Source organism: Giraffa tippelskirchi, chromosome 3, assembly GCF_054371585.1.
Source record: "Giraffa tippelskirchi isolate mGirTip1 chromosome 3, T2T-mGirTip1v1.2.pri, whole genome shotgun sequence".
NCBI lineage: Eukaryota > Metazoa > Chordata > Mammalia > Artiodactyla > Giraffidae > Giraffa > Giraffa tippelskirchi.
In genome coordinates this window covers 139,366,502-139,487,178 of record NC_137277.1, presented here as the reverse complement: position 1 = coordinate 139,487,178, position 120,677 = coordinate 139,366,502, and the positions used below count along the sequence as shown (strand labels likewise).

Sequence of the window (120,677 nt, the reverse complement as noted above, 5' to 3'; positions counted from 1 at the left end):
TGTCCTTCACTATCTTCTGGAGTTTGCCCAGATTCATGTCCATTGAGCTGGTGATGCTATCTAACCATCTTATCCTCTGCCGCCCCCTTCTCCTTTTGCTTCCAATCTTTCCCAACATCAGGGTTTTTTTTTTTCCCAATGAGTCAGCTAAAGTTTTAGAGCATAATAAACTTAATACATTTGGAACTACTCTTTACAAAGCCATGTAATTCCATGCTATATCTAAGGAGATAATTTGAAGTCCTAGAAAAACTTAAAACCCAAAGAGTTAATATTGAGTTTAACCCACACTGGAGGGCTGATGCAGGCACTCCAGCTCCCACCTGAGAGTTCTAGCAAACCCCACCCCCAACCCAGGGGCCACCACTTCTCTGGGTGTGCACCTGCTCCCCCTCTAACCCCTGAGCCCAGTAATGAACACCCTACCAGTTGGCAGCCCCCTGAATCCTCAGGTGAGTACTGAGGATAAAAAACTTCTCTGTCCTTTGGCCTGAGGACAGGCTAGAGGAATCTGTTTGACCCTTTGCTAGAGGAGTTTCAGCAATGCCTGGTGGTGATAACAGTTTAGTGTAGCAGAACTTCCCCTTATCTCCTCAGCTCTCTCCTTCCCCAGGATCCAGCCAGCACTGAAGGACACCTTCTGAGAACAATCATGGCATTGTATTCAGAGCTTCCTACCTTAGCCCTGATGACTAAGACTTTCTTCCAGGTCACATTCCACGTGCTCAGATTCTTTCCTCCCAGGAAGTTTCTGACCCTTTCCCACCACCTTCCTCTCCCCTTCAAAACACAAATGTTAGGCAGTCTCACCAGCTTGTCCAGAGCCGATGCTCCTGAGCCCCAGCTTAAGCTTACTTCCCAGGAGGCTCTTCTGCCTCCAATGAACAAGAAATCCACGCAAGCTGAAACCCCAGAAGAACTAATAGTTCTAAGGAAGAGTCTGGGAAGAGGACAGGGAAGGTAAGAGGCAGAATCAAGAGCATTTTCAGTCCTACAGAGAGACAGCCACAAGATTGCTTTGGATCAATGGGCGCTGGGAAAGATTGAAGGCGGGAGGAGAAGGGGGCGACAAGAGGAAGAAATGTTTGGATGGCATCACCGAGTCAATGGACATGAGTTTGATTAGGCTTCGGGAATTGGTGATGGACAGGGAAGCCTGGCGTGCTGCAGTCCTTGGGGTTGCAAAGAGTCGGACACGACTGAGTGACTGAACTGAACTGAATGGGTGCTTCACTCCATTACATAGTATGACTAAAATGTAGGGCTGGAGATGGGCACAAATGGCTCACATATGATAAGAAGTTTGTAATATTCACATTGTCACATAAGACAAGGTAAATCAGACTGGGGTTTGGAAATTTACATAGCCAAGCTCAAGTCTTTGTGACAATTCTGCCACATTTCTACTCATGACTGTTTAGTCTCTTTGAGATATGAAAAAGTTGTTTTCTAGCATCCCTTGGCCCTTCCTTCCCTAGATGCCACATTTAAACTTCCTCTTCACTTTCCAATGCTGAACCCACCTGCTCCTAAGGATCTACTGTTGTTTTATATGAAACAAAATGATAAACATTAAATTTTGACACACCCTCTGTGCAAGACTAATTCAATACCTACAAATGAGACATTTGTTGTGATTCAATATATGTAATAGAAATCATCGAGAGGAGCCAAGTTTTATACAGGGATAGGATCTAAAGTCAGCATGTAAAATCAAACCATGTAGCAGCTAAATCTATTTACCCCTTAATTTCGCATGCATAATGTTGTGTATACTTGCCCTACTTGGTAATATATATCACTTTCAAATGATTCCACTTAACATAAATGACATGAAGAACATAATTTTCAATACTGTTTAATTTTGTAAGAAAAGAGAGTGAGAAGTTGGTATTCTTCATTGAGTTCTGAATGAGGTAGCTGTTTTGCATTTAGAGTACGTGTTCTATTAAAAAACAAACAAAGAACGAAACCATGTCTTTAAGGGCTAGAATCCCACAGAGCAGCAAGATGCTGCTCTCTGAGAATCACACAAGAGCTGAGACAGCGCAGGGGAGCAACAGTTGTTGGTGTCATGGTGGATGCACTATTAAAATGAATACTTTTGTCTTTAGCTCACTTTAATCTTGCTTTTACTGTTGTGGAGGCTGTTGGTTTGCTAAGCCAAGCGCTTTTAGATAAATTCCAATAAATTAAATGTATATCTGTATGAAATGCAACCCCACTGTAGAGGAAAAAACATATATCAGGTTGATTACCCAGAAGAGTTTACTTATTTGCCTATTTAATCGAAATATGAAGCTTGACTCCTTTTTACTGGGCGACTAAATCTCCTACTGCCACTGCTGCATGCAAAAAAGATGTCCATATATACACATGAACACACGGCGTACTGCCACCACCAAGGGGGCAGACTATGAAATATCTCCCTCCAAAATCTCCATCAAGATTTCATCAACTTTGTCCCACTAGTTGTTAAACCCCCTGGCATCTACAACCCTCATCCCACCGTTGCCATGTGGCCAGATGTCTCATCTACTTCCTTGAGTCCCTGAGATACTTACATGGTACCCACAATGACTCTGCGCACTGCACTCCTCTGGGGCCCCAACAGAAGCCTGCCCTGGTCTCTGGCCCTGCTATGTGCCACAGTCGCTGCTGCCCTCACCATGACCAGCACTTTGGCCATCATCACCTTTCTGCCCCCAGCACTGTGCTAGTCTCAACTGTTGCTGCATTTGTTGAGGTAACCGTTCTGCTGGCTGCCTCTGCCCACAAAAGGCAAGAAACAGAGGAAAACAAAACATTCTTGGCTACCAGTCAGCTCTTTCATTCAAGAGTTCAAGGTCTGAATTCCTGGGTTATAAGGAATTAAAGACACCACCTCAGGAGGGAAAGAGGGACCTTGTCAGCAGAGGGCATATTTCAGGTTGGTTGATGATGGAAAAATCATTAACATGAAATAATAACAACAAACACTCACATAACACTTAGAACACTCTAGGCATTAAGTGCTTGACACACATTAACTCATTTCAAACAATTATTTTGGTCTCTTTCAATCCTAAGAACATGTTGGTACCTGTAATTTGACCTCTTCAGTTCAGTTCAGTTCAGCTGCTCAGTTGTGTCTGATTCTTTTCGACCCCATGAATCGCAACACGCCAGTCTTCCCTGTCCATCACCAACTCCCAGAGTCTACCCAAACTCATGTCCATCGAGTCGGTGATGCCATCCAGCCATCTCATCCTCTGTCGTCCCCTTCTCCTCCTGCCCCCAGTCCTTCCCAGCATCAGGGTCTTTTCCAATGAGTCAACTCTTCGCATGAGGTGGGCAAAGTATTGGAGTTTCAGCTTCAACATCAGTCCTTCCAATGAACACCCAGGACTGATCTCCTTTAGAATGGACTGGTTGGATCTCCTTGCAGTCCAAGGGACTCTCAAGAGTCTTCTCCAACACCACAGTTCAAATGCATCAATTCTTTGGCACTCAGCTTTCTTCACCGTCCAACTCTCACATCCATACATGACCACTGGAAAAACCATAGCCTTGACTAGATGGACCTTTGTTGGCAAAGTAACGTCTCTGCTTTTTAATATGTTATCTAGGTTGGTCAAAACTTTCCTTCCAAGGAATAAATGTCTTTTAATTTCATGGCTGCAATCACCATCTGCAGTGGTTTTGGAGCCCGCAAAAATAAAGTCTGACACTGTTTCCACTGTTTCCCCATCCATTTCCCATGAGGTGATGGGACTAGATGCCATGATCTTAGTTTTCTGAATGTTGAGTTTTAAGCCAACTTTTTCACTCTCCTCTCTCACCCTAAAGTTTCGAATAGGAGGGAAAGCCCTGTTTCTGTAGTCATCAGCAGGAGTGACAGTTCTGTCTCCGCAGTCGGGGAACTCCCAGACTGCATAAGCTTGATAGCTGGCTTCTCCCAAATTCTGAACGGCACTAGCAGTCCTAGATGGCTAGACTACAAAATAAATTGTAGACTTCCCAGGGACAGATCATATGTTCACATTCACCTTTTTAAACGTCTTTGATAATGAAAATGAGTAGGGAACATTTATACATACACACATACATGTATTTGCATTTATATGTCTATCTCATATACATGAGATATACATGAGAAAACAAATGTACCATATATATATCATGTATATGAAAAAATATATAAAAAGTAGAGAGACTTTTTATACACGTTTTTCTCATACATATGCATACATAAAGCAGAAAACCATGTATAAAAAGTATTATTGTTGTCCAGTTGCTCAATCGTGTCCAACTCTTTATGACCCCATGGACTAAAGCATGCCAGGCCTCCCTGTCCCTCACCATCTTCGGGAGTTTGCCCAAGTTTATATAAAAAGTAAAATGAACCCTTATATACCTGTCCTAACTTCAATAATTATCAACATGTGAATGATATTGTTTCATCTATACCCACAGGACTATTTTGAAGCGAATTGCAGACATCCTATTATATCATCTATAAATACCGCAGTATGTGCGCTAGTTATCAACTTAACACTGTGCAGCTCCAAATCCACCCTTCCTTGTTCCAGGGTGTGATCCTGAAGCTAAACCCTAGAAATATTTCTCTTTTGGCAAGACGTTAAGCTTTGTCATTAGAGGACGTCAGAGAGACACTGGAAGAGGAAGGGGCATCTCTTCCAGTTTCTACTGTGCTCTCCGCTGCTTGTCTGTGGTCAAGGGCAACCAAGCTCAGGAGCTTCACAGGGGCACTCACCTCCCATTGAGTTTCAGCAGCACCTGAATAAGTGGCTTCCTGATGAGTTCGGCTGGCATATTGGCCAACCTCCAGTGAGTCTCACTGGTGCCCAGTTGTGAGATCAAATATTCTCATGATTTCATGTGTATGTGTGTGTGTATATACTACATATAAAACATTTCCATGATTCTAAGATTATAGTCACAAAACAAAATATATTAGTGAAGTCTCATTTGTGTCTCCTTCCTTTTTCTTTAAGAAGTAATTTTTTATTGTCAGTTCTTCCATTTAAAAAAAATAAAAGCAAAAATATTCACATTCCCCTTCCTTAAAAAAGTAGCACATATATGGACTATTTTGTACTTTGCTTTTCTTCCCACTCAAAAAACATATCCCAAAAGTCACTTCATAAATGTAGAGATACTTCCAGTGCAGTTGCTTAGTATTCCCTGAGTGAAAGCACTGTACTGTATTCAACCATCCTTGAACTGATGGACATCTGAGTTGTCCCCAGTCTTTTGCTGTTATAGGCAATGCTTCAGTGAACATGTCTTTCATTTGTCAGAGTATCTTTAGAATTCTATCAGTTAGCTTTTGCTATCTATAGCACATTACTTCAAAACTTGGTGGTGTAAGGCAACAACCTCATATATTAGCTCAGCATTCTGTATGTCAGCGATTTTGGCTGAGTTCAACATGTGACTGACAGCTGATTTCAGTCACATGTTCCCACTCATGTGACTAAAGTCAGCTGTCATCTCAGTTGGAACTGGACAATTCAAGGTAGAGTCATTCACGAGTCAGGAGGTTGGTCGGCTGTCAACCAAGATGCCATGAGTGGCCTCTCACCAACCAGTAGGGTAGCTAGCACTCGTTTATACATTCTTGTGCCAATCTCAGGGTTCCAAGCACATCAAGAGAAAACAAGCCCCAGTGCACAAGTACTTGTCAATCTTCTGCTTGCATTAACTTTGCTACTGTCCCAGGGTACTCACACAAACCCACTGTTTGGAGAAGAGGGTGACCACCCAAAGATATGCATACAGGCAGAGGTATTCTAGAAGTCATTTACAATCCACCACCAGGAGACATCCCCAGGGACTAGGATGTTGGGTCACAGGGCAAATTCCAATGTAAAACTTCCAATTCTCCCTACCCCTAACCCTAGGGATTAAACCATTTGTATTCCCTCCCACTAGGAATGCAAGTGCCTGTTTCTCAGTGTCACCAAGAGTATATTTTCAAACTTTTATATTTTTGTTGATCTAAAAGCGAGTGATGGGTCTCAGTGGCAATTTAATTTACATCTCCCAATATGAATGAGATTGAGCATTCTTCTAATATGCTTAGGAACCATTTCAATTTTTTTGTGAACTGCCTATATTTCTTGTCCATTTCTTTCATAGTAATTGGTCTTCTCTACTTTTACAAGCTTTTTATATATTAGGACTTTTAGACCTTTATGAGTGATATAAATTACAAATATTTTTCCCAATTTGTCATTTTTTTTTTAAACCATGTTTCTGGATTTTGAGCCATTGTTGGAATAACTTTTCTCCATTTCCAAATAATGAGGGAATTCACCCATGTTGTTCCATATTTGTGTTGAGAGTAGGGGATCTAATTATTCATTTCCCTATCAAGATACCACCTTTGTTGTGGACTAAATTTCTTTAACTAATTGGGTGTGTATTCAGTTGACATTTAAAGTATGACTAATTCCAAGTGAAAATATGACTTAGTCAAATTCTGTATTCTTGTTCGCCATCTCTGCCTCTATCTATAGCTGAATTTACATACCCTTTTAAAACTAACTCAAACCGAATCTCCTGTCCACACTGCCCAGTGAGTCAGTAGGAGCCTCCCAGTTTCCATATTGCTGGGGTAGTTGAAAGTATAAATTCCTGATTGTGTGATCTCAGGCAAATTGCTCAACCCTCCTAAATCTTAGTCATTTTTATCTTTAATCTGTGAGGATAAGAAAACCTTCACAGGGTCATTTAATAGGATTGGTGAGATAATGTGGGGAACTCTTAAGTACAGTGCTGGCCCATAGTAAGGGCTCAATAAGTTATGGGTACCCATTAAAGAAGTGGAGACCAATAAAAAAAAGCAAGTACATAAGACTGAGAAATGTGGCTTAATGCAGAAAAAGCTTTGTTGACAGTGATTAATATGTGTGTATACATGTGCACATAAATTGGGAAAGAACACCCAATAGTGTTTTCTTCAGTGTGTTTCACTGGGGATGCTTCTCTATAGACAGAGTGGCAGGTCTCTGCCTGGCAAGGAACTTTCACATTCTGAGTTATGCCAGCTTTGAAGCCGACTGATGGGAAGAAAGGGCAAAACCATAAGCAGCAGAAGACACTTTTAGTCAGTTCATGCCTTAAGAAATCAGTTTTAGACTCAGGATGTGCTAGATAGCTGAGCATTTGACCTGCAACGCTGAAGTTTGAGTGTGTCTCTTCTACTCCTGGCACTCCATCCCAGAGGACTTCATATCCTGCCAGAGGCTCCCCCTCTAATCCCTGACTCAGAGCTGCTCTCGGCAGTGGTGCGTTCCATGTAACCAACTCCTTCCAGTGACAGGACTTCAAGTCCTATTGCTCAGCTGGTCTTCAGTCCAGCAGTTTCTGCCCCCAAGAGTCTAGGGTGTCAGATATAAATCTTGAGGGGGAAAAATAGGTGTTAGTAAGGGCAGAGCTGGAGCTAAACTGAAACAAGGAAACAGACCTAAAAATACCAAGGTCATGGAATTACACTTGTGAGGTGTGTGAAGGTGCTGGGCTTAGTTGTAGTCTGGCACGGTTGAAACTGGAATTATGTAACTCAGTGAGGCAATGTAGAGCTGACCTTGGTACATGGGAAACTGTTAGCTTTAAGCTGAGTGGTTTTTAAAATATCAGAAAAGTGACTGCCACTGGGTCTGTGGGGATGAGGAATTCACTTGGGAAGCTACATGGGAGAACATTCTGGAATGATGACAATGTTCCGTATCTTCACAAGGGTTGGAATTACACAGGAGGCATAGGCATTCATTAAAGCTCACAAGTGTACACCTGAGATTTGTGCATTTCTTTGTAAACTTTACACTAAAAACCCACCTTGAACTCCATTAATGAACAGGTATGCCGAAATAGTGAAATATTCAGTTCACTGATGTCTGTAGTTTAGCTGAAATGTATTAAATAGACTAATGAATAGAATAGGATGAATAGATGGATGGAATAAAGACAAGCAGAGTCAGTAATGGTAATATCTCACTGGTGAGTACACGTGTCTACAATTCTTTCAACACGTTTGAAATTTTTCATAATAGAATGTTGGGGAAAAGTTACCTAATGCTTTATCAGAAGCAAACTGGCAAACTCTGGGTATACAGCAACACTGAGGGTGTCACTGGAAATACAGAATCCCTTCCAGTACCCTCTGTTTTCCCCTTGGCCACTGACTTTCTCCCTGACACAAACCCTGGACCACACATTCTTCTTCTTCCCCTGCACCTTCATAGTCACTCCTTCACCTTCTGGGGAAGGAGGAATGGAAAAAAACTGTGCAAGGTCCTCAGCTACTAGACAGATTTTGTGATGAAGACTCAATCCAACAACTGTCACGGTAAATTCTCAGCATAGTACTTTTCTGCATCCAGAAGACTCTAAAGGCTTTTTTAAAAAGGAATCTAATTGCAATTATATAAACTGCTTAATATTCCAGATTTTATAGAAAAGGTTGTCTCCTAATAATGCCATGGAGAAATGACCAGTATTTGCCTCTTACTTCCATTGCTCATGGGGAAAAAAACCTAACACTTTTTGAACTCTAGATATAGAACAGATGGGCTCACATAGTTCTCATTGCTCTGCCAGTATATAGACAGCCCCCAATTCCTTTTTATAATGAAGCTCATGACCGTAGAGCCAATAAGTAGATCTAGGTCTCAAACCAAGATCTCCTCAGCTCAAAACCATGTTCTTTTCACCAAGGCGTTGTCTCTGGCAATTAAAATAGGTTATGTTCTGCAAAGCTAACGTAACTCCAAGAACAGCAGTCACTTGGCCAGGATTTGACAAAACATCACTAGTAAAGGAATAAAATTTATAAGAGCAGTTTCATGTTCTACTTCCAACTGTTTTTACCAAACCACCGCCCACCCAAAGGTATTTTTAACAATTTACACTTCCCACCAGTATTATTGAAATATATAACAAGAGTACAAAACTTGGCAACAATTTCCATATTTTCTGACCCTTCAGGGAGCTGTTCAGGGTTTATTTAATAAAGCTGCTTAACTGAAAGGAATCTACTTTGGATGTCAGTGTTGCTTGTTCATTAATTACAAACATATAGCTCAACTCCTTATTGATCTTCCACACATGCTTAAACATCAAAAAAAATTCCCATCTGATGGGAGTAACGGCAACTCTTTCCCACATTAAGCCAGATTCCTAAATAACTGAAACGATTTAGTAACCATCCAGTAGATGGCACTAATTGTGCCAACTACCCTGTTTTTATTGGTTTTCTACTTTAGTCTTAGGTCAGAGGTCTTACTCAGCTTCCTATTAGAGTTATAAATATTTGAATCATGACTTGCTCCACCTGGCAGCCAAACTATGCCTTGCTTATTACTCATTTATGTAAAATATGATACCTGCCCCTCTGAAAAACAGGATTGAGGTCAATGAGGGTAGGTTCTGGAAGTATTCTCAGCAATGTTTATCAGGCCTCCAACTCCACTACTTTTCCATTTGGCCAGCCTCTCTACACAATAAACGGAATTGAGGAATGCTTTGGGAGACAGGCTGAAGGCAGATGCTGCTGCAAACAGGCTTGCTGAAATAAGCAACGATAAAATATTTTAACAGGAAACTAGGGTTTGAAAAAGCGTCTTTTCACTCTGATCAATGTAGGTCCAGAGGAAGCCAGGGAATTCCACTAGGGATAACTTGATCCTAAGATATTCTATTTGAACCTAGTTCAAGAGTGCTGACAGAGGCTGTACTCAAACTCTATCCTGCTTGGAATTACCCAGCTTTACCCATCAATTCTGACTTTTGGAGGTGTCTAGGTATCATTTTTTATAATCTAGAACCCTGATATATTCTAACCTCACAAAAATAAACTGGTATGTGCATGTGTACATATATTTCAAGATAAAGTTATTTCTGTGTTAATATCAAGGGCACGAGACAAAAATCTTCAGGGACTTTGTTTCAAGTGCAGCTCTCCCCAACCTACACTTACACATTCTTCTGGTGGAGCAGAGAAATAATCCACACACCTAACAAGTTCCTGGGGAAAATTTCATGTTTATGAACTATTCTTTGAGAGTTTTATTCAGTATCAATATGTAGACAAAGAAACTGGACTATGTCCAGAAGTATAAATTTTGTTGGCATGAAACAAAAATGTACTCAAATTTTAGTAAAAAATGGTTAAAGATCTGATTTTTAAAGACATGTATTGCTTATCAAGGCCTTGGAAAAGACAAATGGAATGTCTTCTAGTCAAAACTTGTTAAAACACTCATTTTCTTTTCATCATACTGATTATTTCAGTGGTACACAGCTCTTAGGAACATCTTTGGACCTAATGTTCTTAATGAGGAAACATACTACATGAATGGCTTGTCAGATGGTCTGGACTTAATTCTCTCGTCTGTGATCAGTGCTTTAAGAAACATCACTATACACTTTTAGCTCAGAAACCTGGAGTACTGTGGTCACAGCATTGGAACACAAATTCTGGCGCATCCCTAATAAAGTAAACCTGAAGAGATTTGGAAAAAACTTGGAACACACCTGGAAAGTTTTTGTAGTTTCTCCCCCTCAGGTCCTAACAACATACCATTCAGGATAGTGCTGTTTTCCCAAGGTCACAATTAGTTTCCTCAAAAGCATACCTCAACTGTCATTATGGCTACTTTGTGAAATGTGGGGCTGTTTACCCCAACATCTATTTAATAACTGGCTGGAACCTCAATACACAGATTGTCACTATGGCCAAGTATATCTTTTACTCATCATTAATCCTGTACCAGAGAAAAACTGTGACTTTCTTCTACTAGAAATGTTCACTACCATTGGATAGGGGATAAAACGAATTAACAGAAGGAAAAGTAGATTAGAAAAAAAAAAAAAAAAGCATCATAGCAGAAGCTACCCCAAAAACAAATCGAGGAAAAAACCGACTATGGTGTGAGCAAGTCTTACGTTAAAACTGCTTTTCACGTGGTTTTCTTGTTTGTTGTTACTAAAACCTTTGTGAATACGTTAGTCTCTTTAATTAAGAGTCACTGTTGCTGCTGCTGCTGCTGCTAAGTCGCGTCAGTCGTGTCCGACTCTGTGCGACCCCATAGATGGCAGCCCACCAGGCTCCCCCGTCCCTGGGATTCTCCAGGCAAGAGTATTGGAGTGGGTTGCCATTTCCTTCTCCAGGGCATGAAAGTGAAAAGTGAAAGTGGAGTCGCTCAGTCGTGTCCGACTCAGTGACCCCATGGACTGCAGCCCGCCAGGCTCCTCCGTTCATGGGATTTTCCAGGCAAGAGTACTGGAGTGGGGTGCCATTGCCTACAATCGTTTGGAGCAATTGGTCATTATCGTACACTATGATGATGGTAGTATTAAGGTATAAGAAAAAGAAAGGCATGTCAGTAACTAAACTGGAACGTCAGATTCATATAAACTAAGAACTGCTACTGTATCTTAAGACTGATGTAAAATACTCTCAAATTTGTAGTTTTCTGAGAAAACTTCCTAGGACCGGTTAACCACCTTCTGATTACATGTTCTTTATAGATCATTGATTTTACTATTCTCACATATATTTTAGTATCATTCCCTTGGCATTATTACTCAACCCAGCAAAGTAAACATTCTCTTAAAATGTTAAAAGATAAAACTACAAGTGACAAATACTCACTTCTCAGTGATACAATTATTTAGGGGAGCCTCAAGTTAAACTGTCCTCAAATTTAAAATGCAATTACTAAAACTACAGGAACCAAGCATAAATGAGTTGGCATAAATGTCCATGGGAAAGCATACTGTAGGCTTCACTAATATGTATCACCACCTTGCTTTATGGGTTTCATGTTTCCAAGTCTGTATTGTAGTAACCCCCCAAAGAACCTGCCCAGAGAGAAGGGGCCACCTGCCTAATGAGACTTCAATTCACTTCAATCCAACTTCAGAACTGACTTATAAAAATAAAGTGGGACCCAAACCCAGTAGTGTGTATTTCTATACCAAATGGCCTTTGTTTTCAGTCCGTGTTTAAACTTATGAAGTTGTTAGCTGAAAGCTCCAGGAAGGAGGAAGGTAGGAAACTTTCTTCCTCTTAACTTCTTGATGAGTACTGTCCAAGCAGGCTGAGAAGGCAAATATTCATTATGAATTGTAACTCACTTGCTTTGGTTTTGGAGGCTTCCCTTAAGAAAAAAGAAATTTGTTAATAAATGATTAAAAAAAAACCCCACGGAACAGCAAGGTTAAATTATTGAGGCAAACATCAATCACAAAAGTAAAATGTAAGGTCTTTCTCTACTTAATCTCAACACATTAAAGGATAACAATACCTCCACACCTAACTCCGGCATTTTTTTCTATTCTTGAGGTATGATTAGACAACAAACATTTGACTGCTTATTAGGAGCCAGAAATCATTCTAATCATTCACATGGAAAATCTTAAATAACTCTAAAGGGGTAATATCACGTACTTATTTTTACAGTTATGGAATCTAAGGCTTACAGAGGTTTTAAGTGAACAGCTTGTCCAATATCACAGGTGAAGAGAATCAGGCCAGGATTAGCATCTCAGCAAGCCATTACCTGATTATTTTTTTAAAACTCTAAAATTCTTTTCTTAATCTCCCATAAATAACTCAGTCTTAGGGCTCCTACCCTTACTTAAAGATTTAAGAAATATATATATTAATTTGCATTTTTTCTTACTTCAAACATCTGTAATTTTGTAAACATCTTGAAAAAATACTAGTCACAAAACCAAATGAACTATAATAATCAGTATATGAATAAAAGGAAAACTTATTTCTATAACATAAAATCCCCAGTTACTTAAGTACCATAAAGAAACTTCTTGAGCTTATTCATTACTTCGTTTACCTCTTAACACTACTGACACAGTGCCTGATACATGGCACACTGTTAGAAACTGGATTAGAGCAAATAAATATCTGGCACAGATTTTTATATTCAAACGCCATGGCACTTTCAGAAAACAAAGCCTACTTAACTATTTTGCTATTTGAGGTGGGAGAAAAAAGACAAAGTGACAAATACAGAGCTAAGTAGTCACCCAGGCTGAAGTCATGACTACAGTTACAGTTAAAAAAAAAAAAGTACTGGCTCTCCACTGTAAATCATGAAAAGAGCAAAAATAAGGTAGGTCTGTTAACATTAATGCAAATTTTATTCAAGAGATAATGTTGAAGACGAGTTTAATTCTGACAAAGGGAAAATTTTCCAGTTATCCACCCTACAGTGAAAAGTGGAACTGGACACCATTTAACATCACATGAGTAAATTTAACCTTTATATTTCTAAATAAAGCTGTATTTGCTTCTTTGAGAGAGCCATTTCTTAACTTCTGCTGATAAGGCTTTGTGAATTGTGTTCAGAAATTTTGACAATAAACACACACACACACTCCCTTCAAATAAGTAAAGTACCTAGCATTTTCACTCCAGGCTGATTTTCTGCAAGTACCCAGGACCCTATAAGATTGAATATTTCTACATAAATTCAATTTGAATTATCTTCACTATATTTATCTACCATAATTTGTAACAACTAGATCAATGTTTATTATGACTTCATAACTCCCTCAAATTAAACTTCAATATTTGACACAGTAGCTTCAAAAAATAAACATTCGAGGCCTCAGGTTTAAATTTCCATTCAGTGTTAACGGACAAAGCTGATAAATATTAACAGGGACTACCGTAAAATAAATGTAGATTCCTTCTAAAAATATGTCATAATACAGACCACATTCTGTTCCATAATTCTCATAAAGAATATGTTTTTTGGTAATAAAACAAGAGTTTACAATGATTCAGTCCTTGGAAAATCTTAATGACAGTCACTCAATGAAGAAGTCAATCATTCCCTGGAGTCACACTCAAAAATTACTGTTAACATTGACCAGATTTTTGTTCTTTTTTGGTTGTTATTGCTTTAGTTGGCAATGTCTGTATTTAAGACAAAAAACATCTCCCACTAAGCCTGATTTTAAATATTATAAAATTTATATAGAAGACAGACTCATAGAGGCTAAAATGCTGATGGCATAAGTAACTCACCCATGAAATGGGTGCAGATTTTTTAGAGGATATCCAAAGATCTTTTTGCTCTAAAAATAAATGCCCCTATTCTTCAGAGTGTTCCCATTCTTCAATAGGAGACTCGAGCAGCTTAATAGTTCTTCTATAAAAAACAAACCACTCTTGTTAACAAACCAAAAACATAAAAAGAAACAGATAAAGGACAGTTTTCACAGTTAACAATAAATAAAAGTGCAGTAAGTGTTCAAGTAGGGCACGTAGTTTAAAAACTACATGTGAGTATTTGGCATAGGTCATCTTTTAAAGGCTCTCCGAGGGTCCCTGCCATTACTTATTGTGCTCATGACTGTTTGATTATTAGGTGTTCCTGGTAGCTGTGGATTTATAAGTCCCCGGCCATTGCTTCTACCAGCATATGAAAACTGGCATCCCCTCGCTTCTGGGCAAGTCTGAACCCCGTTTCCTAAGAAAGAATATAAAAAAATCATCACCATTTTCAGACAGAATTACATCTATTTGAAGTTGTAACACATGCTATTAATGCTTATAAGAATATTATGGAAAACAAACACCATTATCTGTAAACTACTGGACAAAACTGAGTTCTAGGTTTTTCCAAATGTGTAATTACTTCTAATGTATTAACTTGATGCTTGTATCAATAAGGAGTGGGGGAAAAGAATAACTTGGGCAACTGAATGAGAAAATAACAAAGTAGGAAGAAAGCATAGATAATGTACTATCTGTATTGAGGGGAAAAGTAAAAGCAAAATAGTATATGCCAAAGCCTTTGTCTGTGTGGATCACAATAAACTGTGGAAAATTCTGAAAGAGATGGGAATACCAGATCACCTGTCTCTTTAGAAACCTGTATGCAGGTCAGGAAGCAACAGTTAGAACTGGACATGGAACAACAGACTGGTTCCAAATAGGAAAAGGAGTACGTCAAGGCTGTATATTGTCACCCTGCTTATTTAACTTATATGCAGAGAACATCATGAGAAACGCTGGGCTGGAAGAAACAAGCTGGAATCAAGATTGCCGGGAGAAATATCAATAACCTCAGATATGCAGATGACACCACCCTTATGGCAGAAAGTGAAGAAGAACTAAAAAGTCTTTTGATGAAAGTGAAAGAGGAGAGTGAAAAAGTTGGCTTACAACTCAATATTCAGAAAACTAAGATCATGGCATCTGGTCCCATCACTTCATGGCAAATAGATGGGGAAACAGTGTCAGACTTTGTTTTTGGGGGCTCCAAAATCACTGCAGATGGTGATTGCAGCCATGAAATTAAAAGACGCTTACTCCTTGGAAGGAAAGTTATGACCAACCTAGATAACATATTAAAAAGCCGAGACATTACTTTGCCAACAAAGGTCCATCTAGTCAAGGCTATGGTTTTTCCAGTGGTCATGTATGGATGTGAGAGTTGGAGTATAAAGAAAGCTGAGCGCCAAAGAATTGATGCTTTTGAACTGTGGTATTGGAGAAGACTCTTGAGAGTCCCTTGGACTGCAAGGAGATCCAACCAGTCCATCCTAAAGGAGATCAGTCCTGGGTGTTCACTGGAAGGACTGATGTTGAAGCTGAAACTCCAATACTCTGACCACCTCATGCGAAGAGTTGACTCATTGGAAAAGACCCTGATGCTGGGAAGGATTGGGGGCAGGAGGAGAAGTGGACGACAGAGGATGAGATGGCTGGATGGCATCACCGACTCGATGGACATGAGTTTGGGTAAACTTGGGGAGTTGGTGATGGACAGGGAGGCCTGGCGTGCTGCGATTCATGCGGTCGCAGAGTCAGACGCGACTAAAGTGAACTGAACTGAAAATAGTATATACATATTGGCATTTGGTTCAAATAAGGTTAGTAATGTTTTAAGAGAGAGACTATAATTCTAACTTTTTAAAGGAAAAAACAGCAAAGTGTGCCACAACACAACAATCACCAGAGCTGTGCCAAAACATGTAGCCAACAGGTCAAGTAAATTCCAGCCACCCTGTGCTGTGTGCTCAGTTGTGTCCAACTCTGCGACCCTACAAACCTCAGTCCACCAGGCTCCTCTGTCCATGGAGATTCTCTAGGGAGGAATAGTGGAGTAGGTTGCTATGCCCTTTCTCCAGGGGATCTTCCCAACCCAGGGATCAAACCCAGGTCTCCTGCATTGCAGGTGGATTCTCTACCCTCTACGCAGCCAGAGAAGCCCTCAGCCACCCTAATGAATTCCAATCACACAAGACTTTTCCCTAAGTCTTTAAGAATAAAGGCTTCAAAAGACCTTTAACAAGGATATAAGAACCATTGACCTTTGAGGGTATTTGAGGGGTAAAGGCCAGCTATTAGCATATGAAAAATTAAGGTGAGCTATTAATCTGAGGATAAACTGCTTTCAGTACACAAAAATAACCAGTTATTCTGCATCTACTATAAATAATTACTAGATTATAGAAATTCTGTAAAAATCAACCAAAAATAGCATAATGCATCATCAAAACTTAATTTCTTAATCACTGTGTTCCCAGTAACTGGTCCAAATGGTTAAATATAGAATGTGCTCAATAAATTAGCTTAAGATGGTATCTGTTTCTTCTAGAAAAACTAGTTGAGAATTCCCTCTTTTACAATACTTTCCCTTTTAGTACTAATTTTTGCCTAAAGACAATTTTTTTGCATAAGAGATTCCCTTAATTCTTATACCTGATCACAAATACGCCAAAAAAAAAAAAAATCTTACCCACTGGTCCAAATGTACCTGTACCCACATTGTTTCTATTATTCATGGAATTATTCTTCTGTTCATTGTGTGCCTATAAAAAAAAAAGTTTTACCTTAATCAAATGAAGATTTCAAAATAAACATATAACATGTATCCATTCTTTTTTTTAACTTTCAAGGCTTTTTAAAACAATTTTTAAATTTTATTTTTAATTGGAGGATAATTGCTTTACAATGTTGTGTTGATTTCTGCTGTTACAATTCAAATCTGACCTAACTATGTGTTATGTGTGTTTGTGTCCGTCGTCCCCTTCCTTTTGAACCTCCCTCCCACCAGTCACCCAGTCCCACCCCTCTAAGGTTGTCACAGAGTGCCAGGCTGGGGTCCCTGTGTCATACAGCAGCTTTCCATTAACTGTTTTACACATGGTAACGTATACATGTCAATGCTCCTTGCTCAATTAGTCCCACCCTCTCCTTCCCCCACTCTGTCCCCCAGTTCATTTGCCACGTTTTTTTCTCCATTCCTTCCCTGCAAATAGGTTCATCAGCACCATTTCAGATCCTATACAGACTCACAAAACACATAAAATGAAAATGACCTTTGAAAGATTTTTAAAATGGTCTCCATTATACTTAGGATATGAAAAGCTTGGCAACCTAGCCATAGAATTATATTACACAGTCAAATTAGCCTAATCATAAAAACAGACAATACATTTGGATTAATTACCCCTTTGTTCTGTTGTCCTCGATAATCTGGGTTAGGTTCACTGAAATTTGGCAATTCTGAATAAACCATACAAAATCTGAAAGACAATAAAGGACAATTTGAATGATTTCTGAAATAATCAACCTTTATATATAGTAGGCATAACTGACAGAAATAAAGAACTTAGATGTCAATGAATTAACCAAACAGCAACATGCTAACTAACTCTATTCATTTACAATAAAACTTCCTAAAAGCTTTGTTTCATTAAAAAAAAAAACTCAAATACTTGATTGTCTACAATGTTAAAAACATTCTATTTCGTATTTTAGTTCTAACTCTGTACTGCAAAAATTAAATGTCAAAGATCAAGGACACAGGAACACATCTTTGTCCTGTTTTTCCACACAGGCTGATTGATGCCTCTGAACCGTGCATAGGGTTCCAGAGTGGTTTTTCCAGCAGTGGTGATGGATTTGCACTGATCCACTCACACACTCTCATCCCAGTCATAGTCATTCTTTGACCAATCACTGTGAATCTGCAAAGATAATCATTCAAGGTTACAAGTGGAATTTACAGGCATTAATAAAAAACAACTGGCTATCAAGAAAACAGTTTATCCAAAGACTTCTTATCAGCTGACCATGGTGTATATTAACTAACATTACACATAAGCATTTTCTTAGCTCCTCAACCCACAAATTAGAATCAGTTTTGGTAACTCCTATACTGACCCCAACACAAAGTCACTATGCATTGAGTGACCTCCAGTGGTTCTTCATGTAACTGACCTCCATTACTATAAATACTATACATGTATGTGAAGGTTGAGTCAGAATCCTAAATCTTTCTGTAATACTGATGCTAAGACCTCCCATAGTATATTGCTCTAACATTACTCTAAATATGAACAGAAGTGAACTCTAATTTTCCTCCTAGCGAAAGCAGTGTTACCAGTTTATTATCTTTAAAAGCTTAAAAAAAAAAGCTCAAAGATAGCTTATTTTTCCCAAAGTATCTTATACCTGCAGTGTAGAATACATTCTTCCTCTGTTTTCTGGTGCCATTTGTGGCTTCTCCCTTTAGATATCCTCTTTTTTGATAGGCATTAAGTAGGTGTCTTAGGCATAAACCAAATAGAATGGACTTAATGGTTTGGTTCACTGCCTACACGATACTTTATGAGTACATCCCAAATGTCTAGGCCAGTGTGGAGACTAAACTACCTTTACACCCCTAGAGAGGATGGTTCCTCCAAGTCAAGGTGGAGATTACCAGGGTAGTAGTTTATGCAAGCTCGCACTGGGGCAGCCTGTACAGTACCTAGACTGGATAAATATAGGACTTCAATTGTCACTGCTTCAAGTCCTTTTACATAAGGGTACATATTCACCCATAAACAGAGAAAAAGAAAAATTAAACTTACTGCCTAAAACTAATACTCAGCTTCTTAACTGAAAATTCACTAGATGACAGAGCTTACTTCAAATGGTACTTGTGACACCTGAAAGATATACGTTCCCAAAACTGACAGAAATGGTCCCACGGGGGATCGTCTCAAGTGCAGCTTCTTAATGCTCTTTGCCAGGAAAAACTGACATTCTCAACCACAGGAAACAGTATTGATAGCTGTTAAACTAGCACATATATAGAAAGTAAAGCTGTTGGAAGCATTCAGTTAACTAGTCAAAAAAGGTCAGGAAGAGGTGCACACTTTGTATCTACCAGTTCTTCTGTTGACATTATTTATAATTTATTCAATTATATGAAACATATTTTAATACCTACTCCCCAATTTTCTGAAGTTCTCCACCCCTTCCAGTATAAAGTGTCAGACATCCTTTCCACATGGATGCATACCTAGAAAGAAAAGAAACATCAGTTCTATGGAAATATGTATATTTCCTTTGACTTAAATAAATTTTTATACTGTATTTTTTGTACTGGGGTGCAGGTGGGGCTCAAGCCCTGTTACTGCCGTTGATTACCTTGTTACTTACTAAAATAGAAGTCTTTTTGCTCATTGTGTATGTACCTCCACATTTGTGGTTGCAGAAGTAGAGTTGGGGTGGAAAAAGGTAGACAGCACTACATTTTTTTTAATAAAAAAATTTTAAAAATGTTAAAAAAAAAAAAAAGAAAATAGAAGTCTTTTTGCAAAGGAAGCATTATTATACTCCAAAGATCACATTTTTAGTCAATTAACAAAGGGAGAACTTTCAAACTGCAAAGAGTTAAGCAGAAATTACTTTATTCAATCACGGGACATATAAAATCTACACCCCAGTGTTTAATTTTACACTTATGTAATTGGTCTACCAGATATTGGTAAAATAGTTTTTCCTTTGCCTCTATAAAACACAGGCTAGTATGTGCTATTCCTAAGTTACTAAAAATTGAGTAAATTTAATCAAGGAAGGGGCTAAAAAACTAAGATCATAATCTTACACTGATTTGTTTCTCCAACTTCCCTATTTTTAGCAACAACTGCTGAACATTTAAACAATTCTGAATTCAGATAGTATCATTAGATAAAATAATCCTATACACAAATCTATGAAAAATATAAATTAGTATTATAAAATAAGCCCAAGGCTTGGTTTTTTGTACAACTGCTATTAAGTTTCATGATTTAGAAAGATAAATTATAACCAAGCATTATCTAACTAAGTACAGTGATGGTTTATCTTTTGATACAAGTTAATAAAATTCTTCTGGTCTCACATTATGTATTTCTCTTCATTTAGTAAATGTTATTTATTAAAGATTCCATTCATCACTTTGTTACACAAAAAAGTGACTGAGGAGCCAGTGCACTAATATATTCCCTTATTAAAGTAAAAAATTAACACCTATTTTGAGAGAAAATTTGAAGTTACTGCAACTAAAACATTTACCTTTCACTTATTTCAGGAATGAGATCAATGTTTGCAGGATTTTCTGATATGCATGCCAATATTCAAATTACCATTATTGAGATGTATACCTTTCTTCAAAAGCTTCTGTTGTTAGATTCAACAAGAATTTAAGGGCCTTACAAATGGGCCAGACTCCACTGGATTTGTTACTTTAGTAAGTAAGCTATGCATGCTAAGTTGCTTTACTTGTGTCTGACTCTTTGTGACTCCATGGACTGTAGTCCGCCAGGCTCCTCTGTTCATGGGATTCTCCGGGCAGGAATACTGGAGTGGGTTGCTATCTCCTTCTCTAGGGGATCTTCCCAACCCAGGGACTGAACCCATGTCTCTTAATGTCTCCTGCACTGGCAGGCAGGTTCTTTACCACTAGCGCCGCCTGGGATTCCCATTTTACAGAAAAGTTGAGAAAACGTAGTAACTTCAAGATTAAACAGAAGTTAGAAAATAGTAGATTTCTTTGGTTTTGAATTTTCCTTTACACTGTACTCCTTGGTAACTATACTCCTTAAGATCCTACAGATACTACTTGGCTACTGATTTAGTTTTTCCACAGTTTTTTTGATGGACACATCTATGTATTTTATGTGACTACAAAATATGCGATAATCAAAATGAGAAGTTGTTTACAGTGTATAAAACAACTTCTAATCACTGGATGAGATACTTTGGCAGCCAAAAAACTTTAATTATGCTAATTTTCACCCTACCCTCCCAGGTAGAAATTCTCTTTTGTGCAAGTTAAAAATGTGGAAGTTTAAAAGACTTAGCCAGTGTCATAATGAGTCATAGTGAATGAGAAAAAAATGTCTAAGTCCTGACTCTCACTTCCTTCTTTGATGATACTCTGCCTCACTTCCTGAAGGTGCTGTAAGACCTATAAGATACTATCAAAGGGCTCTTAAGTTCCTACTTTCAGGGTGATCCAAAACTTCTCTGAGATTCTATTCACTAAGCTAAAATCAATCTCCATCCATTTTTCCTACAGTTATGACCATGAATTATTATAATTCTATAAACCAAAAAGCTTCCAAAATCTTAAGATTCTTCTCTAGCATTTTATCTTCCTAAGTTAAAAACTTGGTAAATCTTGGTAAAATGCAGTCTAACATCTTTCCTCCCCCACCTCCCCACCTCCCCCACCCCCGCCAAAAGAATGTACTAAATTATTTTTAAAAGCCAATCTGCCAACTAACTCTTTTGGACAGAGGTCACTGATATCTTTCTGTCACATTTTCTGCACAACATTTTGGTTTTTGTGCAACACTGACCTTACAACAGTAGGCAAAAGGAATCATTTTCAAGAATCTACCTTCCAGATACTGTAAACTTCCTTTCAACTTTTACATCCGAGTACAAATTTGACACACTACAAAACCGGCTACATTGTCCAGCTACAATCTCAATTTAAGTACACACGGTCTAAATGTGTATACATATAAAATATGGGTAGGACTTCAAAAGTCATTAAAAGGAGGAAAGGTTGGGGAAATTAAGTGACAACTACATTATATAGTTAATGAAAAAAGATGAAGTATTAACTATGTCAGTTTTAATAATCTACTAAAAGACTGAATAATTCTAGAACGGTATTTAAAAATCTACCTAATTTGTAAACAAGGTGTGGCTATTTAGATTCCCAGCTGAAACTTTTTAAAAGCAAAGGTGTTACATCCCAACGCCCTCCACCATCTCAGGTTAACATTGATGGGGCTCAAAGATCCTGGGAGTGGCCCACAGAAAACACTAAACTTTATACAGAACTTGCCAAGGTGCCGGGCGTCGGCCAATTAGGATTCTGCAGACTCCTACTTTGGAGGCGCACTCATTCCCCAAACCTTTTAAACACACCTACCCTCTGGTCAACCGAATAATATCCCCTGGCTGTATAAGACCTCCGATTTCATCCCACACGGAAATAGTGATGCTGCCAGTTTTATCTGCTACTTTGCATGATCTCACTTCATGGCCGTCTTTGGTTTTGGTCACGCGTCCTGTGAAGATTTAAAAATCAAAAGGGGGAGGGGTGTATTAGATAATGAGGACTTCCAAAGAGCTAACTCCTCCTCCGGGATCAAAATGCACCTGAAAGGTGGGAAGAAGCCGAGCCCCGGGTTCTTGCCGCAGTCGGGCTACGGAGCCGGCGGGGGCCGACGGGGCCACGTGGATGGGGGAGGGGAGAGGCGAGGGAGGAGAGGGGGAGGGGAGCCCCCGGCTTGCAGCGGTGGTGCCCTTCCCTCCTGTCCCGGGATGCACAGGGCGGCGGGGCGGGCTGCGGACCCCACTTACCTATCTCCAGGACAATAAAGACGACATTTAAGTTTTTCAGTCCGGGCCTAATATCTTTTATAAAAAGAAAGGGGTCCCTGACCCCGTTCATATTGAGGCAGGTGCGGCTACGCTGCGGAGACTCGGGTGGGGAGGGAGCCGGACAAAGCTTCCCACCCACCCCGGGCCAGGGGCGAGGGCGGAGGGGCGACCTTGGACGGGGGTAGCGAGAGAAGGGGCAGAAAGCGGTTAGTCAGGGACCGAGGAAACCAGTCCAGACGGCACTGAGCCTAAAAAAGGGGGAGAAAAAAAAAAAAGCGCTCACAAGTTTAAAAGAAAAAAAGACGAACCACTCCGCACATCAACCCCGCTCCCAACGGGGCGACAAGAAGGCAGGCGTGAGAACTGCCTCCTTCTTTGGATAAAAGGAAGAAAAAAAGGCAGCGAGAGGACGCCTCTGTCCTGAGTCCCGCTGACACACAGACACGGGCGCGTGCCCTGTCCGTCCCGGACTCCGGGGAGGGTAGGGCTGTGACAGCGAACCCGAAGCAGAGACCGAGCCACCGCGCGCACAGCGTCCCAAACACCGACTGCGGAACGCGCCCGCGCGCCGGCAGGACCCTCGGGTCGCCCCGCCCATTGTGACGTCACAAGGCGTCGGCACGCCCGACGACCCTCCCTCCAGGCTCCGGGGAAGGGAAGCCAGGGAGCAGAAACCAGCGAGGGACGCGCGCGCAGCTTCCCTGGTTCCTCCCTCGTTCTTCCCAGCTCTGTGAGCGCGGGCCCCGCCCCCTCAGCCATCCAATCGGCTCTCGGCCTCACCCCACCCTCCTCCCGCTTCCGCCGTCCCTACGTACCGTCAGTTTTACCCATCCGTGTCTTGCTTCCTCAGGTTAGTACCACTGGGTGTGGAACTTCTGGGCTTACTTGCATTTTTTCCCCTTAGAGTTCAGTCTTCCACCCCCACTGTTTAGTTTCGCCGTCACGGGGACCAGTTACTGTGTTTTAAGATCCAGTGGGTACGTCAGAAAGTACGCAGTTGAGTAAGAACAAGGTTTAGGCGAGGGTGGTTGTTCTGGGCTGAAAGAAAAAGAAAGTAGGAATGGGTTGTTAGCCTTAAAGCTGTGATTTTAGGGCCGGAACAGAAGTTAGAGATCAGTTTAACAGGCACATTTTAAAGCATTTTGAAACTGAGATCCAGAAGGTGGGGGCTTCCCCTTGGCTCACCGGTAAAGAATCCTCCTGCAGTGCAAGAGATGGTTCTAGCCCTGGGTCGGGAAGATCCCCTAGAGGAGGGCATGGCAACCCACTCCATTATTCTTGCCTGGAGAATCCCATCGACAGAGGAACCTGGTGGGCTATAGTCCATAGGATCGCAAAGAGTCAGACATGACTGAAGCGACTGAGCACGCAGGCACGCCGGAAAGGTGAGGTGGGTTGCTGAAGGTCACCTAGTAACTTTGTGAGCAAGTAGGACGTCAGCACAAGTTGTCCGACTTAGACTTCATGTTTTTCACTCTATAGTGCTAGGCAGATAAGTTCTTTTGCAGACTTATTTTTTCTTACTCTTCTCTCAGGTTACACCGTTTCACGATTTTGCTTTTCTTTATGCTTGTTTGTTTTTTAGTAGACTTTTTTTTTTTGGTACAGTTTTATGTTCACAACAAAAGTTACGAAGGTACATAGATTTCCCTTACACTCTACACCTGAACGTGCATAACCTCTCCCCATTATCAGTATTCCCCTGAGAGTGGTACCTTTGTTGCAGTTGATGAATCTACTTTAATACATCACCCAAAGTTAATAATTTACCTTAGGGTCAGCTTTTCGTGTTGTACTTTGGATAAATGTATAATAATACATTTATAATATTATACATTGGATAAATGTATAATAATGTGTATTCACCGTTATAGTATCATACTGAGTACTTTCAGTTCAGTTCAGTCGCTCAGTCGTGTCCGACTCTTTGCAACCCCATGAATTGCAGCACGCCAGGCCTCCCTGTCCATCACCAACTCCCGGAGTCTACCCAAACCCATGGCCATTGAGTCGGTGATGCCATCCAGCCATCTCATCCTCTGTCGTCCCCTGCCCCTCCTGCCCCCAATCCTTCCCAGCATTAGGGTCTTTTCCAATGAGTCAACTCCTCACATGAGGTGGCCAAAGTATTGGAGTTTCAGCCTTAACATCAGTCCTTCCAGTGAACACCCAGGACTGATCTCCTTTAGGATGGACTGGTCGGATCTCCTTGCAGCCCAAGGGACTCTCAAGAGTCTTCTCCAACACCACAGTTCAAAAGCATCAATTCTTCGGTGCTCAGCTTTCTTCACCGTCCAACTCTCACATCCATACATGACTACTGGAAAAACCATAACCTTGACTAGACAGACCTTTACCACTCTAAAAATATTGTGTGCCACCCATTCGTCCTTCCCTCTCCCCTAATCCCTGACAACTACTGATATTTAAATGTCTTCATTTCCCAGTATGTCATGTAGTTGAAATCACACAGTATGTAGTTTTTTCATATTGTCTTTCACATTTAAATTTCCTCCATGTCATGAGCTATCAAGTCACGCATTTGTTTTCTACATGCAAAACAACTGTGTAAAACAGTGGAAAACCCTGAAACGTTATAACCTGGGGAGGGAAAAGAGTAAATTTTTCATTATGTTATGTAGTGAAAGGGACATGTGCTCTAGAAACAAACCTGAGCTTGAAGTAGTTACCAGCTGTGTGACCTTTAGGACAATTGACTAAGCTTTCTGGTCATAATTGAATCATCCAAAAATAAAAGGATGCCTACTTCACAGAGCATCGCATGGGCTCATAAATTGTCTGACGTGTGTGTGCACAAGCTAAGTCGCTTCAGTTGTGTCTGACTCTATGACCCTATGGACTGGAGCCTTCCAGGCTGCTCTGTCCATTGGATTCTCCAGGCAAGAATACTGGTGTGAGTTACCATGCCCTCCTGCAGGGAATCTTCGACCCAGAGATCAAACCTGCATCTCTTATGTCTCCTGCATAAACAGGCGAGTTCTTCACCACTATGCCACCTGGGAAGCCCCAAACTGTCCAATCAATTCAGTTCAGTTCAGTCGCTCAGTCGTGTCCGACTCTTTGCAACCCCATGAATTGCAGCACGCCAGGCCTCCCTGTCCATCACCAACTCCCGGAGTTCACCCAAACCCATGTCCATCAAGTCGGTGATGCCATCCAACCATCTCATCCTCTGTCGTTCCCTTCTCCTCCTGCCCCCAATCCTTCCCAGCATTAGGGTCTTTTCCAATGAGTCAACTCTTCGTATGAGGTGGCCAAAGTATTGGAGTTTCAGCTTCAACATCAGTCCTTCCAGTGAACACCCAGAACTGATCTCCTTTAGGATGGACTGGTTGGATCGCCTTCCAGTCCAAGGGACTCTCAAGAGTCTTCTCCAACACCACAGTTCAAAAGCATAAATTCTTCGGCGCTCAGCTTTCTTCACCATCCAACTCTCACATCCATACATGACCACTAGAAAAACCATAGCTAGACGGACCTTTGTTGGCAAAGTAATGTCTCTGCTTTTAAATATGCTATCTAGGTTGGTCATAACCTTCCTTCCAAGGAGTAAGCGTCTTTTAATTTCATGGCTGCAGTCACCATCTGCAGTGATTTTGGAGCCCAAAAAAATAAAGTCTGACACTGTTTCCACTGTTTCCCCATCTATTTCCCGTGAAGTGATGGGACCAGATGCCATGATCTTAGTTTTCTGAATGTTGAGCTTTAAGCCAACTTTTTCACTCTCTTCTTTCACTTTCATCAAGAGGCTCTTTAGTTCTTCTTCACTTTCTGCCATAAGGGTGATGTCATCTGCATATCTGAGGTTATTGATATTTCTCCCGGCAATCTTGATTCCAGCTTGTGTTTCTTCCAGCCTAGCATTTCTCATGATGTACTCTGCATTTAAGTTAAATAAGCAGGGTGACAATATGCAGCCTTGACGTACTCCTTTTCCTCTTTGGAACCAGTCTGTTGTTCCATGTCCAGTTCTAACTGTTGCTTCCTGACCTGCATACAGGTTTCTCAAGAGACAGGTCAGATAGTCTGGTATTCCCATCTCTTTCAGAATTTTCCACCGTTTATTATCCACACAGTCAAAGGCTTTGGCATAGTCGATAAAGCAGAAATAGATGTTTTTCTGAAACTCACTCGCTTTTTCAATGATCCAGCGGATGTTGGCAATTTGATCTCTGGTTCCTCTGCCTTTTCTAAATTGTCCAATAGTGCCTAACAAATAGTAGATACTGAAGGAATATTTTCCCACTTGCTATCCTGTAATTCTGTGATTGCTAATTTTTATCCCCATTTTACAGATGATGAAATTAACCTGAGACCACATAGCCAAGGAAGGCCAAAAAGAAAGAAAGAAAGGAAGTGAAGTCACTCAGTCATGTCCAACTCTTTGGGACCCCGTGAACTATAGTCTACCAGGCTCCTCCGTCCATGGGATTCTCCAAGCAAGAGTACTGGATTGGGTTGCCATTTCCTTCTCCAGGGGATCTTCCCAACCCAGGGATCGAACCCTGGTCTCCCACATTGCAGGCAGACGCTTTACCCTCTGAGCCACCAGGAAAGCCCAGAGAAGGCCAAACTGAGTTTTGAATCTAGGCAATCTTGACCCCAGAGCCCTCCAGCCTAAAGGTAATTTTTAGAGTTAAATTGCAATGGTGAAATTATGAGTCAAAAAGCAGACTAAAGTAATAAAAGTATTAGCAGCGAGATAGCACTTTAGAGAATTATCTCATTAACTGTCTGAGATGGTAGCATGTTAAGAATATCAGAGAATTTAGTTGGCAGAAGACTTAATTTTTCCTTGAATCTTTCTGAATGTTTTTATCTCAACCACACCATTTCCCAAACATCTACAAACAAGCAGCACAGATATATTACAGCACAAGAAATGAGTTTCAATAATAATCACAACATTAGCAGGAGAGTTAAGACATTCTTAAGAAACTTTCAGTTCATTGACAAATAAGGTCCAGTGTGCCAAAGACACTGATGTAATGCTGGAAAATGGTGTAAAATAATATTATAAGCATGATTTCAATATCGAATAATGAGACATGTCAGTTAATGACAGAACTACATCCAACATTAGGGCTACCATAGACTCCCAGTCTGGATTAGAAGCTCTCATTCTATCCTTGTTATCTGATGTGACTTGATGCTTCAACTAGGTTTTACTAAAGCTATATTCTTCAACACAGACAAAAAAAAAATCTCACAGAAGCAATGTTTACATCAGACCCTCTTTTTTTTTTTTTCTTAAGGTTTGACGAAATCTTTATTTATTTATTAAGTAAATTTATTTATTTTAGTTGGGGGCTAATTACTTTACAATATTGTAGTGGTTTTTGCCATACATTGACATGAATCAGCCATGGGTTTACATGTGTTCCCCATCCTGAACCCCCCTCCCACCTCCCTCCCCATCCCATCCCTCTGGGTCATCCCATTGCCCCAGCCCTGAGCATTTGTCTCGTGCATCAAACATGGAATGGTGTTCTGTTTCACATATGATAATATACATGTTTCAAAGCTATTGTCCCCAGAACATCCCACCCTCACCTTCTCCCTCAGAGTCCATAAGACTGTTCTATGCATCTGTGTCTCTTATTCTGTGATGAAATCTTTAAAATATTTATGGACAGGAAACCAATTAAGAATGTTCCGCTGAGTTTGGGCAAAGAAAGTTAGCCACTCGCTGAACCCGGGGTCATCTGTTTCCAGAAAGGGGATTAGGTAGGACTCCTCAAACCAATTTTACAGACATTTATAAATAGGAACCAGCTACTTGGGAAGCCAGCCCCACAAAGCAGAAGCTGGTGCTCAGAGGCACAGCCCAGCGCTGTCCTTCCCCCACAGGACAATTCAATTGAACATCTCTCACTTCCTTCCCTACTAACTCAGCAGTTCTCAGAAAGGAAATGGCAACAAGTGCTTTCTCATTCATCAAAACTAAAGGCAGTCTTAAAAAACAAACTGGAGTGGGCATTTCAGAAATTCTTCAACCTAGGTCAGTTTTAAACTATTGATCACTCCTCAAGGGTGGTGGTTAATTTATTAAAAGAAAAAAGGCATCTGGAAGAGTGACTATTGCCACCCAGAATATTACCATTCAGTGAAATAAAGATTCATCACTCTGCCCAGCCAGTTAGATCATAAGGACTATATTGCTGATTCTTGACTATAGTTACAAGATTACTTCAAGGTGTTGCTTCTAAGACTAGTTTTCTGTGGGGTTTCCTCATTTTCATAGCCCAAACATAGACTTATTCTGAGATGATAAGTTTATGCCCAGAATTTCAACACCACTACTCTGCATAAAGAAGATACTGCTTAGTGAGATCCAGAACAATATAGAAGTGCATCCATTAAAATCTTGTGCATAAGTTTCGCCAGGACCCACTACCCATGCTCACTACTAGGTTCTGGTTTCTGGGCCTCCAATGGTCATTTTCACTTTCATGGTACTATCCATCTATTTTAAAACTATTACATCTATTGTAAACTATTACAACATCAAGAAAACACCTGGCCAAGGCCTGTTTGATACTAGACATATTGTGTGGTGAAATTAACAATTAAGAAAACTAACAAGAACTACAGTGTTCTCATGTTACAGAGATAATCCACTTTGTAGCATAATTGGCAAGATCCAAAAAAAGGCCTTGTGTGCTCAGTTGTGTCTGACTCTTTGTGACCCCATGGATTGTAGCCCACCAGGCTCCTCTGTCCACGGGATTTTCCAGGCAAGAATACTAGAATGAGTTGCCATTTCCTACTCCCAAGAAATCTTATCAACCCAGGAACCAAACCCTTGTCTCTTGTGTCTCCTGTATTAGCAGACAGATTCTTTACTACTGTACAACCTGGGAAGCCCAGTAAGTGCAGTGACATTTTATCTGATCTCTAATGTCTAATTGTGTGGGGGCAGTGAGGTTAGTTTGTGAGGAATAACTTTGTAGTTTCCCTTGGGAAGAAATGCATCCCTGGATGAGTTAATTCAACTCAGCTACATTATCTTTTTAATGACAGAGTGAATGACTTTGACTTATGTGTTCTAAACTTTCAAGTGTACCACACATGTAAATGTCTGCCTGAATTTAACAAAATATTATTGGCAACTGATTGAACTCAAAACTAATAAAATTATTTCTTTATTGGTGGAAGGTTTATCTAACTGGAGTATATATCATACTCCTTATCCTTAAAAGGATGTTGCAGAAAATGCTACAAATCATGCATACAAATTGAGCATAAGAAGGCTTCTGTAAAATGAAAAAGTCCTTTTCATACTATATACCTAGATGCTTTAGAAAGAAATTTTTGTTTACTAATGTTTCTCAGCATCCTATGTTGCTGTAGACTTAATGTTTGTGTCCTTAGTGTTTGTGTTAAAATCTAGTCACCAATGTTTTAGTATTTGGAGCTGAGATCTTTGAAAGATGCTTAGGTATAGAAGACAGAGCCCTTATAGGTGTAATTAATCCTCTTATTAAAAAAAGACACCAGGGAGCTTCCTTGCTCCTCTCACCATGTAAGGTCACAACAGAAAGACAGATGTCTGTGAGCCAGGAGGCAGGTTCTCACCAGATACCAAATCTGCCAATACCTTGATCTTGGACTTTCTAGCCAACAGAATTGTGAAATATTTATATTTCTCAATTACTATTGTTTAGAAATTAAGCCACCAGTTTATGGTATTCTGTTATAGCAGCCCCTACAGACTAAGACATTTATAAAAAAATAATAAACAAATGACCATTTTATTAAAAAAAAACACAAAAAACAGCTATCCTGGATTCAGAGTCCTGTTTCTTGCTCTAGCTGGCCCTACAATAAGCATGTGACAGTTTGCCCTAACATCATGCCTGACACCTGTTGGAATGGAAGACTTGATGACTCTTTATGAAATTTTGATTTATTATCTCAGTTTCTCTATAATAAAAATAAATATGTGTTCTTATTTCTGAGCATTATGACATTGGTACATGTGCTCTTCTTTCACACACATGTGCACACATACACCAATAAACCAATAGGAAGAGATGGCAAATATTCCTATAATCTAAATAAGAGATTTTCCTGTATGAACATAGAGTATTCCAGTTGCAAAGATGCTTATAGATAAATGTACTCTAACCCCTTAATTTTGTATGTGAAAAATACAGGCCCACAGATGTGAACAGAATTACTACCTACAGCCCCTAATGAATTAATGGATCTCAGTACTAATCATCAAAGGCTGCTAATATATAACAAGAGAGACAACTAATCCAAACCAATTGAATCAAAATCTCTGAAGGTGGGATTCAGGCATAAATATATTTTAAACCCTTTAGATAATATGTGCAACCAAGTTTGAGAACCAAAACAGGTTAGAAGATTTCTGTCACTGTTGTTCAGAATATTTCCCTTCTTTTTCATATACCTGTTAAAAGTCTGGAACAGTACATATTTTCTTTATATCAGCTTGGAAAATCCAAGATAAACAGATAAATTTCTAAAAGTAAAGTTACTCAGTGTATAGTTAAGTCTCCTGATATGTATAGTTAGACTTCCATATCTGCAAGTTCTGTATCTAGAGATTCAACCAACCTTGGAGGCACATAGGTTATATAGAACAGGGAAGCCTGGTGTGCTGCAGTCCATAGGGTTGCAAAGAGTCCAATACAACTTAGCTACTGAACAACAACAACAAATGTGACAAAGACAGGGAAAAAAAGCCGCTAGGTCGGTGGTTTGATTGGCTTTTAAATGCTATATGTAAGAAAGAAAAACCAAGGAGAAACAAAGACAGGAGAATAACAACAACTATGTGCCAGCAGTGGGACTGCATCAGTAAAACTAATACAAACAAAATCCCTGTCTTTGTAGAACTTACATTCTAAGGTAAATAACAGGCAATAGACCAAATAATGCATGCATGCATTGGAGAAGGAAATGGCATCCCACTCCAGTATTCGTGCCTGGAGAATCCCAGGGACAGAGGAGCCTGGTTGGCTGCTGTCTATGGGGTCACACAGAGTTGGACACAACTGAAGCGACTTAGCAGCAGCAGCAGCAGACCAAATAAATCAGTAAAATTTTATTTGTGGTTCAGTTACTCAGTCATGTCCGACTCTTTGGAACCCCATGCACAGCAGCAAGCCAGGCTTCCCTATCCTTCACCATCTTCTGGAGCTTGTTCAAACTCAAGTCCATTGAGTCGGTGATGCCATCCAACCATCTCATCCTCTGTTGTCCCCTTCTTCTCTTGTCTTCAGTCTTTCCCAGCATCAGGGTCTTTTCAAATGACTCAGTTCTTTGAATCAGGTGGCCAAAGAGTTGGAGCTTCACCTTCAGCATCAGTCCTTCCAATGAATATTCAGGGTTGATTTCCTTTAGAATTGACTGGTTGGATCTCCTTGCAGTCCAAGGGACTCTCAAAAGTCTTCTCCAGTATCACAGTTCAAAAGCATCAATTCTCTGGTGCTCAGCCTTCTTTGTGGTCCAGCTCTCACATCCATACATGATTGCTGAAAAAAACCATAGCTTTGACTATATGGACCTTTCTTGGCAAAGTGATGTCTCTGCTTTGCAATATGCTATCTAGGTTTGTCATAGCTTTTCTTCCAAGGAGCAAGTGTCTTTTAATCTCATGGCTACAGTCACCATCTACAATGATTTTGGAGCCCAAGAAAATAAAGTATCTCACCTTTCCATTGTTTCCCAATCTATTTGCCATGAACTGATGGGACTGGGTGCCATGATTTTAGTTTTTTGAATGTTGAGTTTTAAGCCAGCCTTTTCACTTTCCTCTTTCACCTTCATTAAGAGGCTCTTTAGTTCCTTCTCGCTTTCTTCTATAAGGGTGGTGTCATGTGCATATCTGAGGTTATTTATATTTCTCCCAGCAATATTGATTCCAGCTTCTGCTTGATCCAGCCCAGCATTTCTCATGATGTACTCTGCATATAAGTTAAATAAACAGGGGGACAATATACAGCCTTGACGTACTCCTTTTCCTATTTGGAACCAGTCTGTTGATCCATGTCCAGTTCTAACTGTTGCTTCTTGATCTGCAGACAGGTTTCCCAGGAGACAGGTAAGGTGATGTGGTATTCCCATCTTTTGAAGAATTTTTCACAGTTTGTTGTGATCCACACAGTCAAAGGCTTTAGCGTAGTCAGTGAAGCAGATATAGATGTTTTTCTGGAATTCTCTTGCTTTTTCTGTAATCCTACTGCTGCTGCTGCTGCTAAGTCGCTTCAGTCATGTCCGACTCTGTGCGACCCCATAGACGGCAGCCCACCAGGCTCCTTCGTCTCTGGGATTCTCCAGGCAAGAATATTGGAGTGGGTTGCCATTTCCTTCTCCAGTGCATGAAAGTGAAAAGTGAAAGTGAAGTCGCTCAGTCGTGTGTGACTCTTCGCGACCCCATGGGCTGCAGCCTACCAGGCTCCTCTGTCCGTGGGGTTTCCCAGGCAAGAGTACTGTCGGTAATTTGATCTCTGGTTCCTCTGCCTTTTCTGAATTCAGCTGAAACATCTGGAAGTTCTTGGTTCACATACCGTTGAAGCCTAGCTTGGAGGATTTTGAGCATCACTTTGCTAGCATGTGAAATGAGTGCAGTTGTGTGGTGGTTTGAACATTCTTTGGCGTTGCCCTTCTTTGGGATTGAAATGAAAACTGACTTTTCCAGTCCTGTGGCCATTGCTGAGTTTTCCAGATTTGCTGGCAGCACTTTCAGGACATCATCTTTTAAGATTTGAAACAGCTCAGTTGGAATTCCACCACCTCCACTATCTTTGTTCACAGTGATGCTTCCTAAGGCCCACTTGACTGCACATTCCAGGATGTCTGGCTCTAGGTGAGTGATCACATCATCATGGCTATCCGGGTCATTAAGATCTTTTCTGTATAGTTCTCTATGTATACTTGCCACATCTTCTTAATATCTTCTGCTTCTGTTTATATAGTGCATTAGAAAGTAATGAGAACTGAGGTGAAAAATGAAGCAAAGAAAGGGGTAGGGATTTATCAGAAATGGCTAAAGAGAGTGAGTGAGGAAGAAGATATTTGAAGATACAAAGGAAGGAAGGGAGCCACTGAAAAGGCTCAAGCTGCCTGGCTTTTTTCCAGGAACAGTAAGCCATCTGCTGGGATTGAAGCAGAGTGAGCTAGGAGAGAGTGTAAAAGATGAGGATGAGGAGGGGGCATTATCATACGTGAAGACTTCAGGATGTGGTCAGCAAAAACCTGGCATGCTAATCTGACTTAACAGCATCACTCTGACTGCTGGGTGGAGAATAAGAGGAGCAAGTGTGGACACAGGGAAATCAGTTAGGTTATGTATTAATCCCTGGAGATGTGCCCTGGCTTGCACCAGAGTGGGAGCAGTGATGATGGTAAAATATGATCAGCACCTGGATCTATTTTGAAGATAGAGCCAACAGGTTCAGTCTGGCTGGAAGTGGAATGTGAGAAAATGAGAGGAGTTAAATTTGACTTTCTAATTTATAGCCTGAGCACCTGGAAAGATAGAGTTGTTACTGAAATGGAGAAGACTACAATGGAAACAGCTTAGGGGGTTGTGGAAGATCAGGAGGGCCATTTAGACATGAAAAACAGGGACACAGGAAGAACACAGCCAGGAGAGTGGTGTTCTGGGTGCCAGATGAATCACATATTTCTGGGAAGTGGTGATTGTTGCGTCAAGCACTGCTGATCACGTGAGAGAAAAGTCAGTTGATCATTGGGTTCAGCAATAATGAAGGTCATTAGTGATGTGGACAAGAGCAGTTGCAGAGGAGTTTGTGGGGGTGGAAACCTCAATGGATTACGTTCAAGAGAGAACAGAAGTTAAGGAATTGGAAATGTTAAATCAAGTGTATATAGCTCCTTCTGGAGGGATTGTGGCAAAGCAAAGAGAAATGGTACAATAACTTGAGGGAAAAGTGGGACGAGAAATTTTATTTTAAGATGTGAAAAAATACGTGACTGGGGCTGAAGGGAGTGTTTCACTAGAGAAAAGGAGAAATGAGAATTTCTGGAGGTAGGTTCTTGTCTGTGAATAGTTGAGAGGGGTGGGAATTAGTGCCCTTGTGAAGGTGTTAATGGGAGCACAGAAGATTCTTCTCCAACAGGAGGAGAGATGCTACTGGGTGGGATGATGTGGTGTAAATGTATGTAAATCCTCTTCTGATTGCCACTATAAGCAAGATCATCAAATTAGAGTGAAGATGGGGAGAAGATGCTGGGTGAGAAGGTGCTACTAAATAGTTGTTAGGGAACATGGCAAAGTGATTGACCTAGGGAAATGTATTACAATTGTAGAACAGGACTAAAGTCTCCCTTGAAAGCAATTAACAGTAAACCAGTGCACACGGTTTTGTATTTCTCTGCAGATACGCTCATCTATAAAGGTTTAGGCATAAACTAGGCTAAGAATTGGATTTAACCAATTCTTTTGACAAGCAATGGCAACCTGGTTTTTGCAAAAATGTATCTTGTACAAATATTTCCCAGTTTGGGATTTGCCTTTTCCTTTTATCTATGTATATTTAGAACCACAGAAATTTTATATTTTTATATGGTAAAATCTATTATCTGTTCCTTTCATTGCTTTCTGGCTTGAGGGAGTCCTTCCTCATAAAGGGATGATATACCATCTGAGCCACCAGGTAAGCCCGTGAACTTATATACCTACCCTAATTTTTTAGGGTTGAGTTTTTCTCTTTAATCTATCCATATGTATTCTGTGATGCAAAGTTTTAATAAAGTAATCATCAAAAAGTTCCCTTTTCTCTACATTAGTTATTAAGAAAACAGTTCCTTACCCTTAGATTTGTAATTTCTTTAAAATATGTCCTTATATTGTTTTATATTTTATAAACTCTAATTCCCAGTATCACTTCTGAGTCACTGATTTGACTATTCTCAGTACTTAACATGCTTTAACTCTTATATATTTACAATTCTTCAGCATCTGATAAAGTAAATACCAACCTCCAGTCCGCTTTTGATAAACATTCTTTAACCATTCTTATTTACTTATTTTTCTAGGAAAATTTATCATGATTCAAAAACAGGCCCCTCTCAGGGTTTGTTTGGAATTGAAAGAAGCCTAAATGTTAGTTTGGGAAATACCAGTTTCCTTATAATATCCAAGTTCCCCATCCAGGAACCATGCTATGATCTTCTACACTAGTCTTTTAAATTTTGCCAGATTAACCACTCATTCATGAGTTTATACATTTTAAATCCCCCTGAGATATAGTTTTGTTTTGCTTTTGATTTTGCTAGAATGATTTCTCAAGTAAATTCCCCAGAAAGAGAAGCAGTACTTTACAGATCTAAAAATGTCTAATTTTTTTCTCATACACATATCATATCTTCTGTGTGTGCATGGTCAGTGATGTCTGACTCTTTGGGACTCCACCGCCAGGCTCCTCTGTCCATGGGATTTTCCCAGCAAGAATACTGGAGTAGGTTGCCATTTCCTCCTCTAGGGGATCTTCCCAACTCAGGAATCGAACCCACATCTCCTGCATCTCCTTCATTGGCTGGCAGATTCTTTACTAATGAGCCACCTATCATATCTTGGGCAAGTGTAGAATCTTGAGATTGTAATCCTTTTCTCAGTATGTATCACTAAGTCCAATGGATAGAATGTTCTTTGAAATACTACTATTAGAAGGGGAAAAAATGGAAAACAACTTAAGTGTTCAAAAGGAAGAGATTTGGGCTTCCCTGGTAGATCGGTGGTAAAGAATCCACCTGCAGTGCAAGAGATATGGATTTGATCCCTGCTCCAGGAAGATCCCACATGCCATATAGCAACTAAACCCATGTGCCAGAACTACTGAGCCTGTGCTCTAGAGCTGGGGAACTGAAACTACTGAGCCCACGCAGAGCAACTACTGAAGCCCATGGGCCTAGAGACCATGCTCAGCAACAAGAGAAGGCACTAAAATAAGAAGCCTGTGCATCCCAGTGAAGAGTACCCCCAACTCTTTGCAACTAGAGAAAAGTCCAACCAGCAACGAAGACCCAACACAACCAAAACTAAATAAATAAAATTATAATAAAAGGATGACATTTATTAAGTGAGTTAGTGTATCCTTAGTAGAGAAGTCTATAAACTATTTTTAAGTTAGGTAAATATATATGCATGATAAGGAAATAAGTCCCTATGGAAAAAAGGATGCTGCATGACAATATGTATACTGTGATTAGATTTTTTGAAAAGTAAAATGGATACATTCATTACATGGATATATATTCATAAATCTATTTTCCTATCTATACACCTGGAAGAACATGAACTAAAAATTAATGAATCACTATGGGTATTAAAATTAGTGTGTGTAGAAGTAAGAACTTTCACTTTTTATTTCACATACTCTAAATTATTTGAAGTTTTAAAATGATGTCTTACTAACAGGGTAGAGATTTATGCAGCCAGTGTACCCATTTACTTGACCTTTTCTTTGCCTTTATTTCACTTGGCATTGTTGACCACACTCCCTCCTGTACAGACGCTGGGTTAGGTGCCTCTTCTGAGTCTTCCCACGACACACTGTACTTATTCCAATTTTAGAACTTTTCATTTTAATTTATAATTGCCAACTCAGTCATCTACTTTCTCCAAGTAGACTGAAAAGTCACTTTCCCTGTTTCATCATTGTACACATTATAGAGTGCCAGTTCAATGACTATTTGTTGAAAGTGTCTTGTAATTTGAGAGGGAATGTGTATTATCTGGTTCTGTGGAAAGTAAAAGAGGCAGTGCTCAGAAGGTAAAAAGGGAAGTGATAGAGACAGGATGGAAAGTCCTAACAATGGGCTGTGTCCATTGGCTGAGCAGTTGAACTACCAGGTGAAAGATTCCCTTCACTGCAGTCTAAGTAGATCAAAGGAACAAAGTAGAGATGTATGGGAGAAACTATGCAAAAGGGGAAGGGAGGTAAGTGACCTTCTCCTTTGGGGGAATTCCACACTTAGGTAAGAAACTCTTCTGCAAATGTCTGTCTCTAGTGACCTAGTAGTATATGCGTCTCATGTGGGTAGGATACATAGGAGTAGCATGGGACTTCTGAAGGGGAAGTTGGAAGGCAAATATGACTATAAAAGCAAGCAAAAGCAGGACTTGCTTATTAGGATAAAGATTAAGCTGTCCCAAGAAAGAAACACCAAAAAGTATATATCTATATGCAGAGGCTTAAATAACTTGTTTTCTCATGTTATAATAAGGTGAACAGTCCAGCCTGGCAGGGAATCTCTACTCTACAGAGTCATTCAAGGACCCAGATTCCTTTCATTTATTGCTTCATTGTCAAAGTTCATGTGGGCACATTCAGGGTTCCAACCTGTGGAAAGGGAAAAGAGGAACTCCAAGGCAAGTTACTTATAGAGATGGTCCAGAAATTACATATAACATCAGTTTACATATTACTTCCACTTACATTCCATCAACCAAAACTTAGCCACATAATCACATCTAACTGTGAAAAGAGGATGGAGGTATATAGTCTTTAGCTGAGTAGCCATGTGCCTAGTGTAATCTCTTTCTATGGAAGAAGGCAAGTATGGATTTTGGAGAAAAACTAGTTTCTGCCATATAAAGAAATTAAATATTGTTTTCCTAACCTAACTAATAAAAGTTGCCTCGAAACCCTGGTGGCCATCAAATGCTGGTCTGATGCTACTAATGCATGTGCAGTGCAAAAACCAAGGACAAGGAAGAAACTTAAAGCTAAACGTATTCAATGTAAGAGACTACCTATTATGAGAAAATGTTAAAATATCTTTAATGATAGGCACAGCATTTTAAATGTCCTTTTTAAAAACAGGTAAAATAGAACATTAGCAAAACTACTGTCAATATACCCATTCCTCAAATTCTCTGTGTTTGTTTGTTGTGATTTGACTGATTCTTGAAATCCTTATCTGAGACCAATATGACAACCAAGCACAGAGGGTCAGCAGAAAGGCCAGTATTTAGGAGTGTGATCATCTCTATTTCTCCTTCGATACTGAAGGTGGCATCTCAACACAGGATAAGTTTCTTAAACTCTTTGTACTGGACCTGCCATCATCTCCCTCTCCACAGCCAGTCAGATCCCCTTTCTCTGGACTCCAGTAGTATTCTTTATATGGTTCCACCACAGCATTTATCACATTGCATTTGTATCAAAAGTTACTGTCTCTCTCTAACTTGAACATGATCACCTCAAGAATCAGGACCATGTGCTCACTGAAGGTACTAGTTCTTTTTCAGGATGAAAATATCTGTATTAGTTTGGTAGGGCTACTCTAACAAAATACTACAGACTGGGTGGGTTGATCAAGTAGTCAGTAGGTTTGGTTTCTTCTGAGGCCTCTCTCCTTGGCTTCCAGATGGCCACCTTCTCACTGTGTCCTCACATGGTCCTTTCTCTGGGCACATGGATCTTTGGTGTCTATGCATCCAAATTTCCTCTTACAAGGACACTGGTCAGACTGGGTTACTATCGTTCTTTGTACCAGTCAGATTGGATTAGGACCCTAATGACTTCATTTGAACTTGTCCCTTTAAAGTCCCTATTTTCAAGAAGAGTCACATTCTCAGTTCCTGGAGGTTAGGACTTCAACATAACAATTTGGGGGCAAAATTCAGCCCATAACATGTTTATGATCTTTGTTGATTATAAAAGTAATCTATTTTTTTTAAGTCAAATCATATAGAAATGTGTAAATAAAAGTCTCCTATCATCTCGCCCCTCATGACAGTGCCTCCCAACAGTTAAGGATAATCAGTGTTTTTCTTAAATGAATGAGTGAGTGAGCAAGGGGTAGGCTTCATTTTGTTGTTTAGTCGTTTAGTCGTTCAGTCGTGGCCTACTCTTTGCAACCCCATGGACTACAGCACAATTCATATTGAAAAAACATGAGGCACCAAGAGGCTAAGCAGTTTTTTCTAGGTCATAAAGCTAGTTAATGAAAAGAGAACCATACCCAGTTCTACCAATTTCTCACCCAACATTCCTTCTACTATCTTATGCTACTCTTTTTAAAAATTTATAATTTTTTAATAAAGATGTGTTCCTCATTTTTAATGTTAAAGTCAGTAAGCTGAAGATTTTATATTTCTCTTTAAAAGTTGTCAAACTTGGGAGTTCCCTGGCAGTCCATTGGTTAGGATACAGAGCTTTCACTGCTGGGGCCCAGGTTTCAAATCCTGTTTGGGGAACTAAGATCCTACAAGCCATGTAGTACAGCCAAAAAAAAAGAGAAAAGTTGCCAAACTTAAGTACTTTTCACTTATATTTGCCTTTGTCATAAGATCTTTCTGGAGCAAGAAATAAATATTCACTTAGATTAATTTTCATGCTCCTGTTGCTGAATAACAAACCTTGTCAAAATTTAGTGACTTAAAACAGCAGCCATTTCATTTTCATGATTCTGTCGACTGGCCATCTGAGAGTGACTTCTGATTGCCTGGCCTGCCGTCACTTATGTGGCCTCATTCACATGTCTGCCAGGTGGTGCTGGCTTTGCACTGGGGTGCTTCTGTTGCCGTCCACAGGGTTTCACATCCTCTTAAGAGCTACACCAGGCTTCAGAGCTCGGTGATCTCAGGATTCCAGATGGCAAAAGTGGAAGCTACAAGGTCTTGTACAGACTAGACTTTGGAACAGGCATTATGTTACTTTTGTCACATTCTGTTGATCCAAGTCAGTTCAGTCACAAGGCCAAGCCAGATGCAAAGGGGGTGGAGAGATAGGCTCCTTTTCCTGATGGAAGTTGCAAAAAAGTATGTGGACTCAGGAAGGTGTGAATCACTGGGGGACATTAGTATAATGCTTTCCCACAGCTGCCATTTCCTACAGGATAACATTCCGCTTGCTGGCCTTCCTATTGTGCCCACAACTTCCCTTTAAAAAAGTGAGCGAATAGTGTGTATGTTATCATGCTCTGTACTTTGTAACTCTCCACCTGGCTTCAAGAAGTCAAACTGGAGATTCGTGCTTATATTATTAGGATTAGAGCCAGTTTCAAGTGAGAAAACCATTCTTGGCTTAAAGAAGATAAAAGTTTATTTCTGATTCTTGTCAAAGAGGTAGGTTCTTCAGAATTGGCATTGGACTCCACATTATCTGGTCTCTTCTTTCTTGTTTTGCTCCATTGACTGTACCTTCCGTCACCAAGGTTGCTCATGATCTAAGATGGCTGCCAAAACCCCAACTATTACAGTCCTACCCAGCAGGAAGGAAAAAAGGTAGGGAAAATAGAATCCACTCTTACAAGGATACTTCCTAGATATTGTACATCCAACTTCCATTCATACCCCATTGGCCTGCACTTACACCGCTACACCTATCAGCACAGGGGATTGGGTACGACATTCTTTATTTCTGATAGCTATGTGCCAAGCCAAAACTTAGGGGCCCTATTATTACAGAATAAGGAAAGAGTAGATATTGATGGATAATCAGCAGTCTCTGCCACAGTGCTCAGCCTAAAGGCAGACATCAGTACAATGTCCATGGGCATATAATGTGGCCTGGTATGAGACATATGCCCAACAGAAATGTGTTATCAATTATTCCTTCTGCAAACAGTATTTATTGAGTCTTTTCTATGTGCCAAGCACCTTTCTAGCTACTAAAAATAGAGCAGTGAACAAAACAAAGTCACTGCCTTCTTTTAGTTATACTCTAGTTTGGAAAGATAGGCAATAAACAAACAATATAAAGTAAAAAATTGATAATTGCTATGAAGAATTCATCTAGAGGAAGGAGTAGACAGTTAAGAAATATGAGTGGGACGGGATAGCTATTTTAGGTAGGTAGGACATGAATGAACACAACCATGCAGATATCTGGAACAAAAGGCACAGGCAGAAGCAAGAGTAAGTACAAAGGCCTTGGAGCAGGAGTGTGCCTGGAATGTTTGAGAAACAGCAGGGAATCTGGCATAACTAGAATAAGGGGTGAGGGAGGAATAAGAGATGAGGATGAAGAGATAGCCAAAGTCCAGATCATAATGAGGACCAAGTAGTAAATTGTGAATAAGATATTCTTTCTTCAGGAGCCTGAAAGCCAAGTTGTGTCAGAGTTTCTCAAGATCACCCCCAGTTTCAACAATTTGCCTGGAGGACTCACAAGCTAAGGACTTAGCTTATGGTCATACTTAAGTCTATGATATCGATGGATACAGAGAAAAATTAGCAAAGGCAACAGGCATATAGGGCAAAGATTGGAGGAAGCAAGGTGCAAGCTTCCAAGAGTCCTCTTCCAGTAGACTCACACAGGAGATTTTAATCCCTCTAGCAACAGATTATGACAGCAGGTATGAAATCCTCTCTATCAGGGAGCTCATTACAGACTCAGTGCCCAAAGTTTTTATTGAGAATTGGTCACATAGGTAACCCTCTTCCTAGCATATACCAATTTCTGACTGCCAGAAGGAAAGCAGATGCTTAGCATAAACCATATTGTTTGTACAAACAGTTGAGGCACAGTGAACCATGCTTTTCGTTTAGCAAATGGTCAGAACTCTGCAGAAACCGAAATTCTCAGATGCCAGTCAAGGACCACCCTTGCAAACAGATCTTTCTAAGAAAAGTGAGTCTTGGACCTGTTATTAACTCTCTTCTACATAAAAGCACAGAGAGAGATCCCTTTGAAGCGAAGTAGAATATGAGCCAGGAAACTAAACAGAGACTAAGCAGACTCCATGAGTTAGTTCAGTTCAGTCGCTCAGAAGCCATGAGATAAACTGCGGAGTAGCCAGAGGGCAGAAACAACAGCAGGAGGAAGAAGCAGAGAACAAAGAAGCCAAATCAAATGAATGGAAGGGCATCTTGTGCAGGAAGAATAAGCACCCTTACATGACGACCACCCCAGTATTCCTTTGCGGCAATGGGAATTACAAGGTGATCCTGGAGACCAATAAACAGTGCTCTTCATGAGGCCTAACTGTTTCATCAAAAATGACCTCCCATATATTTGCTTCCTAGTTTCCTAGTTTCCTCTTGTGCGTGTGTGCCTGCTTAGTCGTGTCTGACTCTCTGCGACCCTATGGACCATGGCCTGCCAGGCTCCTCACATAGTAAATACCCATCACCCAAGATCAGCGTCATGTCTGTGCTCCTCATAACCTGAAAGTGCCTCATTAATACACCTGCTTTTTCAGCCATTCAAAGGCTAGACATTAGAGAGAATCAATACAGTGATCAAGGGATCACTGGCCAACAGGTTGAAGGACTCAGATTTGTAATACAGCATGAACCACCACACACCACCATGAAATTATGTTCCAGTTTTATTAAATGACTCACAACTATATTAATAGTTATTAATACAAAGGTGCTAAGTACACTTTTATCCTTTTAAAATTTTGATCATGTACTTCACTCTGTCTAGAATTCCTGTTTTTTTTTCATCCTCAGAAAATACTTAGCCTGGATGCTGTTCATATTCTCTATGAAGTGTCTGTGACCACTTCTCTACCCACATTCTTGTCTGCCATCTTTTAAAAGAATTCTCCCCTTTGCACTCCTCTTTTAGCTACGGCTGTATGTTTCTGCTGGAGAAGGCAATGGCAACCCACTCCAGTACTCTTGCCTGGAAAATCCCATGGACGGAGGAGCCTGGTAGGCTGCAGTCCATGGGGTCGCTAGGAGTCGGACACAACTGAGCGACTTCACTTTCACTTTTCACTTTCATGCATTGGAGGAGGAAATGGCAACCCACTCCAGTATTCTTGCCTGGAGAATCCCAGGGATGGGGGAGCCTGGTGGGCCGTCTATGGGGTCGCACAGAGTCGGACACGACTTAGCAGCAGCAGTATGTTTCTGCAATAACACTTGTAAAACATCCTGTAATTAACTCTTTATGCATCTATCTCTGAAATGAATTAAGTTCCTAGTACCTAGTACTTTAGCCACCTAATGCGAAGAGCCAACTCTTTGGAAAAGATCCTGATCCTGGGAAAGATTGAGGGCAGGAGGAGAATGGGGCGACAGAGAATGAGATGGTTGAATGGTGTCACTGACTCCATAGACATGAGTTTGAGCAAACTCTGGGAGATGGTGAAGGACAGGGAAGCCTGGCGTGCTGCAGTCCATGGGGTCCCAAAGAGTCAGAAACAGCTTAGAGACTGACAACAACCTAGTATAGTGCTTCACAAATGGTAATTTTTAAAATAAATGTGTATTTGGTAAATGAATGAATGAATCAAGAAAAAGATGTATTGAGTCACTTATTGAAGAGTTCAGATTCCAGAAGTAATGGACAAGACTCCTTGACCAAGACACTCAATTCTCACTTATCATGCTTGAAACAATAAATACCTAGTGGGATGTTTTATTATTTTCCAAAGTTATATTGCTTTTGTGGTACATTATGTCTTTGAAGATGTTATTGTTTTATTGATGTTAAATAGCCATATTAACATTGATTCACATCATTTCCCTAGTGAGGAAGTTTTGAAGCTTTTTTTTTTTTTTTAATTATGGGAGGACTTAAGGACTGATGTTGAAGCTGAAACTCCAGTACTTTGGCCACCTCATGCGAAGAGTTGACTCATTGGAAAAGACCCTAATGCTGGGAAGGATTGTGGGCAGGAGGAGAAGGGGACGACAGAGGATGAGATGGTTGGATGGCATCACTGACTCGATGGACATGCTGCTGCTGCTGCTAAGTCGCTTCAGTCGTGTCCGACTCTGTGCGATCCTATAGACGGCAGCCCACCAGGCTCCGCCGTCCCTGGGATTCTCCAGGCAAGAATACTAAAGTGGGTTGCCATTTCCTTCTCCAGTGCATGAAAGGGAAAAGTCAAAGTGAACATGGGTTTGGGTAAACTCCGGGAGTTGGTGATGGACAGAGAGGCCTGGCGTGCTGTGATTCATGGTGTCGCAAAGAGTCGGACACGACTGAGCGACTGAACTGAACTGAACTAAATGTTTTCCAACTTAAAAAGCATGTGATAAATCTACTCAATGTTGTGATAACAGTATGTTTATACAAGTAAATAAATACACAGAATCACTCTCCTGCTATGGAAGTACTTCCTATTACTAGTGCCTCATATATGCGTGTATATTTTTAAGTTAAACTTATCACAGGGGGTAATTTAAAGTAGTATTAAGTATCAAAAGGGAATAATTTCAAGCTTTTAAAATCCACCACTTATGGCACCGAGAGTGATTTTCCCTAAGAAGTTTTACAATAAAATCAGTTCTAAAAAGCTGAGTCATGGTCATAGCATACATCAAACAGAATCTAAACTGTTACTCTTTTTGCAAAATCTCTTTTGAATGTTGGACTTTTAAAATCTAGTCATATGTTTTTATAGCTTTTCTTTACTTCCCTAGAGAGTTAATCAGAATTATCAGAATTAAGGCCTTTGCTTGAATGCTTTGATGATGTGTCCTGGCCAGCTGTTAACATGCAGGAGTTTGCAAGAGCTAAAAAAAATGGATTCCCAGAAACTGAAAACAGATTTTTAAAAATAGCATAATCTGAAATTAAAGATAATTAGATTTAATTTTTAATTTCCAACATTAGTCATCTAAGAGAGCGTTTGCAAAATATGTGTGAATAAGGTAGGGTATTGCCCAATTTACATGTGTTTTTGTGGAGGTGGAGAGAAAACTAAAATGTTTTGATCATTTTCTTTGTGTCAGGTAGTTAACATACATTTTCATTTAATCATTACACACCGTCTAAAATAGGACCCTGATCCACATTCCACAGATGGGAAAATAAAGCTAGGAGAGAGAAACTCCAGGCCACATAGCCACTGCTAGCAGAGCTGAAATTTCAACCTAGTTTCTCTGACTCCAGAGTTTGTGTCTCTACCACCCAATATAGGAGGCCAGGTTATCAGATCACAAGATATAAATAGCTCTAATTAAATGTAGCCTATGCTGGATATCATCCCCCAAATGGAATTGTCTGCTTAGAAATTGAATTAAAAAAAAAAAAAAATAGAACAGAGGTCAGCAAACTATGACCTCAAACTTGTTTTAGTAAATGAAGATGTACTGGAATGGTGCCACACCCATTGCCAAAGGCTGCTTCTAAGCAAGAGCAGAGTTGAGTAGTTGTGACAGAGACTACTCAGAGCCCAAAATATTTACTATCTAACCTTTTACAGAAAAACTGTAGCAACCTCTGGAATAGAAACTTTTTCAATCAATATCCAGTGCTGTGTCAGGGAGTGAGGTTCAATGTCGGGCAGACACTTGGAAAGCTGTACTGCTAGGGAGGTGCTGGGAAATCTGTGGACTCTTCCCCATCCTGGAGGAAGCATTTTATAAAATGAGTCAGTTCTTCTTTCCCTGACCTATTGTCCATCAAGGAGTTTCATTACAAAGACTATTCTCTAGGTAACGTGATAGCTGAAAACATGTATGAAGAAAAACATTAAATGATATCGTTGCTATAAAAATATAACCTTACCAATAAATTAGTAGAATTGAAATAGAAAACTAATACATACAGAAAAGCTTTTCAGATTTGGTTTAGGCTGCCCGTTCCTGAACCCGGTAAATATTTGTAAGGAAGATGGCATTACAGGGATTGTTTTTTGTTTTGTTTTGTTTTTCGGCCATGTCAAGAAGGATCTTAGTTCCTCAACCTAGGATTGAACCTGTGCCCCCTGCATTGGGAGCAGAGTCTTAACCACTGAAGCATCAAGGAAGTCCCTGGTGATTGTTTTACACTAATTTTGGCCACCAGTGGCCACTCAACAATAGGACAACTAATCTTAAAGGTGGAATCAAATGAATGTTGACAGACCATCACCATATTCACTATAATAAACACGATTTTGTAATGGAGGGTCTGCTAAAATATAGCATAAAAAAATACAGTCCTAATTAAGTGTACTGGTTTGTCATTATTACTCTTTCATTTGACACTCACAGATTTAACTGATCATAAATGACCAAAAATGTTCATCATACAAGTTCAGTGTCATTGCTTGACATTTCTAAAGGGGATTTCTAAAAACTTTTGAAATTTACAAAATTGAGAAAAACAGACAAATTTCATGTATGTTTTTGGCTTCTGCCTGTTCCACAGGTAGACATGTCATTTCCTGTACACAAAATCACATCCTATAAATTACTGCCTTTTCTTTAATTCCATCTTAAATAAAAAGTTTAATCTAGTTTATTTTTGAGACAATAACATGCTCACATGATTTAAAAAAATTTAAGGTAAATTGTCTCTAGTGAGATGTCTTTCCTATCTCTGTCCCCAATCACCCAGTTTCCCATTCCCCTCTACCACCAAAGTTACCAGTGTCTTCTGTGTCATTACAGAAATAACCTGTGCCTTTATAAGTAAATATGTATATATATTCTTTCCCTCCACCTCTTTTTTTTTATAATATTCTTCCCCTTGCTTTTTTTCCTTCATAATATGGCTTGGTGATCTTTTTATCTGATACATAGCTTTCTTATTCTTTTATAGGTCTTAATGATATTCCATTGATGGATGTACTATAATTTATTTGATTAATCCTGTGTTGATGGATATTTGATGGGCTTCCCTGGTGTCTCAGATGGTAGAGAATTTGCCTGCAATGCAGGAGTCCCAGGTTCAATCCCTAGGTCGGGAAAATCCCCTGGAGAAGGGAATGGCTTCCCACTTCAGTATTCTTGCCTGGAGAAGTCCATGGACAGAGGAGCCTGATGGGCTACAGTCCATGGGATTGCAGAGTCAGATGGATATTTGAGTTATATTTTCCAATTTTTAGATATTACAAACAATGCTGTAATGTGTAAGCTGAGACATATGTCATTTTGGGAAGATATCCATTGAATAAATTACTGCCTTTTCATTTCACCAAAATTTTATTTTCACCTGATGAACAATTTTTGCACTGGGAATACTCACTAGAACACTTTAATCTCTTGTTTGTTTGGTATAAAAGACTCATTCATGTCTGTCATAGACTGAAATTACTTCCAAATTATACATTCTACATACTCATGTACACCAAAACTCTGCTGCCTGGCTAAGACAATCATTTTCTTAGAACTTCACTTGCATTGCCAGAACTAGCAATTGGGAGACACACGAAATAAAAACACCATTGACTGCCTGTTAAATGAGTTGAGAACAATACCAGAAAGTTGAGACACACATGCCAGGCAGTTTTCTGGCTTTGTTCATCAGCACAACATATTAACTGGCCTCTGAAAACTCCTCTCAGTTCAAGTTGACATCTCAGCAAAGTCTCTTAGTTTGTGGCCCTTCTGGGGAAGTGTGTATATGTCCAAAACTTTGCAAGTTTTTCTTGTCAGAGTTTCTAAACTTATAAGCCCCTGGATTATAAGGATCTCATTATCAAGGGTCAAGAAAACTAAATGCATTGCTTTCTAGTTACCAGCCCAGAAGCCAATAGACTCTGAGCAAGCCCCAAGCAGTTTATTTAAGGTGGATTATACCACCTTTTTATCAGCGAATATTCAGTAGGTACTCTCAGGAGCTAAGTGATAGGATCCATAATGATAAAATTACAATAAAAATACTAGCTAACATTTGCTAATTTTCCACACAAACTGGAAAATTCTTAAAGAGATGGGAATACCACGCCACCTTATCTGCCTCCTGAGAAACCGGTATGCAGGTCAAGAAGGAACGTTAGAACTGGACATGGAACAACAGACTGGTTCCAAATTGGACAAGGAGTATGTCAAGGCTGTATATTGTCACCCTATTTATTTAACTTATATGCAGAGTGCATCATGCAAAATGCCAGGTGGGATAAAGCACAAGCCGGAATCAAGATTGCCGGGAGAAATATTAATAACCTCAGATATGCAGGTGACACTACCCTTATGGCAGAAAGCAAAGAGAAACTAAAGAGCCTCTTGATGAAAATGAAAGAGTGAAAAGGCTGGCTTAAAAGTCAACATTCAAAAAAGAAAGATCATGGCATCCGGTCCCATCACTTCGTGGCAAATAGATGGGGAAACAATGGAAACAGTAACAGACTTTATTTTCTTGGGCTCCAAAATCACTGTGGACGATGACTGCAGCCATGAAATTAAAAGATGCTTGCTCCTTGGAAGAAAAGCTATGACAAACCTAGACAGCATATTAAAAAGAGACATCACTTTGCCAACAAAGATCCGTATAGTCAAAGCTATGGTTTTACCAGTAGTCATGTATGGATGTGAGAGCTGGACTATAAAGAAGGCTGAGTGCTGAAGAATTGATGCTTTTGAACTGTGATATTGGAGAAGAGTCTTGAGAGTCCCTTGGACTGCAAGCAGATCCAGTCCATCCTAAAGGAAATCAGCCCTGAATATTCATTGGAAGGACTAATGCTGAAGCTGAAACTCCAATACTTTGGCCACCTGATGCGAAGAGCTGACTCATTGGAAAAGACCCTGATGCTGGGAAAGATTGAAGGCGGGAGGAGAAGGAGACGACAGAGGATGAGATAGTTGGATGGCATCACTGACTCAATGGACATGAGTTTGAGCAAGCTCCAGGAGTTGGTGATGAACAGGGAAGCCTAGCGTGCTGCAGCACATGGTATTGTAAAGAGTCGGACACGACTGAGTGAACAAAAACATTTATTGAGGATTCACTATGTGCCTACCACTATGCTAAGAGCTTTACAGCATTTTTGTTTTTGAGTTCAGTTCAGTCACTCATTAGTGTCCAACTCTTTGCGACCCCGTGGACTGCAGCATGCCAGGCTTCCTTGTCCATCACCAACTCCCAGAGCTTGTTCAAACTCTGTCCATGAGATTTCCCAGGCAAGAATACTGAGTGGGTAGCCATTCCCTTCTGCAGGGGATCTTCCTAACCCAGGGATCAAACCTAGGTCTCCTGCATTGCAGGCAGATTCTTTACCATCTGAGCCACCAGGGAAGCTCTCTGAAAGAGGGAACACTATAAATGAAACCAGGTTTTATAAATTATTTTGCTTAATGTCATCAAATTCCACCATTTTAATGGTGGAGCCCTATGGATGCCTTGTTAGGTGGGGATAGACTGCCACTGACAAGGAAGCACGGACACATAGTAAAAGCTCAGTTTGCCCCAGAGTAGTCTCTGGAATATAATCACCACCATTGCCCCTCTCCCAATTTTATGCCCCAACCCACCCACCCACCCCACCACCACTTACGAGGCATGGGAAAAGCAAAGGCCAGGATAGATTTTTTGACGCTGCATTGTTATATTAACTTTACTTAGTGGTTCATTAAGTATTGACATGCTCAAGGATCAGTAATTTCTAATCAATGCATCAGACCATCTTTAGTTGCTTATGGATTCTTATGAAGGGTGCCTTTATTCCCAATCAGCTCTAAAAAAAATTTCATAGCAACTCCTTTTTCAAAAGAATTAAGAGTTGATCATGGGTCTTTAAGCATAGACTGATGGCTATCTCTCACAGAGGTATAATTTATCAAGGCCTAAAACCGGGCTGGGGGCGGCGGCCGACAGGGCCTAGGCCGGGCCGGGGGCCGGGAGCTGGGAGCGGCGGCGGAGAGGGCCTAGGCCGGGCCGGGGCCCGGGGGCCGGGGGTGGCGGCCGAGAGGGGCTAGGCCGGGCCAGGGGCCGGGGGCGGCGGCCGACAGGGGCTAGGCCGGGTGGGGGGCCGGGGGCAGCGGCTGACAGGGCATAGGCCGGGCCGGGGGCCGAGGGCCGGGGGCCGGGGGCGGCAGCGGAGAGAGGCTAGGCCAGGCCGGGGGCTGGGGCCGGCGGCGGCGGTGGCGGCAGCAAGAGGAATTACCCAAGACCAAAGGTAAGAGAAACCCAAGTAAGACGGTAAGTGTTGCGAGAGGGCATCAGAGGGCAGACACACTAAAATTGAAACTACAGAAAACTAGCTAATCTGATCACACGGACCACAGCCTTGTCTATCTCAATGAAACTAAGCCATGCCGTGTGGGGCCACCCAAGACGGATGGGTCATGGTGGAGAGGTCTGACAGATTGTGGTCCACTGGAGAAGGGCATGGCAAACCACTTCAGTATTCTTGCCTTGAGAACCCCATGAACAGGATGAAAAGGCAAAAGGATAGGACACTGAAAGATGAACTCCCTAGGTCAGTAGGTGCCCAATATGCTAATGGAGATCAGCGGAGAAATAACTCCAGAAAGAATGATGGGATGGAGCCAAAGCAAAAACGATACCCAACTGTGGATGTGATTGGTGATAGACGCAAAGTCCAATGCTGTAAAGAGCAATATTGCATAGGAACCTGGAATGTTAGGTCCATAAATCAAGGCAAACTGGAAGTGGTCAAACAGGAGATGTCAAGAGTGAACGTTGACATTCTAGGAATCAGCGAACTAAGATGGACTGGAATGGGTGAATTTAACTCAGATGACCATTATATCTACTACTGTGGGCAAGAAACCCTTAGAAGAAATGGAGTAACCATCATGGTCAACAAAAGAGTCCTAAATGCAGTACTTGGATGCAATCTCAAAAACGACAGAATGATCTCTGTTCGTTTCCAAGGCAAACCATTCAATATCACGGTAATCCAAGTCTGTGCCCCGACCAGTAACGCCGAAGAAGCTGAAGTTGAACGGTTCTATGAAGACCTACAAGACCTTCTAGAACTAACACCCAAAAAAGATGTCCTTTTCGTTATAGGGGACTGGAATGCAAAAGTAGGAAGTCAAGAAACACCTGGCGTAACAGGCAAGTTTGGCCTTGGAGTACAGAATGAAGCAGGGCAAAGGCTAATAGAGTTTTGCCACGAGAACGCACTGGTAATAGCAAACACCCTATTTCAACAACACAAGAGAAGACTCTACACGTGGACATCACCAGATGGTCAACACCGAAATCAGATTGATTATATTCTTTGCAGCCAAAGATGGAGAAGCTCTATACAGTCAGCAAAAACAAGACCAGGAGCAGACTGTGGCTCAGATCATGAACTGCTTATTGCCAAATTCAGACTTAAATTGAAGAAAGTAGGGAAAACCACTAGACCATTCAGGTATGACCTAGATCAAATCCCTTATGAGTATACAGTGGAAATGACAAATAGATTTAAGGGACTAGACCTGATAGACAGAGTGCCTGATGAACTATGGACAGAGGTTCGTGACATTGTACAGGAGACAGGGATCAAGAAAATCCCCATGGAAAAGAAATGCAAAAAAGCAAAATGGCTGTCTGAGGAGGCCTTACAGATAGCTGGGAAGAGAAGAGAAGCGAAAAGCAAAGGAGAAAAGGAAAGATATTCTCACCTGAATGCAGAGTTCCAAAGAATAGCAAGGAGAGATAAGAAAGCCTTCCTCAGCGATCAGTGCAAACAAATAGAGGAAAACAACAGATTGGGAAAGACTAGAGACCTCTTCAAGAAAATTAGAGATACCAAAGGAACATTTCATGCAAAGATAGGCTCCATAAAGGACAGAAATGGTATGGACCTAACAGAAGCAGAAGATATTAAGAAGACGTGGCAAGAATACACAGAAGAACTGTACAAAAAAGATCTTCATGACCCAGATAATCACGATGTTGTGATCACTCACCTAGAGCCAGACATCCTGGAATGTGAAGTCAAGTGGGCCTTAGAAAGCATCACTACGAACAAAGCTAGTGGAGGTGATGGAATTCCAGTTGAGCTATTTCAAATCCTCAAAGGTGGTGCTGTGAAAGTGCTGCACTCGATATGCCAGCAAATTTGGAAAACTCAGCAGTGGCCACAGGACTGGAAAAGGTCAGTTTTTGTTCCAATCCCAAAGAAAGGCAATGCCAAAGAATGCTCAAATACCGCACAATTGCACTCATCTCACATGCTAGTAAAGTAATGCTCAAAATTCTCCAAGCCAGGCTTCAGCAATACATGAACCGTGAACTTCCAGATGTTCAAGCTGGTTTTAGAAAAGGCAGAGGAACCAGAGATCAAATTGCCAATATCCGCTGGATCATCGAAAAAGCAAGAGAGTTCCAGAAAAACATCTATTTCTGCTTTATTGACTATGCCAAAGCCTTTGACTGTGTGGATCACAATAAACTGTGGAAAATTCTGAAAGAGATGAGAATACCAGACCATCTGACCTGTCTCTTGAGAAACCTGTATGCAGGTCAGGAAGCAACAGTTAGAACTGGACATGGAACAACAGACTGGTTCGAAATAGGAAAAGGAGTACGTCAAGGCTGTATATTGTCACCCTGCTTATTTAACTTATATGCAGAGTACATCATGAGAAACGCTGGGCTGGAAGCAACACAAGCTGGAATCAAGATTGCCAGGAGAAATATCAATAACCTCAGATATGCGGATGACACCACCCTTATGGCAGAAAGTGAAGAAGAACTAAAGAGCCTCTTGATGAAGGTGAAGGAGGAGAGTGAAAAAGTTGGCTTAAAGCTCAACGTTCAGAAAACTAAGATCATGGCATCTGGTCCCATCACTCCATGGGAAATAGATGGGGAAACAGTGGAAACAGTGTCAGACTTTACTTTTTTGGGCTCCAGAATCACTGCTGATGGTGACTGCAGCCATGAAATTAAAAGACGCTTACTACTTGGAAGGAAGGTTATGGCCAACCTAGATAGCATGTTTAAAAGCAGAGACATTACTTTGCCAACAAAAGTCCGTCTAGTCAAGACTATGGTTTTTCCAGTGGTCATGTATGGATGTGAGAGTTGGACGGTGAAGAAAGCTGAGCGCCGCAGAATTGATGCTTTTGAACTGTGGTGTTGGAGAAGACTCTTGAGAGTCCCTTGGACTGCAAGGAGATCCAATCAATCCATCCTAAAAGAGATCAATCCTGGGTGTTCATTGGAAGGTCTGATGTTGAAGCTGAAGCTCCAATACTTTGGCCACCTCATGTGAAGGGTTGACTCATTGGAAAAGACCCTGATGCTGGGTAGGATTGGGGGCGGGAGGAGAAGGGGACGACAGAGGATGAGATGGTTGGATGGCATCACCGACTCGATGAACATGGGTTTGGGTAGACTCCGGGAGTTGGTGATGGACAGAGAGGCCTGGCGTGCTGCAATTCATGGGGTCGCAGAAAGTCGGACACGACTGAGCGACTGAACTGAACTGACTGAAAACCACTCAGACTAAGGAAGACCCCTGACTAGTTGTTGTAAGGGGTGAGCAAGTGAAGTGGAATGCCTAAAAAAGTGGGTCAATCAGTTAATTACACACAGTTTAGCCAAGAGTTAAACAAAAAGCAATCTCACTCTCTTTGATCTGTATCCAGTTTGAAACTGTCAGTGGCATTAACTTGGTTTTTGTACCTTTGAGTTCCCACAGGAGACTGGGCTGGGCTATATTATTTATGGCCTCTCCTAGCTCTAAGTGGAGCTTGCTGAGTGAAAGTCTGGGGCAGAGGGAGAAGAAAAGCCTGTGGGTGTTCCACTGCTTACAAACCCTAGCTGAAAGCATAAAACTGGGCAGCAATTACCATGCCCTCTCCATTATTTCCAGGGAATTACCCAGGAACATTACTGGAAACGAGCTGTCTTGTCCAGTCAGCTCCCACTCTCTCAGGAAGGCTAGAGCCCTGTGAATTTCACAACCCTTGCAGCTTCTTGGGAAATGCACTATGAGTTTCCAAATCTCTTGCTCAGCCTTGATAAAATTCCCAAGTGATAGTGAATGTGAAAATAAAACCCAAAGCTATTTTGTGCCTTGGTATTTATGAATAAGACGGGGATTGAAAATTGCACGTAAGTAACTTGGACTTCACAATCATACAGATTTTTGGCATTTGGTCCACAGACCCTATATGGAAGAAATAAACATGGTCAGTGATACAGACTAACTCTTGTCAGTCAGAAACTACTGAAATACCTCAGTAATTCGTGGAATGTTAGGGCTAGTAGAAACTTATAGGTATCTATACCTTCATGTCATGAATTTGAGACCTGAGAGATTAAGTCATTTATTGATGGGCATTCAGTTCATATGGCAGAAAGAATACTTAGCTTAAAATGAGAAAACATGAACTTGAGTCTTTACCCTGCCCCTTTCTGGTGGTGATTTTCAAACAAGCCAGAGAACCTCAATTTCTATATTGACACACTGGAGTAATTTATGCCCCAAACAGGCTGTGAATATTGCTTTGGTGGATAGGAACAATGAGGTGCCCCTAGGAATTTGGGAATAATTTGGCTCTTACAGAGTCAAACTAGTAAAATTCACACATAATAGATGAGAAAGACACATGAAATTATAAATTTATGACAGAAGAGTTGCTTTTAAAATGTCTATTTTTCCCCTGATTTTATAGAGGGAGAATGTGTCCATTGTACTGGGGGAAAAAAAAAGACAATAAAGGAGAAAATATGGATTACTCATAACTCATGGTAAATGCATGCCAGATATTCTGGAAGAATTTCTCATGTAATCACACTGTATATGCTTTTGGCACTTAGCAAGATACTGGTATAATCATTCAATGTATTTGAGAACACTCAGAATTCCAAGTAAAATAAAGTGGGTTCAACATCTGGGAAGCCAATCTGATCTGAAATGTGATGGTAATACAATAATCCAAGGAAAAACTGAGTGAATAAAATAAAAATGATTGGCAAGAAGCAAAACAAAAGGAACCCTCCAAATGCCAGAACATAGACCAGTCATGGTGCTAGATAAAGTTTTATAAACTTTATTTAATTTAATTGTCTCAGCTGCCCTACAGAATAGGTACCATTGCTATTCCCATTTTTCACATGAAGAAACTGACAGGCAAAGAAATTAAATAACCTACCCAACATCATGCAATTAACATGTTAGGAATTGGACCCTTGGGCACTACCAGGGTCTGATTTGTCTAATTCATATTTTATTTTTACTAAAGTTATACATACACATAATTTAAAGAATCAGAGTTCTTCGAGGTTTATTTGAAAACAGTCCCTGGTCCTTTCCTCCCTATCCTATTTCTCACAGTCTGGAGTCATTCCCTACCTAAACAGCTGATTCTCAAGGAATTTGCCTCTGTATTGCTAAATAACATATTTGAATTCTTACTTTGTGGGTTTTACATTTTAGACATTCTTTATTGTCATTCCACCCTAGAAAATAAGGATTTAGTCCTCTATCTCCCACATCCCCCACTCCCACCGTGAGCTCTCTTCCCCTCTGCCTGCTCTGTGTAGTCTGCTGTGGCCTGAATGTGCCTCTCTAAAATTCATTTGTTGAAACTTAATTCCCAATGTGATAATATTTGGAATTAGGGCCATTCTGTGGTGGTTAGGTCTTGAGGGTAGAGCCCTCATGACTGGAATTAGTGCCCTTATAAAAGAGACCCCAGAGAGATTCCCTTGCCCCTTCTGCCATATAAAGTGAAAATGCAAGTTGCTCAGTCATGTCTGACTCTTTGCAACCCCATGAACTATACAGCCCATGGAATTCTCCAGACCAGAATATTGGAGTGAATAGCCTTTCCCTTCTCCAGGGTATCTTCCCAACCCAGGAATTGAACCAGGGTCTCCTGCATTGCAGGCAGATTCTTTACCAACTGAGCTATCAGGGAAGCCCTTCTGGCATGTAAGGTTAGAGCAATAAGGCATCATCTATGAATCAGGAAGTGGGCATTCACCAGATATCAAATCTCCCAGTGCCTTCATCATGGACTTTCCAGCCTCCAGAATAGTGAGATATAAATTTCTGTTATTTACAAACCACCTAGTCTGTGGTATTTTGTTATGGTGGCCTGAACAGATAAGACAGTCATACTGTGATTTTCATTACATCTAATATTCTCTGTTAGATGTCCTTGTCCCTCGTTCTGGATATTTTGTTTATTCTTCAGTACAAATTTACTGGGTACCTATTATGTGCGAGACACTATTATAGGTGCTATCCTATGTCAATGAAAATTTATCACGATATTTTCAGGTGGGCATCTTTTTTACCCATTGTTATGGGTAGTTGGTGGGCTCTTCACCTTGGAAACTTGGATTGCAGGATATTTCCATTAATATTTTTGTTATGATTTCCTCTCTTCTGTTCTTTTCAGTTCAGCTCAGTTGCTCAGTTGTGTCCGACTCTTTGCGACCCCATGGACTGCAGCACACCAGGCTACCCTGTCCATCACGAACTCCCAAAACTAACTTAAACTCAGGTCCATCGAGTCGGTGATGCCACCCAACCGTCTCATCCTCTGTTGTCCCCTTCTCCTCCTGCCTTCAATCGTTCCCAGCATCAGGGTCTTTTCAAATGAGTCAGTTCTTTGCATCAGGTGACCAAAGTATTGGAGTTTCAGCTTCAGCATCAGTCCTTCCAATGAATATTCAGGACTGATTTCCTTTAGGATGGACTGGTTGGATCTCCTTGCACTCCAAGGGACTCTCAAGAGTTTTCTCCAACATCACAGGTCAAAAGCATCATTCTTCAGTGCTCAGTTTTCTTTATAGTCTAACTCTCACATCCATATGTGACTACTGGAAAAAACATAGCTTTGATAGACGGACCTTTGTTGGCAAAGTAATGTCTCTGCTTTTTACTATGCTGTCTAGGTTGGTCATAGCTTTCCTTCCAAGGAGCAAGTGTCTTTTAATTTCATGGCTGCAGTCACCATCTGCAGTGTTTTAGGAGCCGCAAAAAATAAAGTCTCTCACTGTTTCCATTTTTTCCCCAACTATTTGCCATGAAGTGAAGGGACCAGATGCCATGATCTTAGTTTTCTGAATGTTGAGTTTTAAGCCAACTTTTTCACTCTCTTTCACTTTTATCAAGAGACTCTTTAGTTCTTCTTCATTTTCTGTCATAAAGGTGGTTTCATCTGCATATCAGAGGTTATTGATATTTCTCCCAGCAATCTTGATTCCAGATTGTGCTTCATCCAGCCCAGCATTACTCGTGATGTACTCTACATATAAGTTAAATAAGCAGGGTGACAATATACAGCCTTGACGTACTCCTTTCCCGATTTGGAACCAGTCTGTTGTTCCATATCCAGTTCTAACTGTTGCTTCCTGACCTGCATTCAGATTTCTCAGGAGGCAGGTCAGGTGGTTTAGTATTCCCATCTCTTCAAGAATTTTCCACAGTTTGTGATCCACACAGTCAAAGGCTTTGGCATAGTCAACAAAGCAGAAGTAGATGTTTTTCTGGAAGTCTTGTGCTTTTTCGATGATCCAGCAGATGTTGGCAATTTGACCTCTGGTTCCTCTGCCTTTTCTAAATCCAGCTTGAACATCTGGAAGTTCACAGTTCACATACTGTTGAAGCCTGGCTTAGAGAATTTTGAGCATTACTTTGCTAGCGTGTGAGATGAGTGCAATTGTGCGATAATTTAAGCATTCTTTGGCGTTGCCTTTCTTTGAGATTGAAATGAAAACTGACCTTTTCCAGTCCTGTGGCCACTGCTGAGTTTTCCAAATTTGCTGGCATATTGAGTGCAGCAATTAACAGCATCATCTTTTTTAGGATTTGAAGTAGCTCCACTGGAATTCCATCACCTCCACTAGCTTTGTTCGGAGTGACGCTCCTAAGGCCCACTTGACTTCACATTCCAGGATGTCTGGCTCTAGGTGAGTGATCACACCATCATGGTTATCTGGGTCATGAAGATCTCTTTTGTATAGTTCTTCTGTGTATTCTTGTCACCTCTTCTTAATATCTTCTGCTTCTGTTAGGTCCATACCATTTCTGTCCTTTATTGTGCATGTCTTTGCATGAGATGTATCTCTGATTTTCTTAAAGAGATCTCTAGTCTTTCCTATTCTACTGTTTTCCTCTATTTCTTTGCATTGATCACTGAGGAAGGCTTTCTTATCTCTCCTTGCTATTCTTTGGAACTCTGCATTCAAATGGGTATATCATTCCTTTTCTCCTTGGCCTTTTGCATCTTTTCTTTTCTCAGCTATTTGTAAGGCCTCCTCAGACAACCATTTTGCCTTTTACATTTCTTTTTCCTGGGGATGGTCTTGATCACTGCCTCCTGTACAATGTCATGAACCTCCGTCCATAGTTCTTCAGGCATTCTGGCTATCAGATCTAGTCCCTTGAATCTATTTCTCACTTCTACTGTATAATCATAAGGGATTTCATTTAGGTCATACCTAAATGGTCTAGTGGTTTTCCCCACTTTCTTCAGTTTAAGTCTGAATCTGGCAATAAGGAGGTCATGATCTGAGCCACAGTCAGCTCATGGTCTTGTTTTTGCTGACTGTATAGAGCTTCTCCATCTTTGGCTGCAAAGAATATAATCAATCTGATTTTGGCATTGACCATCTGGTGATGTCCATGTGTAGAGTCTTCTCTTGTGTTGTTGGAAGAGGGTGTTTGCTATGACCGGTGTGTTCTCTTTGCAAAACTCTGTTAGTCTTTGACCTCCTTTGTTTTGTGCTCCAAGGCCAAATTTGCCTGTTACTTCAGGTATCTCTGGACTTCCTACTTTTGCATTCCAGGCCCCTATAATGAAAAGGACATCTTTTTTGGGTGTTAGTTCTAGAAGGTCTTGTAAGTCTTCATAGGACTATTCAACTTCAGCTTCTTCTGCATTACTGTTTGGGGCATAGACTTGGATTACCGTGATATTGAATGGTTTGCCTTCGAAACAAACAGAGATCATTCTATTGTTTTTGAGATTGCATCCAAGTACTGCATTTCGACTGTTTTGTTGACTATGATGGCTACGCCATTTCTTCTAAGGGATTCTTGCCCACAGTAGTAGATATAATGGTCATCTGAGTTAAATTCACCCATTCCCGTCCATTTTAGTTCGCTGATTCCTAAAATGTCGATGTTCACTCTTGCCATCTCCTGTTTGACCACTTCCAATTTACCTTGATTCATGGACCTAACATTCCAGGTTCATATGCAATATTGCTCTTTACAACATCAGACTTTACTTCCATCACCAGTCACACACACAACTGGGTGTTGTTTTTGCTTTGGCTCTGTCTCTTCATTCTTTCTGGAGTTATTTCTCCACTGATCTCCATTATCATACTGGGCACTTACCGACCTGGGGAGTTCATCTGTCAGTATCCTATAGTTTTGCCTTTCCATACTGTTCATGTGATTCTCAAGGCAAGAATGCTGAAGTGGTTTCCATCCCCTTCTCCAGTGGACCATGTTTTGTCAGAACTCTCCACCATGACCCGTCCATCTTAGGTGGCTCTACACTGCATGGCTCATAGTTTCATTGAGTTAGACAAGGCTGTGGTCCATGTGATCAGATTGGTCAGTTTTCTGTGATTGTGGTTTTCATTCTGTCTGCCCTCTGATGGAGAAGAATAAGAGGCTCACAGAAGCTTCCTGATGGGAGAGACTGACTGAGGGGGAAATGGTCTTGTTCTGATGGGCGGGGCCGTGCTCAGTAAACCTTTAATCCAATTTTCTGTTGATGGGCCAGGCTATGTTCCCTCCCTGTTGTTTGACCTGAGGCCAAACTATGGTGGAGGTAATAGAGATAATGGGGACCTCCTTCAAAAGGTCCCATTCATGCACTGCTGCACACAGTGTGTCCTACCCTGCAGTAGGCCACCGCTGACTCAAGCCTCCACCAGAGACTCCTGGACACTCATGGGCAAGTCTGGGTCAGTGTCTTGTGGGGTCACTGCTCCTTTCTCCTGGATCCTGGTGCACATAAGCTTTTGTTGGTGCCCTCCAAGAGTCACTTCCCCTGTCCTGTGTAAGTTCTGGCGGCTCTCTGGTGGGGTTAATGGCGACCTCCTCCAAGAGGGCTTATGCCATACCCAGGTCTACTGCACCCAGAGCCCCTGCCCCTGCAGTCCACTGCTGACCCGTACCTCCACAGGAGACACACAAACACAGTTCTGGCTCAGTCCCCGTGGGGTTCTTTTAGTAACCCTATTATTAGATATTGGACCTCCTATACTGCTCCTTAATTTTCATCTTTTCTCTCCTACTATCTGTATGTTAGTCTTTTCTTCTTTTCTACTTCTTGGGAGAATGCCTTAACTTTCCCTTTTAGCCCTTATATTGAATTTCTCATTTCTAATGTCATATTTTTAATATCTAAGTTCCTTTAGAGTTTATTGACTGTTCCCTTTATAGACAACCCTGTTATTGTTTAATATTTTCTCTTATCTCTCCGAAGACAAGATAGTTTGTTTTCTAAATTTTCTATTGACAGAATTTGTTTCCTTCAAGTTGCTTTCTTCTGTTTGTTTTGGTCTGTAGCTTGCGTTAATAGGCATTCCTCAAATATCTGGTGATCAATGGCTGTCGAGTTTTATTTTAAGAACAGGGCACTGAAAAGAGGATGTGCTGCATGTGAAAGGGAATTCTCCATTGAATTTACTACAGAATGATGTCACATAGGCCAACATACAGGACCCATGTCAGTATTTTTTCTCTTAGGCTGATTAGATTACCCAGAGGATTCTTCAAGCATTTTGCCAAGAAAACATATGCCTGGCTAACAGTGTTCTGGGAACCAAGTGGAGGAAGAAAATTGAGGAAGTCTCAACACACAATTTAAATATTTACACTTAATTCCCCAGTCTCCAATATAGTAGTCCTCTTCCTCTCCTGGTAATCTCAGTCTAGAGTACCCCTGTTAGTTCTTGGCATGGGAAAAAGCCTTCAGTTTCATATTGAATGAGGAAGAATCAGTCTCTTGCCTACAAGGAATAGGAGTAGGGAATTAGCAATCTGATCTACCAACTTCTTAAAAAGACTTGCCACCAAATCCCCTGTGTAAACACCACTCTCATTCTCACTTACTAAAGTATCTGTTACTCCAATTTTTTAGGGCTCTGTACTGTAAATTGGATTGGTTATCATTAAGTTTAAGATTCAGCTTTCTTGACTGTCCTAATTCAGTTAGTACTTGTTTCTCTGCTTCCTAGTTTTTTAAATTTTATTGCTGTTGTCTGCTATCCTATTCCCTTTGTCCTTGTGCATTTATGTTTTGTTAAAAATCATTCTGTTGTTTTCTTAACTGGGTGAAAGAAGGAAGGGATTTAAATGTTTATGTTCAGTCTGACATCTTTAACTGGACTGACCTAGATCCTAAACCATTATCAGTGTGTTACAGAAAAATTTGCAAGGTTTGTTCTAACTACTCTAGAAAGACAGATACTAAACCCAGGAAACAAAAACACAGCCACCAAAGAGCTATGTTAGATAAACATAGTTGGACGCAATGTCCATCAGGACTCCCCATCTTTTGTTTGAATTCCATGCTCATTGGAAATCTTCTAATTATATAAAATTCAACATGTCTAAGGCAAAATTCATAATAATCTAACACCCAAACTAGGTTCTCTTACAGTGTTCATCATCTTAGTAAGTGGTACCTCATTCTTTCAGTTACTCATGTCAGAAACATAGGAGTCATTCTAACTCTTTTTTCCTCCTCAGCCCCCATGGTAACTATCAATGAGTCCTGCCTATTAAATATTTATAACATGAGTCCATTTCTTCCCATCTGTCCTGTGAAAACACCCATTCAAATCACCAGTACATCTCACTCACACTTCTGTTGTCTCCTTACTGATCTCCCTGCAACAATTACAGCCCCCTTACCTGTCCATTTCCCACATTGCAGTCATAGTCACCTTTGCAAAATGCAGGTCAGATCTTGTTCTACACAGTCTGCTTAGAATCTTCAGGAACTTCCCACTACTCTGTAGATAAGAACAGTGATCCTTAGCAAGGCCTGTAAGGGCCTGCAGGGACTGGCCTGTCTCCTCTGGCGTTATCTAGTGGTACTCCTCTCCTTGCTGTCAGCACCCCAGCCACACTGCCTTTCTTTCTGATCCTCATTTTTCCCCCCATTCTCTCCCCACCACCCACCCTCACCACAGGCTCCTTCAGGCAAAGCACCTCCCTCCCACAGCTGCTTCAAACAGCCTAACTGCCCCCTTCACTTGGCTCCAGGCTCTTACTGACTGCTTTGGTCTTGGTTCTAGAGTTAACCTCCCCAGGGAAACCTGGTGAGGTCAGGCTTCTATTTAATATAGTCACACAGAAACATGCTTCATGTCTTTATAGTACTTACCTCACATTAATTATGTCCTCATTCTTTATTACTGCTTTATTAATATATGCCTCTCCTGCCAGATTGTAAGCACTATAAGAGCAAAGAGCATGTCTATTACTTTTCATCACTGTTTTTTCAGAATGTGGCTGATTCTTTTAAGGATTGGTTTAAAAAAGAAAAAATAATATGGATCTTGCTTGACATCTTCAAATTAAGAATTTCATATACACGTTCACATATCATGTACACATGCACACATACGTGTACCTTTCTTATGCATGTAGTTTACTGTTGCAACTGCAGCTACTCCGTCTATTCAGTGAATGAATATATTTGGCTCACTGTGCCAGTGTAAGTTAAAATGAACATTTTGCTAGAATGGATATGCCTGACTGCTGTGGATCTATTATGTATGTGTATGTGTGTGTTTATTTGGCTTTGTAGAGGCAACAGAAGTGAAGGAACTAAAATTAACATGTTTTTAGACATGTAAGCAGTGTACCAAGTCATTGCCAAAAAATGACATTCCATGTACAGTGCAGTCTTTTTACATCCTGGACAGTTTGTCACCAAGTAATATATGACTGAATGCCTGAATTTTGAATTTGTTAAATATTAAATTCTGTTTGTGTTTCCGCGCTGGTGGGACATGAGTGAGTTCTCTAACATCTGTCCTGTTAGGAGCTGTTGCCAGTGCCAAGGCTGTTGCAGGCTAGACGTCTGTTCCTTCTTATGCAATACTGGGCTTAGAGCCCCAGGGATCTGCTCCCCTCCCTGTCCCCAGCCTCATTTTTGTGTCTTGAGATGATCGATACCTGTTTTCATCCCTGTGTGAAAGGAGGTCTTTGGAGATTGGTGCTGTCCTTTTTCATAGGAAAGAAGTACATGCACTCACTGAATTCTCCCTGACCATTTGCATCTCACTGTGGCTAAGTTCCTTTCTATGCAAAATAAGATTATGTTAACTGACTCTCCCTCCTAGTGTATTATTTATGTTGGTTTGACTTAGTATCTGGCTACTATAGAAAAACCATTGTCACTGCACTTATAAATAAAGAAAAAATTTCTAAGAAAAAAGAAAAGAATTTCAAAATGCTGAATATCATATGGTATTTCCTTTAAAGATTTGAGGTCACCATTATAAAAACACACAATGCAATATAGTAAATTTCTTAGTTTTTTGAGGGTATAGGGGTATCGACCGGGATGTTAAATAGCCTCAGACTGATTGTCCAGAAAAAAAAGTGAGGCAATTTTGAAGTTGTCAAAAGGGAAACTGAATTTTTTAATGCTTAGAAGACAAATGGATTGATTCAATTACCATCTTCGAGTATAAGAAGCATTTAATAACAATTATCATCATTATTGAATACTTTGCATATACCAGTAGTAATCAGGAACTTTAAAAACATTACTTCATTTAATCCTTATAGCAGTTCTCTGAGGTAGCTGTTAGCATTTTCATTTTACCATTGAAGAAACTCAGGTAGGTTAAGGAAGAGGCCAAAAAACTGTGGGTCCAAGGCAATCTGACTCTAGAGTCTGTAGGTTTAATCCCTTTAATGAAAAATATGAGCAATTCCTTTCAAGAGGCCATAAATTTGACCAAGGAAAACATCTTAAATGAGGGAGAGCCTTCATCTAGACACAAGGAAGAACCATTTACAATATTAGCCATTTGTAAGAAATAAGTTTCATGTATATTCTGATTAACTTTGAAAACTAGAGTTGACAGGAATATAGCCCAGTTCAGTTCAGTTCAGTTGCTCAGTCGTGTCCAACTCTTTGCGACCCCATGGACTGCAGCACGCCAGGCCTCCCTGTCCATCACCAACTCCCAGAGCTTACTCAAACTCATGTCCATCAAGTCGGTGATGCCATCCAACCAATATAGCCCAGAGGGGTCAGTTAATCATATATTTAAGAACAGGGCTTGGACCTGATGATCTTTTGAGATTTTCTGATCTCCGGTTCTCCAACTCTGAAAGGTTGTTTAGTGCCAAATTATCTTTTGTCTTCAACCTTTTCCCTGGTTGAAAGTTTGCCTAATGCAGTCAACTTGTTTATTATATTATCCCAGGTTAGCTTATCCAAGGCACATCTTCCTTTATGGAGTTTAGTAGTCACTTTGCTTAATGACTTGCTGTGCTAACAACTTGGCATACGCTTCATCCACAGTCAGCACCTACTCAGTTTAATTACTTGCTTTGTTGATGTTATACTGTCTTCAGGGAAACACTTTGAAATCTAAATCTTAACCAACTAAGTTAGTACCACCCCCCACACACCCCAAATGAGGTCATAAATAATACCAAAAGGGAAGAAAAAGGAGAAGAATCTAAAGAAATAGACATGATTGTCAGGAAGAATTTGATGAATTCAACATGAAAAAAAGACAGTCTGACAATCAGAACAGCAAAGATCTATAAGAATAGAGTTAGGAAGACTAAATCATTCTCTAAAATAATCTTGAGGCTTGCTAAAAGTATGCTAAGGATACACTGCAGAAATAGGTTAGATTTTTAAACACCAAGAGAGCTCAACTCTATGGGACAAATTTTTGTCTTGTCAGCTGCTGTGTAGAGGAAAGCATGCCAGAGTCAAGTCCCCTCATCTCTTCCCTGTACTTTCCATGGAGCTGCCCTGATCCAGGAAAGCCTTTATTCTCCAGTCCTCATGCAAGAGGAATTCCATTCCATTTCCCTCACCATGTTCTCTGCTGCAGGATTCAGACAAATGGCCCACACTTGCTTTGGGAGAATGCTTATCTGTTGTTCAGTCTCTCAGTCATGTCCAACTCTTTGTGACCTGATGGACTGCAGCATGCCAGGCTTCCCTGTCCTTCACCATCTCCTGGAGTTTAATCAAACTCATGTCCGTTGAGTTGGTGATGCCATCCAACTGTCCCATACTATGCCGCCCTCTTCTTTTCCCTTCAGTCTTTCCCAGCATCAGGGTCTTTTCCAATGAGTCAACTCTTCACATCAGGTGGCCAAAGAATTGGAGCTTCATCTTCAGCGTCAGTCCTTCCAATGAATATTCAGGATTGATTTTCTTTAGGATTGACTGGTTTGATCTCCTTGCAGTCCAAGGGACTCTCAAGAGTCTTCTCTAACACCAAAGTTCAAAAGCATCAATTCTTTGGCACTCAGCCTTCTTTATGGTCCAACTCTCACATCCATACATGTGAGATAGATGGATGCTTGTTTAAAGACCTTAAAACCTTAAAATCTGTGGTTCAACTTCACCAGGTGCCATTTGTTTACTTGTCTTATCTTTGAGAACGTACTCTAGTCCTCTACTAAATCATTAGCAGACAATGGGAAATAAAAGATGAATTGTATATCTCTTTGGACTCTTGGCAAGTTCTCTGTAGGACGGACTGTCTTTGGCTTAGTTAAGTGAAAAACAAAAAACCACAATATGGAGCTTAATCTGGTTTGTGGAATTTGAGATCAAATGGTCAAGGTCACCTCTGTGCAGCAGCCAACCCGTAGCTTCTGTAATATTTTAATGAAAGAGAGCACTTGATATAAATATATAGCCAGTTAGCAGTTTTGACTGTCTTCACAGGAAAGTGCCAGTGCCCCCAAATGACCAGAGATACACCTATATGTGAAGATGACTGACATTAGCATTCCCTAAATACACTAAAGCTCTATAAGGTTTATATTTGGAATTCTTAGTTCAGTGTCTATCTCATCCCCAAGTTCATTGCAGGCTTTGTCTGCCCAACTTTGAATGGCATCCAGGGAACTGTGTGCTGCTGGATGTACGCAGTGCTGCTCCCACTTTATACTCTAAGCCCTTCCCCAGATCATGATCTTTTATGAGGCCAAGGGGATTACAACTGTCTTCACTGATGCAATATTTAGCAGAATGCTTGTCATAAATTGAAATGCTCAGTAAATAGGTGGGTGGATGATTGAGAAATAAATTAATGGCCTGGATGTGTTTTCTTACTTTCCTCAGGAACCTGGGAAGGTCACTTAATCTCAGTGTTCCCACATCTGGCTGTACTTCAGGATCACCTTGGGAGGTATTTAAAAAACAGGGATCACTCTTCACCTCCAGGCATGCCAAGCAACAGTTTACATAACTCTCATGAGCGACTGTAATGTGCCACTAAATTTGAGAAAGAAAGGGTCTAACTTCACTTTGCTCATTTGGGAAACAATTGGCCCTGCTGCCTCACAGGATGTCATTAAGGTAAAATATCTTAAAGTGCAACATACTCTAGCAAAGAGGAGGGCTATATATGACTGTACAAGGTAGGATAAGAGTAGAGGCTGACCAAATAGACCTGCCAGAGAAAACAAACACACAGTTTCACAACCCAAGTGGCACATAAACATGACTTGTCAAATTCTAAGATTTCAATAGGATCTGAAGTTTCCTGAACAAATCAACTCCTCACCTCTTTGCCTATAAATCACCTATATTTCCCTTTGGCTAATCTTGGCAATAAAGCAACTGTTTTATATAAAAAGTATAAGAAGTTTATTGGAAAGAGTAGCTTGAGGAAAGAAGATTTATTCATTCCTGGCTGTATTTATCTACTTGCTCAACTGGTCATAATTGGTCATTTCTATCTCATGCAAGATGATACCTCAGGCAATTAAACCCCTAACATCACATCAAGACAATTGTTGCAGATACCATCAACACTCCACCTAGATTCCCTGGATTCCCTTGTTGTATCTGTCCACTCCCCTACTCACCCCCCACCCCCACCCCCTGCCCTAACTTCTGCACGTTTAACTTTAGCATAACTTCTGGACCTTCTACAGAGAACTGTCCTTGAGCTACAACAACCTCTTAGGCAGGATGCACTGGGAGCCACAAATGGGAAATGGGATGGGAGGAAGTTGATGTTCTTCCCCATCACCACAGGGCAGCAGGTAGTCAACTTCTGACTAATAGAGGAGGAGTATGAAAGCCCAGATCACTTGTCTTGAGACAGAATAAACTATGCAATGTCATTTACACACCAGAGTTCCACTTCTTATTCTATGGTCTCCACTCCCTTACTGGTTTCTTATCTAAGAACTTCCTTGATAATCGTTTGCATGTGAACCTTCATCTTAGCATCTTCCTCATAACTTCCTATCTTGCTCAGCTATAGGTATTTGAACTTAAAAATAACTTTCATTTGCATTTGTATGCTTACTCAGATGGAATGTGCCTTTATGTGTTACAAGAGTTAAGTCAGTTGATTTCTTCTTTTGTGATCTCAAGTCCTTTGCCCATTTCATTAATTCAGATTAGATCCTTTTGTTTTTTGAGATGTAGTTTACATACAGACAAATAAACAAACCTTAGTGTACAGTCCAATGAATTTTTACTTAGGTACACACCCATGTAACCACCATCCAGATCAATATAGAACATTTTTGTGCATGTGTGATATAGTTGATTTATAATATGTTTCAGGTATACAACAATTCCCAAAGAAAGGCAATGCCAAAGAATGCTCAAACTACCGCACAACTGCACTCATTTCACATGCTAGTGAGGTAATCCTCAAAATTCTTCAAGCCAGGCTTCAACAGTACGTGAACCATGAACTTACAGGTGCTCAAGCTGGACCTAGTAAGGGCAGAGGAACCAGAGATCAAACTGCCAGCATCTGTTGGATCATTAAAAAAGCGCAAGAGTTCCAGAAAAACATTACTTTTGCTTTGTTGACTAGGCCAAAGCCTTTGACTGTGTGGATCACAACAAACTGTGGAAAATTCTTAAAGAGATGGGAATACCAGACCACCTGACCTGCCTCTTGAGAAATCGGTATGCAGGTCAAGAAGGAACATTTAGAACTGGACATGGAACAACAGACTGGTTCCAAATAGGAAAAGGAGTACGTCAAGGCTGTATATTGTCAACCTGCTTATTTAAATTATATGCAGAGTACATCATGCAAAACGCTGGGATGGATGAAGCACAATCTGGAATCAAGATTGCTGGGAGAAATATCAATAATCTCAGATATGCAGATGACACCACCCTTATGGCAGAGAAGGAAGAAGAACTAAAGAGCCTCTTGATGAAAGTGAAAAAGGAGAGTGAAAAAATTGACTTAAAACTCAACATTCAGAAAACCAAGATCATGGCATCTGATCCCATTACTTCATGGCAAGTAGATGGGGAAACAATGGAAACAGTGAGAGATTTTATTTTTGGGGGCTCCAGAATCACTGCAAATGGTGACTGCAGCCATGAAATTAAAAGACGCTTACTCCTTGGAAGAAAACCTATGACCAACCTAGACAGCATAGTAAAAAGCAGAGACATTACTTTGCCAACACAGATCTGTCTAGTCAAAGCTACGGTTTTTCCAGTAGTCATGTATGGATGTGAGAGTTGGACTGTAAAGAAAACTGAGTGCTGAAGAATTGATGCTTTTGAACTGTGGTGTTGGAGAAGAGTCTTGAGAGTCCCCTGGACTGCAAGGAGATCCAACCAGTCCATCCTAAAGGAAATCAGTCCTGAATATTCATTGGAAGGACTGATTATGAAGCTGAAACTCCAATACTTTGGCCACCTGATGCAAAGAACTGATTCATTTGAAAAGACCCTGATGCTGGGAAAGATTGAAGGTGGGAGGAGAAGGAAATCACAGTGAATCACAATTTTTAAAGGTTATAACCCATTTATAGTTATTATAAAATATTGACTGTATTCCCTGTGCTCTACAATATATCATTATAGCTTATTTATTTTAAACACAGTAGTTTGTGTCTCTTAATCCACTACCCCTATCTTCCCCCCCCCCCACCTTTCCCCTCTCCACTGATAACCACTATTTGTGGGTTTGGTTTTTTTTTAATGTTTACTGGTTTTATTTTTTTAGAGTCCATGTATGTTATAACATACTTGTCTTTCTCTGTATGATTTATTTCACTAAGCATAATACCCTCCAAGTCCATCCATATTGTTGCAAATGGCAAAACTTCCTTCTTTTTTATGTCTGAGTAGTATTTTATCACACACACACTCCCCCATATCTCTTTATTGATTCATCTGTTGATATAAGCTTAGGTTTCTTCCATATCTTAGCTGTTTAAATAGTGCTGCTGTGAACATTTGGGTGGATAAGGATATAGAATAGTTTTAGCATCCAGAACTCCTCTATACCTCCTCCCAGTCAGTAGTCACCACTCCCAAATATTCTAATCTCTGTCATCATAGATAAGTTTACCCTGTATTATACGTCTTACAAATGGAAACATCCTGTATGTACTCTTATGTCAGGCTTCTTTCATTCACCATTGTGTTTGGGCGATTCATCCATGTTGCATATATCATTTATTCTTTTTCATTGCTATGTTATTATTTTACTGTATGGATATACCACAATTCATTTACTCATCCTATTGTTGATGGAAATTTGGGTTGTTTGCAGTTTGGAACTATTACAAATAAGGCTGCTATAAACATTCTTTACATATCTTTTGGCAGATACAGTCACACACTTATGGATATATACACAGGGCTAGAATTGCTGCATCATAGGTTATATGATCGACTAGCTTTGGTTGGTGCTATGGCAAGCTTATTAACTTAGGTAATTTAGGTAAATTTCCTCCCTACTTGATTGCTTATCTTTTTAACTATGGTTAGCTTCTTTTTTCCCAAGTTTTATTGCAGAAAAATTTTTATACATAAAATTCACCCCTTGTAAGTGTAAAGTTTAAGAGTTTTAGCTAGGATTATTGTTGGGAAGGGCTTCCATGGTGTCTCAGATGGTAAAGAATCTGCCTGCAATGCAGGAGACCTGGGTTCAGTCCCTGGGTTGGGAAGATCTTCTGGAGGAGGATATGGCAACCCACTCCAGTATTCTTGCCTGGAGGATCCCCATGGACAGAGGAGCCTGGTGGGCTATGACTAATCTCCCATTGCTTCTCTATTTTTAAAATACTCTACCTGTTAATTTTTACCAGATGAACTCTAGAATTACTCTACAAAGTATCAAAACAAATACCACTGCCTTCTCATCTAGAAACACAAACATGTAAGTACAGAGTTCTAGCTCTTGAGTTGGACAAGACAGCATAGGAATCCCAGTCATTTACTTACTGGATGACATTAGACAAGCTCCTTGCCTCCCTGATAATCAGTTCCCAGGTGGACCAGTGGTAAAGAATCCACCTGCCAATGCAGGAGAAAACAGGGAGATGCGTATTCAATCCCTGGATCAGGAAGATTCCCTGGAGGAAGAAATGGCAACTCCAGTATTCTTGCCTGGGAAATCCCCAGACAGAGGAGCCTGATGGGTTACAGTCCATAGCGTTGCAAAAGAGTCTGACATGACTTAGCAACTAAACAACAACAACTGATTGTAATAATGGGACCTATGTCATGAGATTGTTGTAAGAAGTGGTGAAAATAACTAATATATTGCAATTGCTTGCTATTTGCCAGGGACAATTCTGAGCACCTTATTTGCAGTGACATTTAAATTTTATAACAATTGTATGAGGTACATATTGTACCTCTCCTGGTTTTTCAGGTGGAGAAACTGTAGCACAGAGAAGTTAAGGAAGCCGAGCCAGGCTAAGGAGTGTGTGGGCTACTGCAGTGCTTATCAGTGCTTCACAGATAAGAAGATGACACAGGGAAATAGAGCCTAGCACAAAGTACAAAGAAATGCTAACTTTTATAATTATTATTCATCTTCTTTATACATTCAATAAAATTATATAATTGTCTTCATACAGGTCATACACATTTCTTGTTAAAGCTACTTATAAATATTTTATGCTCTTCCATACTGTTGTGCATAGGATGTGTCTTTTCTCCCTTAAATGTGGTGAAAGATATTCACTTGTTTATACTGTGTAGCTAAAAGAACTTTAGTAGCACTTCAATACCATTTAAAATACCCTTTCAAAAACTAATTTTAATTATGTATAGTGCTCTTTTAATAATAAATGAAGTTAGTAGACAGGAAATGAGAAAAAAACAAAGATTAGAAAGAACTTTTTTGATTCTTTCTTCCCTGGTTAAAGAGAAAAAAGAGGGGAAATCTAGAAAGAAATAATTCACTCATTTGAGAATGCTACATAAAAAGCCATAGCACATTATCCCTCCCCCACAAAAAAACACTTTATTCTTAAGTTCTTTTTTTTTATGTGGTACTTTAAACCAATATTTACAATTTAAATTAACTAAGTGAATTTTTAAATGTCTTCTCACCACTTAGAGAATTCTGAGATGAGCATACTTTTCCTATCTGGACTTTTGTGTGTTTTATTCTTGATAATCTGATCAGGGAAAAAGGGAGGGGAATATTTCTTTTGAAAAATTCATTTGTCTTCCGAAGATAGCCAAATATTATCCTTGTATCCCGGGTGGGGGAGTGGGTGGGGTGGGTAAAAAGTTTCTCTTAGGTAAAACATTCAAAGGTTTTGACCTTTGTATAGTAGCTATATATAAAAGTGACTATGTCAGCTCTTCTGCAGATATTGTAGTGCCTGTGAAGGTATGTCTGTGTCAAGGTAACATAATAACTGATCTGCTATCAGGCAGGAGGCCAATGGGAAAGGTGACAGTCAAAGAACAAGTGGAATACCTCCAGGAGGCTTAATCAAAGGACTGTTTACAAAAGGTGTAGGCAGGTAAGAACTTTAAATGGTGCAGTATGCTAGGACCAGTAATACTGAAACTCATCACCCCAGACCAGAAGGCAAAGGGTGAAGGAATAGTGATGGGAACTTGGAAAGTCTATCGATAAGGCCATGTTACAAAGATTCCAAGAGCACAATCATATACAAATCCAATACCAAACTTAATATATAGGCTCTCAAAGGAGACCCATTTATGGCACTAGAAAAACGGTATTTCCCTACAACCACTCATTACATATTTCTTGAAATTGATTTTATTAAACATAAGAAAATTAGGTGACATATTCATCAAAACTTCGTTTCTAAACGACAAAGACCTATGTCAAGCTGACTTAAACAAAGAAAATTTATTTTACCGCAGTCAGGAAATTCAGGAGTGCAAGTGGCTTTATATGTAGAAGGATCCAGGAACTCAAGCAGTTGTGACTCGCTCAGGATGAACAAGCACGAAAAGAACTCTGGCATTCTCCTTCTCCTCATTCATTTCTTCTGAGAGCAGGAGGAGTGATCGGGGTCTGAAGGCATACTGATGTAGTAGGGGCAAGTAGGGGCCAAAATTTAGCAGAAAATCAGGTCACCACACCATGGGCCATGGCCCCGGAGAGAGTTATTCAGCTGAGGAACTGGGGAAAGGATCTGGCATGTGGACATGGTTCTGCTCTCCCAGTGCCCTTCATTTTCTCTGGTCAGAGAGTCTGTCTTCCAGCCTGCCCTCCTACCTCATGCAACCTGCAATGGAGGGCAAAGTCTAAAGATCTCAGCCTTGCCAGTGACTGGTTGTAAATCAGATTAACTAAGGAGCAGAGTGTTAGAAGGTTCTTTTGGTCAGCAATCCAAAGCCATGACCTCAGTCAGCTTCTCAGTAATAAAATGATTTCATCTCCATTTACCTAACCTCTGCATCTATCTCTCAATTTATTCTGAATTTAGGCAAAGAGGGGCATTATATTTTGGACCCCTAAAAACTCCATCAATACCATTACCAAGATTCTGTCTACTCTTTCCATCTCTCAACAGTGCTTTCCTCTCTATGCTTAAGTCTCAGGCAGATTTTCCTCATTTGGAGTAACGAAAGCCTCAGGAAGTTCAAGGTTTCAGTAATCTTGCAATTCACAATTTCTAGGAAAAGAAAGTACTTCTTTTATGATAACTCGAGCAAACATCGTGGGAAATTTTTTTCATTGGTTCAACTTGGGTCATGTGTCTACCCTCCTGTACAGGAATCGCACACCCTGATTGGCTACACCTGGGTAACTTGACTATGCCAGTGGCTAGAGTATGGGCCAGCCTAGCCTGAATCACATGCGATAAGATTGCTAAAGACCTTGCTGTGCTTTGAAAATTGTTTTTATTTCTTACTATTACTGGTTGTCAACCTTGGCTCTGCATTGGAATCACCTGGGGAGCAAACCACCCCAGATCAATTAAATCTCGGGAATGAGACCCTGGCATCGGGCGCTTTTACAGCTCCCTGGCATCAGCTTTTATGTTGCTGATGTGAGCCAAAGTTGACAAACACATCCTATGTAGAACATCATGTCTAAGACTGGGTCCCATTAAAGATGCATTGATCTTTCTCTGTAGCTAGTTTAACTTGTTATAAAATAGAAAACCTCAGAGTAGAGGGAGATTCTGGGAAGATGGAAGTAGTAGCAACATGGTTTTTGAATCTTTCTGTATTTCTGCATAAAAACAAACGACTAAAACACAACAATACCCAAAACCTGTGAACAATACATGCTATTGCACTGTGTGCAAGGTGTGTACATAGACCATGAAGTAAAAGCAGGTGACAGTAAACCACAGACAGTTGTCTGTGCAGATGGATGCAGAGGAGCAACTGGGCATCTGGAGAATCTTAGACAAGGAGATCCACAAAGTAGTATATTTGAGGACAGCAGCTCCCTTCCTGGACAGGGCACCACCCAGAGGAGAAACTGCTGGAAGTGAGATCAAATTGAGTAGAATCAGTCAGTCAGTTCAGTTGCTCAGTCATGTCTGGCTCTTTGCGACCCCATGGACTGCAGCACGCTAGGCTTCCCTGTTCATCACCAACTCCTTGAGCTTGCTCAAACTCATGTTCATCGAGTCGGTGATGCCATCTAACCATCTCATCCTCTGTCATCCCCTTCTCCTCCTGCCTTCAATCTTTCCCAGCATCAGGGTCATTTCCAATGAGTCAGTTCTTCGCATCAGGTGGCCAAAGTATTGGAGTTTCAGCTTCAGCATCAGTCCCTCCAATAAATATTCAGGACTGATTTCCTTTAGGATTGACTGGTTGGATCTTCTTTCAATCCAACGGATTCTCAAGAGTCTTCTCCAACACCACATGTCAAAAGCATCAATTTTTTGGCACTCAGCTTTCTTTATAGTCCAACTCTCACATCCATACATGACTACTGGAAAGACCATAGCTTTGAATATATTGACCTTTGTTGGCAAAGAAATGTCTCTGCTTTTTTACTATGCTGTCTAGGTTGGTCATAGCTTTTCTTCCAAGGAGCAAGTGTCTTTTAATTTCATGGCTGCAGTCACCACCTGCAGTGATTTTGGAGCCCCCCAAAATAAAGTCTCTCACTGTTTCCATTGTTTTCCCATCTATTTGACATGAAGTAATGGGACCTGATGCCATGATCTTCGTTTTTTGAATGTTGAGTTTTAAGCCAACTTTTTCACTCTCCTCTTTTACTTTTATCAAGAGGCTCAAATTAAGTAGAATAGGGTCAGTTAAAAAAAAATGAAGGGAAAAGAAGTTGCCACCAAAGTGGTGGAGACTTGGGAATTTTCACAAGGTAGTTAACTCCAAAATATGGAAAGTAAAACACTAAACTTTATAAAAGGTTTATCTTTGGCAGTAAAATGTCTAAGTTTTTCACCTCAACTTCATATGCTTCTTGTTTTTTAATACTTTATTCCAGTGAGTATATACTACTGGAACAGCAAGCATGTATTTGTAACATATATCCATATGTATATATACATAAGGACTTCCCCAGTAGCTCAGTGGGTAAAGAATCCCCATGGAATGCAGGGGACACAGGATATGTGAATTTGATCCCTGAGTGGAGAAGATTCCCCTGGAGGAGGAAATGGCAACCCACTCCTGTATTCTTGCCTGAAAAATCCATGGACAGAGAAGCCTGGCAGGCTGTAGTCCAAAGAGCTGCAAAGATCTGGACATGACTGAGTGACTAATCTGGACGTGACTGAGTGACATATAAATTATCATTTAACTTAAATATGATATATATATATATGTGTATATACTTAATATTGAAAAATAGTATACTAAAATACAGATACCTGAACTAGCCTATATATCCCAAGGGCACTTTAAGTAGAAGCCACTTGCAGATCACCGAAATGAAACCCTGTCTATCTTGTGAACCCAAACCAGGTAATCAAGGAGGAAAGTGGGACCTTCCAAGAAAGATTATGAAACAAGCCACTAGTGCCATACCTTTTTCTGCAGGCTTGGAATTGTTTAGACATTATGAAGACAATAAATAATGACTATTTGAAAGAATGAGTCTAAAATATGAATGAATGTAGAGAGTAAAAAAATAGTAAAATCAGTTTTTAAAAATGAAACTTAAAAATCAAACAAGCATTTCAGAATGAAAAAACTAGAAGACAGAGTATTTAGAACCTTGAATTGGAGAGTACTGTAATGTTGGACTAAACTCAGTTTCAAAAATTAGAATTCCCTGAAAAAGAAACTCTAAAATTAGGTCTCAGTCTTTTCTCCCCGTGACAAACATACAAGAGATTTCATGAGCATACATAGTTTCTCACTATTTTCCACATATTAGCCATGATTCTAGCCTCATCCCTCCTTCAGAGCAACATATTAGAATGCAAGTGAGACATTCTTAGGTCCTTTTAAATAAAAAACTAGAAAATCTTGGAAACCTTCAGTATGACTATTTTCAGTAACTATGTAGTGGTTAGGGCTTTAACATTGGAATGGACCTGTTTGGTAATCCAACCATTTCCTCAATGTGTCCAGGCCAATTACATCTCAAAATTTCATGTTATTCATCTGTGAAATGGGTTTAATTATTGTACATGAGCTATCGTGATAACAGAAGGAAACAATGAATGTAGAGCATATAGGAAATACCAAAATATTGGCTAATAACAACAGCTTACCACTAACATTCTCAGTATGGATGGTAATATACTAGTGTGAAGGGGGGGAAAATGGCATTGAAAACCATTAACTGAAATAATCTTAAGCTTCATTCTTAATAAAATTCTTTAATTCTTTATTTCTCTCATATTCATAATAAATTATTTGTTATTTATGTAAGGCACAGAAACATTGGTTAGTAATTAGATAGAAAGATATTAGGTTTTCTCCCATTTTATTTAACTTTTTGTTATTTAGTCACTAAGTCGTGTCCGACTCTTTTGTGACTTCATAGACTGTAGCCCGCCAGGCTCCTCTGTCCATGGGATTTCCCAGACAAGAATGCTGGAGTGAGTTGCCATTTCCTCTTCCAGGGTATATTCCCGACCCAGGGTTTGAACCCGCATCTCCTACCTTGGCAGGCAGATTCTTTACCACTGAGCCTTTGCATTTTGTTAAAGTATTAGGAACCTCTTCAAATGAAGGAGGGTTTTAAAACCAAAGTGTGGGTGGGGACCTGTGCAGACAGCTCATTTCACATCTCCAGCCTCAACAGTGGGAAGGTTTGTGGGGGTCTGGGCTGAGCCTACAGCTGTGGGGCCAGGAGCAGCTCTTCCAATCACGGAGTGGAAAGTGTGTGGGCCCGCAAATGCACCAGCTGATTCCAGAAAAGCCCTGAATTCTTTGTAACACTTGTGTTCCGGGTTGTCCATGCCCTGGGAACTTGGTAAACAAGCCTTCCTCAACTTTAGTCCCTGGCGTCAGCAGTGTACAGCAACCAGCTGGTTTCCTCTGCATGCTTGCTAATGACTCGCTTTGCATGATTTCTTCTCACCAAGGTGACTGAAGCAACTGGTGGGCACAGCGTTTGTGTAGACAAAGATTTAGGACCTGTTTTGTGTGGTGCAGTTTCGGTTATGATCTTTCCAGTTATTTTTGTCTACGAGCTGTTGGCCCTGAGAATTATTTACATTTTAATTACGAATGTTCAACCCCCTCTAGGAGAAGAGTCAAGCAGCTTATTTACTTCCTACAGGCAGGCGTCTGAGGAAACAGCTTAGCCAGGCTTGCTGAGCCATTGAACCAAAATAAAGAAACTTGCAGAAGAGCAGCACCACGTCCTCATCCGTCAGCTTTGCTTCTGCTCTGCTGGGGCTCCACATGGGTATCAAAACTGAAATGAGCCTCTCGGTGCAGCAATCAAAATACTACTTTATTCTCCCCCCCCTTTTCTTTCAATGAAGCAAACTTCCAACAGATTCTATTTGCATATATGTAGAGCACTTATTTATTGAGCTTCGAAAGAGAGTTGTTCTCTGTGTGCCTTTTCAGATAAGCTTATCCCTTTAATCATTTAACCTTTTTCTTGTTTACAAAGAAATATTTTTTAAATATTAATCAGCCTTAATCCCCTTCTAAAACAGAATACACTAAACAGAAAGCAAACGTCCATTGATGATATGTGGCCTTCATTATGGATTACTCATTGAGATGCACTCTGATACCCACAAAGGCTATGGAGGTGGGTGGACTTGTTTGTTCCAACATTAAATAAGCCCCTACTGTTTCAGCCTCAGTTCTCATTTCTTCCTTTACCTCTCTTCCTTCTCTCTCTGGCTACCTGTCTCTAACAGTCTTTCTTTCTGAACATGCTGTTGTTTCTAATCTGCCATGCACTGAGAAATTGGATAAGCCTGTTTCCTAGAACTAAATGCCTGACATAATGCTCTATAAACAGAGTACACAAACTTTAGTGTGTACTTGGCTACTAGTTAGGGTGTTTGGGCTGCAAATAATTGAAAACCTTGACTCATCATGGCTCAAAGAGCAAGGTTGTTTATTGTTTCATAGAACTAAGACAGATCAAGGAAGATGGAGTCCAGGCATGATACTTCAGGCTGTTTTACTCCTGGGTGATTCTTCTAACTCTGCCTTGTCCATGCCTGGCTTTGTCCTCCCTTTTGAGGCAATACGGTCGCAGTGGTTCCAGAGGCACGTCTGGACCCAGCAGTGTTCCAGAAGGAAGGAGAACACCTCCTCCTGTGTCTCTCTTTTAGGAGAAGGAAACCTTTTCCTGAACTCCCCCGCCCCTCCACTCCAGGTGATTTCCCTTTCCCTAAACCAACCACTAACGAAGGGGGTAGAATCCTCTGGATTGATTTGGGCTACTTAGCATCTACCCTGGGCCAAATTGGAATTCCCTTAGGAAAAAGAAGAGGTGGAGGGTAGGGGGGAAGTAGACATTGGGAAAGAAACCAACAGTGTATACTAGGAACTGAAATGATTTGCTTATGATTTTTTAAAACAATTTTTTTAGATTTGCAAATGTGTCTATAATTAGTTCAGATTTGGAGCAGATCATTTTCAGAAAAGGAAGGTATTATGTATTGGGAGATTAGGATTGACATATACACCACCATTTGCAGATAGCTAGTGGAACCTGCTATAAAGCACAGGAAGCTCAGCTTGGTGCTCTGGGATGACCTAGATGGGTGGGATCAAAGAGGGCAGAGGGAGGTCCAAAACGGAAGGGATATATGTATATATATAGCTGATTCACTTCATTGTACAGCAGGAACTAATACAATATTTATAAAACATTTATACTTTAATAAAAAAATTTAAAAATGGTAACCAGAGAGATTTAGCAGAAAACTAATATTGGGGCTATGTGTACCCATAAATGGAAATGAAGTTTGTGGATTGCTTCTCTGTGCATATTATAGCACTTAGATTAACCTAGAAAAAAAAGACTACACAGTTTACCACAAGGAAATGTTTGGAGGACAGACTTGTTGGAAGGGGACTATAGAGGTGATTCCTTTTCATGAAGGTCAGGTACCCTTCAAATGACTACTTATAAATACACTAAGTGACAGGAAGATCCTATAAACGAATATTTTCTTCTTGGGGCACATTAGGAAAAAGGGATTAGGACCTAGACCACTCTTTAGGGTATAGGCAGCCATGGATAAACTAGACAAATTCATGTATATCTTTTGTTTCTTCCTTGAAGCTCTGCAAAGCTTCTTCGTATATGGGGAGCTCACATGAGCATTTCTTCAATTAACATAGGAATATAGATGTAAGACATTTCTTTTAGATCAACTAATGAACCTCTACCATTTAATAGAGTTCAACTTTCTATGAAGGCATCATCTTTTCTTCACAGTGGTCTGGACTCCCCTCTACATCTCCAAGTGTAACTTGATGTTCTTTCTCGTTGCTCTTTTAGCACTCTTTGCACACTTTCAATATCACACTTGCCACGCTGAATTATAATCTTTGATTTTTTGCTTGTCTTTTCCCTTAAATTCCAAGTATCTTGACAAGGGAATCAGGTTCTACTGATTTTTGTTTCCACGGGGTCATGGTGCTTAATGATTATCTGTCAGAAGGATGGATGAATAGATGGATGGGGAAACTAAGGAGCAAAGTCATCAATGATTTATTGCAGCTCTTTCAGGAAGTTAGCTGCATAGTTAGGAAGAGAACCATAGATTTTAGGGCTGTTTTCCAATCCACAGATTTGCTTGGTCTATGCAGATTTTTTTTTAATTTTTTATTTTTTGATCACATTGCTTGGCATATGGGATCTTAGTTCCCTAACTAGGGATCAAACCCAATTTCCCTGCAGTGGAAGCATGGAGTCTTAACCACTCAACAGCCAGGGAAATTCCAGTATTTTTATTTTAAAATAAATGCTGTAAAACTATCCTAGAATAAGTAGCATGTGGGGACACTAGAGGCAAAACAAAACAAAAAAATCCCTGAAATCATAGCCTCAGACTGTGTGGGGTTTTAAGAATGGTGATGTGGCGCCAAAAAAAAAAGATTTCTTATGAAAAGCTTAAACTCGTGATTCTCTTCTCCAAGTCACCTTTGGTTACCAGCCATCCAGGAGACTGATTCCTAAGCTTATCCCTGACATCCCTTCCCAAATCCCAATGTGTACAAAAGGCAAAGTGCTATGAACATGGGGACAATAGCCACTAGATGTCTTCATCATTCAGTTTAACTTTGTGACAGTTGCCTCGAAAGTCAATACCTGGAAAGATAAAATGTTTTTTTATGGCAAAATTCCAATGTCACATCAGGTTTTAGTAAAATCATAGCATACTGTCTGGTTGTTAAAATTGTTTCTTTTGGTGTTGCTCTTGTTGCCAATAATTTATGCTCTTTGTTTCCTACCATACCAAAAAGTTGAAAAAAAGAATTGTTCAACAACAGTGGACTAGCCTAAATGGCTGACAAAAGTAGATTGGTTAAAACAATTTAATATCCTTTTATAGGGGAATTCATTGAAACAGAATTTTGTGTTTTCTTCCATGCTTTATTAAAGTTCTTTTATTAACTTTCTTTTGGTATAAAAGCAAAGTTACTCAATACAAAAAAAGTTAGAAAATATAGACATGCAAAAAGGGATATTATGAACACATAAATTCAGTCTATCTAGTTGAAACTTTGAAATCTTGAGTTATTTCCTTGCAACACATACACACACGCACACACACACACATCTACTCCTTAAAAGTAGGATCATGCTATGTTTCATAACCTCTAATATAACCTATTATAAGGCCACAAATTGCTAGATCGCTGAAAATATTACTAATGTTCTATTGATGAAAAACTAGTTATGAATTATTTTAAGTCCAAATAGTACAGGGAAAATATGATACATGGACACAAATGCTTATAGACAGTTACATAGATATGAAACCACCTTATGGTTAATACTGATTATGAACATTTTACAAATTCAGAATTTTAACCAGATTGTCCTATTGGCCAGTTTTCTGAATCATCTTCTTTAGCTCCTATTTCCTTGTGGCCAAGCCACTTTTGAGCAAATTATTAGAAGGTGTAGTTCATTTTTAAGCTAGGCATCCTTCCCATGTCAGAGCTGCCAGAGATGTATGCATAAGTCATTTCCAACCTGTTTGAGCAGATGCTCAGAGCTTCAGACAGCCAAACTAGTGACACACCTGTGGGCCTGCTCGAAAAGGAATTGTCAGTGACTTCTACAAATAAATAAAATAGAACAAAATTAAAAGTAAGAGGAGATGGGTAAAAAGTACATAGGACCTCTCTGTTCTATGTTTGCAGCTTTTCTAGAAACCTAAAATTTGCTCAAAATAAAAAGTTTAAAAATAGCTTGGAATATAAACAGATTGGAGAGAAATCTTCTTCCAGAATTAAGAAAAAAATCAACACCAACCACATGAAGTTGGGTAGTGATGAGACCCAAAATGAAAATTAGTAGGGGGGAGACATGCTATAGCATTTTGCACAATTACTATAGTAGAACTGTGCCAAAGTAAAAAATAAACATGATTATTATAAGAATCACAAGACTATCTATGAACATATACTGATTAAAGAGAAGAAGAGAAAGGTTTCCTGCCCTTAGATCCAGGAGAAATTTTTCTGCAGGTTTTTCAAAACTGAGGATAAAGTGATGGAAGAGTTAACATTTTCAACACCCTGTTGTTGATCGGTCACTCAGTTGTGTCCAACTCTGCAACCTCATGGACTGCAGCACGTCAGGATTCCCTGTCCCTCACCATCTCCCAAAGTTTGCCCAAGTTCGTGTCCATGCACACCCCAACTCTAAATAAAACAATGTCCTGTAGAATCTGGATTGAAAGGCAGAGAGGGCAAAGCAGTTAGATTTCTTTAATAGTCATTTGAGATATTAAACTCTATACACAGTCTTCTCTAAAAGAAAAACAATCTAAAAAGCTTAATTATGGGGAGGACTGGAGTAATGAATGCTTTCAGAAAACATTAGTATACCTGTCCTGTCAGGAAAGTTTCAAAATAAATTAAATCCTAGACAAGACAGGCAGACATGATATAGAAGTCAAGAGTCACAATTATCAGCCAAGGCAGAAAGGCACAACTCACAACTATCAGCCAAGGTGGAAAGGCATGACTCATGGCAGAAGGATTTAAGAAGAAATGGAGAGCAGCATGTTTCCTTAAAGTACATGAGGCGCTCCATGACACCAAATGCTGCCTGCACTGTTTGTTTGCTGGCTCCTTTACTTTAGTCTGTTTAAAAAACGTCTCTTTGTTGGGAGGCTTAGCCATCTCAAGCAAAATTAGAAAGTAATACAAGCTGTGACTCCTGTTGTGTCCTCCTTATAACTCCTCCATCAATTTAAAAGAATGTTTCAGATGGGCCTAAAGAGAGGAATGGAAGCATTTAGCCCTGCATTCCTGAGGTCCAGCCCTGACCAGAGGAGGGACTCATAAACTACAATTCTGAAGAAAAATGAGAACACTGGGAAGCATGGAGCCCAGGAGCAGAGGTAAACCTTCGGCACTGGTGGGCTTATGTGAGCTCCAACTGGGAAAGAGAAAGAAGATCCCATGGGCTTCCTTTATTCATAGGACCTTCCCCTGTGAGCCAGTGGAGAGAAGGCCTGGTCCCACTTTAGACTCACAATGTTCTCATGCCCTTTGGCCCAGATATCTTATCTTCCCTTGGTATTATGATTTACTTATCTTATAATGAAGAAGGTTTTAAACCAGAATTGGCCCTTAATGAGGCTGCTTAGAAGTCTGTCCAGGAGTGTATGGGGATTGGAAGGGAGAGGGTACTGTTTAAGGACCCAGGCTTCCTGGTGACAACCTTAGGACTTGGAGTCTAGTCAACCTGAGGACAGGTCTCCCAGCCCAGCTGGTGCCCTCTGTCCTCACCCCTTGTCTTCTCTTCCCCAAGATGCTACATGTGCAGGATCCATTCTCACTGCAAGTTCTTCTCCAGCCTTTGTTCTTTCTATGCTTAGGCTTATTTACGTCATCCCACCTCACCACATACCTATCCCAAGGGTGGCAACATAGCCTTTCTATTCTGGACAGGTCATCTGTCACTCAGTCTCCTGGTTCTTTAGACAGTGATTGGGTGCAGCTGAATGGGGGAGAAAAGGAAGTGAACTAAAGACCCTCAGTGTTGAGGGGACAGGAAATCCTAAGCTACAGACAGCAAATCCTGATGTCCGGTTCCCTCATAATTCAGATTCAGATAAGAAAGTTGAGATTCCAAGAGACTTATTCCAGACTACTCAGTTATTCATTGCCGAAGTCAAAGCTAGAATCCAGCTCACATAAATATCACCCAATTAATATGGCTTCCTTCATGCCAAATAGAGACAGAAAGGAAAATTGGGGGTCTTTCTAGAAATGCCCATGCTAATAAAAGAATGGGAAAGACATCAGGAATGCTGTACATTGTAAATATTTACAGATACTATGCAGCGCCAAAAGTCTATAAACTGATTTCTTTTTTAAAGCTTGCCTTGTCCATATAAAATAATATCAATTAGGGGCATATCTGCACAGGGAAAAACATTTCATAAATACTGTTTACTAGTGTGAAATATTGATTATGTATTTTCATAGCAACAATCAAATATAGCAATGGAATTTCACCCCAATTCTTCCTTCCTTCATGAAATTAGGCATTGTTTTGATAAACTTGATCAACTGAAAATATTTTCTCTGTACCTGTCAAGTTGGTAAATGTTTTTAGGGAAAAAAAATGTTGTTTTTCTATTTAAAAGTTGGATCATAACACATATATATAGACATCAGTTTCTAGAAGAGGAGCTATTAATATTTTAAAATAGTATGTGGGGTCTATAAGCCATGTCTTCAGAGCTGTATCCCTTGCCTAAGAAAGTAATCTGATACCAACCAAATGATTAATCAGTCCAATCAAACAAATGTTTAGTACTTTAGGGTTTATGTATGAGACACAAAGAGCTGCTGCTGTCACGACAGAGCTTGCCTTCAAGAGGGGAGAATTAGATAAGAGCAGAGAACTGTCACAAGAGACAGAGGTGGGGAGAGTGAGTGGGCAAGAAGAGTGTTGCAAAGGATATGGGGGTTCAAAGGAAGATAGGACACAAATATTTGTTGAAAAAAAATTTGAGAGATTCAGGAAAAGCATCTATGGAGCTAGATGCTTTAAGGCAAGTCTTGAAGGATAGGAGAGGTTGAAAAAAAAAAAAAATTTCTGGGGTTTTCTCCAGAGCATAAATATTCAGAAAATGTAAATATTTAAGATAATGATTTTTAAAAGATTGTGCAAAACATTTAAATTTTGCTCCTTCTAAAAATACTCATCTCTTTGCATTGTGGTGAAATTTTCAAGTCCTCAGGTCCCAGCTGTTTTGGGTAGCCTTCTAATATGAAACCAGAAGGAACCTCAGTCAGCCTGGAGACTTTTTGCTTTTGTGTCATTGACACTCCTTACTGCCCCCTCACCCTCCACCCTCTGGTTGAATCTTCATCTGTGCATGTACTGAGTATGACTTTACTTTTAAATAATTCACTTCTTGGACAAATATTTATTGAACATCTGCTGAGTTGCAGGCATTTCCAAGCACTAGTAATAGAAGGGTAAGTACAAATCATCAGAGGAATGCAAATCAAAACCACAGTGAGGTGTCACCTCACACCTGTTAAGATGGCCATTATCAAGAAAACAAAAGTTAACTGTTGGTGAGGATGTGGAGAAGAGAACACGTGTGCACTGTTGGTGGGAATGTAAAATTATGCAGGTGTCATAAAAAACAATATGAATATTCCTCAAAAAATAAAAAATAGAACTACCGTATAATCCAGCAACCCCAGTACTGAGTATTTGTCCAAAATAATTGAAATCAGGCTCTCAAAGAGGTTTCTGCCCTCCCATGTTTACTGCAGTGTTATGTTACTCAAAATAGCCAAGTTATAGAAAAAAAATGTCCAGATGACAGATGAATGGATAAAGAAAATGTGGTATATACCTATGATGGAATATTATTCAGCTTTAAATGAGAAGGAAATCCTGCTACGCGTGGCAACATGGATGAACCTGGAGGGAATTGTGCTGAGTGGTATATGGATAAATACTGAATGTTTCCACTTACATGAGGTACATAGAGTAGTAAGTTCATAGAAATAAAATAGAATGGTTGTTTCCAGGATCTTAAGGGAAGGAGAAATAAGGAGTTACTATTCAATGGTTATAAAGGTTCAGTTTTGCAAAAAGAAAAAGTTCTAGCAATCTGCTGTACAGCATCAGCCTATAGTTAACAATACGGTATTTTGTGTACTTAAAACTTGTCAGGAAGGTAGAACTCATGTTAAGTTTTTTTTAGCATAACAAAAGAATTTTAAAGTTTTTTTAAAGGGGTGCTGCTGCTGCTAAGTCGCTTCAGTCGTGTCCGACTCTGTGCGACCCCATAGACGGCAGCCCACCAGGCTCCGCCGTCCCTGGGATTCTCCAGGCAAGAATACTGGAGTGGGTTGCCGTTTCCTTCTCCAGTGCATGAAAGGGAAAAGTGAAAGTGAAGTTGCTCAGTCGTCCGACTCTTAGCGACCCCGTGGACTGTAGCCTACCAGGCTCCTCCGTCCATGGGATTTTCCAGGCAAGAGTACTGGAGTGGGGTGCCATTGCCTTCTCCTTTAAAGGGGTAAATACACCTTAAAAATCAGTTACATACCAGAAAATAAAAGAACATGAAGATGAAAAGGTAGGTGGGCCCACAGGGCAGAGGAACTAGACCACCAGTGTGAAACATTCCTTAGAGGTATTTCTGGAAGCAAATTAAGTCACCCAGACTATACTCAAGTCCATTATTTTCTAAGAACTCCAAATTAAAACAGTGTGTACTTCCTAATTTTCCAGTTTGCTAGTTTTACGGACAGAAAGTAGTGTATTGTTTTCCCCCTGGGCCTGGAATAATATCACAGACTCCTTGCCAAAGTTCCTGCTCTCCCAACTCCTGGCCGGTCCCCTTATGGGAACTGCCATCTTACATATGGCTGTTCTGGAACAAGCTCCAGGATATTATTCACTGGCAACAGCAAAAGCCCAAGTTAAAACCAGAAGGTTCCCTACGAGCTTCTTATTTTGCTGTGGCCCAAAGAGAGGACATTTGGTAAAAAAAAAAAAAAAAAAAAGGTTGATGGTGAAAGAAACCATCTCAAGAACTACCTTTGTCTCCTGGGATCAAGACAGTGCAATACCCTACCTCCAATACAGCTCCCCCAGTATGCAGATGACAACAGGGGCATGCATTCCTCCACAGAACATCATTCCCTCCCAGGGCCAGCTGTGGTTACTCAATGAATAAGCCATGCCCTTCCCTGTAGGTGACATGATCAGTGTGCCCACAGCTGAAAAAAAAAAATCTGTCAGTGCATCTGTGGGTTTTCTGGCCCTGATCTAACCACTGCCTCCTCTAGGAACATATTTACCACTCTCCTCATCTACCAAGAAAAACATGTGACTGGGTGACTCGTAGCCATGTTGTGATTTGTCATCAGGCAAGGAAAATCAATGGCCAAGTGGAATTAACAAAGGCCTTTATTCGTTGTGTTGGGTTTTTTTAAATTTCATTGAATTGTAATTCACATAGCATAAATTTCACTAATTTTTAGGCATAAAATTTAATGATTTTTACTAAATTTATAGTAGTGCAAAATGTGCAAACTTTGTGTCGCCCCAGAGAGACCCTTTGTCCATTTGTTCCTAGCCCCTGCCCCCAAACCACCACCATTCTGCTTTCTGTCTCTCGTTGATAGGCCTTTCCAAAAAATTTCACATAAACGGAATTATACCACATATAGGTTTTTTGTTTGCTTGTTTTTTCACTTAGCATAATGTTACCATTACTGAGGCTTTTCAACCCTGTGTGTTGTGTGTTCAGTCACTCAGTCGAGTCCCACTCTTTGCAGCCCCTACGGAATATAGCCCACCAAGCTCCTGTATCCATGGAATTTTCCAGGCAAGAATACTGGAGAGGGTTGCCATTTCCTTCTTCAGGGGATCTTTCCAACCCAGGGATAGAACCTGCATCTCTTGCATCCCCTGCATTGGCAGGTGGGTTCTTTACAACTAGCGCCACCTGGGAGGCCCCTCAACATTGTAGTATGTATCAGTACTTCTTTACTTTTTATCATTGCAGAGTATTTCACTGTATGGATATACTACATTTTGGTTTTTTTCATTTACCAGTTGATAGACATTTGGATTTTTTCCAGTGTAGCACTATATTATGAATAACCTACTACGAACATTCCCATACATGTTATCATATAGACAAGCATTTTTCATTTCTCTTGGGTAAGTACCTAGGACTGGTATTGTTGTGTCGTATGGCAAGTTTATGTTTAACTTTAGAAACTGCCAAACTATTTTCCAAACTGGCTTAACCATTTCACATTCTTATCTGCAATTTATGAGGCATCTGGTCTCCCTACATGCTCACTAGTAGTTGTTATTGTCTGTCTTTTTTACTATAGTCTTTTTAGTGAGTTTGTTCTTAAAGCTCAGAACTTTCTTACCATTCAAGTCCCAGAAACCAGCATGGCTAAGCATAAGATTTCAGTTATAACTTGCTAAGGCTTTTGAGACTTGGCAGTTTAAGAAAGAGTCTGGCTGTAGGAGATAGACAACTAAATGCCTTTATTATAACAAAGGAAGAGTAGAGTAAGGCTAGACACTTTTGTCCAACCTTTATTGGCTCAGGTGGGAAAACTAGTTCTTCTAAGAATGGAAAGTTTCCTTTAGATTAGAAATAATATTAGCTTGTTCATGTAAGAAATAATGAACATTTATGAGTACCTGTAGAGTGGGAAAAAGGGTATTTCTCATATACTACATAAAATGAGAGTTGTTGTTATTGCTTTTCAGTAGCTAAGTTATGTCTGACTCTTTGAGACCCCACTGACTGTAGCCCACCAGGCTCCTCTGTCCATGGGGTTCTCCAGGCAAGAATACTGGAATGGGTCGCCATGCCCTCCTCCAGGGGATCTTCCTAACCCAGGGAGCGAACCCACGTCTCCTGTATGGACAGGTGGGTTCTTTACCTCTGAGCCACCACAGAAGCCCAAAATGAGAGTTAATTTAACTTAAATATTCTGACTACCTGTCAAAATATAAGAACAAAATATTATATTGAGAGATAGAAGAATAAAGCCCCAAATCCCTGATTAAAGAAATTTGAAATCTGCTCACTCTGGTATATGGAAGTAGGGCAGAGGAGGTTGAATGGAAAAGAAGTGATATTGCCTCTCATTGATAAAAATTGCTGAGTCACAGACATATTTAGCATTTATCTAAGAAGTGCATGTGTATGCATGCAAAGGGAACTAGGAAGGTGAACAAATACTTGAAAAAAATTAATTTGGAGAGTTAATGACTATAACCCCAAAATCAGTCTATATGCACACATTACTAATTCTGAGAGTTGTGAACTCCCTTCATATTAGTGACCCTTAAAAAACCTTTGAGAGGATCTATTTTATGACTCATTGCTCATGACTTTAAGTTTTCTCAGTGTTTGTCAAGATCTTGTGCAGTTGGTTGGGAAGGTGTGAGAGGAGTCAACACATGAATGTGAGACACATGGAAAGCAAGACAATCATATGAATATATACCACAGGCTTGCCTTCTGTGGGTGGAGAAAGGATTCAGTGGGCTTATCTATTCCTTACAGAATAGCATTTCTCACTATTCCTGAAGTGTGAACCCGAGATATGCTGGAACTTTCTGAAGTCCGATTGGCCAGAAAGAGCCAGTTTTGTACATTTCTCAGCCCCACTGTCAGTGAGGTCTAGAACCAGCGAAAACTAGGAGTCAGGCCTTCCCTCTCACCACCCACCTCAGAGCCTCTTGGTAAACATTTACCAGCACAGCACTGTGGCAAGCTACACTAACTCTCTAGTAAAACATTCTTGGTGATCTTCCTTTGAGCTCAGGGAGAGGCCTGAGGGTTGCCTTGGAAGGCATCTGCAACAAACACTATGAAAGATTCAAATGGTTTACCAAGTGAAAAACAAAGACTAGGTACTTTTACCATGGGTTGGAGGTGGGGGAATGGCTGTTGGAAATTAAGCTCAGATCTTGTAAGACAGATAAAACAGTTTCATAAATAACTATAATAGGAGACAGGAGGTGGTCAGAAACACAAAGTGTAAACTTGAGATGATTCAGAGGAGGGTGAGGTCAAGCACACCCCACATTCCAGTTCAGGCTCTTAGAGCAGAGAATTGCTGGATTGCTGCCAGCTTTGAGGCTCCTGGTTTGCCAAAATATGAAGAAATACCAAAACAAGGTTATCAGAATTGTGTGTGCATGGGTGCTTAGTCACTCAATCATGTCCGACTCTTTGCGACCCCATGGACTGTAGCCCACCAGGCTCCTCTGTCCATGGAATTCTCCAGGCAAGAATGCTGGAATGGGTAGCCATTCCCTTCTCCAGGGGATCTTCCCAACCCAGGGATTGAACCCAGGTCTCCTGCACTGCAGGCAGATTATTCATTGTCTAAGCCACAAGGGAAGCCCATAGTAGTATATTTTAAATGTTTCTACTAAGCATCTTACAATGTCACAAAATTAGAGTATTCATAAAAACATTATAGAAGTTATTAAAATATTAATTCACTGCACACTACAGGGGGATGGCTTAAATTAAAAGTTGTCTGATAACATCTTCATTGAAAACTGTTAGCTAATGTCACTGACTGCCTTATTGGGAAGTGAAGCCTCACTAGGAAGTGAAGGACCTAAACATTAAGGACCACTGGGACAGGAAAGCCCTGACCCCAGAGCCCTTTTTTCACATGTCGTGTTCAGGATTATAAAAAAACCTTCATGGATTACAAGCAGGACCTTTTATGTAGAAAGAAGTATTTATCTAGTAGAACCAGGAAATTTTTATTTTGCATAGGTGAATTACTTTAATAACTGGAGTTTATTTCCTTCAAATGCCCAAACAATTTTCACTGTATTTTATGAGAAAACTTCCACAGCCTTTACTATAGGCTTTTAAAATTAACATCACCTACTCTTGACAATTGAGGAATATTGTTATTATCTGCTTTCATGGTACTGCATGGCAACTGACAAGAGTTTTGCCTTTCAAGGTTCTGCTGCTACCCTTTCGATGCTGAAGTCACTTCCTGTTATGGTTGACACATCTGCCCCTCATGGTGAGGGTGGGGCTTTCTTCTGGTTGGTGGTTCCTCTACCCTCTGGGCTGCTGCAGTTTGGGGGATCAGATAAGCACTTTGTTTACATTTGTCATGAAAAGTCTGTAAAGTGTGAGAGGAGCCTACAACACCTGAACCTAATGGGGCTCCATAATCCAACTTTTGCACAGACTTTGAGGTTTGGAGACTGTGTTATAGAACTAATTGTTGCTGCTGGAAATATGGTGTCTATGCGAGGCATCGTTAATGCACTGTTATGGGCTGAATTGTATCTCCTTCCAAATTTATATTTTGGAATCCTAATCCCCAGTACCTCAGAATATGATTGTGTTTGGAGACAGATTCTTTAAAGAGATAATTAAATTAAAATGAGTCATTAGAGTGGGCCCTAATGCAATGACCGGTGTCTTTTTTAAATTTTTATTTATTTTTTAATTAAAAGATAGTTGCTTTACAGAATTTTGTTGTTTTCTGTCAAAACTCAACATGAATCAGCCATAGGTATACATATGTCCCCTCCCTCTAGCTCAGCTGGTAAAGAATGCGCCTGCAACGTGGGAGACTTGGGTTCTATCCCTAGGCTGGGAAGATCCCCTGGAGAAGGGAAAGGCTACCCACTCCAGTATTCTGGGCTGGAGAATTCCATGGACTGCGTAATCCACAGGGTCACAAAGAGTCGAACACGACTAAGCAACTTTCACTTTCACAAAAAGAGATTAGGACACAGACACACACAGAGGAGACCATGTGAAGATACAGAGAGAGGAGAGCTATGGATGAGCTAAAGAAAGAGGCCTCAAAGTAAACTGACCCTGCTGACAGCTTGATCAAGATTGAGAATTGTTGGAAAATAAATTTCTGTTGGTGAAGCCATCCAGTCAATGGTACTTTGTATGGCAGCCCTAGCAAACTAAGACAGTAACCAAGCAGCTTCTGGCCCTGTGGTGTAGAGTCCTGGTAGTACACCTGGCATGGAGAGCAGCCGGGGGTGGGGGGGGGGCTCTCCTGAAGGCACCCCCTGCTGAGCCCATGTCTCTGGACAGCTCTTTACACTGTTGGTAAGTTATTGCTAACACTGATTGTCCAGGTAGTGCAGCGTCAACTCATGCAGCAGTAAGGAAAAGATAACTGGACACTGCAAGCAGAAAGAGAAATGAACTTCTATGTGTGTGCGTTAGTTACTCAGTCGTGTCTGACTCTTGGTGACACCATGGACTGTAGCTCACCAGGCTCCTCTGTCCATGGAATTCTCCAGGCAAGAATACTGGAGTGGGTCGCCATTCCCTTCTCCAGGGATCTTCCCAACGCAGGGATTAAACCCAGGTCTCCTGCACTGCAAGTAGATTCTTTACCATCTGAGCCATCAGGGAAGCACAAGGAACTTCTATGCATACTCTGCCAAATACTTCCATGTATTTACATACATAGAAGCCCTATGTATGCAAAAATAATGAAGAGTTTAAAGGGGAAAAAAATGTTTCTCATACAGGAAGATAAATTCCAAGCTATCAGTTAAAATCTAAGAAAAGCACCAGGAAGTATTGTCAACTCTTTTCTAAACAAAGATATTAGTCCAAATAGCTAATTGAGACCAACCTCCCCCCAAACAAGCAAACAAACAAAAAACCCACTTATAAACTGGGAAAAAATTAAAAGCATAAAAGTAAATCATTAGGGTATTGTCAGACAAAAAACACTGTGGAAGATAGATGAATGTGTGAAATTCTGATTTCAGTTTAAGAAAGAGAAAAGGACCAGAGAAAGACAATGAAAATCTAAAGGCAAAGAAATGGCTGAGAAATGAGGACAGATGGGACCAGGAAAAGGGAGTGAGATGGTCTGGTATCACATTTTTTTGAAATTATGAATGTGAAATCTGGGTACACAGGGGCTGGTTCACCACACCACACACACCCCAGGGTGCCTGACCTAGTGAAAACCATTGGAATTTAAGAAGTGTTGCTTTAGGATAAATGAAAGGCAATCACTCTTTGCCTGAGAAGTGAAAGATAGTATGCTCCTTTTCCCCAGTTGTTGGCACCAAGAAAAAGATACCTAGATTTGAAGCAATGTGTATCAACGTATGTGTGACAGGCAATGCCAATGGAAAATGTGGATGATTGGGAAATTGCTGATCAGTTAATTTGCTGACAATTTGCTCACAATCAGTTTGCTCACAGTTGAATCCAGGGTGAGCCAACCCATTTACCAGACTTTGCCTAAGACAGAACTGCTCTGCCCTCTGAGGCACAGAGCTGGGATACCCCAGAAGTCGGAGTAAGGAGGGGACACACAATACCGGAAGTTCCAAGTCTTCACGTATCTTCAAAGGGATTTTTTATTTCTTTACCAGCCCTAAAGTTTTCCCCATCTGCTTAGAAGTGGTGGCAGTTTCTGTGAAAATGTGGCTTAAAACTGTTCCTAAATATTAAAATAGAAAAAACTTAAACCAACTTAGAGCCACTTGCAGTCATTTATCTCCAACTGAAAAGCACTGTCCTTATTTGCACATCATGCCTGCCAGGTGCTCAGACAGAATCTACCTGGCTTCAGGATGGTTATTCCTGGGCTCAGAGATGTCCCTTATAGACTTAATTCAAAGCAAATAGGCCCAGACTCCGTGTGGCTGAGCCCCAGGGCAACGAGCTGGAGCTGATGTTATTAACATGTTAGCTCCGAAGCCCAGCACCTGCAAGCAAGGGCACAGGGCTTGGCAGAGGCGCTAACAAGTCAGATTCCAAAAAACCTGACAGACTGGAAAAGCAATCACAGATGAGCATGACCAGGTGTCCAAAACTTGACCACTTAACCTCACCTGAGTTTACTTCTCTGGTGACCAGAATGGCAGGAACTTTAGCCACGTAATTCACCTACCTCTGAGCTCTAATTAAAGTTTGCTAAGAGCTTCACGATCTGCCCAGACAACCACCCTGGGAATGCACAAGGGCTCAATCTCAGTGCTGCTGTTATTATTTCATGGTTGTTGTTAGTCTTATTCCTGCTTTATAATAATGATTCAGAGCATAACTGACTCAAAAGGAGTTCTGATTTTTGTTTTTGTTCATTTGAAGAGTGGTGGTGGTGAGGGCTTATTTGTAATGTGCTTCCTTTTTTCCTGACAACATATGTAGCAGAGATGATGGACACACGTTAAACCATCCTTCTCCTCTTCTCAAGCCTCCACTGACCGGGGTGTGAGACATGTAGCGGGGGTGGAGGCTGGAGGTGCTATCTCTGGGCCATCCCTGACGTGTTCTCTATGTACACTTGTTGGTTAGTAGGGCAATCAAACCCAGGCTTTGATTCTGAAGACTTTCTTAGCTCAGATTCTGTGGTTTGAGATTTGAGAACTAGAACAAAACAACTGTCTAGGGCTTGAAGGTAGACATTTAACTTTCGAATTCCTGTGAGAACCAGAAATTTAAACAGCCACACCCATGTCTACCCACTCTTTCCAAAACACCACATCATTGTTTGGTTATCACAGAATTCATTTGATAAACCAGCTTGGGGTGAAGATTACAGAGTCAAACTTTGACCTATTCAATTCTCAAACTTAAGCCAAGTAAACACACAGTCTTTCCATTTGGAGGAAAGTGGTCTGAAATAGACAACATCAGAATCCCCATGGTAACATTACCAATAAATGGTCATGAACCTTTTGTTTAAATACTTCAAGGCAGATGGTAGATTTATTTACTAATGAAGCATCAGTGTCAAGGCTTCTCATTTGCAAAGGCCTCTTCCAAGTCCTGTACTTAACTTTGTATCCATTATTAGTATTTTTTGACTTAAAGTGGGCCCCACAAAATGTATGTTTTAGGCCTCAGAAAAGCTGAAGTGAGTACAAGAACCTTCTGAATCTTTACACTGGAGTAAAATTTGCCTCCTTATAAGTATGTCCAAAATATCAGGAAAATGTTTTCCATTTACTGTTCAGTTGCTATTTTATGTCCAACTCTTTGTGACCTCATGAACTACAGCACACCAGGCTTCCCTGTCCTTCACTATCTCCCTGAGCTTGCTCAAACTCACGTCCATTGAGTCGGTGATGCCATCCAACCATCTCATCCTTTGTTACCCCCTTCTCCTCTTGACCTCAATCTTTTCCAGCATCAGGGTCTTTTCCAATGAATTGGCTCTTTGTATGAGGTGGTCAAAGTATTGGAGTTTCAGCTTCAGCATCAGTCCTTCCAATGAATATTCAGGGTTTATTTCCTTTAGGATTGACTGGTTTGATCTCCTTGCAGTCCAAGGGACTCTCAAGAGTCTTTTCCAGCATCATAGTTCAAAAGCATCAATTCTTCAGTACTCAGCCTTCTTTATGGTCGAACTCTCACATCCATACATGACTACTGGAAAAACCATAGCTTTGACTATACAAACCTTTGTTGGCCAAATGATGTCTCTGCTTTTCAATGCACTGTCTAGGTTTGTCATAGCTTTCCTTCCAAGGAGCAAGCATCTTTTAATTTCATGGCTGCAGTCACCATCCACAGTGATTTTTGAGCCCCCCCAAAAATAAAATCTTCCACTGTTTCCATTGTTTCCCCATCCATTTGCCATGAATTGATGGGACCAGATGCCATGATCTTCATTTTTTGAATGTTGAGTTTTAAGCCAGTTTTTTCGCTCTCCTCTTTCACTTTCATCAAGAGGCTCTTTAGTTTCTCTTTACTTTCTGCCATAAGGGGGTGTCATCTACATATCTGAGGTTATTGATATTTCTCCCGGCAATCTTGATTCCAGCTTGTGCTTCATTCAGCCTGGCATTTCTCATGATGTACTCTGCATAGAAGTTAAATAAGCAGGGTGACAATATACAGCCTTTCCCAACTTTGAACCAGTCTGTTGTTCCATGTCCAGTGAAAATGTGTTGCTTCTTGACCTGCAAGGTTTGTCAGCTTTGTCAGGAGGCAGGTAAGATGATCTGGTATTCTGTTTTCAAGAATTTTCCAGTTTGTTGTGATCCACACAGTCAAAGGCTTTAGTATAGTCAATGAAGGAGAAGTAGATGTTTTTTTGGAATTCTTTTGCTTTTTCTATGATTCAACAGATGTTGCTAATCCAGCAGATCTGGGTCCTTTGCCTTTTCTAAATCCATATTATGTTTTCCATAATATAGTGCTATTTGTTAGACTGGGTATAATCATTTGAATGAGTAGGGCTTCCCAGTTGATGCTAGTGATAAAGAATCTACCTTCCAAGCAGGAGACACAGGAGATGTGGGTTTGATCCCTGAGTCGGGAAGATCCCCTGGAAGCGGAAATGGCAACCCACTCCAGTATTCTTGCCTGGAAAATTCCACGGACAGAGGATCCTGGTGGACTACAGTCCATGGGGTTGCAAAGAATCGGACACAACTGTGCACATTCTATATTTAGATTTAATACCACTTGGTCTCTTTTTGCCCCAGGACCCTAAGCCAGGTTGTTTCCTGTTCCTGCAAACTCTTAACCCCTTTTGTCTAATTATCTCCTACTTTGCTTTCAGATCTCAACTCACATGTCCACAAGAATGTCCTCACTGGGACTTCCCTGGTGGTACAGTGGCTAAGACTCCGTGCTCCTGATACTAGGGGCTAGGATTTGATTCCTGGTCAGGGAACTAAATCCCACATGCTGCAACTAAGACCTAGCACAGCCAAATAAATAAATATTAGAAGAAAAAAAAAAGAATGCCCTCCCTAACTTCCCTCATCATGTCAAATCCTGGCACATATGACACTGTAATTTCACTCATGTTTGCTTGTTTATTCTTTTAATTGTACTCTAACTCCCCCACCAAACTGAACCATGTCTGAGCCCTGGACATGACCTTTTTTTTCACTCCTGCAACCCAAAACTCAGCACAGAGCGTCACATAGTACCTGTTTGAAGACTAAATCAATAATGCACAAGAAAGGTTAAACGGAGTTCTAAGAAAAGATCCTCTGAATCTAGGTTAAACACAAACTTTATAAGAACTAAAAAGTCAACATTAAGGAATTACATTTTAGCTCAATATAATGGTCATTTTCTGACAATAATTATTTGGTGTCCAAGAATTTACCAAGCTATCTTAAAAAGGAGAGTATGTCCCTTGAAAGTATATGTTTATTACTAAGGATATTAAAGAGGAAAATTCTATGAAGAGTTAGAGATAGACTAAGATCAATTCCATCATTTAAGATTTGTCTCAACTAGAAACCTATGGTCACTGAAGTACAGTTTTTATGACGCTCTATCAGGCTTCCCATGTGGCGCCAGTGGTAAAGAACCCACCTGCCAATGCAGGAGACATAAGAGATGTGGGTTTGATGCCTGGGTTGGGAACATCCCCTGAAGAATGAAATGGCAATCCACTCCAGTATTCTTGCCTGGAGAATCTCATGGACAGAGGAGTCTGGCAGGCTACAGTCCATAGGGTCACACAGAGTCAGACAGGACTGAAATGACTTAGTGCACAGGCTCGTATGATGATCTATATGTGTGAGGATGTTGTTCAGTATTTAACAATGAAGATATTAAATAGAACTAAAAAAATTCTGCTTGAAATGTATGTTCAATATAAGTCAAAACCAACATTTGGGACTAAGTATATGTAAGGAGAAAGGCAATGGCACCTCACTCCAGTACTCTTGCCTGGAAATCCCATGGACGGAGGAGCCTGGTAGGCTACAGTCCATGGGGTCGCTAAGAGTCGGACACGACTGAGCGACTTCACTTTCACCTTTCCCTTTCATGCACTGGAGAAGGAAACAGCCACCCACTCCAGTATTCTTGCCTGGAGAATCCCAGGGACAGCAGAGCCTGGTGGGCTGCCGTCTATGGGGTCGCACAGAGTCGGACACGACTGAAGCGACTTGGCAGCATATGTAAGGAAATAAAAACATTACCATTGATAATAACTTAATTCGAGAATAAATATCCTTTCCAAGATGGAATAAAAGGATTAAATTTAAACTCCCATCTGAAATAACTGGAAGACAAAACAAAACATATAAAAGCATGGTTTTGAAAATATTGAAAAAGAAACAGCACAGGACTGTGATCCCTGAAAGGAGGGAAACAAAGAAAGATGGCTCCTGCGACTCAATCAGCTTATTTCTTAGAGGCCGTTTCCAGGCTGTGACACAGGAAAGGGAACCCACACACAGCCTGCAGTCTAGCTGAGTGGAAAAGAGGAAGACTGGAATTCAGAGAGGCCATGATAGCTAGGATTTGCAGAAGAGTGACAGAGAAGAGGGAGCTACACTGAAATTTGAAGAAAGGTCCCTTCAAGTCTTTGGCCAAGCGCCAATCTACACATGCGTGAGAATAAGCCACCCAGGGCTGGGGAAGAATCCTGAGAATGAAGTTTCTGGAACTCACGTCCAGCTGGAAATAGTTCATATTCCTTTCAGCCAGAGTGGAAAGACCTCTTCATGCAAAGAACATCAGATAGAGTAGGGTTGGCAAACACAGCCCACAGGCCAAGTCTAGCCCACAGACTGGTTTTTGAACAGCTTGTAAACTAAGAATGATTTTATATTTTTAAAGGATTGTAAAAAACACAAGAAGAAAAACATACAACAGAGAATGTATTTGGCCTGCAGAGCCTACAATATTTACTGTGCATCCCCTTACCAAAACAGTTTGTCAATCCCTGACATAGTCATTTTAGGAGTGGAAACAAATTAGCCCCGAGCTAAAGGCTGCTCTGGACCCACCCTAGCAATCCTTAAAAGGATCCTACAAATTCCTGGTAATGTAGCTAATGGCGAACAAAATCTAGCACTATTTTATGAAATACAACAAAATTCAGTGCCCCCCAAAACAAAATTCATCCAATAAAAATTGCTGAGGTTGTAAGAAACAAGAAAATATTACCCTGAATTATATTTCTATTGCTGTATAACAAACTAACCCCAAAACTTCATGGCTTCAAACCATGATCATTTATCCTTTCTTATCATTTCTCTGAGCCAGGAATTCTGACAGGGGCCATAGAGAATGCTTCTTTCTGCTTCACAGTGTTTGAGGCCTAAACTGCAAGATTTGAAGTCTGGGGGCTGGAATTTTCTGAAATCTCATTCAGCTACATATTTGGCAGTTATGCTGTTAGCCACTTTTTGTAAAGGAAGAGTTAACAGAGCAGGTCTGGTGGCTTATTCCTTGCATATATCCAAGAGAACCTGGAGTCATGAATGACCCTTGGACAACCACTGGGAATATGTCCCTTGGATGTCAGAGATTGTTGATTTGGTTATGTACACCTGGAGCAATGAGCTGTGCTTTATCAGCTGTCAGATTGCTCTGCATAGATATCAAGATGAACGAGGTGCACCTGGTTTCATTGTTGGGGTCCCGGGTTTCAGCTGCCATGGCTGGTTGCATAGCAAGGTATGCTTATGTGACCAGCACACCAGAAAAGCCTTGGAGCCTAGGACTCCAACAGGACTCACTGGGTAGAGACATTTCACACATGTTCCTACAGTTCTCTGCTAGAGAGAAAGCACATTCTATGTGGCCTCTGAAGAGCCTCTCAGGACTCTACCCAATGAAAATATCTTTTCTGTTGCTTTATTCTGGGCTTCTCAGGTGGCTCAGTGGTAAAGAATCCACCAGCCAATGCAGGAGATGCAGGAGATGCAGGTTCCATCCTTGGGTCAGGAAGATGCCCTGGAGAAGGAAATGGCAACCCACTCCAGTAATCTTACCTGGGAAATCCCATGGACAGAGGAGCCTTGTGGGCTACAGTCCATGGAGTCACAAAGTGTTGGACAGGACTGAGCACACACACATGCTGCTTTACTCTGTATTTCCTGCCATAATAAACTCTAACTGCGTATATAACCTTCTCTGAGTCTTGTGAGTACTTCTAAGCAATCACTGAAACTGGGGTGCCTTGGGACCCTCAAAACACCGTGAAAATATCACCCAAAAGAAAATTAGAAGATGTAGAAGTTATTCATTGCTATATCACAACTTACCTCAAATATAGTAATTTAAAGCAACGAACATTGACTATCTCATCGCTTCTGTGCTTCAGGATTCTGGGGTTGCTCAGATGGGAGTTCTTGTTCAGGGTCTCACACAGTCTAGCTGCCAGGCTTGGCTGGGTGTGCAGGATATGCTCTGCATCCAGGCCCACGTACCTGGTACTTGGCAGGAGGCTTCATCTCCTTGCCACTTGGACTCTCCATAGGGCTGCTCATGACCCAGAGGAAGTGATCCCAGAAAGAAACAGGGCCCAAGACAGAAGTCACAGTTTTTTATCATCTAATCTCAGAAGTAAAATAACTTCCCTTTTGCCAAGTTGATTAGTTACACAGACCAATTTTGGTCCCATATGAGAAATGACTACACATGGGGTGTGTACTATGAGGTGGGGATCGTTGGGAACCATCTTGAAGGCTGCTGCTGCTGCTGCCGCTAAGTTGCTTCAGTCATGTCCGACTCTTAGGGACCCCATGGACGGCAGCCTACCAGGCTCCTCCATCCATGGGATTTTCCAGGCAAGATTACTGGAGTGGGGTGCCATTGCCTTCTCCGTGAAGGCTGCTAGAATAGCTATATTAACATCAGACAAGATAGATTCCAGAAGAAAGGATATTATCGTAGATAAAGAAGAACATTTCTTAACAGCAAAGGAGTCTGTTCCTCAAGATAATGAAAAATTCTAAACGTGTATACTGAGTTTCATGACTAATTCTAAAACCCAAATAGAAGTTTTCTCCATGTGTGTTTATTGTTATAAGCATTTTCCTAGGAAATATTTAGCATGTTTCTAAGTCCACCTATGTTTCATCATCATCTTTCTCATAGTTGTCCTCAGCAATATCAAGGAAATCCAAAAAGCAATATATTTTTCTTTTATGAAATAATTACAGAAATGCTGTAAAAAAAAATAAAAGTTCATTTGTAAATAGCTCTGCTTTAAATAACACTCAGTAGGAAAATCACCTAGGTGTTAAGAAAGGACAGGGGGATTTCAAGAAATCAGAGTTCAGCAAGGCAAACAGGAAATCATAACCACAAATGAGAAGCGATGCCAAGACAGCAGAATGTGATGTTGAGGTGACTGATAACTTTTGATGTTAATGGGCCAGCAAAATTTGACACTGATGGTGTCTCAAAAGTGGGGAGAGGCCCTGAAAATTCTAGTAACTAGGCCATGAGCACATGAAGTTGAGACTGTCTTGTTCACCACTGACATCTTGGTGTCTAGCACAATGGTGGGCCATGTCAGTAAACTAATATGAAATGCTTATGTCTGTTTGGGAGAAAAAAAAAAAGACCAACCTGTAATGGAAAGTGAAAGTGTTAGATGCTCAGTCGTGTCCATCTCTTTGCAACCTCGTGGACTCTAGCCTGCCAGGCTCCTCTGTTCATAGAATTTTCCAGGCAAGAGTGGGGAGCCATTCCCTTCTCCAGGAGATCTTCCCTACCCAGGGGTAGAACTTGGGTCTCCTGCATGGCAGGCAGATTCTTTACCATCTGAGCCACCAAAAAAGCTCTGTCTATGGAGGAAGAGCCTGCCAAAATGGACCAATAGCTTTAAAGACATCTGAATAAGGACTACAGAATATAGACTTTCATGCTTCAAGATTAGTTTATCCAGTCTCTTCTTAAATTCTAACAGCTTGTGATAAGAAAAGAAAGATCTGGAAGAGAATTCTATGCAAGAGTCAAAATAGGCAGATTTTAGATGTCCCTTGACATTCAAGACTCTCCATGATCTGGCTTCTACTTACTTTTTTTTTTAATTAGTTTATTTTCTATTTTTTAACTTTACAATATTGTATTTCTTTTGCCATACATTGACATGAATCCACCAGGGGTGTACATGTTTTCCCCCTCCAGAACCCCCTTCTTACTTTTTTAGACTTTTCTTTTTATCAGTTCTACCTTCTGGAAATTTGCCATTCCAGCCAAATTGACCAAATGCCTTGTTTTCTTGATTTAAGTTGTACATTTCTCCCCACTTTTTTTTTTAATTAGCTTTATTACTTTAAACTAAAAAAAATCCTCCCACACCTCCCTCCTCATCCCATCCCATCCCTCTGGGTCATCCCACTTTTTATTGTTGTTGTTCAGTCGCTCATTCATGTCTGACTCTTTGCTACCCTGTGAACTGCAGCATGCCCGGGTTCCCTGTCTTTCGCTATCTCCCAGAACTTGTTCAAAATCAAGTCCATTGAGTCAGGGATGCCATCCAACTTTTTTAATATCTTTGAAAGGAAAAAGTATTTTATTAATACATCAGTACATTAGGATGATGGCCCTCGTTTAAACACGTACTCTATTTTCTTCTCTCAGACATTTGACTAAAGGTATTTTCCCCTCTTTTACATCAGTTGAAATCTAATCAGTATTTCCAATTTAAATTCAAAATCTTTAAAAAACCTTCCTGATCAGCCTTCATAAGAATTAACTTTCTTATGACCTACAGTGGTATTAAAATCTAAGTTTACATATTCTGTACTGCTTGATATTGTAGTTGTATATGTCCTTGTTTTATTTCTCTTTCCAGATTATAATAAGTATCTAGAGAGTGAAAACTTTCTCTTTTACTAAGTTACACTTTTTTTTATAGCAACTTGCACATATTTTCCTCATTTTGATGATCAGTAAATATTACTCTGGTAAATAAAGGAATAAGTTAATAACTATACAAATTATGCTTAAGGAATACAACTTATTATAAAATCATGGGAACAATAACAATATGAGATTATGTCCATGGTATATGGTTAAACAGGAAAAAAGCAAGCTGCAGAATAGTATGTATAGAATGATTTTATTTTTGCTAAATCAACCACAATAAATTCCTCCCTTACATGCAGGGTATAAATGTTTGCATATACTTCGAAAGTTGTTTGGAAGGACATAGGCCTAATGGCTAACAACAATTATCTTTGTAAAGTGGGATAGAAGTGATGAAATTATGGAAGTTCAAGATACATTTCTGCTTTTTACTCGTTTCTTGACACACATACAACCCTATGTTTCTCGCCTTTGGATTTTTTAAAAAGTCAACAAAGTATGTGAATACATTTTGCGGTGAAAATTAAGGGAGAAAAAAAGGAAAGTTCTGGCTGTCTTTCAGATATGTAGCTTTATGGTGAAAAAGAAGAGAACGCCCCAAATTCAATACATAGAAAGCTGTGAGTTATAAGATATGACAACCAAGAAATAAGACTAATTCAGAAAACTATAGAACAAAATAGTTTTTTGAGCCCAGGTGTAACAGAATTCTAGGGCCTGGTATTGGTTGATTTAAAACCCACTATCCTACAAAACAAAGTGGAAAGGTCAGGGCAAAGAAAAAGTAAGTTATTTTAACAAAAAGCCTGTTGCTTATGTTAAGGTATAACTGAAACAAGATTCCTATGCAAGCGACATCTCTCAAATGTTTTTCTTCATAAGAGTGCCCCCACCAGAAGCATATTGCAAGTAGAGAAAATTGTGTATGTATGTGTAATCTTGTGACACTATCAATATTATAACTAAATACTCTGGATGAGATATTTGTATCTTTACTTTTAGTAACAAGTTTTTAACATTTTAGCAGTTTTTAACATTTTATTTTATTTAACTGCTATCCATATACCTGGCACTGCACTAAGTGTTTTACCAGCTTTATTTTATTGGTGCCTCCTGACAATTCTATGATATTACTCTTCCCATTTCACAGATGGAGAAACTGGGGCTTAGATGAGTTAAGCAAGCAATGGTGTCAAGTCAAGTTTGAACTCAGGACGTGTTTTAAGTGATGCCAAATCCCTTGCCCTTTGCCTTTCCACAAAGGTGTCTGTCTTATACCCATTACTGCTAGACATCACCTTATTCCTTATTTCACTTTCTTGCCTCACTATTCATACTGTGAAGGTATGTCCTCATTGCCCGTGTTTGTACTGACATAACACAAAGAATCACCGTAACACAAATCAGTTCTTCCATCTACTCAGCTTACTATTTTTATTAGAAACCTAATAAGAATGTTCTGCTGGAAGGAAGATGTTCCCAAATATCATTTTCCTTTATTAACTTGTTGTAGCTCTGCTGCTCCTAAATTCGCCTATTTTCTTTTTTGAACAGTACCTATTTTCAGCTTTATTCAGTGTAGAGAGAGAGAGAAGTATGTTAATCATTGCATAAAGCAGTCTAGGTTCACCATCCCTTATCCACCAACTTTGAAGTTCAAAGAGGCTTGAAAAATGAAAGACTTTTCATAACTCAGCATCAAACCCTGACCAGACCTGAACTTATTTAACAAAACCCACCCTGAACTGACTTGAGGCTACTTGTAATCTTCACTGATCACAATCAATGGGAACGTTTACACATTTCACCAGTGAAATGTCAATTTGTTTTAGTACAGGGTGTTGCCCAGACCTCATGCAGGATTTTATATATGGGTATGATATGGTATATTATGGGTATATGATATGGTATGATATGATATACTTCCATTTTTACCTAGCCAAGGTCCAAAAAGTCCTAAATTACAAACACTTCTGGACTCAAGCGTCTCAGATAAGGGATTTCAGACGTGTTTTTTTTTTTAACCCCCCAACCCCCACCCCAATCTTTTTTTTTTAAGAGTTAAAATGTCAAATATTTTCTGATGTCTCATACTTCGACTCTCTGAACATCTGTAGCCATGCTATACAAACACTTTGTGACTTTAGAAAATTCCAGTGTCACAGTGTAGTTTTTAAAACCTTTATTCTTATACAGAAGTCATTACAGTTGCTCCTCACCCCTTATACAGAAGTCATCACAGTTGCTCCTCACCCCCACCCAACAGTGTCATTTTTCATTGATTTGGAGCCACCGAAACATTTTCCCCCAATGGAAAGTTTTTTCCCTCCTTACACAATGTCTAAATATGGAAGACTTTTTATCAGGCTTGATATCTGTCTTATAAGATATCAGTCTTATCAAGACTTCTTTATCAGTTATTTGATTTTTTTTTGAAATGTGTAAAGCAATTTATAACCCAAATTTATCATTTTTTAAGGTCAAATTGAAGATTTTAAGGTGGCTCAGATGGTAAAGAATCTGCCTGTAATGTGGAGACCAGGGTTCAATTCCTGGGTTGGGAAGACCCCCTGGAGGAGAAAATGGCAACCCACTCCAGTATCCTTGCCTGGAGAATCTCATGGGCTGAGGAACCTGGCTGGCTATAGTCCATGGAATCAGAAAGAGTCTGACATGACGGAGCGACTAACACACTTACTGTAGGATCAGATTAACCATGATGTGATTAAAATTAAGGAGATCCAGATGAGCCTTAAATTCCTGACCAGGGTTTATAAATCTGAATTTTTCTAGATATATTTATACAAAACTCACAGTGTTTATCTTCCCACTCATCTGTCACATGATTTTTCTGGTATTCTGGTATCCCTCTCTCCCAACCTTTGGTGCTAAAGCATAGCATCGAAATGACCCTAAAATCTGGCACTTCAGAAATTTTTAAACTGTTACAGAACTATCATTCATTAAGTGAAAATTTCCATGATAGGTGCCTGAGTCATGAAACTTAATTCTAAGAGCCTAGAAAAGATTCCCAAATGAAGGGGAAGGAAAAGCACTTAAGGCAATTCCTTGCTTTTCTGTGGTCAATCAGTTGCTATGACAGTAGACTCACTCAGAAAACGTGTACCTAAGTGCTTAAATAGCACAGAGTACTTCTCCCTAATGAATCAGATTCTGCAAGAAGTTACTAAGTCTTATAGTATTTATATGAGCACTATTTCAATAATTAGATAAATAACTAGAGCTGTATGGGGGGTTGAAAACATTCTATTGCTTACAGTTTTTATAAAAGGAAATTCCTTAGTGATTAACATGTATACATATATATGCCTGCTGTTACTTTAAAAGCCTTCCATATGGCCTAAGTTGCAATAATTTGGAAGTCCACACTCTAAGCCATTAATTAATCCTTCTGACATCAGTGTGGTATACATGAATGCAGTGATGCCCATTTTAAAGACACTGGCTAAAAATGTCAACTATATTTCCACCTTAAAGTAACTTTTCATTCAGAAATAAAACTCAGACTCTCTGCTTCCTGAGTAATCACTATGTGATGACTGCTTTTCTCCACAAACCAAGTTCTTCATGATGATTCTCAAATCTGCCCTTTGTCTTTACAGAATCCTTATTGGGTAAGTCAATGGGACTGAGGACCTACAAAACATGAGGAGGGTGATGGTTCCCTCAGAAAACATGGGAGGCGATGGGCCAGGGGGGTCCTGCAGGTTGGCAGTAGCTCTCTCTGAGTTGCCATCCTTGTTAGCAAGTACCCAGGGCACTAGCCCCCTCCACTGCCCTTTTCCAGCCAATCTCGGCTGCTTCCACTCCTGAATCTCTCCGTGGAGGTTCTCTCATCAGCCATTCTTGTGCACAGACCTCATTCTGCTGCCAAAAGCAATAAATGGTCTGTCAGGCTTGATGGGCATAGGGCTGTTAGAAATAGGAACTGAAAGCCAGAGAACTTCATCTCCATGAGGTACCAGGGCTATTTCAGAAAGCACAAGTGCCAGCTTCATCCTTTAGTGATGGGTCCTCAAAGGATAATTGGAGAGTGTGAGAAAAGCCCTTAAGAAAATCTGAAATATATACTGTAGTTGGAGAATTCTGAAAAGAGAACACATGCTACAGATTTTTTGCTTCTTTTCTTTCTTTTTAAACAGCCACATATTTTGTTGATGTGCTAAGCACATGTTTCACTAAATGGGAACTTTATTCAAGTTCTCTCATCTTATAACATTTATTTATTATTCTACTTCCACTTAACCTTTTTCTCTCTTCTTCTCAGTAAGTGTAGCTATAAAGATACAGAAAATCCATTAGCACTTCTTGTCCATTGAGCCAGCATGGTGCTTATCAAGCCTGAGGAGAAGCCAGTGAATGTTACAGGTGTGGCCTGCCCTCAGGGAGGTTACATTCTGGGGGCCTGAGAGAGGCTGGGAGCAAAGCCTGTATAGACAAGTCACTTATGTGGTGATGCTGTGACGGTCTGGGAGTTGTCGGAAAAGAACAGGGATTTGTTGGTCTACATTAGATATTCAGGACCAAGTATCAAAATGAAATCCTATAATAGGTTTTGGCATAACCCCAGATTTGAATTATCAGGGGATAAATGTTCTTGGCATGATACTTGAGTTTTTTGGAAGAAAAGTTCTATTAAAAAAAAAAAAGGACTCTAAAATAATACAAAAACCACTGGTTGAAAATTAAAATATTTTTTTGAAATTCATAATAAAAAGATACAGTGTTATTTTTCTGCATTCTTTGAAAAGAATGTAGCCAAATATACATGTTAAGTAATTACTTATTTCAGTCACAGTGATTGTACCAGTTACTCATTCAGTGATCAGGTAAGGGTTGTGGGTAGAGATTGCATTTTGTCTAATGGTCAGAAGGAAAAGGGCCTAATTTTTATTGGTGGCCCTCATCCTTTCCTCCACTTCCTGGGAACTACAGATCCTCTCACTTTTAAGTCAGCCTACATGCCCATAATCTTGGAAGAAATAACATAGCCTCTCCCTATGAGCTTCTACCCAACCAACTTCACTGTTAGGAGATTTCTTTCTAGGTTTCTTCCAAAGAGCTAGCCCCAGCTTTTGTTCTCTGCTCCTAAGTTACTAACATACCTACTTAGAGCCCTACAACATAGTATCGCTTTGTCCGAGCCAGCCCACACTCTGCCACAGGATTCCCTAATTTAAGAAATCAGATCCATTAAACAAGCTATGCAGCTCTACTTTTAATGGCCCCGTGGGCACAAGTTAAATGCTTTTGCTGATAGAGTTGTCAAGAAATTGTGTTTGGAACCTGGACTGAGAAACAGGTGTCAAGATCTACAGCTGTGGCCTTGTACCTCCAGACCAAGATCAGCAGAGCCAAAAAGTTCAACGTCTAATCAAGGGTCCACCAGGCTTCCAGCTTTTCAATGAGATGGAGAAAGATAAATAGACTTGGAGAACTGCCTGGACGCTACTCTTGAGTAACTACATCAGCCCCTTTTAATTATTTATAGAAGATAGATATAAATATAAATGAATCGCAAGCAAGCAAGGGAAATATTATCTCAAGTTCATGGGAAAGTGCTCAAACTGCAGAGTTTCTGGGGATACTGGACCAGAGATGAGGATCCTCAGAGGCCAGTGAGCCGGCCAGGCCAGAAGAGCCATCTGACTGACCCATGCAGGGCATCACACAGGTTCTTGGAGGACACTTTCAGCATAACCTCCTCAGTGGATACTGGCCAGCCAGATTTACATGAGCCAGCGGAGGACCTCAACAGAAGAAAATAATTGGTTTTGCCTATAATTTGTATTGATAGATCTCACTAGCACTTACTTCTGACTTGTTATTTCTAATATGCTTACAAGTCTCCCCAGCCTACTAGCTTCCACCTACAAGTTATTATCTTCTGAATTTTAACTAACTATTCCAAATTAGAATTCTTTATTCTAGCAAGAATTTCTAGATGTTTATGCCATTTTTTTTTTTTTTTAGTTCACACAATAACACCATATATACACACATGGGTATCTAGAACAGTGACGTGCAGAAGGCAGAGCCCAATTCCTGCCTAATTCTGTGAGTTTCATCACCTAATGGTCCAGAGGGCACAGAAGCCTAATCAAAAGTATCCACTGGCTTAATGCTTTATATATACCCTTCCCATTTTTCCCCATGCACACATATTTCTATATGTGTGGTACTGTTATCTATAAAGTAAAAGACTGGAAGCAACCTAAGTATCCAAGATTAGAGAAATTTTCATCTATACTACATTATAACCAATTGCTGGGTTATTTTTCAGCTATTGCAATGATCTTTAAAATAAAATGAGATGGATGAAACTGGAGCCCATTATACAGAGTGAAGTAAGCCAGAAAGAAAAACAACAATACAGTATACTAATGCATATATATGGAATTTGAAAGATGGTAACGATAACCCTATATGCGAGACAGAATAAGAGACACAGATGCATAGAACAATCTTATGGACTCTGAGGGAGAAGGTGAGGGTGGGACGTTCTGGGAGAATAGCATTGAAACATGTATATTATCATATGTGAAACAGAACACCATTCCTTGTTCGATGCATGAGACAAGGGCTCAGGGCCGGGGCAATGGGATGACCCAGAGGGATGGGATGGGGAGGGAGGTGGGTGGGGGGTCCAGGAAGGGGAACACATGTAAACCCATGGCTGATTCATGTCAATGTATGGCAGAAACTATTACAATATTGTAAAGTAGTTAGCCCCCAACTAAAATAAATAAATAAATAAATAAATAAAAATAAATAAATAAAATGTAGCAACGTGAGAAGAGAATTCAAATGTACGTTTAAGTGAAAAGGTAAGAATACCAAATGATTTGTGTGCTTTAAAACAACCTATGTGAAAATAAAAGCACATGGGGGAATGAGGACTAAAAGAACACATACAAACCTGATTAATAGTTCATATTCTAGGGTAGTATGATTATGGGTAGTTTCCTTATTTTCAAAAATGTCAGAGTCTTGATAAATTGTTTTTAGACAAAATGAAGTATATTACACACATGCACATGCATACTTCTTCCAAGACAAAGTTTAGGACTTTAATAGTTCTTGGATTTTATATTATCACTTAGAAATACAAGTAATAAAAGTTCTTATTCAAACAGGTTTAAGGGAATTTGTTGGGATGTATCTTTGGAAAGTTCGGAGGTGGACCACCTCAGAGTGAGCTGTTCCAGAGATTTGTGAGGTCCTCATTTCTGGGGTTCCACTTCTCTTGACTCTGCCTTGCTACATATTTCGGTCTTTTTGTCACACTTCTTCCCTTGTGACAGAAAAAAAGGCTGCAGCAGTTCCGTATTAGAGAAAGAGCACGGTCAGCTCTTCCCCAAACCGTCAATCAACAGTCTTTGCCTCACTATGACTGGACGACTGTAGACCAATCACTGAAACCAGGGGACTGCTTCACTGGCTTAAAGTCAAATGATGCCCTCTGTACACAAGTCTGTAGTAAGCTGGCTACAGTTCACAGATATTTGCTGCCTCTACCTGTGAGAGGATTATACTTGCCCCATCTCACTGACATCAGCTTTGGCCATAACTTGCTCAGAACATGGACACTGAAATACAAATTATCAACATTCAAGCTCAGAGAGTGACATAGCTATTTAATGCTGTATCTGGCTGCACCGAAACCATTTTGTTCCTCTGCCAAGTAGAAGGGTTTAGAGTCACAATACTCTCTTTCCCTTTGCTACAGCTCCTGGCAAAATTCCAAACAGAGGCTTCACTGTCAGCAGGGTTAAAGAATGGAGATGAAACTCCGGAGAGCTGCAGTAAAACCTGAGCTGCACCTTTGTTATTAATATTATAAGCTGCTGAGATTTGAGGTTGTTTGTTATTGAACATAAATCAGTCTGTCCTTTCTAGGTTTGGGTCCTGGCTTGGCCATTTCTAAGTTACATGACCTTAGATAAGTTATTTCATTTATCTATACCTATTTTCCTTATGGTAAAATAGAGATGATATGTAAAATTCCTGATACAAACTCAAAAATGACAACTATTATTATTTGTTGATAATAAGAACCATAATTCTTACTCCCATGTAGGATTTTCTTCTAATTTACCTCAGTGATTTTTGGTAGGTAAAAAGGTATCACGACCTAAAAGAGGAAGTATATTGTATTCTTTTTTACAAAGGCAAATTTTACAGACCCAAAGTCAAATATACTGATCACCTGTAGATATAATAAGAAATTCTTCCTCAAATATATAAGTTTTAGTTCCTTAGAATGCTCTTATTTTTTTAAGGAGTAAAAAAAGATTAACCTAAATTTAATATGGCAAAAGTGCTTTATCGCGTTCAATACCCAAAATGTGATAAAACTATTCAACAGTACAGTTGGCTTCACTGAAGTAATTTTGTTCCTTCTCTGAGGTATCTATTATTGAAGATAGTCAGGCAACGGATATTGAAATAAATGATTTTTCTATTCCATTGTGAAAACTCTTGTGTTCCCTGCACCCCTTCCCACAAAGTGATATATTCTTTTGTGTGTATGAGACAGAGAGAGATTATACTCAGAGAAATGCAATTTAAAGGTAAAATTTCCACTTTCTTTTTAAATTGAGATTATAATTATATCTAGACTTGAATCTGAGTTGACTTAATTTTGTAATAAATAATTATTTTACATTATGGAACACATTTTTCCTTCTCAGATATCCATCACTGACGTCTGGTATCTAGTATGTTTTTTCAGATACTGTAGCTTTTATCTTGCTTAGTTTTCTGGTATCCAGTAATTAAGATATGAAGCAATTATTTGTCTTTTTAGATTAAAAAAAATGTGCTCTGAAAAATTTAGTGTGAACTAAATCATGGTTTAACTTCATTAGAATGATAACTCCCACACACTGCTATGCAACAAAGCTACTGGAAACTTTACACATACACATATATACACAGACACAAATACACACACACACACACACATTTCTGGGCCCTACTCAAGGACTTGAGAATTACAATCTTTAAAAGTAGGGCTTAAATATTTTTATTTAAAAAAGCTTCTCAGACACCCAAATCTTGGTTTTTAAATATTATTCCCCACCGAAAGAAACCAAGGATAAGGCCAAGGTAAAAAAAATATAAGATGAGCTTAGAACATTTTCTTGTGCCAGGAAGAAAATTGCTCAAAGAATGGTAGGAATCACGTCCAAGAGCACAGAAGGCTACTTGATGGGACTCTTGCTGTGCACATTTGGGAATTTTTGAGCATGAAAATAAAATAACAATATATTATAACCCATTGAACAAAGTAAGTCTATATTGAAATTAAAAAGGAAGAAGGGAGGAAAGGAAGGACAGACTCTTATAATAGAATGCCAAATAATAAATGTAGAAGGAACAATGCAGCTAGAAAATCTCTAGTTGGGCAAGAATCATCAATAGAGGCTAAAACAAATGGGTGAGAGTTTGATGAGAAATAAAATATTTACGTTGTCTCAAAGTACCTCCCTATTAATTACTTATCTATGAAAAAAGAAAAATGGTAACTTTATAGTGAAAAAGTCCGGCAGGTGCCCCCTGTACTGGCTTAAAGGTAGCCCCCTCCCAAATTAGATCCACATACTAACCTCCCAGGATTAGGAAGTTAGATGAATGTGACCTTATTGGGAAAAAGGATCTCTGCACATGCAATTAAGTTAAAGATCTCAAGATGAAATCACTGTGGATTACTTGGGCCCTAAATCCAATGACAAGGGTCTTTATGAGACCAGAAGAGAAGGCATGGAAGGAGAGAAGGAAGAGAAAGCCATGTGAAGTTAAAGGCAGAGATTGGCATGAGGCAGCTATGAGAAACACTGACAGCCACCAGAAGTGAGAATACTCAAGGAAGGATTATACACTAGAGCCTCCAGAAGGAGTATAGCCCTGACAACACCTTGACTTTGAACTCTGGCCTCCATACTGTGAGAGAAGACTTAAAACATTGTGATCATTTGTTATGGTGGCCCTAGGAAACTAAGACACCACCTTAACCAAATAATTAATCACCAGTGAAGGGATGAATCTGCATATTGTGGTTTTTGATGAGACTCACTGAGAAGTTCACAGCATTATTTTCAAAATGTTTCTGCTGAAATTGCACAATCCGAATCTAGTCATGAGGACATATCAGACATATCCAAATTGAGAACCATTCTACCAAGAAAAAGTAGTCTGTAAAAACTTGTCTTGAAAAACATCGAGGTTATAAAAACCAATGAAAGTCTGAGAAACTGCTCTAGATTAAAGGAGATTAAGATATATGATAACAAAATACTATGTGTGTCCTTCATTGGAGCCTGGACTGTGAAAAAAAGTAGTCATTGAGGGGAAAATTGGAAAAACTTGGATATGGACACTGAATTGAATAATATTGTACTAAAGTTCCTATTTTTGTTACTCATACTGTGATTATGTAACAGAATATCCTTATTCCTAGGAAATACATGCTTAATATTAAGGGGCAAGAGGGCATCTTGCCTGCAACTTATTCCCAAATGATCCAGAAAAAGACAAGTATCTATGCATATGCATAGAAAAAGAATGAAATAGTACATCTGGCAAATATTAACAAGTGGGATTTGAGAATTCTTTGTCCTATAATTGAAATTTTTCAGTAATTTTGAAATTATTTCAAATAAAGTGTTTAAGAAAGCTTACTATATTATTATAATGTGTAACTAGGTGTGAAAACAGCTGCATTAAAAACTCACTCTTTAAGGCAGTGGTTCTCATCTGTGTGATTTTACCTCCAGACAACAGATAGAAATGTCTGAAGACACTGATGTTTGACCATCAGAGCACAGGGTGGGGAAGGGGAGTGGATGTGGCGAGGCACTACTGGCATCTAGTGTGTGTAGAGGTCAGGGATGTTGCTGAAGTGTTAAAGTGCACAGGACAGTCACTTACAAGTAATTTTCTAGCCTAAAATGTCAGTAGTGCCACTATTCAGAAACCTTGCTTTAAGGAAATTATACTCTTGACTAATACAACGTGGTTCTAAATACTTAAGGAAAATAGCACTTAATTTGTATAGGTTTAGAATAGGGCAAAATTTTATATCAACAAAAGATTCCCATTACAGGTAAAAATATGTTTGCATGTCATGACTTGGAAAGCACCTACAGAAATGCATACAGTTGCATGTCACATTATATACCAAACAAGAGTAGTGGGGGAATGAAGAATCGTAGAAGTTCAGTTCATTTTAACATCATATAATATTAGACAATAAGTCTACTGCAAATGATTTCAAGGCATTAGAATAGCTTGGTGAAAAAAGATAAATAGACTTTTCTCAAACTTATGACTGTGGAAAACTCTTCATCCAGCCCAGCATAATTGAAACAGTGACAGATTGAGGGCAGGAGGAGAAGGGGATGACAGAGGAAGAGATGGTTGGATGTCCATCACCGACTCAATGGACATGAATTTGAGCAAGCTCCTGGAGATGGTAAAGGATAGGGAAGGCTGGCATGCTGCAATCCATGGGGTCGCAGAGTCGGACAAGACTGAGCAACTGAACAACAAGAACATACTCATAAAGCAGTATAAATATATCTAAGTCTAATGAGATTTCCAGTTTCTGTATGTTCAGCATAGGAGAGCTACACAAATATCACTGTGATTAACAAGTGATGAATCCTACAGTATTTGTCAGGTTTTCACATAATAAACCATCCACAAAACTCAATGACTCTTAGCAGCAAACATTCATTTCTCACTCATGGGTGTGTGCACTGACTGAGATGACTCTGCTTCAGGTTCCGGTGTGTTCTGTGGGCCTCTCACTCTGGGACCAATAGCTACCTAGACATATGGCTGCTGCCTCATGGCAGATCACAGACACTCACAAATACAGGCCAAGCTCTGCAAGCACATACAAAACCTCACTCACATCACATCTGCTAATATACTGTTGGCCAAAGCATTTCATGACCAAGCCTAAAGTGTGCCTATGTTCCAATAAAACTTTGTCTATGGATACAAATTTGAATTTTCCATTAACTTTCACACATCACAAAATGTTATTTTCCCCCCAATTACTTAAAAATGTAAAAGCTATTTTTAGCACATGGGCTGTACAAAAACAGGTAGTTGGTCAGATTTGACCCATAGGTCATTGTTTGATGATCCCTGCATTTACCAGCAAAATCCTTAGCATGTACTGGTCATAGAAGACTATACAAAAGAAAGAGAAGGCAATAACCAAGGAGTTTATACAGTTGAGAATGCAAAATACACATTAAATACGTGTAAAAACTATTTAGGAACGTTAGAAAAAGAATATATAGGAATCAAAGTCCGAAGTCATGAATGTTAGGAGACATGGTACCAAGGAGAAGTTATTAAGGTTTAATATTTTAGGACAGAATTCCTGAAAAAATTTTATGGTTGAAGACATGGATTCACTGAATGATTAACCCCATTCTTTCCTTATACACTGAGAAAGGAAATTTTTAGAAATAATAAATTAGGGGTTGCAGTCTGCAGTCTGTTTTATTTATGATTTTTTCCTTATATAACATTAAAAGAAAACATTATTTTTAAAACCGTTAGTATTGCAAAGTAATTTATACAATACAAAATGTTAAAAACTTTTGATGAGCACTTTGGTTGTTTTCAATTTTCCCCTCATAATACGTAATGTTGTGATACACAACCTAAATCTTTACCTAAATTAACCATTTATTTTTAAGGAAAAAATATCTACAAGTGGAATTTCTGGATCAAAGCATAGAAACAACTGTTTTCAAAATGTTTTTCTTCTCAGTGTTATCTGATATTAAATCTGGTATTAAAATCCAGAATGTTAATGGAAGACCGTTGATTGTGGATATGACAATTTGAGATATTGATCACATATAACATGAAAATACAGTAACATGTATAATTTTTGCATGTATATAACAGGGTGGGTAAGGGAAAGAGAAGGGAGAAAAAATTTAATGTGAGAATCATCAAAATTCAATGTAAAATGATACCATATATTGTACAAGAATTACTGGTTGTACTAGGAAAACTCTGTCTGAATAGCCAGGTATACTCATACTGATTTGTAAATAAAATTTTAAAAAATGCTCAAGTCTGAATGTATCTAAATGCTGTAAAAACCTAGGAGGTAAAATTTTTACAAGATATACTAATATACTGCTAATAAATTGTTAGACCTAAGAATTTTTAACTACATTCTATTAACTTCATTTCCTTTTCTCAATAAATCATTAATAGTGATTCTCAGTAGGGGTCCTTGGGTCTATGGCTGTGTAACAGATCGCTCCCAACTTTGTAGCTTGGAACAACAATACTTTGTTACTATGACTCATATTTCTGTGGATCAACTGGCTCAAGTGGGCAGTTCCCTCTGGGCGTCTCTCAAGCAACTGCAGTCTGATGTTAGCTGGGGCTGACTCATCTAATGGCTCAACTGGGCTGAGTGTCCAAGATGGCTCCCTCCCAGGACTGGCATTTGGCAGTAGTGGTTGGCTATGAGCTCATTAGAATGTGCTAAACTGAGTGGCCACATTTGATCTCTCCTTGGAGTCTGTGACCCTCACAGTATGGTAGCCATGCTCAGGGGTGAAGCGTCCTGAGAGTGAGTGAACACTACCGAGAGTGAGTGTTTCAAAAGTTCCTGGGAAAAGCTGCAAGAATCCTTATGACCTAACGTTGGAAGTCCCAGAATATTTTCTCTACTAGATTCTTTTGTTTCAGCAAATCACTCAGGCCTTCCCAGAAGCAAGAGAAGAAGCTTTAGACTCTACTTTTTGATGGGAGAGCAGCAAGTTACACTGCAGAAGTGCATATGGATGGACACTATTATTGTGGCCATCTCTGGAAAATGCAGTCCGCCACAGTGGGGAGTTGGCAGGAACTCTCAGAAATTGTAGGCTAATTTTTCACATATTTATATCTTTCTCTAAAGAGAAATCTAGAATATTCTTAAGATTCTCAAAGGAATCTGACCAAAAAATTAAAATAAAAAGGAGAAATAATCACTGATCTGAGATTAGACTATAGTCTATTACATAATGAAGTTTATTCCATCCCCAAATGTCCCTTTTAAGGATATTTAATCTCTACCACTATCTTGGAACTGTTCGGCATCTAGCTGCGACTGACTAAGATACTCATCCAATTAAAAATTTAAAAACCAGTCAGGATAATTCCATGACTGTAAGTTCAATGAAACTGGATAAATACATACACACTCATGTACATATATAAAACATGCTCTGAATTTTAAACAGAGGGACCTGATCAAATGGTGTTTGTATTTTGGACTACTGTTCCCACTATATCTGCCTATATTTGACACTTAGAGAACTCTAATCAACTATTAATACTCTACAGACAGTTCAGAGGAAATTTCTTTTTAGACGCCTGCAGCACAATCCTGCACAGTAATAATAATGTCCACCATAGAGCATGAGATTTGATTAATTTTACCTCAACATATATAATTATAACTTAGTATTGATCACAAAATTATCTGGTTTTTGTTACAGCATTTGATTCTGTGAAAACCTCCCCCGCCCACCCCAGAATCCATGACAGCCTCAGAGAAATTCCATTAGAGTAAGAACAATTTATGCCCCTCTATTTGCTATTAGTTTCATGAACTCGTCCCCACTGGATTTGAATGGAAGTAGGAAGGGGAGGGCAGGGGATGCAGAAATCAATAACCAGCCATATTCTTCACTAGAGGTTAGCAGATAGATAACATCAGTCTAAAAACCAAACCCAGTTCTTTGCTTAAATACACGTTCAAATTCAAGACACAGAATTAACTAACACAAGGGAATTTTGTTGCCTCTGCTGTTGAAGTTAATATGTCTCTTAAGTCTCTTGTTGACTAGCACATTCATCTCCCACATCACCCTTTTCGCAAGCAGTGACCTGGGTCAGTTGTTTCATAACAGTTCATATATCGCTGATTTTTTTTTTCAATTTGTTTTCTATCATCTATGTTTCTATAACTAGAATTTAGTTATAAAGACTCAATTAAATACAGAGCTAACATTTTTGACATGGATGCTTCACAGGTGGTTCTATGTATTTCATGTGATATCACATGAGGAAGTACACAATACCTATTTGCCCTTCGTTTAAAGATGCTGATTGATCAGTAGTTGTAAAGTTATCAGGTGACCTTTTACCATCCTTGGAATATCCAGTTCCTCATTGGTTTCTTAGTTTTAGCATCCGTAAATATTTATTGCCTGAATCAATTATTTCATTAGATGTTATAGAATGGTGAATTATTCTATCATTCCTTCTACATGTGTTCATTAAAATACTTCTGTAAGAAAACATTCCTTCATGCACTAGTGCTATTTTATAACTTGAAAATAGATTTTCACAGGAAAGTTGGATCAAGACAGTGTTTTCCCTTTAAATACTGATTTTCAGAGTACAGAGTTGACTAACTCTAATAATAACAAATGAGTTGTGTTTGGTGCTTTGGCTTTCTCTTCTGAGTATCATTATAGATTCATACATATTTATTTAATCAGTATATTTCAATCAATTGCTGTCATCTCCCTTTTGATGGCAAAATTGCCAACCGTTAGCCAATGGGCAGCTGCCTTGCTTTCTAGCATAACAAGGTGATCTCATCTCAGCTTGTCTTTGGCCACTCTGTATCTGGTACCAGCGATCTCTCCATGAATTACTGGTTCCTTTCAGGAAGAAACAGTATTCAGAGACCACAGTTTGGGTGTGTCAACTACAATTTGGCATTTACCAAAAGCATTGCCAACAACTGAAAAACAATGATATTTGCCATCTGCCCCTACAGAGACTGAACCCTGTTGACTTTCAATAGCCCCTGAGGGAATGCAGGATGGAGTGAGGCGCTCTGTGCTCCAGGGAATCTGGTAGGACAGGTCTTTAGATAGATGTTTTTAGGAACAGATTTTATGATCTCAATCCTTGCATTTCCTCACACCTAGAGAAGCATTAAATCCCTTCATGGTGACATCAGATCCTCAAAACTAACAAAAAACCTTTTGTAAAATGAGTGCTTCTGTTTACAATAGCCAGGACATGGAAGCAGCATAGATGTCCATCCAGACGAATGGATAAGAAAAATGTGGTACATATACACAATGGAATATTACTCAGCTATTCAAAAGAATGCATTTGAATCAGTTCGAATGAGGTGGATGAAACTGGAGCCTATTATACAGAGCAAAGTAAGTCAGAAAGAAAAACATCAATACAGTATATTAATGCATGTATATGGAATTTAGAAAGATAGTAACCATGACCCTATATGCGAGACAGCAAAAGAGATACAAATGTAAATAACAGACTTTTGGACTCTGTAGGAGAAGGTGAGGGTGGGATGATTTGAGAGAATAGCACTGAAACATGTATATTATCATATGTGAAATAGATCGCTGTCCAGAGCCGCGATAGGCATTACTGACAAAATGGAGGCACGGCCCCAACCCCCTCTCCTCATCCCGCAGGCACGGTCCCAGGATGAAGGAGTTAGGTCTTGTGATTCTGACTTGTCCTTTCCTTCCTCCGGTTGAGTTGGCTGGAAAGAATGTTATAATCCATAACGTTAACTATTGACATTTGTTCAAGGATCTTTACAAAGAATGCTCCAGGATGAGCACATAGGCTGCAGCCTGAGATCATGGGAAACATTGTTATCTGAAACCTGCCTGTAAGGGGAATGTTTGTGGCAAAAGAAGTTTGCTGAGTTTAGGGGTTAGGAATAATTAAGAATAGTTAGAAGCTAAAGGTTTAAGGTATGTTGTAGTGTTGGCATATTTTACTATAACTTATGGAAACTAGGTATTTTAGAGATACTAATAGCCAAAAGCCTTTTTAGGAGATGATGAGCTTAAGTTACTAGGGGATAGCAGGATTTAAAGAGATAAGAAATAAACTGAGGAATGTAATATACAGACCAGAGACAAACTTGAGTTACAATGTTATCACAAGGACACTTAAGAAGAAACTCTGAAGGACAACAATGATTTATAGAGACAGTAAATATGGGTGAGGGGAAACTGAAGATGTCATACCTCTGACCTAATGCTTTTGTAAAAGTATAAAAGAAAACCTGATGCTTAAAATAAACATGCAGCCCAGTGCTTTGAGCGAGAGACTGCATCATTTTCGTTCGCCGACCCCGTTCATCCCTTCAGGGCGCTTCCCTGGCTGCCGGAGCTGGACTCCGGCAAGTGGCGCCTGAACAGAGAACACCTGAAGGGTAAGTAATTAATCAAGTAGGTAAGTAATTAATTAAGCAATTTCATAAATGCAAAGCGGGACGGGTAGGATTGTGTTCGTGGGTGACCGGGACCCCTCTGCAGTTTAGGCAGGGTGAGGAGAACACAGAATCAGTAAAAATATTCTCTAGGAAAATGGGACTCTCTGCATCCAAGAATAGACAAATATTTATTGAAACGTTACTCACATGTTAGCCCACAGAGGCGTTAAACTTCTAATTTTTGTATTCTCTAAGTGTTTATTAAAATATTACTTCACATGTTAGTCCATAGAGGCATTAAACTTCTAATTTCTGTCCGAGAGCAATGCCCACGGTTTCCTGAGGAAATCTGAAAACCTGGGCTAAGGTTGGAGATCAGTTACATTTGTTTTTTCCTTTGCATGGGCCAGAAAATGTCCCGGCAGATGCTTTTGCTCTGCGGAATATGATTAGGGATGTACTGGACCCTCGGCATGAGGCTGTTAGACAGCCTATGGGAGAGGCTGCAACGGTGGATGGTGGGCTTCCGCCTTCTGCGCAGAGTATGTTTTCTGCCATTGGCGAAGAAAAGGAGGGAGACTGTACTCAACCTCCCGAGGAAGGAAAGGACTTGCAGGACGCTGCGGCCGAGCGCCCTAGCAAGGCCCCTCCTCCTCTACGCAAACCTTTAAAAATTTATCCATCACATTCTGATTTAAAGCGATCGCTGCTGCCTCCGTTTGTGCCTCCCAGGGCCCAGGAGTTCCCCACTTTGCCCCCAAAGCCTCCCATAGCATTGCCTGAGGCTGAGAAAGATAAGGAATTTTCTGAAACAAAGAAGCTTTTAAAGCAGATGCATGCACAATATACAGAGCGTGGTCCTTGGAGAAAGCCCCTTCAGGGGGCCCTCACCCAGGGTAAAAAAAAAAAAAAGAGTAAAACAACAGGGAGACTTAGAATTCTCTATGGCCTTTCCAGTAGTTTTTACCAAAACAAAAAGGGAAGGCGAGGAAGCTCCAATTCCAACGGGAGTGGCTCGTCCCCTGCCTGAGGGCATTTTAAGACTTGTGCTCCGGTGTGGCTCGCTTTCCCTTCAAGGAATTTCGGTGGTGCCTGATGTAATAGATTCTGATTATACTGGGGAAATTAAAGTTTTGATTTTGAAGCCTGCCAAAACTGTGCAAATTAATAAAGGTCAAAGAATAGCACAACTTCTGCTTTTACCTTATTATCAGATAGGAAAAACCTTGACTTCTTAAGCTAGGGGCCCCAGAGGATTTGGATCTAGTGATCTAGCCTTTTGGTTGCAAGAAATTACAGCTTCAAGGCCTTTGAAAGATCTTTTAGTTCAAGGAAATAAAATGTCAGGGCTGTTGGACACTGGAGCAGATGTCTCTTACATTGCTGGAAAAGATTGGCCCTCATCCTGGCCGACACATCTGACCAATGCCGGCTTGGTAGGAATAGGGTCAATGCCCTCGGTTGCTAAGAGCTCACAAATTTTGACATGGTTAGATAAAAAGGGGGCACAAGGCACCTTTTGCC

The 120,677-nt window shown here is 40.0% G+C and overlaps 1 protein-coding gene and 1 long non-coding RNA gene across 11 annotated transcripts; one reads left to right on the top strand and one right to left on the bottom strand.

The window, feature by feature from the left end:
- Positions 1-7,092: 7,092 nt before the first annotated feature.
- NABP1 (nucleic acid binding protein 1) lies at positions 7,093-25,520 on the bottom strand. Of its 10 annotated transcripts, none has more exons than XR_014079896.1 (11): positions 23,894-24,066; positions 23,524-23,746; positions 22,254-22,392; positions 19,272-19,343; positions 17,502-17,577; positions 16,788-16,860; positions 14,379-14,510; positions 14,066-14,189; positions 9,393-9,574; positions 7,846-7,915; positions 7,093-7,408 (listed from the first exon to the last, which is right to left on the bottom strand). XR_014079896.1 is itself a non-coding variant. In XM_081581405.1 (8 exons), the coding sequence occupies exons 2-8, from the start codon at positions 23,537-23,539 to the stop codon at positions 14,116-14,118; spliced, it is 582 nt and encodes a 193-aa protein (XP_081437531.1). In that variant the 5' UTR covers positions 23,540-23,746; positions 23,894-24,066; the 3' UTR covers positions 13,155-14,115. The 10 variants fall into 10 exon arrangements, 4 of the variants coding, with proteins under 4 accessions (XP_081437531.1, XP_081437533.1, XP_081437532.1 ...); XR_014079897.1 differs by having other exon boundaries at positions 9,397-9,574; XR_014079899.1 differs by lacking the exons at positions 7,093-7,408; positions 7,846-7,915; positions 9,393-9,574; positions 23,894-24,066 and adding exons at positions 10,035-12,170; positions 25,380-25,408.
- LOC145542491 (uncharacterized) lies at positions 23,357-85,424 on the top strand. Its single transcript, XR_014079900.1, has 3 exons — positions 23,357-23,558; positions 27,025-27,352; positions 82,547-85,424. It is a non-coding gene; the product is annotated as an uncharacterized LOC145542491 (long non-coding RNA).
- Positions 85,425-120,677: the final 35,253 nt, after the last annotated feature.

Bases quoted from the DNA above. Each gene is read 5' to 3' on its own strand.
- NABP1 (XM_081581404.1), bottom strand. From the start codon at position 22,778: ATGAACGGGGTCAGGGACCCCTTTCTTTTTATAAAAGATATTAGGCCC. The intron at 19,344-22,253 runs GTAGGTGTGTTT...TTTTCTTTCTAG, and splicing joins ATTATTCGGTTGACCAGAGG to GTATGCATCCATGTGGAAAG. The intron at 14,511-16,787 runs GTAAGATTTTTT...ATTCTTTCTTAG, and splicing joins AGGTACATTTGGACCAGTGG to GAAACGGGGTTCAGACTTGC.